Source organism: Littorina saxatilis, linkage group LG12, assembly GCF_037325665.1.
Source record: "Littorina saxatilis isolate snail1 linkage group LG12, US_GU_Lsax_2.0, whole genome shotgun sequence".
NCBI lineage: Eukaryota > Metazoa > Mollusca > Gastropoda > Littorinimorpha > Littorinidae > Littorina > Littorina saxatilis.
The window spans coordinates 38033509-38177687 of NC_090256.1; the positions used below are offsets into that span (position 1 = coordinate 38033509).

Consider the following 144179-nt stretch of genomic DNA (forward strand, 5'->3'; position numbering starts at 1 on the left):
CTGTGTGCCAAGAGTCAGATGAGAGAGAGAGAAAGCGAGAGCGAGACACACACACGCACACATAGACAGAGACAGACATAGAAAGACAGAAGCGGAGAGACTCAGAGGGAGAAACAGACAAAGACATACATACAGAGAGAGAGAGAGAGACTCAGACTCAGACTCAGAACTTTATTACAAAAGGATAAAGGTTTTAGGCAAAGCCTATTCTTCCAACCTGTCCTTTATACAACACATAAAGACAGACGAACATAACAAATAAAAATTCAATCATATAAGATATAGAAATACATTGTATGTATTGCAATACTATGTGCAGTTAAGGAATTATATAAGGAGAACTCAAAAATTACAAAATTACATTGACATAGTTAAGCCTTTCATTTTGAGAATTAAGTTGCTCAGATTAGCTACACATCCGTTAACACTAGTACAAAATGTTCAACAAAATAACAATCGAACAAGACATTTCATTCACGAATGATGTGTGAACGGGACTGTCTCTTAAACAATTTCACTGAAGTTGCATTTCTTATCTGTTGAGGGAAGGAGTTCCAGAGAAAAGCTCCCGAGAAGGCTAGGCTCGATTTGTAGAGGTCTATGCGAGGTATAGGAGGGATGATTTTTTGGGACCCATATCTTTTTGTGGCATGTTTGAAATGTGATTGCAAATATTTAGGACAGTCGTTATTTAGAATTTTATACATGAACACAGCCTTGTTTAACGTCAACTGATCTTTCAAGGGGAGGAAATTTAGGAGCTTTAGTTTATCATCCGTGGACCTATTCAAATCATGCAGAATAAGTTTTGCAGCTCGGCGATGCAGGGAATTGAGTCTTTTTAAATGAACATCACTGCAGTTATCCCAAAGTGTCGAAGCGAAGTTTATATGAGGCATTATGTGGGCGTAATAGAACATTTTGAGTGCTTCAGAATCGGCGTAATGCCTTAATTTTGATAACAGGTACAAATTCTTTGATACTACTTTGCAAATATTACTCAAATGAGTTTGCCATTTCAACTCTTGATCAATGGTAACACCTAATAGTCTATGTTCCCTAACTTGCTGCACTTGAGTTGAACCAATTGACAGTTGTAATAGTAAAGGACTTAACTGGTGTTTTTGTCTCGTGGTTATCACCATACTCTTTGTTTTAATCGGATGAATGATCATTGCATTATAAACGCACCACTCAGTGATTTCATCCACACTTGTTTGAAAAGAAGAGTTGATGGATTCCGAAGATTTTTGACTGGTGTGAACAGAAGAGTCATCCGCAAAGAACTCACATCTAACTTTTTCATCGGACACATGAAGGGGTAAGTCATTTATATAAATACAGAACAAGATAGGTCCTAATACAGACCCTTGAGGGACACCACTCCTGACAAACTCGTTTGACGAAGTTTTACAGTTAATGGATACATACTGTTTCCGTTTTGAAAGATACGATTCAAAAAAGGCACAGGCGGAGTCGTCTTTTAAATAGCACTTTAGTTTTGTCAGTAGAAGTGAGTGATCTACTAGGTCAAAGGCTTTCTTAAAGTCCAGAAACAACGCTCCCGTTATTTCTGCTTTGTTTATTGCTGACAGCCAAGTCTCGCATAAAGAGCTTAAGGCGGTGTGGCAGGAATGCTTCGAGCGGAATCCAGACTGAAAAGAATGAAACAGATTCATTTGTTCCATATATGCCAGTAGGTGTTTTTGTATGTGTTTTTGTAGGGAGAGGGAGAGAGAGGGAGAGAGAGAAAGAGAGAGAGAGAGAGAGAGAGAGAGAGAGAGAGAGAGAGAGAGAGAGAGAGAGAGAGAGAGAGAAAACAAATGTAACTGATCTCGTGAGAACGGTTGAGGCCTTGCAAGGTTTTGACGGCAACAATAATTATTGTAGTTCTCTAAGACTTTATTTCTGTTTGATTTGTAATATGTTGGGAAGACATATTTATCAATTGATCAACAAAATAAAACATAACACAAAACGACACAACATTGTTAAAATCATTATTGGCCAACGTTGAACGTTTACGAAGGCCTCAATCTTCCCGCGCCGTAGACCAGATTAATAGGTGCTTGATTTTGGTATTTTGATTTTACATAACATTAAACCTTTCTTGGGGTTCATGGTCATGGCAACTGCCATAATAATATTATATCATGTATAATATCACATAAGAGACACGAGGCCACGCCTAGCAGGCAGTATGGGTTCGAGCTCCGTCTTAGATTGTTGATTGACTGTGTTGGAGTGCCTGTTCGTCTGTCTTTGTCCTGTCTACTCATCAATCATGGATTGGTCGTTGTTTTGGTCTATCTTCTGTGCCACGCTTCCACTGGACTTTCGCATCGTTTGGACTCTTTTCCTGTCACACCTGGCAAGTAGCCTTGTTCACCAGCCGCCATTCGGCCATCAACTCGCTTCTCTGCACGTGCAGCCCGCCGTGACCGCCTCAGGTCACGCTCCATTCACTCACTGGCACAGGCACCCGCCTGACGATCTTTTGTTGTTGCCACCTTCACGCCTAACCTACACACGCGACCAGCTTCTGTCTCTGCCACCCGCTACGCTTGACCCGTCTGTTGCTGATGACATCAGAGGTGCTGGTATTGGTTACCACCTCCCCCACATTCGCACTCATCGAGCAGGCCGTCGTAAGCAAAGAGGGATCTCCGTGGTGTGTGGGTCTGTCAGAGGTTTGTCAGACTGTGGAGAAAGGTCAGGTGTCAACTTTGATAACCTCATTCGTGTGCCTATCGTCGCTTGTTTCGACACTGTGCCATCAGCTGGGTGGCCGAGTGGTAACGCACTTGCGCTCGGAAGCGAGAGGTTGCGTGTTCAGGCCTGGGTCAGGCCGCAATTTTCTCCCCCCTTTCCTGACCTAGGCGGTGGGTTCAAGTGCTAGTCTTTCGGATGAGACGAAAAACCGAGGTCCCTTCGTGTACACTACATTGGGGTTTGCACGTTAAAGATCCCACGATTGACAAAAGGGTCTTTCCTGGCAAAATTGTATAGGCATAGATAAAAATGTCCATCAAATACCCGTGGGACTTGGAATAAAGTAAAAATAATTTCATCTCATACGGCATTAAGTCTCAGGAAACATGACGCATGCAGGAAAAAAAGAAAGAAAAAAAAAATATGGGTAGCGCCGTATGTATGGCAGCTCGCTTTCCCCGGGGAGAAAGCAGCCCGAATTTCCATGAGGGTAACCTCACTGGACTGTAAATCTTATCCAATCCAATCCAATGCGTAACGTCATTCAACGCCCAGTCTGTAGGCCGCAAAGAAAAGCGGTCTGCTATCAATGAATACATTCTCAGTAACGATGTTGACATTATGTGTGTTACGGAAACGTGGCTCCGCGAAGCTGGAGACGAGGCCAAGTGTCGTGACCTCGCTCCCCCTGGCTACACCACCTCCTCCTTCCCTCGGTCGACTGCTACACGCGGGGGCGGTATTGCCTTCGTAGTTTCGGACAAACTGAGACCTCACATTAAACTCACATCTGACTTTCCGTTTAGTCACTCAACCTTTGAACTTGCACAACTGACTCTCTCCTTCCAGCAAAGAGTCGTTAACATTCTCACTGTGTACAGACCCCCGCCAAGCAAGAAGAACAAGTTTACGGATGCTAAGTTTCTGGAACAGTTACCGGACTTTCTTGAATATGCAAATAACCTACCAGGCTCGCTGCTTATTGTTGGTGACTTTAATTATCACTTTGACACTCCATCACACTTTTACACATCCAAAGTGCTTGACGTTCTCAATATGTTTGATCTGTGTCAGTCTGTTTCAGAGCCCACCCATGTACGTGGTCACATTGTTGATTGGGTTGTTTTCAGGGAAGAAGATGGTCTGGTTAAGTCGACGTCTGTTGAACCGTCCCTTTCGTCCGATCACTATTGTGTCACGTGCACTCTTGACTTCGCAAAACCCCCCTCCCCTAGAGTGTACAGGGAAGTTCGTAGACTGGCGTCTATGGACGTCGAGGCCTTTAAGGCCGACTTTCTTGCCGACTTGCCCTCACTGCCGTCCGCCGAACAGCTCTTTCGTGTTTTGCGTGCCATTCTGGACACACACGCCCCTTCTACCCGTCGTTTGGTCTCTAATCGTCCCCCCTCCCCGTGGTATAGCGGTGTGGGACCTGAACTACAAGACGCCAAGCGGGAGAGGAGGGGGGCGGAGCGTCAGTGGCGCGCCACAGGTCTAACCGTGCACCGGCAAGTATTTCAGGCGGCCAGAAACCGGGTCATCGCCATCGTCGACCATGCCAAGTCTGCATTCTTCTCATCCAAAATACTCGCATGCACCTCAGTCAAACAGCTGTTTAGTGTCACCAATGACATCTTAGGCAAGGTGACTTGTCCCCCTCTTCCCACTATGTTCTCTGTACATGAGCTTCCCCAGAAGTTCGCTGACTTTTTCACTGCGAAGATCGCGCTTATTCGCGAGAAGCTTGATTCTGCTGTTGTCCCGCCTTCACCGGTTGCCGATAGGATGTATTGTGGTCCAGCTCTGCAGCGTTTTGAGCCTGTCACCAGCGAGTTTGTAAAAAAGGTGTGTTTAGGCGCTAGTCCGAAAACGTGCGAGCTTGACCCCATTCCGTCCTCTCTGCTGTGTGATTGTATTGATGACCTTCTTCCATATCTCACTCACGTCATCAACGACTCTCTGACTTCCGGCTCATTCCCAGATGAATTCAAACCTGCAATAGTTAGGCCCCTCATCAAAAAACCTTCACTTGACAAGAATTCCTTGAAAAACTTTAGGCCCGTTTCGAACTTGTCATTCCTTTCAAAAATCACTGAAAAAATTGTCCTTTCACAACTTCTCACTCATCTAGAGCAAAACCACCTTCTCAACACCCATCAGTCTGCATACAGGAAAAACCATAGTACTGAGACAGCACTTCTGAAGATTGTAAACGACATCCTTCTTGGCTTTGACGAAAATCAGGTCTCCATTCTAACACTACTGGACTTGTCTAGCGCATTTGATACGATAGACCACGAAATTCTGCTCCACAGGCTTCAGCACTCCTTTGGTGTTCATGATCTGGCCCTTTCCTGGGTTCGTTCGTACCTTACTAACCGGACGCAGACCGTTTGTGTCAACGGCATCAAATCTCAACCTTCAGCTCTCCAGTACGGTGTCCCGCAAGGGTCCGTGCTTGGCCCCATACTTTTCGTTCTATATGCCTCCCCTGTGTCCGATGTTATCAGTCGCCATGCGTTGTCGCACGAGAGTTTCGCTGATGATACACAGCTTCATCAGTCTGCCCCTCTTGCTGAAGTTGACGTTCTGGTATCTCGGACACAGGATTGCATTGCGGACCTCAGTGATTGGATGTCTTTAAACAAACTCCAGTTAAATAGTGACAAAACCGAAGTTATGCTGGCCTGTCCCAAGAAATTTCTCAATCACCCTTCTCTTCCTGCCTCTCTCACTGTCAACGAACTACCTATCTCTTTCTCTCCGTCTGTCCGCAGCCTTGGCGTCACTCTCGATCCAACTCTCTCTTTCCAAAAACACATTTCTAACATCTGCAAGTCCGCCTATCTAGAGCTGCGCAAGATTAGTTCAGTCCGTCACTACCTCACCACTGATGCAACCAAAACGTTAGTGTGTTCTTTAGTCCTCTCAAAGATAGATTATTGCAATTCTCTTCTGGCCGGTCTCCCTAAGTACCTTTTAGATAGACTTCAAAGGATCCAAAATAACGCTGCCCGCCTGGTCTTCAAATCTTCCAAGTATGAACACGCCACACCCCTTCTTCACTCTCTACACTGGCTGCCTATCACTAAAAGGATCGAATACAAACTCTCCTCTCTTTCTTTTGCCGTCGTTTCTGGTTCTGCCCCAGAATACTTCTCAGAACTCCTCAATCTCTACACCCCCTCTCGTCAGCTTCGCTCCGCCGCCGACACTCGACTCTTCCGACTCCCCACAGTGCAAACAAAGACATGTGGCGAGAGGTCCTTCGCCTATCAAGCCCCTGTGACCTGGAATAGATTACCTCTGCCTCTCAGACACACAGATTCTCTCACTACATTCAAGACAAATCTCAAAACACACCTCTTTCAGCGCAAGTGATTTTCCCTCCAGCATCTCCCCACCCACCCCATCCCGCCCCACCTCACCCCTTACCTAGTGCCTAAAATAACGTGTATATATATTTTCTGCGCTTTGTGTCAGCACTGTTTGTGTGTGTGTAAATAGTATTGTTGACACGTTTTTATACAGTAGCCTTATGTGGTTCTTGTGCCTAGGCTGTGTATTGGATTGTCATTGTATGCCTGCATCATTAGTTGTCAGTAATTATTACATGTGCTGATTGTTCTCTTTGCCTGCGCGCGTATAGTATGTTGGTTATGATTGGTCATAGTATGTTTGTTTATGTTTGGTCGTTATCTTTGCCTGTGCGTGTATTGTATGTTTGGTCGTTTTCTTTGCCTGTGCATGTATAGTTTGTTGGTTATGTTTGGTCGGTTTCTTTGCCTGTGCGTGTATAGTATGCTTGGTCGATGTATGTATTGTAAAGCGCTAAGAGTAGACATTTTTCTAGAATAGCGCTATAAAAGTTTGCATTATTATTATTATTATTATTTCAGCATATGTGAATTACATGTAATTATACCAAACTGTCATACATTTTTTTTTATTCCCACATCATTCTGATTGATCACAACCAAACCTATTATCAGTGGACACATCCAAATGCAAGCGCCTGTTCTTGACAACTTGCCACTGATCTAAAAATATAGATCAGTGCAACTTGCTGGGTCCTTTGCCGCCACAGACACTGTAGGTAAAATGTACAATGTATTTTCTGATTTGTGCACAAAAGCTTTTTTTTTTGTTAACATAACAATGTTTAATGTCACTGTATGTTTGAAAGACCATGGTCACATTTGTAAAACAAATGTTAGATTAGAAAATAAATAACATTTTGGTTCATGATTTTTCCTACACCTGTGCTGAAAATAAGAAATGAAAATGTCGGTATATAAGTCACTCAATTGCATTATAGAAGGAATGGTTTGAGTTTGTTGCGGTTGACCCTGCGCAGTACGACCTATGAGGTTTTTGGTGAACAATATTTCACAACTTCCTGTGTTACACAAACTCAGTGATAACCAATTTTGCCTTCACCCCTCCCATAGGGTGACGGATTTCACAACTTTCTACTGATGAACAACTGTTGCCTTCACCCCTCCCATAGGGTGACGGATGTCACAACTTCCTGTGTACACAAACTGATGACGTATTTCACAACAAAATGGCGCTGCCCATGGTCAACCTCGAAACTATCCGTATGAATAAGAGGCCCCCATAATAACAACTTGTCTGTGGAGGTCTTGCAAAACTTCTAAAGGTCCTCCTGGTCTTGAGACCCTCTGGAGTTCTGCTAAAGAGGTCCGCGCCTTTGGTTTCCTGTCGCGTGCATGCATGCTTGCATGTTTTAGTTTTCACTTAAAACTTTTAGCCACACTCCACAGCACACAAAAAACACCGATGTAAATAAATGAAAATATTTAATAGTCCCAAGTAGGGTGTAAGATGGGGGTGACGATGAATGGGATGATGGAAAGGTTAATACGAATACATGAAGATGAACATGATGAGCATGAGAAATTAAACAACAGCCAAATAATGTCAACAGATAACATACACAAGACAATCAGGGTAGTCAATATAAAGAACGTACGTTTACTGACAATAAGGAATCAACTTAAAGGTCCTCCTCATACCTTAAATGATCTCTATCATTGAGAAAGTACTTAGCTCCTATTTTGATGAAGTCAGGGGGGGTGGGTGCGCCCTCAGGTCGACACCTGCGTCTCTTTCGCGGGGGTGAGAGATTCAGACAGGTTGAGTGTCGTCACGCTGCACACATGCTGCAGCGACGGTGACGATCCGAAGTTGCTGCTCAACAGCAGCGTGGTTGTGCCACTGCGACGATACGAAGTAGCTGCTCAACAACAGCGTAGTGGTGCCACGGCGATGATCCAAAGTTGCTGCTCAAACAGCAGCGTGGTGGTGCTACTGCGATGATCCAAAGTTGCTGCTCAACAGCAGCGTGGCGGTGCTACTGCGATGATCCAAAGTTGCTGCTCAACAGCAGCGTGGTGGTGCCTCCTCAATGCCGAGAAGCTAAGGTTCGCACATCCCGGTCCGTTCTGTCCTTGACAGTAATCACTGAAAGCCTAGAAGGCCAACGTCAATAATCACGCTAAAAATATAAGACACGTGTCTTCCTCCTCCAATAGACATCATATTAGGGATGAGGAGGAAGCACAATGACTCTAAACTTTGGTTTCCTTCTACAATACAATTTACCATGCTAATGATTACACTTTAAACAAGATGATGAACACTACAACACAAAGACAGACAAAACAGTACAACTGGTAACTAATGTAGGTTCCCTGTCCCCTGCCACCGGCCCAATTCACCTTCAGCAAAACTGACAAAAGTCTATCCAACTAGACCAAGAAATATAGCTTACCTCACACAGGCCAATGAATATCATCGCGTACACTTTACGCAACCGACTTTAACAAAGTCAACCAGTAGAAGTACTGAAAAAAGAAACCTCGAACCCAAACGACAATTCACAACGCGAACTTCGAAGCCGTTCGAAAACATCTTGTCTCGGCCGAGACAGAATAAAGAATGCTTATGAATTTTACGGTCAGCTACAAGGTAACCAGTGAACTCTACAAATAGCGCGCAGCCTAGCTACCGTGAACGTCCCGTGCAATGCGTGCAAAGCGTGCAAGGCGTGGAATTACTGAGCTAAGCCCAGCTACAGGTCTTCCCAACTTGACACAGGTACCTGTCACCAACGCCCGACCAAGGAACCTTATATATACATACAACTGTCCGCGACATTTCCTAAACATTACAATTGGGGGTGCCGGGACCGTCTAAGAAGATATTCTTTGGATAGCCCTGCTTTACCCATACTTTTCTCTTTTTTTTGTTTTTTGTGGTTAATCACTGTTCCAAAACATATCGCGCTAATCTGTGTGACTTACCACGGACATTGACATTATGATGTGCACTACCTCTGGCTTTTATTCCTTTATTTTCTTCTTTGAACATCGTCGATGTAATTCAAAACAAGTCATATTTTTCTCCATTGTTATTGACAGGGCTGAATATGTTCTCCGTAGTGCTCGTAGGCAACAAAGCTGACCTACTTCAAGAAGAACGCGTCTCGTGTCAAGTGCGCGCGCTCAGCGCTCAGTATGGCTGCCTCAACATCGAGACCAGCGCCAAGCACTGCCTCAACATCGACTCCATCTTCCGATGCCTCCTGATGAAAGAGGTACCGCCTCAGCTGCCTTAGTACCTCAGGGACAACCCTCGAGAACCTGACATGGTCAAACCGACCCTCTTCTGCGCTCTCAAGTTTGTCTGCTAAGCGAATGTAAAATGCACATTCACATACACGCACGCGAACAGACAGACAGACATACAGACAGACACACAGACACACACAGACACACGCACGCACACACACACCTCCAACACACACACACACACACACACACACATACACTCGCGCGCGCGCGCGCGCAAACACGATCGCCCGTATGGATAAGTGCCTTGCAAGTATTCTTCGTTGCCCTTGTTCTTTTGTTCACGAGAACAAAAAAGGTGATAAAATCCAAAAACAAAGAGACTGCCAACGTTCCAAAAATCAGAATAAAAAAACCCAAGAAAGGTAGGTTGTTGGAACGTTTGTTATTGACAAAACAATACATTCACAAATATATCGACCCAACGGTCTTTTAAGTGCACAGACAAACAATAACGAACACTTTTCTGGCTGATTTTTCCTTCCGCCTGCCACGAAGCCGCAGCGAATAAATGAATGAAAGGGCGCAAATAATATACAATGACACAGGGTGTTTGGACTCTGGGCTTCAAGCAATGTTAGGAGGCGGTTACGGTATCGTATAACATCAACTAGTCCCTAATAGGCAAAGTACCTGTGGGAAATGACGTGTTTGATTGTTTTAGGAGGCGGTCCTTTGTTTGAGCCCGGAGTCTACGCGAAGACTACGCGAAGTCTTTTTACCGAAAACTCAGTGCTAAAGCTCCGTGCGGCCAGCTTCGTGAAGTCAGTCCTTCAATACCCTTGTCAATAAAAACAATCTTATCTTTTAAATAAATGAAAATGTTATCCTATCGGCGTCCCTAGCCATACAACACCAACACCAAATCAGCAAAAAGCCGTTCTGGAATTTGTGCAGTCTCGACCAGACAAGTCTGGCATTTGTGCAGTAACGTCATCACAATCACGTAGATGGTGACGCATGCATAAGTTTGGCGTCACGACCGGGGGGCAGGGCGTGGAATGTATGGCAGTGGACGTCGATTTGACAGAAATGCCAGAGAGATCATCACATGATTATGGAGCTGTGTCATGTTGAATCCACAAACGAGGACAAGTGAGTGATACACAATAACTGTGCGTCATGTATTTGTCTTGTACTTCGGGATGAGATTTTTGTTTTATTGTCGGACTGAAAAATCTCTACCAAGAGAAGTCAGAACAGGAACAAGAGACTGCAGGTGAGAAGAACAAGGACAAGATAACAATAAAAATGTACTCACCAGTACCAGAAACACGTGACGAACAATAAAAACACAGACCGGTTTCGACGATTTCTTCTTTCTCTTTATGTCGTCTCTCCTTGTTTTATTAAAGCCCCAGTATGTCTCAAATGGTTTACAAAACGATTTAAATCTTCTAATGAAAAAAGCAGTTCTAACCTTATGGAACACAGTACACACTTGCAATAGCATTTAATAGCATTAAATGAACAGCTCGTTTGCATTGCTATTTAGCTCGCGTAAACCACACACCAGATTTCGTGATTTATCTAACCCCTGAGCCATCGTGAACCCGTGTGATCCACATTCCTTTTTTTCACTATTTAGTCGTCAGTTTGTGATTCCAATGCGACTGGCTGTATCCGCAATAGCACGTTATTTTGTACTTCTGATTCTAACCAAAAAAAACGCGGGTTAGGGGGAAGAATTTACCCGATGCTCCCCAGCATGTCGTAAGAGGCGACTAACGGATTCTGTTTCTCTTTTTACCCTTGTTAAGTGTTTCTTGTATAGAATATAGTCAATTTTTGTAAAGATTTTAGTCAAGCAGTATGTAAAAAATGTTAAGTCCTTTGTACTGGAAACTTGGATTCTCCCAGTAAGGTAATACATTGTAGGCCTACTACGTTGCAAGCCCCTGGAGCAAATTTTTGATTAGTGCTTTTGTGAACAAGAAACAATTGACAAGTGGCTCTATCCCATCTCCCCCCTTTCCCCGTCGCGATATAACCTTCGTGGTTGAAAACGACGTTAAACACCAAATAAAGAACAAATAAAGATGATTCTAAAACGCAACAAACGGCTGCAAGTCACACGAACTTGTCGGCAGCGGCGGCGGCTGGCTTCAAAGAAAGCGAGCCCTTTGCAGAAAAATTGTCTGCTTTGAGACACGACCTTTCGTGACCCTGCTTCCGGCCTATCTTTTTTTTAAACTTTCAAAACTTCGAATTGTCTTGATGAAGAATGAAATCTTTTCAAATGATTTAAGAATGTTTGTGTTACAAGCTGTCAATGTATTATTTAGATTTAAAAAGTTAGTTCTAGCGCCAAATCGAGGCGCCTGATTGTAGAACAGACGGTCCACGAAAATAAATTCTTTGAAAATGTCTCACTCTCGACGGAAAGCAGCCAGGATGTTCCCGTTCGGTGAGCGTTCAAATGGAAGGGTGTTAGTACTGTGTGTACAAGCCTGACAGTATCTGTGATGGTTTGTGGGAGGCTTACTGTGCCTTTAAGTTAGTTTAAGTGAACCTGACGAAGACAATCGTCGAAACCGTTCTGTGTTATTATTGTTCGTCAAGAGAACTCAATTTTCTATTTCAGAATTTCAAAGCAAAGAAAGGTATTGTTGAACTTTAGCGTTCTAACGCTCTGAATCCACTGCAATTTAAGCTTCAAATTCTGCAGAACCTGCTCTTGTAAGCATAACAAGTCATTTAAGATACCTTTGCAGTTACGGAATAAACTGTACAGATGCCTCTCGTTTACATGGGAAAACAGTTCGCCTCACCGTCTCAGATCTGGTCATACTTTTACAGGGGATAAGACCATCCCTCCACTTGGGCACATACCACAAATGATAAGCCCTGGATGATATCTGTACCCAGTGGGGTTTTTTTTCTTTAAGAGTTAATCTCGTAAAGGCACTGGTACCTTTTGGGGAAATTTATTCATCAACAAATTCCAACCCACTGGTCACAGCAAGCAACCAGGAATTTGATTCTTGGTATTTGGAGTAGAGGGATGGTCTTACTCTTATCCCATGAAAAAAGGCTGGCCAGATCTGAGACGGCGGGGCGAACGGTTTTCATGGGAAGGAGTGTGCCTTTAAAGGGGACAAGAAGGAATTTACACAACAGACAACTGATCACGAAAAGGTGAACACGTAGCTTAGGATGCTGTACCTTCAATTATGTCGGGAAGTAAAATGACGGAGAAAGAAAGGGACTTTTCTTTACACACACACATACACTCATCTACATCTATTTTCACAGAAATGAGCCAGGCTGTAAAATTTTGGTATGTGTCCAAACAGAAGGATTCTCTTAAGTCTGCATGGACAGATCTGTCTGTGTGTGTGTGTGTGGGGGGGGGTAACGTAATCTGGTTATGCTCGCAACACTGGCGACTTCAGTAATGGCGGTAAATCAGACAAAACAATGTTGGTTCGATAACTGAAGGCACAGTCTTTCTTGTGAAAAAAGGTCGGCTCAACATCTCCGATCTAGCAAAGGCTTTAACATGGAATAAGAACATTCCTCCATTTGGGCACACACAGGAAATCAACTGCCTTCAGCGCTCCCTGTGTAGTGGACATCATTTCAATACAGACACTAGCGGCTTTTTTGTTCAATTACTTCATCACAAAATGTTCACTCTACACAGAAAGTAGTCCCGAGGTTGATTTTTGGTATGTGTCCCAGTGGAGGTATACATGCATCCTCAGGTCAAAATGAGTTCGGCGCATTCTATCCCTGACAGGATGCCTTGGTTTTCCTTGTCTGGCGAGGAAATCGATTTTTTACATATTTAGATCTTTTCGTAATGTGTTATGGATATAAGCAGATTCGCGATCGTCGATAATGATTTTTCATGGTGTTGTGTAATTTTTAAATTACAAAGGAATTGATGTATGTAAGACAGTTTCAAGCGAGCTAGTTTTCGCGGCTGTATTTACTGTGCAAACAACTCTAAATATGGCAAAAGTGTCACGTGATAATCAACCGTTTGGTTTCGGCGCTCGCTGGAGCAGACGATTTTTTTCTGACAGTGATGCAACCATATATTACGGTCTCCTTCCGGCAGCAATCCCAAAATTTCGACTTGTTTTGACCTTAGAACGATGTCTTTATCATAACTGTGAAGAACAGAACGGAGATCACTGTCGAAGTCGGCCAATCTGCAATCATTTTCGTCTCGCGAACACTGCTCGTGAACAACATATGGGAGATAACTCTGTATTCTTGTTTTGATAGATTCGCGAAGGACTTTAGCGTCCGGTCAGAGAGATAACTGGCGATAGCCGTGGAGCGATGATGATCAGAATGGGTATACATGTTCTTATCCTTTATGTAACATCCTGGCAAGATTCATGGTAAGGTACAGAAATGGTATCCAACATGACAATCGACAGCTAGATCAATTACTTCTAGCATCCCTCTGCGCTTTGCACCAACACTGGCGACACCAGTGGTGGATGTTGAAACAAAAAAGACAATGTTGGCTCGATAATTAAAGGCCCAGTCTGTCTCGTGAAAAAAGGTCGGTTCAACATCTCAGATCGAGATAAGGCTGTTACATGGGATGAGACCATCCCCCCATTTGGGCACATACCGGAAATCAACAGCCTTGGGTGCTCTCTGCGCATGGCGGGGATTTTTTCATGAATTAATTTCTTAACAGACACTAGCGGCTTTTTCTGTATGAAATTAATTCATTTCGAAATTCTCACTCCCTACAGGAAGCAGTCCGGATGTTGATTTTTGGTATGTGTCCAAGTGAAGGTATACATGTATATATTCTTATCCTGTATGTAACATAATGGCAAAAATTCATGGTGAGGCGCAAAGATGGTATGCAACCTGATAACCAACAATTACTTTTAGCATCCCTCTCCGCTTTGTACCAACACTGGCGACACCAGTAATACAGGTAAAACAGACAAGACAATATCGGTTCGATAATTAAAACAGGGTAGACGTGACAGTAATCGAACGTTCGTAACCTAGTCTCGCGTGGGGTGGTAATGTGGTACAGACACTCTCGTTCACACACAATAGGCCGTAGATACCGTGAGCTGTGTTGGTGATGAGATAATCGTTTCACCTTTAAGGCCAAGGATGCTTCTCTGGCACAGGTATACGTTTTATGATCAAGGATGGGTGAACAACCGCTGAAACAAGTTATTTCTTCCATTTTTGGCTCACCTGAGTAATCAGTGAGTCATAAAAATGAGCAATGTTCGTCTATATGGACAAGCGGCCGGCCGGCCGTCAATAAAAGAAAAACATTGAGGTTTTATTGATGTTATTGAAGCTAGAACTTTGAAACTCTGCACACTTCTAGGACTTGATGGCCTCCCAACATGACCCAAGTATGGTTGACCCTTGTCAAATTTCATGGTCACGGCGAGGTCATAATTTGGAGATTTATCAATTTCTTGAATTATCTTTTTAACTCGATCTTTGAAACTTTACACACTTCTATGGTTTGATAACCTCGAGACAATTTACAAATTTGGTTGACCTACGTCGAACTTCAAGGTCACAGGGGAGTCATGTTAGAGTCAACACATGAAAAAATATCAATTTCTTGTACGTTTTTGAAACCAGAGCTTTGAAACGGTACACAGTTTTAGAATGTGATGACCTCCAGACAAAAGCAAAGTGTTCTGGACCATATAGCTAGTCAAATTCTAAAAGTTTTCACACACAGGATAATTGTCATTTTCTTCAAATTGTTTGAAGCAAGAACTGTGAAACTTCACATACTCCCATGGTTTAATATGACTAAACATAACCAAATTTAGTCTGCTTAATCTACCTTTCGTCCCAAGGTCACAGTGGGCTCAAGTTTAAGTTAAAAAAATCAAAAATCATAATGTTCAACCGTTTTAAAGCTGTATGTTTGAAACTTTCCACGATTCCAGGATTTCATGACTTCTGGACATGACTCAAGTCATGATTGATCCTGGTCATATTGCAAGGTAACAGTAGGGTCGAGTTCCGGTCAAAAAGTAGAAAATTGACATTTTTGTCAATGTATAATATGGAGCTAGAGCAGCAGATAATTTGTTTCTGATTTAAATTACTTTTGACGGGTGAGTGGTAATGGTATGATTATTTGCTTTTTATATTTAAAAATTACTTATTTTAGGGTTGTGGTTGTTGTTGTTGTTGTGGTTGTTAGTGTTGTTGTTGTTGTGGTTGTTAGTGTTGTTGTTGTTGTTGTTGTTATTGTTCTTCTTCTTCTTCTTCTTCTATTGGCGTTACAAAGATGTGGGTGGGTCAAAATGAACAACAGGAATTTTCGACAGTATACAATTACAAAATGAGCCAGACATCACAGATAAGCCCGCCATGTTATCGAAAATGCGCACGTGCTTCAATCTTGCGGCGTCGTATCGCTCTCGTTTCTCAGACATGGAAGGGCAAGAGAGAGAGAGAGAGAGACAGAGAGAGAGAGAGAGAGAGACAGAGACAGAGAGAGAGAGACAGAGAGAGAGAGACAGACAGAGAAAGAAAGAGAGAGAGAGAGAGAGAGAACTTTGAACTTGAAACATTGAAACATTGAACTTTATTACAGGAAAGATAGCATTAGGTCCGTAGGACCTTTCTTACAGCTAGTCCTGATCTAAGCAAAATGGTTATAATCGAAATGGGAATACATAGGAACAAACTTTTTATGATGAAACGCAGACACACGCAATAATAGTAATATAAGAATAAGATCATTTTTTTATCGACATGTGATATGCAGATATACAACCATACATTATCAGAACACACACACACACATATATATATATACACGCACACGCACACGCACACACACACAGAAGATCAACTAACTTATAAGGCAAGCCAACATAACACGACACACTAACCAAATAAAGGATCAGGTAGCAAAGTTAAAAAAAAAATAAAATAAAATAAAAATAAAAAAACCCGTTCATGACCTAATATATACCATCTTAGATTATGAAGGAATCACCATGCCAATATAAAATGCAGTAATACTATCTTAGATACTAGAAGGAGTAATACACGAGAATGTATTCTTATCACACCAAGTTGACGCAAGACACATACATGCACATTTTCAGAAGGATAAAAGGCACACATACGTTTGAGCAACCAGGCACATTACATTAAAGTGATGTTTGAATGTATTTTTGCAGATGTGTTTTGAATGTTTTAAGGTTACTGAGAGAGAGAGCGAGAGACAGAGAGAGAGAGAGACAGAGAGAGAGACAGAGAGAGAGAGACAGAGAGTGTGTGCGAAAGGGTGGGGGTGAGGGAGGGAGAGAGAGACAGAGAGAGGTTGAGAAGGAAGAGAAAATGTAAACTCATTCATTCAAACCCATGTTTGTATCACAGTATCTTCAAAAGATGTAAACAAAGACTACTTATACAGAATGAATACACACACACACACACACACACACATACACACACACACACAGAAAAGAGAGAGAGAGAGAGACACAGAAAGACGGACAGACAGACAGAGACGGAGAGAGAGGGAGAGAGAGCGAAAACCCACCCCAGCCTTGTACGGGTTAGCTACAGATAAAAGGCTACCTGTCATGCATAATGCACACGGCCAAGGAGCTCGCCGAGGACGGTGGTACACGTGTGGTTGATAGTGACAGAGAGGTGTTGTGTTGTGTGGTCCCTGTTGCTGGGATGAGACAGTATACGATCAATCGTTCTGCCCTCACCATCATGAACAGGGTAAGGTGAGCAGAATGATCAAGACATATTTGTGACATTCTGTGTACACTTTACGCTGGCATTTGGCCTTCTGTGTTCTTCTCCTTCTTCTTCTGCGTTCGTGGGCTGAAACTCCCACGTACACTCGTGCTTTTTGCACGAGTGTAATTTTACGTGTATGACCGTTTTTACCCCGCCATTAAGGCAGCCATACGCCGCTTTCGGAGGAAGCATGCTGGATATTTTCGTGTTTCTATAACCCACCGAACTCTGACATGGATTACAGGATCTTTTCCGTGCGCACTTGGTCTTGTGCTTGCGTGTACACACGAAGGGGGATAATCCACTAGCAGGTCTGCACATAAGTTGACCTGGGAGATCGGAAAAATCTCCACACTTAACCCACCAGGCGGCCGCGACCGGGATTCGAACCCTCGACCTTTCCGATTAAGAGGCCGACGTCTTACCACCCCTCCACAGCGCCCGTCTGGTTCTGTGTTCGATTTTTGGAATTTGTCTTCGTGATTTGGGACGTCAACCTTTTTTTTTTTTTTTTTTGGAAGAAGAGCAATGCCTTCCCCATCATGGAGAGGGTAAGGTGAGTACATTCTGTGTACACGTTACGCTGACATTTGGCCTTCTGTGTTCGTTTCACGCTAATATCTGGCTACGGTTCACGCGGACTATTGGCATTTGGGGAATTTATGTTGGTGATATTGGGCGTTCCTATATGTCAACTTTTTGAGTCACTTGAGAAAAAGTGACTCTATGTAATCGGTCAGTGTTAGTCTGTCCGGCCGGCCGTCCGGCCGGCCGTCCGTAGACACCACCTTAACGTTGGACTTTTCTCGGAAACTATCAAAGCGATCGGGCTCATATTTTGTTTAGTCGTGACCTCCAATGACCTCTACACTTTAACGATGGTTTCGTTGACCTTTGACCTTTTTCAAGGTCACAGGTCAGCGTCAAAGGAAAAATTAGACATTTTATATCTTTGACAAAGTTCATCGGATGTGATTGAAACTTTGTAGGATTATTCTTTACATCAAAGTATTTACATCTGTAGCCTTTTACGAACGTTATCAGAAAAACAAGGGAGATAACTAGCCTTTTCTGTTCGGCAACACACAACTTAACGTTGGGCTTTTCTCGGAAACTATAAAAGTGACCAGGCTCAAATTTTATGTGAACGTGACTCATTGTGTTGTGAATAGCAATTTCTTCCTGTCCATCTGATGCCTCATATAATATTCAGAACTGCGAAATGACTCGATCGAGCGTTTGCTCTTCTTGTTGTTGTAAGAAGGGGAATGCCCTCCCCATCATGGACAGGGTAAGGTGAGCAGATGATGAAGAAATGTTTTTTTGACATTCTGTGAACAGTTTACGCTAGGATTTGGCCTTCTGTGTTCGGTTTACCCTGGTAATTGGAGTTTGGGAAGTCTTGTGTAAATCATTTTCGGTGGCAGCAAATTGCTGTTAGAAGAGCAATGCTTTCGACATCATGGGCTGGGTAAGGTGAGCAGAGGATGAATACATATTTTTACATTCTGTGTACTCTTTACGCTGACATTTGGCCATGTGTACATTTTACGCTGGTTATTTGGGTTTGGGGAGTCCTGTTTTTTCGGCTGTGTGTGTTCTTCTGTGTTGGTAGTTTGCTGTAATGAGAGCAATGCCCCAACATCATGAAGAGAGTAAGGTGAGCAGATGATGAAGACATATCATGTGGGACATTCTGTATATAGTTTACGCGAGTTAAGGGATTCGGGGAGTTTTGTGTTGCTGTTTTTAGGTGTTCTTCTGTGTGTTTTATATTGTAAGAAGAGTAAGAGCAATACACCATGGAGCAGTTGTTTAAAACCTTTTCTGTTTACATTCTGCTGCTTTCAGTTTACGCGGGGTACTGGAATATGTGTGTGTGTGTGTGTGTGTGTGTGTGTGTGTGTGTGTGTGTGTGTGTGTGTGTGTGCGTGCGTGCGTGCGTGCGTGCGTGTGTGTGTGTGTGTGTGTTCCTACTCATAGGCGGTTTCTTGATCTTTGGACGGGTAACAAGTCGTAGCATCATCTAATGGTTATAAATATGTAGCCTTCCGTTATAATCCCATTTTATCTATATACGAATACGAATACGAATACGAATACTTTATTATCTCATACAGAGAAATTTCAGTGTGGTGCACATTAAAAGACAAAACAAATAATAAGACAACAGATAAAAATACCATACGAAGCATACTACACTCGCGCACGCATATGTACACTAACAGTGTATCACCTATCCCCACTATGAAAACCACATAGGTAAGCGTTTTTTTCTGCTATCTTTTTTTTCTTCTGATGATAACTAATTTTACCTTCGCTCTGTCACGTTTACGTCAAAAATGAGCGGAAAAGTGTGGGATCGACCAATTCGTTTATCTTCTGGCCCAAAAATGATAACACATTAAATGATTTTGCAACACATAGTGCAATGACTCATAGTCTTTCTCGTGGTAACGTGTACCTTCACTTCGTGTACGTCAACGCTTTCTACATAATATTATAGCTTGGGTTCGGCAGTTAATTTATCTTCTTGTCAATAATAGATAACAAGTGCCTTCAAAGGATTTTGCAACGCACAGTGTAATGACTTTACCAAGCGAAATGAAAGGCCAGCAAGCACTATCGGGATATCAGGGACATGATTAATGGGAAATAACAAGTATTTTTGTTTTCGATATTAAAATTATTAGAGTAAGAGTCATGCTTTATCTCGGTGTGGGTAGGGATAGGTGTACCCGCTGGCTACAGCTCCTTGAAGAAGAACATACACTATAGTGTATGTACATGCTAGTTTATTATATGTCGTGTAACGTGGAGCAAAATAGTCCATAGTACCAACGAATTCCTGCACTGTAGAAATCTAACCTGCCCTGGTGGACACCTCTTGATAACGACCACCTGCCCAGTACAACCACCCAAAAGAATCCCCGACAAGCTAGGTTCTTTCCTCTATAATTTACCTTTCTAAAACGATCACCTGTATATAAAGACCATTTTAATGTGTTCCCTTTGCTAACAAGAACATGATTAATGTGGAATGAAATGCATATTAACATTATCAGTCATAGTTGGAGTCGAGTCGTGCTGTGTTGTCGGTGATAGGTCTACTGCTGACAACAGGCGCTTGATGAAGAGCATACACTTATGGGAATGTCGCTAAACCTGGAACAGTTAAGGAGAAACAGCCGTACCAGACAAAAAAATTATTATTGCAAAGCGTTTTTTATACTGTCACATACTAGACTCTATCAGTAAACAAACGAACAACATAAGATAAAATAAAAGTCACACAACTCATCAAACTGACCATTATAAAAATTTCTGCATTTGTTCCAGGTTGGACGCATGGGTGTGTAAAGTGGAACACTGTGTTGTCAAACTCGGAACACATGCAAAAACACACTGACTCTCTTTCTAGCTCTGTCTGTGTCTCACACACACATATATACACCCACACACTCTCAATCACACGCACACAATTACACATTGCCACACACACAAGATAAATTCATACGTCATAACATTTTGATTTAGCCATCTTATTTAAATGTCTGTTTTTCCACATAACATTGGATTTTTACCAAAGAAATAGTAAATTTGATAACAATTAATGCCTCAAATGTGAAAAAAATATAAATAAGGGCTAGGTCTAAACAAATCGGATAAAAAAACTGTTTTTGTAAAACATAAAAAAGAAGCTAAGAAACGATTTTTCACTCAATGTCCTTTTGTTTTCTACTTTCAGTGCAGTCCTCGTGTGATCAATGCCGTGTGTATACTGCTGGCACTGTATAATGTTCAAAGGGGTGTTGGTGCCACACAAGAAGCAGTACCAAGATATTTCGCAGCATAAAAGTCGTGACAGGAACACCAAATGTTCTTGATGCGCAACGCAAACCCATTTCCCCGTTTCTGACAGCCGACAACGCGCAGCCCATTTCTTCGGGTAGCCACCGTCCGGGTCCCAAAATACTGTAAAACAAATCAATCAACCATTCAATAAAAGGTATAGAAGGAAAAAATACAATAAAACTGAAAAGAGAATTGAGTACGTGACTAAAACGGTTCTATGCTAAATGCCCCCCGGACAACTGCCCCCCTCCCCCCCCCCCCCCCCGGACAACAGTACTGCCCCCCGGACAACAGTACTGCCCCCTCCCCCCCCCGGACAACAGTACTGCCCCCCGGACAACAGTACTGCCCCCCGGACAACAGTACTGCCCCCCGGACAACAGTACTGCCCCCTGGACATTTTCCCGCCTAGGACAATGAATTGCCCCCCATTCTTGTCTGTATGTTTAGCGAGTTATCAAGTGTTGTATTGTTGTCTAGAGGGTATTCATAGGTAATGGAAGTCTATAATTTGTTTTCTCAACGATATCTATATAATGCTTCCTGGTTTGAATACACACACACACACACACACATACACACACGCACACGCACACGCGCGCGCGCGCAAACACAAACACACACACACACACACACACACACACACACACATATACACACACACTCACACACATATAGACACATACACATAAATACTGTAAACACCCAGACAAAGACAAACTGACAGACATACACACAGACAAACCGACACAGACACTTGCACGCTCACACTTACGCCCGCATTTACACCAGCAAACACACTCACACACACACACACACACACACACACACACACACACACACACACACAAACACACACACACACACACACACACACACACACACACACACACACGTACACACACACACACTCTTATTGAAGTGAACGGCTTTTGCAAAAACTTGCACGAAGAGTGGTGAGAAAAAAATTGGGGGGCAGGTGTCCGGGGGGCAGTTGTCCTCCCTCGGTGGGGGGGGGGGGGGCAGGTGTCCGGGGGGCAATTGTCCTAGTAGGGCAATTGTCCGGAGGGGGGGGGGGGCAGTTGTCGGGGAACAATTATCCGGGGGCAATTAGCCTGCCACGGACTAAAAACACCAGTGTTCACTTTATAGTTTGATGAGGGTAAGATGGAACAGAATGCGTCAAAGCTGGAACACTGTTCCATGTTTGCCTCTATATGTGTTCCAGCATAGCCGCATGGCACCTGCATGGATTTCGACTTTAGCTGTAGGATACATGTGACGTTTCCAATCTTTTTTCCCCGTTCATAGTGTAACACATTGATGTAGGTTTGTGATAGCAATCAACATTTTATGTGAACGTATATAGATAAAGAGTAATAAAACGAATTCTAGACAATAGAAATAAGAAGAAGAAGGGAGAAAAGTTAAAAAAACGTACCTCTTCTTTGGTTTTGCCGCAGTTGCCATTTTTCTTTTTGCAATAACATCGGGAGGGGTCACTAGACATTTCTGCTAAAAAAAATTTCATGAATTGTTTCCCGTTGACCGCATATTGAGGTGTTCCAAGTTAGCCGACTGTTCCGGGATTGGCGACTTTCCCTTACTTGTCCGTGTACTTGCACTTTTACTTGTACTTGTACTAGCTAGTTTAATCAAAATGGTATAACGAGGAGCGAATGAGTCATGTAATAAAGAATTCGTGTGTTACGAAGCTTGCTAACAGGAACATGAGACCTCAAGAGCAGTAAACAAAATAATTTTAAAAAATGAAGATCCGTGTTCCACTCTGTTACTACATTTCTATAACCTGCCTATTTAATGCACCAATTTAACCTGCTCTTGGACAATAAAGAAGTGAACAATCACTTTTGATAAGTTTGCTGACGAACTCCATGACAAAATCACTGTGTGTTGTAGAATTCAAATGATGAATATTCACAGACAGAATCAACTCGCTCAAAACGACATTTTTGATCTCACCTCAGATGCAAAAATATAATAGAATTAAAATAAAAGGTTAAGGTAATAGTTGCAGCTGTTTGTCGTAGGGAAGTGAGATGTCAGATATGGCAACAATTCTTGGGCTAGCTTTATAAAGGCGATGCCCATCTCCTCTTCCTCGCTGCCTTCACTTACCCCGGCCTTGTATTGGGTCAGATACCCAGCAGTGCTCAGCCGGGTGGATTGGAAACGTTCGGAATAACCGGGTAAACGCCATGTGGGGGGTCAAACCCGCCTGCCGTTTCGCAGCGAAAACGTCCGTGAACGTTTCACCGCCGTGCCTGCAAAACAAGGGGTTTAACGTGGACGCTCTCCGGCGTTCCGTGGACACTCTACAAGCTAGTGCGCAGGAAAACAAAAATGGCGGCCGTAATGTTTGGGTTTCATTTCGACGACGAAACTTTCTTTACTACGACAGTCCTACTTCTAGCTCATCAATTCCACCAGTGAAGGGGTGATGAAAAAGTATTCTAACTCTAGATCTTTTGAAGTAAACTTTGACTGAAAATGTTTCTTTAACGATCGTATTCTACGACGTTGTCATCACACATTTTTTCGCTAGTAGCCATTGGCTGTTTTGTCTGTCAAACTCGATCGCATCGCTCATTGGCTGACATTTCGTTCGCCATCCGGAAAGCGCTTGCACAGAGCCAATCGTTTCCCAAGTAAAGAAAGGGTCTTCAGAAAACGAAGGGCCGGCCTAACATGCGCTAGCGTGAGAGGCACGCACTGTAACCACTATGCCACTCCGGCTCTCAACTAAACGAGGAAATAGGAAAGAAAACAACAAGACTGCGTTCTAAAACGCTGGAAGATGCCGTAGGGTGTTTGTGAAGGAGAAAGCCATTAAAAATCGACTGTTTTACAAAGATACATAGCAACAGGACAAGTTAGAGCCAAGGTGGTAACAAAGCTTGCTTTTATTCAGAGGCTCAATCGATGTATAACCGTTTGCTTTAACTCTCTTGCAAATAATAAAAGTGTTTGGCCATTGAGGGACTCTGTGAAACTATTTCTGTTCGCACCATGAATAAATCAAATCTAACATCATCTTACAAAAACAAAACTGCAATTTATCTTACATACGTGAGAGAGACACCCGTGAGATAATAATCGTTCAAATCACACGTGTGTATATTATGTAAATGAGGTCATGTCAAGCAAGTCTGGCAGGGACCTGTTTTTCCACTGCTTATGATGCCAAAGTTACCGAGACAAACGTCATTATAGAAAAAAAAATTGCGCTCGCTAATTACCCTCGATGAACTTTTAGAACTAACACGTCACGCCACACTTTCAGAGTGACGTTTCTTTGCTTTGACGTAATAGATTGCACGAGGCTTTAGAAGAGATCGAGGTTCTAAAACAAGCGTCTTAAATTTAGCTGCCTCGACTGCAGGACATTTCAGTAAAATACACGTAAGTACAGTATATAGGATGATGCTTTAAAAGACATGCGCTTTTTTTCAACCTTCATTTTACTTGATAGACTTGAATGTAACGCGTTTAAAACACGGTGACCACCGTGTGAAAGGAGAAAGGAAACTAACGTGCATCGGTCTCGCATATATATATATAGGCAAATAGGTTGAAGACACGTTAATTAACAACAACCATCCAACCAAATCGAGCCGTCTTGCTCGCTGGTTCAGCTTGGTAAGCCATGCGTGGTACGGACCTTTGCCATTCCCATGCAAGCCATCGATAGCTATCGACGCAAACAAAGTGTAATTACTTCCGTCACGTGCCCCAGCATGCCTAGAAACTACTTCCTGTGCAGGGTCCAAAGACTGCTAGTGTCGGCCAACACAGACTAAACAGCCGTTCACATGGCAGACTTTCAACCAACTCTTCCCCGACTAATTTGGTTTGAAGTCGCTCCCAAGTCACTCAGGCCAAGTCGGCATCAACGTTTTAGATTCGACTGAGGTCAGATTTAGCCACGACTCGAAAATTTGGTTGAGCACTGCTCGACTCGACCACAACTTGGCACAGACTTTTCTTATTGCGCTTAGGCTACTGATTCATTAGCTCTAGGCAAGCTGCTCATCCCGCCTTAGGAGGTAGCTCCGATAGTTGAACTGTCCTTCAAGACTACCGAGAATCGCCGCTTAAAACTAGTTTGAGCGTTTGTGCTGTTCACATGGGCAGCGATTTTGATTTGACTTGGCGCCGACAAAAATAGCTTGCAAGTTGTGCAAAACTTGGTAGAAAGTCTGCCGTGTGAACAACATTTAACATTTAACTGTGAGGAATACGTCAGGCACGAGGGGCATTACGTTCTCTACGGAGTGGCACCTATTGTCTTGAATTAGACTGGCTGATGGGGGGGGGGGGGAGAGAGGGGGGAGGGGGGAGGGGGGACGAGATTGTAAATGATACAAACAGTGACTTTGCCATTCTCTCTATACATTATCCAATTTCAAACCTTGTGGGATGATTAATGAGAAGTTCATTTTTAGCTATCTGAAGTCAAATATTATTGCTGATTGACGTTACTGCTGTTAAGCTACAAGTTATCCAGGAATCCGTCATAATGGGTTAATGTGGTTCTCACTGAGTGGTGTCGGTGGCCTATAAAATGTCGGTACCGCACAAGGACTTCTCAAACAGCTTTAAAATACTCAACTGCTAGCGTGGGAGGAGCCGGACAGCCAAAGTCTGGATGAGGGGTGGGGGGGGGGGGGGGGGGGAGGGGGGGTCCGGGACGGGAACCATGGTTGAAAGAAGTCAACTTTGCCGTTTATGTCATAGACTGAGAATCCCCCGTTGCTCACAGAGAGCGTGTTCAAACCTGGTGCCGCTTGATGTATCGACCTAAATTGTCCAGAAACGTCTTTGCCCTGGAAGGCACAACTGACAAATCTCCATGCCTTGTCTGACTGATAATGCACCCCTCTGTTTGAACGCATTGTCATGGAACAGCAGTGTCCGCGACACCACAGTGATATTGCTTTGATTAAATACGATACCGATACATGCACGGCCCTGTAGTGACTCTACGACTATTTTTACATTTGGTCAAATTTTGACTGAATGTTTTATTATAGACGGGGAATCGAGACGAGGGTCGTGGTGTATGTGTGTGTGTGTGTGTGTGTATGTGTGTGTGTGTGTGTGTGTGTGTGTGTGTGTGTGTGTGTGTGTGTGTGTGTGTGTGTGTGTGTGTGTGTGTGTGTGTGTGTGTGTACACATCGATTCAGAGAAAACTACTGGACCGATCAACATGATATTTCACATGAGAGTTTTTTTCATGTTTTAGGATCAAGTAGAAATGGCTTGGTTTATTCAGTCGGTGTCGTTTGTCATTAAGGCGATTTGTAACTGGAAAAACACTAATAGGCTGCCGTTGCTTTTCCGTAGTCTTTTTAATTTAAAAAAAAACACCAATTCATAAGCCAAGGTTATAATGAGGTCACAGTGAGCGCTTTTAGGTACATCGCCGTAATATAATGTGAATCGTAACTCGAGAATTTACCCATGAGGGTGGGTTGGTGGGGGAACCTATTGTTCAAAATGTTGGGAACTAAGTGCGAAGAGGCCTGAAAGTCCCTCAGTCACTGCAAAGCGTTTCCCAATTCAAAAATATGTTAATGAAGTAACAGTGGCTTCCTGTACATTCTCATGGAGAAAAATGATTGTTGCTCGAGGATACAAAGCAAAGATTATTGTTTCAAAAACCTTCGAAAAACCGGTGTAGGATCCGGTCCGGTCCCCCCTCTGAAGTAGTCCCCCGGGGGACCAATTCGTGGCAAAAACTGCTCTATAATGGTCCCCCCTTAGACATCCAGCCTCGTTTTTCTTAGGCATTCAAGCCATTTTCAATCTATATCTTCGTCCGGTATTATGTAGTGCACAGACAGAAATCTCTTTGTTTGACTATATTTTGCAGAAAATAAAATAGATCTGATTTATAATGCCGTTCAAAAGAAAAATCACATGAAATAAAATGAATAATAAATAAATACTGATAAGAAGAAATGAAACCAGTCTCTGATTCTTTCCTTTCTTTTCTCTGAAATTGCTGGTAACATTACTAACATTGTAACAAGAAAAACGAGGCTGGATGTCTAAGGGGGGACCATTATAGAGCAGTTTTTGCCACGAATTGGTCCCCCGGCGGACTACTTCAGAGGGGGGACCGGACCGGATCCTACACCGGCACGGTTGGCCTAGTGGTAAGGCGTCCGCCCCGTGATCGGGAGGTCGTGGGTTCGAACCCCGGCCGGGTCATACCTAAGACTTTAAAATTGGCAATCTAGTGGCTGCTCCGCCGGCCTGGCGTCTGGCATTATGGGGTTAGTGCTAGGACTGGTTGGTCCGGTGTCAGAATAATGTGACTGGGTGAGACATGAAGCCTGTGCTGCGACTTCTGTCTTGTGTGTGGCGCACGTTAAATGTCAAAGCAGCACCGCCCTGATATGGCCCTTCGTGGTCGGCTGGGCGTTAAGCAAACAAACAAATCAAACAAAACTTCAAAAATGAACGAATCCCAAACAGATAGACCGCTAACATTCCAAAATCAAGAACCGAAAGACGAGAAAGGTTATTAGTTAATGGAACATTTGATTACAGAAAGACGAGAAAGGTTATTAGTTAATGGAACATTTGATTACAGAAAGACGAGAAAGGTTATTAGTTAATGGAACATTTGATTACAGAAAGACGAGAAAGGTTATTAGTCAATGGAACATTTGATTACAGAAAGACGAGAAAGGTTATTAGTCAATGGAACATTTGATTACAGAAAGACGAGAAAGGTTATTAGTTAATGGAACATTTGATTACAGAAAGACGAGAAAGGTTATTAGTTAATGGAACATTTGATTACAGAAAGACGAGAAAGGTTATTAGTTAATGGAACATTTGATTACAGAAAGACGAGAAAGGTTATTAGTTAATGGAACATTTGATTACAGAAAGACGAGAAAGGTTATTAGTTAATGGAACATTTGATTACAGAAAGACGAGAAAGGTTATTAGTTAATGGAACACTTGATTACAGAAAGACGAGAAAGGTTATTAGTTAATGGAACATTTGATTACAGAAAGACGAGAAAGGTTATAGAAAACTAGTCGCGTAAGGCGAAAATACAACATTTAGTCAAACTGTCGAACTCACACAATGACACTGAACGCACTGCATTTTTTCACCAAGACCGTATACTCGTCAGTCCACCGCTCGTGGAAAAGTAAGTGAAATTGACAAGCCAGAATAGCGCGGTAGTGGTTGTGCTAAGCAGGATAGCACTCTTTTCTGTATCTCTATAAAGTCTATTCTTTTTAACTTTCTGAGCTTGTTTTTAATTCAAACATATCATATCTATATGATTTTAGAATCTGGAACCCACATGGAATAAGATGAACATGTTTTTAAATCGATTTCGAAATTTGATTTTAAACATAATTTTGATACTGTTAATTTTCAGAGCTTGTTTTTAATCCGAATATAACATATGTATATGTTTTTGTAATAAGAAAATGATAAAGAATAAGATGAAATTGTTTTTGGATCGTTTTATAACAAAAATATTTTAATTACAATTTTCAGATATTTAATGACCAAACTCATCAATTAATTTTTAAGCCTACATGCTCAAATGTAATACCAAAGTCTGGGCTTTGTCGAAGATTACTTGACCAAAATGTCAACCAAATTGGTTGAAAAATGAGAGCGTGACAGTGAGGCCTCAACTGTCACAAAAATGACATCATCAAATACATTTATCAAAAATATGAAAAAAACCGTCTGGAGATATCATACTCATGAACTCTCATGTTAAGTTTCATGATGATCGGTGCAGTAGTTTCTCGAAATCGCGTTACACACACACACACACACACACACACACACACACACACACACACACACACACACACACACACACACACACAGACACACATATATATATACATACACCACACCATCGTCTCGATTCCCCGTCTATGTTAAAACATTTAGTCAAAACTTTACTAAATGTAAAAACGATACATACATTTTAGGACTGTGGTTTATTGTTCTTTAAAGTGGGCGAACAAGATGCGCAACAGACAAACAATTATGAAAGGGCGAACACTTCGCTACGGATGTTGGCTTTGCTCCTCCAAGGATGACAGGAAGCCATATGACAAATGGAATGACGCAAAAACAAAGTACGGTACGTGGGAATTCTCATAAAATGGGAGAGAGACAGAGACAGACAGACAAGCTGAGAGACAGACAGACAGAGCTCGTGTGCATGCACGAGCGCATTATGATTTGTCTGTTGTGTATCTTATCCGTCTAGCTTATACTTTAAAAAATCTACAGATCGAGGGTCTTGAGAACGTTTCGTGTTTTTTTTTTAAATTAAACATTCCATAAACTTTTCTTTTTTTAATTCTTTGAACATAAGCACGAAATCGTCCCAATCTTTGAAAGCGGTTTATCTAATGGCCCTGTCACACGACCGTTTTAACGCCTGCGTATGCCGACGTATGGGACATTTGAATAAATATTTGAATAAGTACGCTGGCGTACGTCGAATACGTTATGGGTACGTTTTGTATACGTTAAGAGGACGCTGAAGCACGCTGGCATACGTCGTAGTACGCTGAGCACGCAGCAAAGTCATGCACAAAACTGCGTGCTCAGCGTACTACGACGTATGCCAGCGTGCTTCAGCGTCCTCTTAACGTATACAAAACGTACCCATAACGTATTCGACGTACGCCAGCGTACTTATTCAAATACTTATTCAAATGTCCCATACGTCGGCATACGCAGGCGTTAAAACGGTCGTGTGACAGGGCCATAAATCTAGAATATCAAAGGGAAACAAGTCGCGTAAGGCGAAATTACAACATTTAGTCAAGCTGTCGAATTAACAGAATGAAACTGAACTCACTGCATTTTTACAGCAAGAGCGTATACTCGTAGCATCGTCAGTCCACCGCTCGATGCACAGGCAGTGAAATTGACAAGAAGAGCGGGGTAGTAGTTGCGCTGAGAAGGATAGCACGCTTTTCTTTATCTCTATTCTTTTTAACTTTCTGAGCGTGTTTTTAATCCAAACATATCACATCTATATGTTTTTGGAATCAGGAACCCACAAGGAATAAGATGAAATTGTTTTTAAATCGATTTCGGAAATTTTATTTTAATAATAATTTTTATATTTTTAATTTTCAGAGCTTGTTTTTAATCCGAATAAAACATATTTATATGTTGTTTGAATCAGAACATGATGAAGAATAAGATAAACGTAAATTTGGATCGTTTTATAAAAAAAAATTTTTTTTACAATTTTCAGATTTTTAATGACCAAAGTCATTAATTAATTTTTAAGCCATCAAACTGAAATGCAATACCGAAGTCCGGCCTTCGTCGAAGATTGCTTTGCCAAAATTTCAATCAATTTGATTGAAAAATGAGGGTGTGACAGTGCCGCCTCAACTTTTACAAAAAGCCGGATATGACGTCATCAAAGACATTTATCGAAAAAAAGAAAACCGGGGATATCATTCCCAGGAACTCTCATGTCAAATTTCATTAAGATCGGTTCAGCAGTTTAGTCTGAATCGCTCTACACACACACACACGCACACTCACACACACACATACACCACGACCCTCGTCTCGATTCCCCCTCTATGTTAAAACGTTTAGTCAAAACTTGACTAAATGTAAAAACGGGTGCTTCCGAAACATCTTTGTGACTCATAGCGATTCGTTAGTGGCCATAGAGCCTGAATACAAACACATCACTGTTGTTTCTTCGAAACTATGTGCACACGATTCCTTCAACTGTAGCAAATAAAGCGATATATTATAACAGTTACTTCGAGAGTCTTCGTGATACAAAGCGATTTGTAACCTCGAGAATACAAACAAGTCAGTGTTGCCTCTTCGACGAAGATATGCAGAAAAAGATCCTAAGAAAGTCGCTATATGTAGCTGACGATATTAGTCCTTGATCAAGCTGATACTCGTATTCAATGAGCCGATCGACGGACTCCAAGTGAAGTCAATCATGCATCAAGTATGGAGCTGTATATGGTGATTGATCTTTCCACTCATTGCTCGACTCCGCTGCATACCGTTTCGGGTCGATAGGAGTAAATGGGAAGGGGGGTGTGGGTGTTGGAGGCGGAGGAGTTGTTTTGGGAGAGGGGAGGGGGGGGTGAGAAGGGGCACAAATGGGGCGCAGGCATATATTCTCCTACTCCACTGGTGTACACATCATTAGCACTCGAGCGTGATTGCTTTGTTACCACCTAAAATCTGCTAATATATTCAATGAAACGATCGACAGACACCCATCAAGCCATGGGAAGGGGGGGTGTTTGTGTGGGGGTGGTGGTGGTGGTGGCGGGGGGGGAGTGAGAACTCAGAAGGGGCACAATTGGGGCGCAGGCCTGTATATTCTCTTGCCCCAGTGGTGTACAAATCATTAGCACTCGAGCGTGATTGTTTTGTTAAGGCTTATGATATTGACAACCGCTCGGGCTGTCACAGTGGCATATCGGTCTCAGTTTTCTTGCTGGTGTCTTTTTACATTTAGTCAAGTTTTGACTAAATGTTTTAACATAGAGGGGGAATCGAGACGAGGGTCGTGGTGTATGTGTGTGTGTGTGTGTGTGTGTGTCTGTCTGTCTGTGCGTGTGTGTGTGTGTGGAGCGATTCAGACCAAACTACTGGACCGATCTTTATGAAATTTGACATGAGAGTTCCTGGGAATGATATCCCCGGACGGGTTTTTTTTCCATTTTTTTTTCGATAAATACTTTTGATGACGTCATATCCGGCTTTTTGTAAAAGTTGAGGCGGCACTGTCACACCCTCATTTTTCAATCAAATTGATTGAAATTTTGGCCAAGCAATCTTCGACGAAGGCCGGACTTCGGTATTGCATTTCAGCTTGGTGGCTTAAAAATTAATTGACTTTGGTCATTAAAAATCTGAAAATTGTAATTAAAATTATTTTTTTATAAAACGACCCAAAATTACTTTTATTTTATTCTTCATCATGTTCTGATTCCAAAAACATATAAATATGTTATATTCGGATTAAAAACAAGCTCTGAAAATTAAAAATATAAAAATTATGATTAAAATTAAATTTCCGAAATCGTTTTAAAAACTATTTCATCTTATTTCTTGTCGGTTCCTGATTCCAAAAACATATAGATATGATATGTTTTGATTAAAAACACGCTCAGAAAGTTAAAACGAAGAGAGGTATGAGTAAAGCGTACTATGAAGCACAGCGCAACCGCTACCGCGCCAAACTCATAACTCATAACTCATAACTCATAACATTTTATTGATCCAACAAAGGAAATTAAATTGGTCATCAGCACATATAGGTCATTAATTAATAATTATAAAAGAATAAGAGAAGAAAATTCATAAAACCCATGATAACAAAAAAAATATCTAAAGTAATATATGTACAACTACAATACCCTTTTTACTTGCACACTTGACACACCGACACACCAACACACATGCATACATACCTACATACATACATACCTACATATATACATACATACATACATACATACATACATACATTCCATGTTAAAGTGCAGCCAAGAATATCACAATAACCATATCACTGTTTGGACTAACAGACAAGTCCCCATGCAAATGATGATAACAACAATCCATAATTAACGCTATTGCACTACCAAAAGAAGAGACCAACCAACAGGCTCGTCACTTTCACTGCCTTTTGCACTAGCGGCGGACTACGTTCAGTTTCATTCTGTGAGTTCCACAGCTTGACTAAATGTAGTAATTTCGCCTTACGCGACTTGTTATAATTTGCTACGGTGTTGTTGTTCTTCGCCGAGGCGTCACGATTGTTTGGAATGCGGTTTTTATAAATCTGTCACATTTCTCGGCGTGAGAGTATAGGATGATCGGGTGTGACACAAAATATTAGCTCTATTTTTCAATGCCGTGAAAGATTACGAGTGGGTTTATGTTCTGAGCCGAAGTGAATGCCTTCACGTACCTTTGTGTTCTTGTATGGATTAAGGCGTGGTTTATAAAAGGTATCGCCGGGTCAGTATATGAGCTTTGGGATTTAACAGCCGTGCCTAAAATCGAAGCTCGCTGACCCAACAGTGTAATAGGTGAAACCTGCCTCGAAAAGCTTGTTTTATTACTTTCGGTTATTTTTTCGCCGAAGATTTAACGACACGTTCAATTTTTGCCAATGCAATTGCCACTGCTATACTGTACTTCAGACATTCCGGGCAAAAAAATCGCTCCCATAAAACTTTCACAACGAAAACTGCTCAGAACTTAATTCAAATGTCGTCGCAAGAATTGAGCGACCAGGTCACAATACAAATTGCTCGCAAGAAATTCGAATCTCAGTTTATAACTGGGCGACTGGTCAAGTGGGGTCGGTATACTTGTCTTGTTTATTCTTGAGCTCTAGCGGAATTTTAACAGCAACTGCCAGCGAAACGAGAAGAGAATGATTTCTGTACTTTGTGATCTTGTGTTCAGGCGTAGTTTAAATGTACGGAGATATTGTTTACATAACTTGTGATGTGGAGTTTTCGGAGACATTGATTAACATACTTAATTAAGGGTGTGAAATAAAATTAAAAAAAGACCACAGATCGCGTTCCTTACTCACTTACTTACGAAGACGACGATACGGATTGTGTGGTGAATTTTTATGTGTGAACAATAATTCAGAATTCGACTTCCTGCGATGAAAAGAACAGTGAAATGATTATGATATATTCTTCAGTTTACCGCGGATTATGGCGTGCTGCTATTCTGAATTAATTGTGATACTGTACCACAAATGTTGCGGTTTTGTGTAGGGTACAGTACACACGGACGATGCGGTTTAGTGACCAAAAAAAAGTGTACTGTGGAGTCTGCGTTAGTCTTCTACGCTTAAAACAATGACATTTTAGTATTGTTATTTTATGTGAGATATGTTGACTATCTATATTGGGCGTTTTCTGAAACAATATGCAAATAACTGTCCAGATAAGATTGTGTACTTTACTTGGCATAGTCAGACTGAACCAAACTTACACCAGAAACGGAATATTGCGCTCATTTGTTTTGTAATTCATTCTGCTATGGAGTAAAAACAAGTGTCTCAAATAGTCGTCGCACACAGTCTGTACTATGACCATTTGCTGTGACTTTTCGACCTGTGATCGCATTTCTGATTGCCAGTGGACCTGGAGTCTGGTAAAGGAAATATTTGTGACGATCTACAGTGTAAGTAAACACAAAACCCCTTGTTCAGCCAGTGTTTGACCAAGCAGAGCAAATGAAAGATATATATATATATATATATATATATACTTTACAATGCAAGCTTTAGATTGTAATCTATACACTCCATCGAGTGTGTGTTCACAGTAACGTACAAAGTCGGTACAGGTCATTCAATTCAAACGCTGCTAGTGATTTTTGTGTACTGTGTAAACTTAGGTGTGTGAGTTTGCATGTCTGGTTCTCTGTCTTTCTTGCGGGCTGGTTGGCTGGCTGGCCGGCTAGCCGGCTGGCTTGCTACCCGTCCGTTCGTCCGTCCTTGTGACTGTCTGTCTGTCTGGCTGCATGCCTGTGTATCTGTCTATGTGTATATCTGTCTATGTGTATATCTGTCCGCCTGCCTGCCCGGCTTCCTGCCCGTCTCCCTGTCTGTCTGTCTGTCTGTCTGTCTGTCTGTCTGTCTACCTGCTTACCTGTCTTCTGCTTTACTTGTTTATCATTTATTAGACATTTGTATTAGAAGTAAGGACCGGTTGTAAGAAAAGGCGTCGCCTTAAACCTCTATCCTTGAAAAATAAAGTTCCATCATCATCATCATCTGTCTGTCTGAACTTTTCTGTGTGTGGGGAGGGGGGGCGTGAGTGTGCGTGCGTGCGTGTGTGCGTACGTGTGTGTGTGTGTGTGTGTGTGTGTGTGTGTGTGTGTGTGATTTTGATTGGCTTTACACACGTAAACAGTCGCACATCAATTATTGCCTGAAGGTATTTTTTTCTCCTTTTTCTTTTTTTCTTTTTTTCTTTATCTTTTTGCGTTAGGAGATCTTCAGTATCAGTTTTCTGAGAAGGCATACAATCCGCACCTGTGACCAATCTGTGTAAACAGCTTGTGTTAATATTAAGATGCTGAGTTGACGTTCAGATCGCGTGTATCGCTTTGGTTGAGCGTATGACTTCTTCATCAAGTTCATGATCAGTTCGTAGTGTACGTGTTGCTGTGCGTAACATTTTAAGGGGGATTGTAAGTATTGTTCTGTGTGCGTGCGTGCGTGCGTGCGTGCGCGCGTGCGTGCGTGCGCGCGTGTGCGCGTGTGTGTGTGTGTGTGTGTGTGTGTGTGTGTGTGAGTGTGTGTGTGTGTGTGTGTCTGTCTGTCTGTCTGTCTGTCTGTCTGTCAGACTGTCAGACTGTTTGTCTGCTTGCTTCTGTCTGTTTGTGTCTGAATCCGTCCGTCTGTCTTTCACTCTGTCTATTTGTTTGCGGGATGGGTTTTTTCGGGGTCTTTTTATCTCCCACCATAACTGACTATAACCGAAAATAGAGTTATTGTTGTTGTTTTGTAATATTTTGTGATAATATTATTTTTTTTTTATATCAATACGTTTTATTTTTAAGACGGCTTTTGCCTCAAGGAATAAAATGCAATGTGTGTTTTATATTAACTTGCGACAGGCTCGTCACAGGTCAGCTGGTACAACACAGTGCTAACTGTATCAAAACAACGTTTTGCAATATTATGAATAAATTATAATTGTTAACAGGACGGCTGCACCTGAGCGCTTTTCTACATGTATCAAACTATATATCATTGGAATAGTATACTAGCACAATGGAAAGCATCTTTTAAAAACCTCCAAAAATCTTTGAAAAACAGGTCTTATAAAGGAGGAAGTCTTTGGCATGGAAGTAAACTTACAGAGGCTGTGAACATACAAATCTGGAGAAAAAAAATAAGGTCTTGAAAAAGAGGCAGTCTGATATTGGGGGGAGTGGGATCTTAAAAGGGAGGGAGTCTTCTATCTAGGGGGGCGGGGGGGGGGGGTCTTAAAAGGGAGGGAGTCTTCTATTGAGGGGCAGGGGGGGGTCTTAAAAGGGAGGGAGTCTTCTATTGAGGGGCAGGGGGGGGGGGGGTCTTAAAAGAGGGGTGCCACTGTCAAAGGATATGACGAAGGGGAGTCGTATAAGCATTTGTTTTTCTAGTTTAATTGTATGTTTATATCATGTTTGATGTTTACAGGACGGCTGCAGAAAGCTCTGCTAGCCAGACTGTCTCTGAACAACTTGCCCCACAGCAATGAACAGAACCAGCTCATGCTCTTTGGGTAATACATCGCTATGTTGCCTTGTGTGTGCTATTTGTTTGTATTGTGTGTCAGATTCTGACGTTGCGCAGGTGTTTTTCTTTTTCTTGTTGTTGTTTTGGTGGTGGTGGTGTTGTCCTTGTCGTCTTCTGCTTCTTCTTCTTCTTCCACGACACTATCTTCAGTGTAAAGCCTTAACCGACAGACGGACAGGCAGACAAGCAGACGGACATACACATATAGAGAGGCACACATTCAGGCACACAGATAGATAGAGGGAGAGAGACACACAAGTGTGCATACACACACACACACACACACACACACACACACACACACACACACACACACACACACAGACCGACACTTTCACGTAAACACACTAAAATAGACTCACACACACACACACACACACACGCGCGCGCGCGCGCAGTCTCTCTCTCTCTCTCTCTCTCTCTCTCTCTCTCTCTCTCTCTCTCTCTCTCTCTCTCTCTCTCTCTCTTGTTCCCTTACTCAGTCCTCACTCACACGCCTAGAGAGGGAGAGAGAGAGAGAGACATACAGACAGACAGCGACACTGACAGACAGACAGACAGACGGTCAGGCAGACAGAATAACAAATATTTACCGGGCCTGTCAGCACAACTGAAGAAAATAATCAAGAGTACCTTCTTTGTATAAGAATGCTCTTGTTGTCAGCTGTTGTGATATGAATTACACTTCAACTCAATTACAGCGTTAGGTTGCTTTGCTGATATATGTGGACAATCAGTTTCGCTGAATCACAATAGTCTGGAGATAGCAAGAAGTCAGTGACTTCTTTGGTTCAAAGTATACATGCGGGTCATTTTTTGACCTGTCTATTATCATTTCCTTACGCCCTTAGTAAGCCAAAAAATCAATTGTATCTGTCTATACACTGAACCCTTTCTTTCTTTGCCGGAGAAAAGTAGGTAGGTCTATTTCTGCGTTTGATTAGATCTTTGCGTCTGTCTGTAGGGCGTGGGGGTAGGTAGGGGTTGTGTGTGCGTGTGTGTGTGTGTGTGTGTGGGGGGGGGTGGGGTTGTGTGTGTGTGTGTGTGTGTGTGCGTGCGTGCGTGCGTGTGTGTGTGCGTGTGTGTGTGTGTGTGTGAGCGTGTGTGCGTGTGTGTGTGTGTTACAGACAAACATACAGAAATAAAGCTGTTTCCGGACCCAAACGTCATATTGAAGCTAGTTGTGTGTTTAAGATTTTATTCAGTTTAAACATGAAGCTAGTTTCCTATCCAAAAGGCATAGTGGATCAATTTCTCTGCCCAAACCTTGCAATTTAACTTCTTCCTTTCTCAAAACTCACAACAATGCTACGTCACCTGCACAACACTCATCATGGAGCTACTTCTCTACCCAAAACTCACAACAAAGCTACGTCACCTGCACAACACTCATCATGGAGCTACTTCTCTACCCAAAACTCACAACAATGCTACGTCACCTGCACAACACTCATCATGGAGCTACTTCTCTACCCAAAACTCACAACAAAGCTACGTCACCTGCACAACACTCATCATCGTGGAGCTACTTCTCTACCCAAAACTCACAACAAAAATAGTAATTTCCTACTCAAAGCTCATAATGAAGTTAGGGAGTTTCCCTGTATTTATCATTACACCTTAATTCGTACGTGTTGCGTTTTTTTCTTCTCCCCAGCCCCCCAGTGGCAAGGAGAGTTCGTCTGGTGCAAAGAACGCAAAGCTTCAACATGCAGCAGGAGCAAGAGCAGAAACATGCCAAGAGGCAGCAGCCGCAGCAACCCGGGTTTCACACTGCTCACCGCGCGACGCACGTGGCTCACAAATCAGGTCACCATCACAAGGGCTGCGTCCACGCCGCCCTCGACGACTCCTCTATGATCCCTCCCCACGAGGGCACGGTGAGTGTGTGTGTATGTGTGTGTGTGTGTGTAACAAGGGGTGCGTCCACGCCGCCCTCAACGACTCCACTATGATCCCTCTCCACGAGGGCATGGTGAGTGTGTTCACCTGGGGTGGTGTGCCTAACTAGATGGGACCGAAGCACTGGTTTAAATTGGTTTATGGTTTATATTTCAAACAAATCTTAAAGGCACAGTAAGCCTCCCGTAAACCATCACAGAGCTCCCCGAGCGTCCACATACAGTACACGCATACTTCCATTTAAACGCTCACCGAACGGGAACATCCTGGCTGCTTTCTGTCGAGCGTGAGAAATTTTCAAAGAATTTATTTTCGTGGACTTGGCCCTGAAGAACAATGGCGCCTCGTTTTGGTGCTGGACGGCTGTTATGAATATCCCGGAAATCACGCCCGGACAGTAAGCCTCCCATAAACCATCACAGATACTGTCAGGCTTTTACATACAGTACAAACACCCTTCCATTTGAACGCTCACCAAACGGGAACATCCTAGGTGCCCTACGTAAAGAGCGAGCAATTTTTAAAGAATTAATTTTGCAGATTGTCTCGAACACTTTTTGGACCCATCCTGAACTCAGGTAAAAAATGAGTCACTTCCCTTAAACTGGCGACAGCCGTGGATCGATGATTATCAGAATGTTTTTGGACCGTGGTGCGTTTTTGCGCTAGACCTAACTTTTAAAATCTAGCTCGTTACACAAACATTCTTTAATCATAAAAGAATTCTTTTTTCACCAAGACAAGATCAGTTGAATTCGAAGTTGTGAAAGTTTGAAAAAAGAAAATCCCGGAAGCAGGGTCACGCAATGGTCTTAGCAGACGACGGTTTATCAGTCAGTGCATATCGCCGTTCCTCTCAACAGTCAAAAGCCATCGCTAGAGTTCTTGTGAACCACAGCCGTTTGTTTCGTGCATAAAAACGTGCTATTGTAAATAAGCTCACATCGAGTCGCATTCAAATAAGGCTAACTGACGACTACATTGTGAAAAAGGGAAACTGGATCACACGGGTTCACGATGGCTCAGGGGTAAGATAAACCACGCAAAAATAAATTCTTTGAAAATTGTTCGCTCTTTACGGAGGGCACCTAGGATGTTCTCAATCGGTGAGTGTTTAAATAAAAGGGTGTTTGTACTGTGTGTAAAAGCCTGACCGTATCTGTGATGGTTTACGGGAGGCTTACTGTGCCTTTAACTTCAAGCAAGGTGACCAAGCGTATGTTCTAGTGCATGGAGATGTTTCTTTTAATATTTCTGTTTTTGTTGCAGCGTTAGTTTTACAGCTACCGGCACGGTTGGCCTAGTGGTAAGGCGTCCGCCCCGTGATCGGGAGGTCGTGGGTTCGAACCCCGGCCGGGTCATACCTAAGACTTTAAAATTGGCAATCTAGTGACTGCTCCGCCTGGCGTCTGGCATTATGGGGTTAGTGCTAGGACTGGTTGGTCCGGTGTCAGAATAATGTGACTGGGTGAGACATGAAGCCTGTGCTGCGACTTCTGTCTTGTGTGTGGCGCACGTTAAATGTCAAAGCAGCACCGCCCTGATATGGCCCTTCGTGGTCGGCTGGGCGTTAAGCAAACAAACAAACAAACAAACAAAAAGTTTTACAGCTTTGCCAGTTCAAGAACAGACTTCCAGATCGTAGGATTTTGGCCTGATTGTTATAAACTCGCAGGCTAAAGTTTGCGGCACTTTTGTGACCACGGACACTCACATTTTCCCCAATTCTGTTTATGTAACAATAGCAAACTTTATTACCAATTCAGTGCCCCATATGGCTTTTTGACCAATCAGGACGGATTCTAGGTGACCCTCTAAATGTTATAACGTTCAGGCAGGGACCCTTTTTGTTTATCACGCTAAAAATTAACAAGACAAAGTAAAAATGTAATTCAACAATATCAGCGTGATTTATTCTAAAGAATGACACTTCAAATGCTGTCAGGTAATACTCTCTTTATCTAAAAAAAAATACCGAAAAGCGAGTTTTGTCGGTGGGTGCGTAATGGAACAGCAAGGCACCGCCCATCGTCTGAGTGTGAAATGCCGGCGACCGCTCACTTGAAATCTAAATGATCAAAGTTCGGAAAAATCAAGTGAAAATGCGCCACTCGCTTTACATCAAATGTATCTTTACGTCATTTCCCATCCGTCTGGAGTCGGTTCTAAATCTGTCGCTCTCTGTTCAACAAGATAAAGCGAAGCAACCGAAACGCATGTTCAACATGGTTTATCTTGTGAGATTGTTGTGTGTCAAAGGCATTTGACCTGTGAATATTCATCACGTCAGGTGTGTTACTCTGATTTGCCTGACTCGGGTCACGAGAATTCTTTGACCGACAGGCATAATCTGGTAGAAGCGCTCAAGTTCCCATTGCGGCTGTTCTGTCTAATTCGCGGGGTTGCTTCGAAATTTCTTTTGGTCGAATTAAACGGTAATAAAACCGTTATTGCTAATATGCTGACTGTTAGCAAATGATAACAGACATGTCTCACAAACGATATCAGCATTCGCCTAAAAGGCTCATGCTTGATATCTTTTTTCTCGACATGTCTTGTTATCATTTGCTAACAGTCAGCATATTAGAAATAACTTATAATATCAAGATTGTGGGCAATAGGTAAACCTTGGGACACCACAAACTTGCAGCTCTTATATATACCCTTAACCCTGTCGTATAATCTTCACAACCCTCTTTCGTGATATTCCAGCAAGGAAAGGCATGGCAAAATGTGTGTTTTTTTCAACCCTAGGGTTACTTGGAAAAGGTAAATAATAACAACAAACAAAACAAAAATAAGTTGAAAAACAAAAGAAATCGATACTCACCAACACAAAGACAGCACAGACAAAGTCAAAGGAGGCTTCTTCAGGACAACGAATACACAAGAAAACAAGAAGCAGAAGCAGAAGCAAAAGCAGCACAAAAACAAATTCGCGTAAGGCAAAATTAATACATTTAGTCAAGCTGTCTAACTCACGGAACGAAACTGAACACACTGCATTTTTTCACCAAGACAAGTCAGGTTCATCAATCCCTGCGAGAAGGAAATGTGCTCACTTTTCACGTGCAAAACGAAGTGAAATTAACAAGCCAGAGTAGCTCGGTAGCGTATTGCGCTAAGGAGGAAAACGCGCTTTTCTGTATTCTTTTTAATTTTCTGAGCTTGTTTTAAATACAACATATCATATTTTTATGTTTTTAGAATCAGGAAATGATAGAGGATAAGATTAAATCATTTTTGGATCGATTTCTTCAATTCTAATCGTAGTACTAATTAACCTATTTTCGTTAATTGTGATCACATCTTAAGAGTAAACAGACCTATGTATATATTTTCTGATTTAGAATTTAATGAAGAATACGATGCAATGAATTTTGAAACTGTTTGCGAAAATGTGATTTTAATGACAACTTTAATGAGCAAACTCATTAGTTAATTTCTAATCATCCAAGCTGAAATGCAATACCAAAGTCCGGGCTTCGTCGAAGATTACTTGACCAAAATGTCAACCAATTTGGTTGAAAAATGAGGGCGTGACAATGCCGCCTCAAGTTCCACTAAATGCCGGATATGACGTCATCAAAGACATTTATCCGAGAAAAGAAAACATGGTCAGGGGATATCATACCCAGGAACTCTCATGTGAAGTTTCATGACGATCTATCCAGTAGTTTTCTCGGAACCGATCTACACACACGCACACACACACACACACACACACACACACACACACACACACATACACCACGACCCTCGTCTCAATTCCCCGTCTCTATGTTAAAACATTTAGTCATAACTTGACTAAATGTAAAAAGTGGTTACAATTATTAGCGGAGGGAAATATAAAGGGAAAGAACTCTAGTCACACAAAAGAAATTACAGGGGAGAGAAATAGTTAGAAAATACGGGAAACACACGAATAACTCAAATTAAGCAGATGGATAATTGACTATTTCAGCAGGGTGGTGCAGCGGTGACTGGGAAAGCCAGCGGCCACAACAGTGTGAACATCGAGCAGCTGTTTGAGGACACTTACTCGCTACCCCCCAACCGTTCCCCCCACTACCACTACCACGGTGACCAATCAGGGGGCAGCTCCGTGTCTCTGGCTGGTGTACAGGACGTTGGGGTCAAGGGGTCAAAGGCTATGCCCGCCTCCCGCCTGGTGGCCGCCCACAGGCGTCTCTCCAAGGTACAGTGGTACCTCCCATTAACGACCCCTCTATTTTACGATTCCCCCTATATAACGACTCTTCTGTCTCTGACGGATTATTTTTCCTTCTTTTTCTTACTATATTTTTACATCTATAGTATGCCCCCTCTCTGTTACGACATACGACCGTGTATTGATGTTTGTTTTTCATTGTCTTGATTTCTTTGTTTTAAGCTGTGTGTTTTGACTGAAAGTTGTAACGAGGGTGGACGGGACATGTGGTTCCTTGTGGGGCGCGTGTCCGTGTGTGTGTGTGTTTCTGTCTGCCCGTCCGTTCGTCGGTCGGTCTGTCTGTCTGTCTGTCTTTCTGTGTCTCTGCGCGTGTATGTGTATGCGTATGTGTCAGTGTGTAGGTCTTTATATCTTTCTCTCTAGCTTTTATTGTTCATTTAGTCAATATTTGACTGATTTTATTTCGGTAGATTGGGAAGATATCCCCAGGTATTCTTTTCATGCTGTTGATAATAACGTTTGATGACGCCATGTCCGCCTTTAAAAAAGTTGAGGCAGCACTGTGATCACCGCTTTTTTCAATTGATCTGATGAAAATGTTAGTCAAACATAGTCCGGACTATAGGATTGCATTTCAGCTTGGAAACTTGAAAATTATTTTCACTAATTTTTCAATAAAACTATACTTGAAATTGAAATCGCAATTACACATTCAAAATTGATTGCATTCTATTCTTAATTATTTCCTCTCAATTGTTTCCTGAATCCGAAGATATTTCCATAGTATGTTATGTTTGGAAATGTGCTCTCGCACATTAACGTACGTGCCATGAGCAGTGTGTACCTGCTACTCTTCTCCCTCTTCTTCGTCCTCCTCCTCCTCCTCCTTTTTGTCTTCTCGTTATGATCACCATCCTCACCACCACCGCCACCACCAGCAACAAGTTGCTGTTATAACAATATTTACTCTCTTCTCGCATATTGAAATAGACGTCCGGAGCAGTGCCCGCTTCTTCCGCCTCCAAATCCTCCGTGATCTCCTCCTCCTCCTCTGTCGATCCTCCCGTACGGAGGAAGGCCTCCTGCATCCCTTCTCTTCGGGCCTCCGTGATGTCACAGAGCAGCGCGTCACTCAAGCATGGTGACGTGGACGGGACCCTGTCGCGTCAGCTGATGTCACGCGCCAAAAGCCGAGGCAGCAGCGGCAGCTTAGTGGACGCGGGATTGGTGTTCATCCCAAAGCCTGGACAAGAAGCACTGAGGGAAAACATTGCCAAGCTGACCGACCGAGAGAGGGCGGAGATAAAGATCTTCAGGTGAGTGGTGGGAGTGGGATGGGAACGGCGGGGGTGTGGGGGAAGGGTGGGGGGCAGACGAGGGACTGATGGGATAGGGAGGTCATGGTAGGGGAATCTGCGCTGATCGACCGAGAGAAAGCGGAGATGAAGGTCTTCAGGTGAGTGGGTTGGGAACAGCGGGGTTGGGTGTGCGGGTGGTGGTGGGGGGGGGGGGGGGGGGGGGGGGGGGCAGGGGGGCGATGTCAGAAAGGGATGGGGGAGGGAGGTCGTAGGAGTGGAATCTGCGCTGACCGACCGAGAGAGAGCGGAGATGAAGGTCTTCAGGTGAGTTGGATGGGAACACTGGGGGTGGGTGTGCGGGGGTGATTGTGCGGGGATGGTTGGGGGGGGGGGTGAGGGCAGAGGGGGAATGGTGGAGGGAGGTCATGGGAGGAGAAACTGCATATTGTGATGTTGTTGGGTGGGAGTGGGGGTGGGGGGGGGGTAGTCTATCTGCCTGCCTGTGTTAGTTAAACTTTGTCTGATGGGTTAGTCTGTTTCTCTGTCTGATGGGTTAGTCACTGTTTAGGCCGGTCTGGCCGGTCTGAGCACGCGCGTCTGTATGTGTGTTCATCTGCCTGCTTGTCCGTTTATTGTAGTCAGAGTGTGATAGGCATTTTTTACATGTCGTCTATCCAGCGATTTAATAGTGCCCATTCGCATACGAAAACTTGAAAATCCCTTCATACTGAAAGTTTGTGCACACTCACGCAGGATGGTATACTACCTTGGTCAATTGTCAGCCAAGAAGATGGCTCTGGACGAAGGTTGTAAGAACGACGGGTTCGACGACAAAGATGGATTCTACGTCTGCAAGTCTAAGGACCACCTGCTGTTCCGATACGAGATCATGGAGCTCCTCGGCAAGGGAACCTTCGGTCAGGTAAAACGAAAAAAATAAAACAGTCGCAAACATCGCTTATTGCCTACTCTTATCCCAAGATAGGAAAATTTGTCCAAAAGAGGACATAAAACTCGAATAGTCTAGCCAAGGCCCCAGTTGCAGGTTACCTCATGAGTATTGATAAAAATATCTTTGCGTCGATTATAGAAGCGGAAATTTGCGCATGTCCGCTTGTTGTCTCAGACGATGAAGTTGTAGGGCATGACTCACCTGAGTAATCAGTGAGTCTCCGTTATGAGCAGTGTCCGTCTGAATGGGAGGTCGTCCGTCAATGAACAAAACATTTTACGTTGAGGTTATCTCAGATTTTGTGGAAGCTAAAGCTTTGAAAGTTTGCACACATCTAGGGTATGATGATCTTCCGACATAACCGAAGTGTTGTTGACCCTCGTTATATTTCAAGGTCACAGCAGAGTAATGTTCGGGTCATAAAGACATGTAACGTTGAGGTTTTCTCGGATGTTTTTAAAGCTAAAGCTTTGACACTTTGCACACATCAAGGGTTTGATGACCTCCCAGCACGACCCAAGTCTGGTTGATTCTCCTCTAATTTCAGAAGGACGGGGGGGGGGGGGGGGGGGTGTTCGGGTCGTAAGATGAAAAATTGTCGTTTTCTTGAACGTTTTTGAAACTAGAGCTTTTTAACTCTATGTTGATCCCCTGGTTTACTTTTTTCGTTCAGGTGGTGAAGGCGTGGGACCATAAGACACACTCTCTGGTGGCCATGAAGATCGTGAAGAACGAGCGGCCCTTCCTCAAGCAGGCCCGCGAGGAGGTCCGCATCCTGGAGGTGCTTCGCAAGCAGGACAAGCACGACTCCTTCAACGTCGTCCACATCCTCGACAGCTTCAAGTTCCGCGGGCACGTCTGCATCTCATTCGAGCTCATGAGCATCAGTCTTCACCAGGTGAGGGACTGGGGAGGGGGGGGGGGCTTGGGGCGGAGGGGAAGGATGGGAGGGGGGGGATGCATTCTGAATGTCATGGACACATTATCCGTACTTATTTATTAATGTATTTATCTATTATTATATCTATTTTACATATGAGACTTATTTATTTGTTTGTCTGTTTATCGGTGGATCTATTCTTTCTTTTTACATTTAATCAAGTTTTGACTAAATGTTTTAACATAGAGGGGGAATCGAGACGAGGGTCATGGTGTATGTGTGTATGTGTGTGTGTGTGTGTGTGTGTGTGTGTGCGTGTGTGTGTGTGTGTGTGTGTGTGTGTGTGTGTGTGTGTGTGTGTGTGTGTGTAGAGCGATTCAGAGTAAACTACAGGACCGATCTTTATGAAATTTGACATGAGAGTTCCTGGGTATGATATCCCTGGACCTTTTTTTCTTTTTTTCGATAAATGTCTTTGATGACGTCATATCCGGCTTTTTGTAAAAGTTGAGGCGGCACTGTCACACCCTCATTTTTCAATAAAATTGATTGAAATTTTGGCAAAGCAATCTTCGACGAAGGCCGGACTTCGGTATTGCATTTCAGCTTGGTGGCTTAAAAATTAATTGATGACTTTGGTCATTAAAAATCTGAAAATTGTAAAAAAAAAATAAAAAAATTATAAAATGATCCAAATTTACGTTCATCTTATTCTTCATCATTTTCTGATTCCAAAAACATATAAATATGTTATATTTGGATTAAAAACAAGCTCTAAAAATTAAAAAAATTAAAATTATGATCAAAATTAAATTTTCGAAATCAATTTAAAAACACTTTCATCTTATTCCTTGTCGGTTCCTGATTCCAAAAACATATAGATATGATGTGTTTGGATTAAAAACACGCTCAGAAAGTTAAAACGAAGAGAGGGACAGTAAAGCGTGCTATGAAGCACAGCGCAACCGCTACCGCGCCAAACAGGCTCGTCACTTTCACTGCCTTTTGCACTAGCGGCGGACTACGTTCAATTTCATTCTTTGAGTTCCACAGCTTGACTAAATGTAGTAATTTCGCCTTACGCGACTTGTTTTTCTCTTTCTTTCTCAGTTTCTTTCTTTCTTTCTTTCTTTCTGTCTTTCTGTCTTTGTCTTTCTTTCTTTCTGTCCTTTGCTTCCTTCCTTTCTTTCTTTCTTGCTCTATTTATTTCTTCGTTCATTTATTCCTCATCCACCAGCTGCTGAAGAAGACGCGCGGGCAGGGGTTCAGCCTGTGCAAGATCCAGAAGATCACTCGAGGCATCCTGCGCTGCCTGGACCTGCTGGGCAAGAACCACATCATCCACTGCGACATCAAGCCCGAGAACATCCTCCTCAAGCGCACCGCACCGGGACACTCTGCCACCACCGGATCCAACTTCAGTGACCACAGCATCAAGGTGAATAGGGTTGGGGCGGGTTGGATGTTTGGTTATTGTTTTTTGACTCACCTGAGTAATGGGTGAGTCTTAGTATTCATCCGTGTCCGTCTGGGAGTGTGCAAAGGGTTGGGGTGAAGAGTGGGGAGATGTTTGGTTCATGTGTGTATGTGTCTGTCCATCTGAGAATGTGTTTGTCTGTTTGAAGAGGAAGAGAAGCTGTATGCTACGAGAGGCATTTCGGTGCGTGTAAATTCAAGAACTACACTAGTGTAGAAACGGTTTGGTGTAGGATGGTTTGGAAGCGATGATGGAGTGACCTAAATGAACTTGTACACCAGATTAAACATTAATTCGTCATTGGTGTTTGGGGCCTCAGTCAGACTAGGGCTTTCATACATAATTATTTCATCTTGAACGATCATCGCATAGTTCTTGAAGTCGTGTATATGCACACAAAAAAACGTAGTTTGCGCCGCGCTGGCAACTTGGTTTTCCTGTGGAGAAAGCAACCCATATTTCCGTGAGGGTAACCTCACAGGACTAATTGATAGGACATTTCCTTCCATGACTTTACCTGATACACTTGCATCATCCAAATATACCCCTAACTGTAGAGGCCTCAATCATCAATCGTAAGATCAGCACCATTCGCCACACACTCTCCTCTCAAACAACTAACACTCTTGTCTGTGCCTTTGTTCTTTCTAAACTTGACTACTGCAACTCTCTTCTCTCTGGCTGTCCTCTGTACCTCCTGCATAAACTACAAAAAGTCCAAAACTCGGCAGCACGCCTCATTCTCAAAGCACGAAAACGAGATCACGCAACACCACTTCTTCACACACTGCACTGGTTACCTATTCAAGCCCGCATTGACTACAAACTGTCTACCCTCTGCTTTAACTTCTTTTCTGGTTCGTCTCCTGCTTACTTCTCTGAACTCCTCACCGTCTATTCTCCAGCAAGACAACTCCGTGCCTCTTCTGACTGTCGCATCCTTACCATTCCACACACCAAAACCAAAACATACGGACAACGCACTTTTACTTTCTGCGCACCCGCACAATGGAATTCTCTCCCCTTTCACATCCGCCACTCTCAGTCACCCCAAGCATTCAAACGAGCACTTAAAACGCACCTCTTCAGGAAATACAACCCCTGATTTTGTTTTCTCAGTCCATCAGTAGGCTACATGTAGTGTTATTTGTTGTTTTAGTGATTTTTCACCATCTATTTTATTCATGTTTTTATTACTTACTTTGTGGAAGAATCTTTTGTAATGTATGTTTGAAGGTGTATGCTTTTAATTAAGCGTTGTTGACTATGAATGTAGATGTAAATGCTTGTATAACTGTGTTTTAATTTTAGTGTTATTTGTTGGTTTAGTGATTTTTCACTACCTATTTTTGAGTCACTTGAGAAAAAGTGACTCTATGTAATCGGTCAGTGTTAGTCTGTCCGGCCGGCCGTCCGGCCGGCCGTCCGTAGACACCACCTTAACGTTGGACTTTTCTCGGAAACTATCAAAGCGATCGGGCTCATATTTTGTTTAGTCGTGACCTCCAATGACCTCTACACTTTAACGATGGTTTCGTTGACCTTTGACCTTTTTCAAGGTCACAGGTCAGCGTCAAAGGAAAAATTAGACATTTTATATCTTTGACAAAGTTCATCGGATGTGATTGAAACTTTGTAGGATTATTCTTTACATCAAAGTATTTACATCTGTAGCCTTTTACGAACGTTATCAGAAAAACAAGGGAGATAACTAGCCTTTTCTGTTCGGCAACACACAACTTAACGTTGGGCTTTTCTCGGAAACTATAAAAGTGACCGGGCTCAAATTTTATGTGAACGTGACTCATTGTGTTGTGAATAGCAATTTCTTCCTGTCCATCTGATGCCTCATATAATATTCAGAACTGCGAAAGTGACTCGATCGAGCGTTTGCTCTTCTTGTTATTATTTAGTTAGTGGAAGAATCTTTTGTAATGTATCTTTGATGGTGTATGCTTTTAATTAAGCGTTGTTGACTATGAATGTAGATGTAAATGCTTGTATAACTGTGTTTTAATTTTAAATGTGTCAAGCGCAAAGAGCATAATTGTAAAGTTATGATGTTGCGCTATATAAATGCTCATTTATTCTTATTATTATTATTATTATTGTCCCCCATGGCCAAGACCCTCATTCCTCCAAATCCGTCCACGGCTTAGCCTCTACACCAATGCCCTTCAAAAACAAAAGACAACATATTTCATTTCATTTATTGTATTATCCCTTGCTGAGAAATTCTTATCCCTTGCTGGGAAATTCTGATCGCTTCCTCACAATGGAAAGCTAGCAGCAACAAGAGTCGCGCTACCCAGGTGTGTGCGTGTTTAGGCTTAATCAGCCACCAGCACTTATGGCAGAACGTCCGAGGTCGTGAACGTGCCATTGTGGTGACACGGGGGTGGAACATGGATACCGGCTCTGAGTCTGCAGATAAAGTTGACCCGTGTCCGTCCCGGCCTGGATTCGAACCCGCCACCACAGGATCACAAGTCCAGTGCTCTACCACCTTTGCTAACTGCCCCCCCCCCCCCCCCCCCCCCCCCTAATATAATATTGGTATATTTTTTTCATGTGATCGACTTTGGGTCTACAGTTACCTCCAGTCTCGCTAAGCACTACCGAAATTGGTATATTTTTTTCAGGTTATCGACTTTGGATCGTCTTGCTCCGAGCAGCAGCAGATCTACACGTTCATAAATCATAGTTTTAATCGCGCTACTACCGATATTGGTATAACTATCTGTTTTTCAGGTTATCGACTTTGGGTCGTCTTGCTCCGAGCAGCAGCAGATCTACACGTTCATTTAATCGCGCTACTACCGATATTCGTATAATTATCTGTTTATCAGGTTATCGACTTTGGGTCGTCATGCTACGAGCAGCAGCAGATCTACTCGTACATCCAGTCTCGCTACTACCGGGCGCCTGAGGTGATCATGGGCACTCGCTACACCTGTGCCATCGACATCTGGAGTCTGGCCTGCGTCATTGGGGAACTCTACACAGCGCGCCCCCTCTTCTCTGGGGACGATGAGCACGACCAGCTGGCTGCCATGATTGAGGTGGGTGGCTTTGGGGAGGGGTGTGAGAGGGAGTGGGGCGGGGAGGGGGAGAGAGTGTGAGAGAGGGAGAGTGTGTGTGAGAGAGAAAGAGAGATAGGGAGCTCTACACAGCGCGCCCCCTCTTCTCTTGGGACGACGAGCACGACCAGCTGACTGCCATGATTGAGATGGGTGGGGAATAGGTGTGGGGTGTGTGGGGGTAGTAGAGGTGGGTGGGGAGGGGGAGAGAGAGAGTGTGTGTGTTTATGACAGAGAGTGTGTGTGTAAGAGAGAGAGAGAGAGAGAGAGAGAGAGAGAGAGAGAGAGAGAGAGAGAGAGGGGAGGGGGAACTCTTCACGGCACGCCCCATCTTCGCTGGGGCATGATTGAGGTGGGTGGGGAATAGATGTGAGGCGTGTGGGGGTAGTAAAGGTGGGTGGGGGGAGAGAGAGAGAGAGAGAGAGAGAGAGAGAGAGAGAGAGAGAGAGAGAGAGAGAGAGAGAGAGAACAAGATCAAGAACAAGAACAAATCTTTAATTGTCTAAGGCCACAGCCCCTTACAATAGTTGTTCAAATAACAGCAATAGTATCTGCACAGTTATAAATTATAGTCGAGCATAAAATTCAACAAATACATTAAGACCCTGATGACATGTCACTGAACCCGATTTATAAGGGTTCGTCTCTTCTGTAACATGAAAAACACAAATCTGCTGAAGCTGTTCATCACATTATCCTCATTACTGCCACAGAAATACACAAGTTGTTGTTGCAGCGTCTTAGAGTTCGAGATTTTCAAATACTTTGCTCGAAGGTCTTGATAAAATTAAAAGGACATAAAAATACAACATGGTGTTCATCTTCTTTATCAGCTGTACAGAGAGGACAGTTTCTTGTCGTTTGGTTTGGTGCGTACCGAAACTTGTGAGCGTTGATTTCGGATACTCCTGCACGGAAACGAGTAAGAGCAACTCTGTACTTAATATCTTCGATTAATTCAATGTATTTATCTTTTTTCAAGCATGTTTTGTAACAATTATAAATGTCGAAACGTTCACTGCATTCTAAAAAGGAGAACCATTCTTGACAAAAACAATCTTGTAAACGTCTTTTAAACTCTTTTAAGAAACACTTCTCATTCCCAACCATTCCGTACATCCACACAGCAGCAAAACCATTACAACATAAAAGACTCTGCACATGTGAGACCCAATTTGTGTGGCCCTTCGATGCCAAATTACATAAAGCTTTATATGCAATCTTGGAATATCTTGAATCAGGTTGCTTCAGCAGTGTAAACCAGTATTTCACACATCTGACTGCAGAGTTAATATACAGCGGATGTCTTCCCAATTCACCATACACAATGTTGTTTGGAGTTCGAATTGTCACTTTCAGAAACTTTTTACACGCAAACAGGTGGACCCTTTCCACAGAGTCATACTTTCCATATCCCCATAGCTCTGAACCATACAAGAGCATAGGGGCGATCCGTGCGTCAAACAGTTTGAAAAACACCTTTGCCGAATGGCAGCCAAGTCTGTTCAGTAATCTAACGATTTCGATCACTCCCTTTTTCGCCATGGTTGTCTTTGTTTCTACTGCAATGTTCCAGCTCAGTTGGGTGGAAAGGGTTACACCGAGATATTTAAACGAGTTCACAATCTCAAGACGATCCATTCCGTAGAACCACTGAGAGAGAGAGAGAGAGAGAGAGAGAGAGAGAGAGAGAGATATATATATATATATATATATATATATATATATATATATATATATATATATATATATATATATATATATATATATACTAGCGGAAAAAAGTTAAGGACGGTTCACACACGCAATCACAGCAAAAGAACGAATGAACATATCGTACGGAAATTTGGAACACGTTTACTTCAGTCAATGTGCAACGCAACTGCAAAATTTGGGTTTATTTCATCGAGCCGATTCGGTTATTCATGTCCACAAACAGCAGAGGGGTCACACATAAACATAACAAGTCTTTCATGAGGTCAATAATGGGTGTGTCCGCCACGTTTGCGCTCAAGTTCACCACACCTTGACCGCATAGAGTTCATAAGCTTCGTGAAAAAGGCCTGTGGAATGGCCTGCCACTCCTGTTGGAGCATCTGCAGCAGCTGCTGCAGGTTTCTGGGAGGCTGGTGGTTGGCCCTCACCTGCCTGTCCAGTTCGTCCCATACATGCTCTATGGGGTTCATGTCTGGCGAACAGGCAGGGAAATCCATCCTGACGACCCCGGTTTGCTGGATGTAGTCGTTGACAAGCCTGGCCCTGTGAGGAGTAGCATTGTCATCCTGAAACACGGCGTTTGGGCCAATCTGCTGCAGGGTCGGCAAGACAATAGGGGCGAGAATTTCGTCCCTGTAGCGTTGACCAGTGAGATTCCCGACCACATGGTACAGGGGGGTGCGTTGATGAAGGCTGAAGCCCCCCCAAACCATGACAGAGCCCCCGCCGAAGGCCACCCTCTCATGCACTGTGTCGTCTTCATAACGCTCGCCCTCACGCCTCCAGACCTTGCGCCGGCCGTCAGAATGGTACAGGTTGAACCTGGACTCGTCACTGAATAGGACCTGAGCCCAGTCCCGGCGCGTCCATCTCAAGTGGCGGCGACTCCAGGCCAGACGAGCCCGGCGATGAGCCTGTGTCAGCAGGGGACGCACAGCAGGACGACGACTCCGCAGCCGGGCGTCATGCAGGCGGTTGCCGATGGTCCTCTCACTAACGTTGATGTTAGTGGCCTCCCGTAACTGCCCTCTGATGACCTTGCAGGTGGTGGCCCGGTGCTGCAGCGCCTGCCGTTGGATGAAACGATCTTCCCTAGGAGTAGTCTTTTTGGGGCGACCCGACCTGGGCCTCTCCTCGACATTGTTTGTCGTCTGGAACCGTTGATTCAGCCTTACAATGACTGAATGCGATACCCCAAGTTGCCTGGCCACTTCGCACTTGGATACGCCGTCGTGGAGCCAGGCAATTGCTCTTCCTCGGTTGAATGTTGTCAGCTTCCGTCTGGCAGGCATGGTGAGGAGATGGCAGCTCGCAGAAAATCGGCGGCTTATAAAGCCGAGTTCGTGATCACAATTCACACTCGAAGGATTGTCCTTGCATGTGCACAACAATTTTGCCATGTTACCTGCCTTATTCTACCCATACGCACGCCAAACAACAGCCTACTTTTTGGCGATTTTGCTATTTTAGTCACGTGCTGCAGCTCTGCGCCCGGGAGTCCCGTGCAGTTTTCCTGCTAACACAGTATAACCTACCCATTGGTGTGTAGCATGCGACAGCCATTTGATTTTGCTGACGAAAGAACAGGGTGTTTTAAACAAATGAAAGTCAGCGGGGAAATCAGTGGCCCGTCCCTAACTTTTTTCCGCTAGTATATATGTATAGGTTACAACACGAGTGGTTTTTTATATGGCTTGTATTTCAGTCAAGACCCAGCGGATGAATATCATCGGGAGACACGAGCCTCTGGCGAGTGGCTCTCGATTGATATTCCCGCTGGGTCTTGACTGAAATACAAGCCATATAAAAAACCACGAGTGTTGTAATCTGTATATCCCATTCTACCATCAAACACAAAGTGTAGACTACTAGCGGCACTGTTGCGATCTGTGCAGGGTAAAACTGTTGCCAGCGAGACTTAGCCCTTTTGCAACCTTAAACTAAGTGACCGTCGCTGAAAAAATAAAACGAATGAGTGCATCGATAAGTACGCGGTAACACTACTTTCAGACCATTTAAAAGCTTTAAGTAAAGGTTCATAAGTTGCAAGAAAGTAATGAAGTCGAATAGAAATTAATTTAGTTGAAGCGCACAATTCTTTTGTTTTGCGTTTCAGGTCGGCAGAACGGGCGAAACGGGTTTGGGACCCATTTGGCTTACTCGATTCAGAATCGATTCCACGTTGTTTTTCTCGAACGTGTGTAATTAGGCTTATTGACAGAGAAGCAAATTTTAGGGAACAAATATGTAGGTTTAGATTTAACCATTTGCTCCCTATTTGAAATGTATCTACGTGATAAACTGTTTTGCGAGTGTGTTTGCATGGATGAACTTAAACTGGTATGGTGTGAGGAAAACGCGACCGACACGTCTGTCACCGCCGATTGATTGCATTTTGAAGGAATATGACTGGATTACGGAAAAATATGTGGACTTACTGCAGAGCCAGGCAAAAGAGTAGACTTGCTCGCAAAACACGTGAAACAGCCGATGTTTGATAGCTGAAAAAAGTCGTCTGCTAACGATGCAAGGGGAGGGTACTCGTGTTTTTGTTTTGGTTCGCTAGCATCTGGTTATCTTGTAAGTTGAATGTTCGTTTTTTTCGACCTGCATTGCTTTCATAATGAAAGAAACTTTTGCTTATTGCATCTCATACATCAGATCAGTTCTGAGATTCATTTTTGCGTGCAACTGATATGGTTTTCTGAGCCGTGCAATACGATTTTAGAACTTCATACAAATGTGTCACATTGTTCGGCGCGAGGTCAAAGGTCGGGAGGAAAGTAGTCCTTTGCCCAAATCGGAATCTGCACTATCATATATTTTTTGGAGTCCATGATGTATTTATTGAGCTATAAAAATACAACATATCAATAAATACATCATGGACTCCAAAAAATATATGATAGTGCAGATTCCGATTTGGGCAAAGGACTACTTTCCTCCCGACCTTTGACCTCGCGCCGAACAATGTGACACATTTGTATGAAGTTCTAAAATCGTATTGCACGGCTCAGAAAACCATATCAGTTGCACGCAAAAATGAATCTCAGAACTGATCTGATGTATGAGATGCAATAAGCAAAAGTTTCTTTCATTATGAAAGCAATGCAGGTCGAAAAAAACGAACATTCAACTTACAAGATAACCAGATGCTAGCGAACCAAAACAAAAACACGAGTACCCTCCCCTTGCATCGTTAGCAGACGACTTTTGAGAGTGTCGGTAGTGTGTTTTGGTGTGCGCCTTCAGCTATCAAACATCGGCTGTTTCACGTGTTTTGCGAGCAAGTCTACTCTTTTGCCTGGCTCTGCAGTAAGTCCACATATTTTTCCGTAATCCAGTCATATTCCTTCAAAATGCAATCAATCGGCGGTGACAGACGTGTCGGTCGCGTTTTCCTCACACCATACCAGTTTAAGTTCATCCATGCAAACACACTCGCAAAACAGTTTATCACGTAGATACATTTCAAATAGGGAGCAAATGGTTAAATCTAAACCTACATATTTGTTCCCTAAAATTTGCTTCTCTGTCAATAAGCCTAATTACACACGTTCGAGAAAAACAACGTGGAATCGATTCTGAATCGAGTAAGCCAAATGGGTCCCAAACCCGTTTCGCCCGTTCTGCCGACCTGAAACGCAAAACAAAAGAATTGTGCGCTTCAACTAAATTAATTTCTATTCGACTTCATTACTTTCTTGCAACTTATGAACCTTTACTTAAAGCTTTTAAATGGTCTGAAAGTAGTGTTACCGCGTACTTATCGATGCACTCATTCGTTTTATTTTTTCAGCGACGGTCACTTAGTTTAAGGTTGCAAAAGGGCTAAGTCTCGCTGGCAACAGTTTTACCCTGCACAGATCGCAACAGTGCCGCTAGTAGTCTACACTTTGTGTTTGATGGTAGAATGGGATATACAGATTACAACACTCGTGGTTTTTTATATGGCTTGTATTTCAGTCAAGACCCAGCGGGAATATCAATCGAGAGCCACTCGCCAGAGGCTCGTGTCTCCCGATGATATTCATCCGCTGGGTCTTGACTGAAATACAAGCCATATAAAAAACCACTCGTGTTGTAACCTATACATATATATATATATATATATAGAGAGAGAGAGAGAGAAAGAGAGAGAGAGAGAGAGAGGCCGGAGAGGGAGAGAGAGAGAGAGAGAGAGAGAGAGAGAGAGAGAGAGAGAGAGAGAGAGAGAGAGAGATGATGATGATGATAATTAGTTTTAACGTCCTCTTAGAACCATTTGGCCTATCTTGGGACAGGTAGAGTTAATATGCTTTATGTGGGGACAAGACACTGGACAAACATGCAAACAGAGAACACATATGATCGTGTTATATATCTGGAGGTCCTGTTGCGATATTTCGAAATGGGGATGGAAGTAATGATTGTGTACGCGGAATGTGGTTGGACTGGAGCGGTTTTGTAGGCTTATTTGCTTTTTATGTATGTAAGAGAGAGAGAGAGAGAGAGAGAGAGAGAGAGAGAGAGAGAGAGAGAGAGAGAGAGAGAGAGAGAGAGAGAGAGAGAGAGAGAGAGAGAGAGAGAGGCCGGAGGTTGGGGACGACGATCACGACCAGCTGGCTGCCATGATTGAGGTGGGAAGGGGGAGGGGGGTTGGGCGGGGAGGGGGTGAAAGAGAGAAAGCGCTGGCTATTCGCTGGGGACGATGAACACGACCAGCTGCCTGCCGTGGTTGATTGAGATGGGTCGGTTGGGGGAGGGGTGTTATGGAGGCGGGGGGGGGGGGGGGTTGTTCGGGGGGAGAGAGAAAGAGAAAGAGAGAGAGAGAGAAAGAGAGAGAGAGAGAAAGAGAAAGAGAGATGGGGAGCTCTTCGCAGCAAGCCCACTCTACGCTGGGGACGATGAGCACGATCAGCTTGCTGCCATGATTTAGGTGTGTGCATGGGGGGGGGCGGGGAGGTAGAGAGAGAGAGAGAGAGAGAGAGAGAGAGAGAGAGAGAGAGAGAGAGAGAGAGAGAGAGAGAGAGAGAGAGAGAGAGAGACAAAGAGATGTTCGTCTGTCCACTCTTGGTGGCATGCTAGTTACTCTGTATGTACCTATAACTCATATCCTACCAACGATTATTCTCCCTTTTTATCACCGTTCAGGTGCTGGGCGTGCCACCCGAATCCATGATCAACAGATGCAAGCGGTCCGAGAAGTTCTTCTCAGGCACCACCCCCCGCTACCTCAGCCACCCCAGTAGGAAGATGCAGCGTGGCCTTCCTTCCAGCATTACGCTGGCCTCCCTCTTCAGAGACACTGAGGTAGGTACAGTATAACAGCCTCTTTTATCCCCTAGACTGCCACAATACGTGAATAAAAATTAAGAATATAAAAAAAAAGTAAGATATGTTACAGGAACGTTTAATTGAGACATAGAGAATACTACATGGTTTGCAGTGTCGTACCAGATTTACACGAGTTGTTTTTATAAATATTGAACTGCGAGCGAAAGCGAGCTGTTCACTATTTGAAAAAGCAACGAGTGTAAATCTGGTACGAAACAGCAAGCCATGTAGTATTCTGTTTATCCTACATACTGTACTTACGTGTATTTTACTGAAAATGTCCTGCATTCGAGGCAGCTAAATTGAAGACGCTTGTTTTGGAACCTCGATCTCTTCTAAAGCCTCGTGCAATCTATTACGTCACAGGGCCGGACCAAATGAGTTGTAAGGGGGGGGGGGGTTCCTCCTTTTTTGGGGGGGCAAATCAGCGAAGTGGCGAAGCCACAAGTGCGCGCCTGCAAAGCAGGCGCGCGAACTAGGGGGGTCCGGGGGCATGCTCCCCCGGAAAATTTATGAAAAACGGTAAAAATCTGTGCAATCTGGTGCATTCTGGGCCTTGTTTTGAGGGTAAAGAGCAGCATTGTGGGGGGGGGGGGGGTACCTTTTTCTCATCGGATTCAAGTTCACATTGAATAAAATTTGTTTGAGACACACACAAAATTTATTTAAAAAAAACAACAACAAAAAACCAATCAAAGCAAGGTACATGCTTTTTCCAGGGGGGGGGGGGGTCCGGAACCCCTGGAACCCCCCCCCCTGGGTCCGGCCCTGCCGTCAAAGCAAAGAAACGTCACCCTGAAAGTGTGGCGTGACGTGTTAGTTCTAAAGAATCATCGAGGGTAATTAGCGAGCGCAATTTGTGTTTCTATAATGACGTTTGTCTCGGTGACTTTGGCAGCATAAGCAGTGGAAAAACAGGTCCCTGCCAGACTTGCTTGACATGACCTCATTTACATGATATACACACGTGTGATTTGAACGATTATTATCTGTCTCTCTCACGTATGTAGGATAAATAACAAAACGTGACGGTCACTGGTAACTGATCAGTGACCGCCCCGTTTTATTTTGTCACAATTAAAAATAACATACCTTTCTTGGTTTTTTTTATGCTACAATACGGTGGGCTTGCGTACTTTTCTATGAATAAAAACATTAATACTCTGAAAAGGGAAACAATTGCTGTAAATTGCCGTTTGAATTTGCAGCAAGACGATTGCCTCACCTGGAGATCATTTTTCTCAGTTTTGATGTCGTTGTCATACTTCGTAGGTAAGGTGGGTTTTTTATTGATTGATTTTTTAACGAACTGTCGACAGTCAAGGGGTTGATGCCACCCCAAAACATTGGAGAAAATGAGTTTTGATAAGAGAGTCCTATAATTCAGTTCTGTTGCTCAGTGATTGCATGCGTGTGCGAGAAGAGAGGATTGCAACTGATGTGCTACTCAGTGCTCTCACATATAATCACAAACGTACCTCATTTTCATTTCTTTATTATCCTGTTGCTAGAAAATTCGGTTCACTTCATCCCAGTGGAAAGTCGGCAGCAACACTGAAGAGTCGCATTTCCTAGATGTAATCAACCTTCTGCACTTCTGTCAGAATGACCGGGGTCTTTTACGTGCCACCGTGGTGATTCAAGAGCGGGATGGGACATGGGTACCGTCCCGGAGTCTGCACATAAAGTTGACCCGTGTCTGTCCAGGCCTGGATTCGAAACTTGACCCCAGAATCCCAAATCCAGTGCTCTATCAACTGAGCTATCGGGCGGGGATGTAGCTCAGTCGGTTGCGCGCTGGATTTGTATCCAGTTGGCCGCTGTCAGCGTGAGTTCGTCCCCACGTTCGGCGAGAGATTTATTTCTCAGAGTCAACTTTGTGTGCAGACTCTCCTCGGTGTTCGAACACCCCCGTGTGTACACGCAAGCACAAAACCAAGTACGCACGAAAAAGATCCTGTAATCCATGTCAGAGTTCGGTGGGTTATAGAAACACGAAAATACCCAGCATGCTTCCTCCGAAAACGGCGTATGGCTGCCTAAATGGCGGGGTAAAAAACGGTCATACACGTAAAATTTCACTCGTGCAAAAAACACGAGTGTACGTGGGAGTTTCAGCCCACGAACGAAGAAGAAGAAGAACTGAGCTATCAGCCCCCCGGCGACCTCGTCGGCAGTCGTCGGTCCCGTGGGGCCACGGATCAGCACCCGAGATGATTTTTGAGTCACTTGAGAAAAAGTGATTCTATGTAATCGGTCAGTGTTAGTCTGTCCGGCCGGCCGGCCGTCCGGCCGGCCGTCCGTAGACACCACCTTAACGTTGGACTTTTCTCGGAAACTATCAAAGCGATCGGGCTCATATTTTGTTTAGTCGTGACCTCCAATGACCTCTACACTTTAACGATGGTTTCGTTGACCTTTGACCTTTTTCAAGGTCACAGGTCAGCGTCAAAGGAAAAATTAGACATTTTATATCTTTGACAAAGTTCATCGGATGTGATTGAAACTTTGTAGGATTATTCTTTACATCAAAGTATTTACATCTGTAGCCTTTTACGAACGTTATCAGAAAAACAAGGGAGATAACTAGCCTTTTCTGTTCGGCAACACACAACTTAACGTTGGGCTTTTCTCGGAAACTATAAAAGTGACCGGGCTCAAATTTTATGTGAACGTGACTCATTGTGTTGTGAATAGCAATTTCTTCCTGTCCATCTTATGCCTCATATAATATTCAGAACTGCGAAAGTGACTCGATCGAGCGTTTGCTCTTCTTGTTTCAGGTGGTGCTGGATCAGCGCCTACCGTGACTATGTAAGCCGATGCGTAAGTGGCCAGTCCCTGCCGCAGCAACTACACTTGTGAACTGAGTCTGAAGGTGTTGATTCAGTGCCTCTGTTGACAGCCAGATACTCACGCAAGTCGGCCTTACACAATACGTTTTTTTTTTTTTATAACCATTGATGATTTCGTGTCATGTGTGTTTTCAGGACACCGTGTTCCTAGACTTTATGCAGAGGGCGTTGATCTTTGACCCCGCACTGCGCATGACGGCGTCAGAAGCCCTGCAACATCCCTGGATGCTACGAGGACACGGCACCAAGAGTGCAAGTACATGTACTAGGGACCCAAGGACCACACCATCTCTCACAGGAGTTGGGGACCCTCACAAACCTAAGGTCTACTCAGTCTCTTGAGTCTTGGGGTGTAATACAGTTGTGCCTTTGATAAAGAAATGTGTCGTTTGGAGAGAGAGAGAGAGAGAGAGAGAGAGAGAGAGAGAGAGAGAGAGAGAGAGACAGACAGACAGAGGGAGATAGAGACATACAGACAGTCAGATAGACAGACAGGGAGAGAGACAGACAGACATAGAGACAAACAGACAGACAGTTAGACAGAGAGACAGACAGACAGGCAGAGAATTTGAGAGAGAGTATGTCCGTGCGTGTGTGTCGATCTGTGTCTTCTGTGTGTGCATCTGTGTGTCAGAGTGACGCCATGCATGTAAAAAGAGAGTGAAGGACGAGGTGAAAGAGGGGTAAAGCAGAGTACCTGTGTGTGTCTGTAGCTTCTTGTGTGTATCTTCCTGTCTCTGAGTTGGTTGGTTGGCTGCTTATTATTCTGTATCGTCTCTTCAGCTGATATTGCTATTCGAGACCGATGCAAGTTTGTTTTCTTTTATCAGTTCACATGGCAAGCTCCATGCTTAAAAACTATTTACAATCAGGTCTATCACTGTAAAATGAAGGTTCTAAAACTTCATTACTTTCACATTTGTTTCTTCAAATATTGTTCAAAATCTTGATCTCCTATAAAAGTTACAAAATCTTGTCCGGGGGGCTGTCTGTGAGTGACTGCCAGCTTGAATAGGACACCTCCTGCGCTCCAGAAAACGCCTTATCTTCCATAGCAAGAACACGTCAACCATCCACACCATTGAGTCCAAAACCAGCCTTAACCTCCACGTGTTTTATGATGTGCAGCCTGTTGTGGAGAAGTCCGGAGACCCAGAGTTGCAGGTTAAAGGCACACAGACACTACCGCCTCAAAGCAAGACCACCAAGTCATCCAAGACAGGCAGCAGAGCCTCCTCCGTCAAGACCAGCACCAGCAGGGGAGTCCAGTGCGGCAGTGACAACAACTCCATCACGGCCAAGCTGCCGTCCAGCCTTCTCCGTGCACGGAGCGAGTCCGCCAGTCAGCTCATCTCCAGAGCGCGTACTGGTCCCATCGTTAGACTGCCTACCTGGACTGGAAGATAGCGGCCCGTCAAGGGTCTCTGTTTGGTGGGACTGGGACAGAGGTCATCTGCTGAAACTTGATCTGGTAGCGTCATGGTGTCGCCACCATGGGATCGCATGTGTGCATCTCGACTGATTTCATCGCTCTCAACAAAAGTGCTCCACTTTTGAACACATTTCTGTAAAAAGTGTTAACCACTTCGTGACGGGATAGTACATGTTTAGTTCTACTGGATAAATTGCCATGCTTAGTGTTTAAAGGCATACTAACGCACTCCCGTGTTTACAAAGTGTAGTTTGCCCACAATCGATGTCAAACGCACCATAAGACCATATAATGACGATACGTCACCATGCGCGGACCATAATACATGCATTACAGCTTGTTCTAGCCTCTGAAAAAGTGAGGATGTCAACAAAGCCGCGGTGTTCTCTCCCTTGCATCAACGTTACATGTGTTGCCAAATCTATAAATAGGACGATCCAGATCAAAATGAAAATTCAAATATCTCAACATTTAAGGGGTCCTAGACCACAATATTTTGCAGGGAACTTAATTTAGTCTGTCTCCAGCTGTTGGTAAAGCAATTAGCGTGTATAGTCATCGAGTACATATGGCTTTAAATGAACACTGTGTGTTTATCATTTGTGCCTCTTTTGCGAGTAGAAGTGTGTACTGTGTCACAAAGTGTTCAAAACTTGTCACAGACTCGGAAATGTGTTCTAAAGTGGAACACTTCTGTTCAAAGTCATAGTGATGCTGCTTTGAAGGGTGTAGTAAGCAGCAGAATCTTAATAAGAGGAGATGGGATGGATGTTGTCTGCAGTGGGAGAGCTGGTAAAAACTATGATGTTGCCTTCCTGTGACATTTCAGATACCGTTGCGCATGTCTGGGGATGGGAAGTTAGGTATCCTGACTGCTGAGGTAGTGATGTTGCTTTCAAGGATCAGCAGGCGGCAATGTCTCAGTTTGCGGGCTGGGATGGGGATGTGTGCTCAGACACCTGAATTAAGGTCACTGTAGTGACCCTCCCAGAATGGTGTGAAAACATAAGAGAATGGCAGGCTGATCGTCTCAACTGCTACAGTGTGCGCCGGCTGATGCTGTTTTAATGGGACACCGGAAGCGCAGCCTTAGCTAGCGATACAAGATGGTAGTCATCTGCTGAGAAAAGTGCTGAGATAGCACGTACCATGGTGTGGCCTTCTTGGGATATAGCAGACATCGATATGAGTTCCAGAGGGTAAGAAGGCCCCCAGACCCATCCTAGCAGTCATCTTGACAACTCAAGCGTACACAGCGTTCACAGTGATGCTACTTTCGTCAGGCAGCGATGTGTCGATGAATCGACTCGAGTCTGGTGGAACAGCCTATCAGACTCTGAGAGATGATCTCAGTCATCACGAAAAAAAATGCTGTGATGGCCTAACTTGAGATGACACCAGGCGGCTCACTCTGTGAGCGTATGGTGAACGTTCTGCTGGGCAATTCAAACTGCAGTGAATGTACTTGACATAATCACAAGACCCCATGTAACGCTATAATGGTAGATAGCAAAGCTACCAGAGGGAAAACTTTGAAACTTAGTGTCTAATCGTCCATCTTGATAAACACGTTGAGAGGCAAAATCAACTACTGCATTCAAGCTCCGGTGAATATACTGGAAATCATCACAAGGCCCCCAATAACATCATACTGGTAGCACAGCTAGCTGTTTGTAGAGAGGGGGAGATTTCTCATGGCATATAGCATCTGTGCGTGCCTTGCAGTGGAGTAGTGCGTGCCATTGAAGAAAGGATCATCTTGGGACCCCCAGTAGACCCTATGCTTTCAGCACAGCTGTGTGTGGAGGGGAAAAGACTTCTCGTGGCATAGCAGGATATTTGCTGCATCTCTGCTTGCTTTGCAGTGGGGTAGCAGTGCGTGCTAGTGAAGCCGAAAGGATCATCATGCGACCCCTAGTAAACACTATGCCTTTAGCACAGCTGTATGCATTTAATGTTTATGAAGGAAAGAGACTTCTCATCACATAGCAGGTTAATTTGCTGCATCTCTGCTTGCTTTGCAGTGGGTAGCAGTGCGTGTAACAGAAGAAAGACTTACGCGTACAGTGTTTGCATCATAATTGTGCTGAAGACACATCAGGTACTGCGCACACCTACTGTGATTTGGCCTCAAGGAAAAATGTTAAAGGCACAATCCTTCCCCTGTTTTAACAGATCGGCTAACCATCTCAGATCTGGCCAGGCTTTTACATAGGATAAGAACATCCCTCCACTTGGTCACATACAAACATCAGCAGCCTGTGCAGTCAGAAATGTGTTCATGAAATAGTTTTGTTATAAAAAAAATTTAACCAAAAAAACAATATGAGTTATTTCTAATATGCTGACTGTTAGCAAATGATAACAAGACATGTCGAGAAAAAAGATATCAAGCATGAGCCTTTTAGGCGAATGCTGATATAATTTGCTAACAGTCAGCATATTAGAAACTAGATGAATACCCGCTTCGCCGGGTACGGCTTCGCCGGGAAGAAGTAGGGCCGAATACCCGGCTTCGCTGGGGACCTGGCTGTACGCCGGCTTTGCCGGCGCACCGCACGAAGGAAGGGAGATAAACGCGCAAAACACTGGAGAAGATAAGGAAGAGTAATACCCGGCTTCGCCGGGATGAAAGCGTTGTGGACAGTGACCTTCTAAAAATAGTAACGGGAATATGGATTGAGCGTTGTGGACAGTGACCTTCTAAAAATAGTAACGGGAATATGGATTGACGCCACACGAAGGAAGGGAGATAAACGCAAAACACTGGAGAAGATAAGGAAGAGTTACTGGGAATGGATCTGGGAAGATAACAGAAAAACCAAAATCGGTTCAGCGCTGCGCGCTGAGAGCACGTGTTGAAAATTCTCATCGACCAGGTTGTGTCCGGGGTCTACCTGAATATGCCCACCAAATTTGAAGCAGATCCATCGAGAACTTTGGCCGTGCATCGCGAACACACACACACACACACACACACACACACACACACACACACACACACACAGACAGACACAAGTCGTATATATATATATATATATAGATAACGGTTTTATTACAGTTTAATTCGACCAAAAGAAATTTCGAAGCAACCCCGCGAATTAGACAGAACAGCCGCAATGGGAACTTGAGCGCTTCTACCTGATTATGCCTGTCAGTCAAAGAATTCTCGTGACCCGAGTCAGCCAATCAGAGTAACACACCTGACGTGATGAATATTCACAGGTCAAAATTAATGCCTTTGACACACAACAATCTCACAAAATAAACCATGTTGAACATGCGTTTCGGTTGCTTCGCTTTTTCTCGTTGAACAGAGAGCGACAGATTTAGAACCGACTCCAGATGGATGGGAAATGACGTAAAGATACATTTGATGTAAAGCGAGTGGCGCAATTTCACCTGATTTTTCCGAACTTTGATCATTTAGATTTCAAGTGAGCGGTCGGCATTGCACACTCAGACGATGGGCGGTGCCATGCTGTTCCGTTACGCACCCACCGACAAAACTCGCTTTTCGGTATTTTTTAGATAAAGAGAGTATTACCTGACAGCATTTGAAGTGTCATTCTTTAGAATAAATCACGCTGATATTGTTGAATTACATTATTACTTTGTCTTGTTAATTTTTAGCGTGATAAACAAAAAGGGTCCCTGCCTGAACGTAATAACATTTAGAGGGTCACCTAGAATCCGTCCTGATTGGTCAAAAAGCCATATGGGACACTGAATTGGTAATAATGTCTTTTATTAACTTATATTCATAAAAAAAATTCCCACTCTGCGCAAAACAAAGGTGAGGATATTGCTTTTGGTATGTGGTGGAGTGGTCTTATCCCATGTAAAAACTTGGTCAGATTTGAGATAGTGAGATGTTTTCACAGGAAGGATTGTGCCTTTAAAAATGTGTACTTAAAGTGCAAATCAACTTTTGTGATAATACTCCTAACAACGGTGATATATTAGCTCTTATGGCCCAAATACTCCAAACAACGATGACATATCAGCCCTTATGACCCAGTTGTGATACGTCAAACCAAGAGAGTTGTTATGATATAAAATAACGCTTCTTCTCATGTGTTATGAGTATGTAGAGGAGATAAAGTTTCTTCTCGATTTCTTTTCATGGAGATAACAAAACCACATTGGTTTAGTTTATCAACTCAGCATAATATTGAAAACAATGTTTTAAAAAACACTTTTACACTTAACGAGCACTGTAATTACTGCAGAGTAAAAAAAAAAGTAAAAAAATCATTATATGTACAATAAATTCTACAAATGAAATTTAAAAAATCGTCATTTAAACAATGACAGAAAAACCCTCAATTATAATTTAGCTTCAGCATTGTGGAGCAGCTCGGTCCAACCCTTAACAAAATGGGAAAATCTGTGGATTTTAATTGAAATCCTTACCTCATTAATGCTAATGTTGCCAGGACAAATCCATCCTGAAATACTCATCGCTTATTGTCAAAATTGGACCACTCCTGGTAAAGGAGATAAACTAAACGCTCATACTAGGTAAAAATGTTAACATCCAATGAAATGAGCAAGGGCAATCTTGAATCTCACAAGAATTCAGAAGTGATAATTATCAATGTGCAATACCAATAATGTGATTCACACAGGCTTTTGCCATTCTAAAAATAAAATGTGATTGGAGCGACCGATTACAAATGTTGCATGTTTCATTTGAGAGTGGTGAAAGTATGTGTGCTCTTCACTTATGAAATGGAGATACACCCAATTTCTAAACTGATAGTGGAGGTCTGTGTGTGTGTGTGTGTGTGTGTGTGTGTGTCCATCTGCCTGATTGTATGTGTGCACTCCTCTGCATGTGATTATGAACGCCAATCTGTGTTAAGGTGAAATATTTACTAAGTAGGTGTTCAAACTCTTTTACCAGGCTGATGAAATGAAATTGTGTTCTGTGTGTAAAATACTTGCATCCAAAATGTAATGATGAATCTATCCGAATCTTTCTCTGAACAGTATCATTTTAAATTCAAACAAAATGCCATATATACGTACGTATGTCTCAGATTTCAGTATGTTGCACCATACATCGTGCTTCAACGAACTGCTTGATTATAAACAACTCTGTGAATGTGCTTGAAATGTGAGAATTGTCCATTACTACAGCTCAAACCTCAGACATCCATTTAATTCAAAAATATCTGTTTATGTGAAGGACTGTCTATATAAAAGGGTTGTGAAGGTACCAATGAAGTTAAACTACAAAAAGACTTTTTTTGCTTTGAATGAAGAAATATGTCTACAAAACATTCAGAATTTGTTTCAAATCAGTAGGATACTAATTTTCTTTAATTTGCAATCTCAACTTCAGAACAATTCAATCATATATATTTCACATGGTGCACCGAGGTTGTGATACATCTGCACAATAAAAAAAAAGTATTAAACAATGTCTGCTGTTGTTTGGCTTATTTATGACTATTTTCTCCTAAATCACTGAATCTCTCTCTCTCTCTCTCTCTCTCTCTCTCTCTCTCTCTCTCTCTCATCCCTCCCCCCCCCCCCCCCCCCAAGTCTGTCTTACCCCATTTCAATTCTAAATTTTAATTTTGTAAGACACCCAGAATAGATTGGAAGAAGATGCTTCACTTCTAAATACACTCACAACTGGAAAAGAGTATGACCACAAACATTCTAAATCTTTGGTTTTTTTTTTTTATGTTTGTATGACTTGAACAATACGGTTCAAAACAAAAATTTACATCATTGGAGTCGACTGTCAAATATCAAGTAATTTCACACAATGTTACATATGGGCTGGTCATAAAGACAACGGACATGCTTCAAAGCATACATGCCTCATTTTGCATCTATCGTACTCTCAGAATTACTCCATTTAATCGAGACCTTCTTCTAGAAGACTCCCTTCCTCCCCCTTCCCTTTATTTTAAGACCTGATGTTGCTGCCGCAATGCTTGTTGTTTTTTGTCGGTCGGGCGCCTGTGCCGCCTTGCACGCTTTTCCAGGGTAAATGTGTTTTGCGTAGTCATGCGCCAGTTCGCGCGAGATTCGGATATGCTCCAGAACGTCACTTGACATTTCGACTCGCAGTGGAGACAGACCGGTCGGGTAGTCTTGTGGCATTGTCTCGGACTTGAGAGGAACCTGTGTGGGCAATCCCCGTGCCTTGTTGTTATGCGCTGTCATCACTAGGAGAAGACGAGTCTTTTACGGCCCTGTATGACTCGAAAATAAAAGTTTTACAATCTTGACATACATCCGTCTTGCGTCTTGTGTGGAGGCAGCGACACCTGATATCCCAAGATTTTCCCTTCATAAAATCTGTAAATGTACTTATATTTTAAGACCTGCCTTCTGACACACACCACCACCCCCCCCCCCTTCCCTCCCCATTATAACACCTAATTTTTCCTCAAATTCGTCCGAAGAAAGACTGAGCTGTTCATTTACATTGTGTTCCACTTTCATAATGCACAGTGTTGAAACTTCATAAGTTTACGCAGAGTTCAACCATCACATTCACTATGTTCAACCTTCACGTATACAGTGTTCAACCTGACCCTAGCCTTTTTCGTATTAAGCTTCAACCACGTTGGTGTAGACTTTGAGCACATCAGGGTGTTCCTCCAGCCTTTCCATGGCCTTAGCAATGGCCTCCAGACTGCTGGAGTCCAGTGGAACGGTGCTTGTCGACAGAAAGACAACGTCTGCAGACCTGACAGGCAGCTGTCGCGCCTCCAGTTCCTTCTTCACAGCGTACACATCATTTGGTTCACACGCAAACTGAAACAAAATGATAAAAATCGTTTGTTTATCTGGTTTTGGCTTTGTTTTCATCTGAGTGACTACGACTATACCCAAACCAAATTCCTTGAATTTTGCATCATCAAAAAAGGTCTGCATTGGCAATGCACTTATGTTGGGGTAAGGTAAAAGCCTCTTAAAATCCAACTGACCCCATGCTCCCCCCGCCACACCTCCCAAGGCACAAAAAACAAACACTCCTAACACATGGCTATGAAGAAATATAAATGAAATTGTTTCCAAACTCATCTCCCTCATCCCCATTTTAAACACACTAGAAATGTCCCACCAAACAAACCAAACCAAAAATACACACACACACACACATTCACATGCAAACACGCTCATACATACACACACACGCACCACACACACACATAGACATGTACACACACACACGTGTAAAAAAAAAGTTTAAAATAAATCAACACCTGTTTATCAGTTTTTTTACCTGTAACACCTTTCCCCCTTCCTCATCCTCCTCCACCGTCACATCTTCAGCGCCCGCTTCAATGGCCACATCCACATAGGCGTCAGCATCTGGCTTCCCTTCTGCGTCACAGTCAACCAACACCATGCCTTTCTCCTCAAACACCAGGCGCGCCATGGAACCTCCGTCAAATAGAGAGAACCTGACACAAAAAAACTAAAATATCAAAAGTCACGTATTAATGACTTGCAGGACCCTGTGAACCAGCATAATTAACAGACCCAAGGCGAAGGTTTGTTGGGGGGACAACCAGCTTCCGGTTCAAAACACGTGGACAAAACAAATAAATACTTCACTTCAACATGGATTGCTTCATAGGACTGATCAGCACACAGAAGCCCTGTTTGCCATAGCCTAGCTGCAGCTACTCACTATGCAAAAGTAAATTCTTGATAAAACATTCTCTCACAAAATTCTCACATGCTACACACATGGGAAACATATTTTACCCTTTACGATTTTTCTTTCCGCAGAGACAACGAGAAATTTACAATCACTTTCAGCTGAGACAAAAAGATGTAATGATAAATTTGACTCGACTGTTATGACACTTTTTTTAATCCTTAATAATCGAGTCATTAGTACGGTGAGTTGGACAGCTGGAACACACACACGCACATGAGGGTAGACTATCTAGGCCGGTCAAAGATGGACTTGGAGTTGTATGGCGTGCCCTTCTTCCCCTAAATCCTTGTTGATTTTATTATTTGGAGTACATTGTACATGTATTGATATTGGTATTCAAAGTTACTCTTCAGCTTTAAACACAGCATAGGTTGCGTGTCCTGTGCAGAAACTTACCCACACTTTTTGACCACACTCTGCAGTTCGGAGCGTGTGTGAGAGATCTTGTTGGAGATGGCTTCTATAAGCATGACACTCCCTGCAGGTCCTTTGGCTTCAAGCAGAATGGGAGAAGCATTCTTCAGGTTACTCTGTCAACAGATGTCAACTCGAATTTGCAATTATGTTCTTTCACTGTCCTGCATGTGCACAACTGAGATGACAGTCTGTCATTTTTAGTAGTAAACTGCATTGATGTATATCTTTTTTTTTTTTCTTTCATTGATGTATATCTGATAGCTATCAGAATTTTTCAGTGATAAGATTTTGAGTCAAAATCAAATGCAAAGAAAAAAAGCCCATAAACAGGTTAATCAAGCACACACACACACGCGCGCGCGAACACACACACACTCACACACACACATTCTCTCTTTTACAAATATAAAATGTCACTGTTACAAAATATCTTCTCTACCTGAGTTGTTCTCCGGTATTGGTCACTAAAAGGGGAAACTTTTGTTTATAAAATAAAACACATTTTCCCATTAGTCATATTTCTTATCTACGAGCCTTTTTGCATCAAGAACTTTTATTTAATAGTCATTTTCCTCCACATTGGAGAACAACTAATATATGTTCTAGTTCATGTATTCAAGTTTTTATGAGTAAATACAAAATCTTACCATCTGAGCCAGTACTCTTTCAATGGTGGCACTTGGTATGTTTTTACTTTTGCCTTCTGCTATGAGCTTGGCCAGTTGGCTGCTTGTTTTGGGGTCTATTTGTCCAGTTTCTGTCAACAGAACTTATTTTATACATTTGCTTTGCAAAGGCTTCACATCTTCAACAATAACATGCACTTTCAAGATAAAATTCCAAGCCTTGATGAGTGGTACTAAGAACCCCCCCCCCCCCCCCACACACACACACACAATTAAAGACTCCCTCCCTTTTAAGACCTTGTTTTCTCAGACTTTCTGTTGATAACCTCTGTAAAATTACCCCCATTTGTCTCCTTTTTAAGACCTAATTTTCTCAGATTTTTTGAGGTCTTAAAAAGGGGTTCCACTGCATTACAAAATGGCATACATGTACTACATCAGTACATGTACTACATCAGTACATGATCACAGCTCAATTAAAATTTGAAATCAGGAACTTCTATATATATATACGACTTGTGTCTGTGTGTCTGTGTGTGTGTCTGTGTGTGAGTTCGCGATGCACGGCCAAAGTTCTCGATGGATCTGCTTCAAATTTGGTGGGCATATTCAGGTAGACCCGGGACAGGACACAACCTGGTCGATATTTCAACACGTGCTCTCAGCGCGCAGCGCTGAACCGATTTTGGTTCCACCTCAGCTATTTTGGTTCCACCTCAGCTATCCGGGCCCCCATACCGACACACCAAAGCCAAAGTTCTCGGTGGATCTTTTTCAAATTTGGACACCGTATTCAGCTACACCCCGGACACAATATCATCGATGAGATATTTCAACACATGCTCTCAGCGCGCAGCGCTGAACCGATTTTGGTTTTTGTGTTCATTTCACCATTATAAGTAACTCTTCCTTATCTTCTCCAGGTTTTCAGCGTTTACCTCCCTTCCTTCGTATGGTGCACTATAGTATGAGTGGGGCATCTTCGGATATTCCCGGCGTTCTGTTACTATTTTTAGAAGGTCACCGCAGTGCCCAGAACATAAATTGGACCCGTAAATTATCCTCACTGTAAAAGTGCAAAGGTCGAATCAATTTATAACCACGCGAAAAATACACTGTCATCTATCTAGCTCTCTATAGATACGGCTTCTCTGTGTTTGTGTGTGTGTGTGTGTGTGTGTGTGTGTGTGTGTCTCTCTGTGAGCAACACCTGGGGATTGTTCAGTTCTGTTTGTGATGTGGTCTGGCGGCTTTTGTGTATTTGTATGTACTGGCCTTCCTTTGAAAAGCCATAACAGTTCAAAAGGGCTTACAGATAAGCTCTAAATTGCTCAATCCTGTTTGAGTGGAGTTCGCCTCCAAAGGTGATTAACACGGTTACATTCGTCGACAAGGATGGGACTCGATATGGTCAGGAATGGCATTATGGCTACTGAATCATTTTCGTGCTGTTCCCATTCCACGAATCTGGGAGGGACCTAAGCTTGGCGGGTCCATTGTTCGGACCCGGCAAAGCCGGCGTACGGCTCTAAGTATTTCATCCCGGCGAAGCCGGCTACCCGGCGAAGCGGGTATTCCTCTAGTAAATACATATATTGCTGAAGAGATTAAACAACAATTTTCAGCCATCATCTCATAGTACTTAATTTCTAATTTTTAGACTCGTTTCAGTATCAGTTGTAAACTAAATAAAAGGGTCAAACTATAACAGAAGCCCATTTTCTAAGGAAAGAACTATGCTGATGAAAATCAAATATACACTATACTTTCTTGATTCCTGAATGAAAATGGGAAACAATCATGCTTCAATTTGATTGCAAAAGATTACAGTCGAGTCACTTAAAGGTGGTCGTCTACATTTTTGCTTTTTTTCAATAATCTTATGGTTAGATTTCGCTAAAAGGTTATGTCAGATGATGAATGAACCATGGGGAAAAAAGTTATAGAAAAAAAATATATGTAAAAAAAGATTTTATTTTTGGGTAGCGTGACTCACGCTTCCAATAGTTTGTAAAAATACTGACCAATCAAATTCATGTCACTATGCTTATAGCCATGCCCAAACAAGTGCAGCAACAGTTTGACACTGGAGCGCTGTCCACGCTTTTTTTTAAACGCACGAAATGCACAGGATTTGAGATGAGTTTTGCGCTTGGCATTTTCCAAATAAGGATATCCTACTACGTATGAGTACTACGCTGGAATACTACAATGAATTTTCAAACGGCTACACTGGCTTCGTCTTTCCTGATCGAAAGGGGGTGTATTAATGATATTTGTAGATAATAGACTCTGCATTTTAATGGTCAAATGACGATTTCGGTATAAAAATGTAGACAAGGACCTTTAATCAATTAATGTCCAGTCACTTGACTGTTGGAAGAATTTAGTTGGAAAAAAAACACAATAAAAAAATATAACATACAAAATATAACAATTAGACCAAAGCTTAGAAAATGGTCTCCATTTTGCCACAATTCAAAGGAAAATTTCCAGCAGTCGTTTCCCTTGTCAGAGTATTGATTTTTGACGATAGCAAAGTACAAATTTGATATGTATTATGGCAGTCAAGGATTTAGTCTTATTAAAAACTGTCACTTAATCTTCACATTTGGACGACAGAGTCACATTCTCTGTACCAAGTGGGCCTGCTAGTGTAAAGTGAAGGTAGCTCAACAACAATAACAACTTAAAGCTAAATTGCTCCTGAATCCAAAAACAAAAGGTATATTTTAGTAACGTTTTATTATAGATTAAACAAAACATTCACCAGAATCTCAATCTATCAATCTTTAAAGGGGACAGACAAGATACACAACAGAACAAATAATAATGAAGGGTGATCACTTCGCTTAATTCTTAACTAATTACTAAGCGCATATGTTTTTAATTTCTACTGGTTTTACCTCTTACAAAAGCTTTCATCCGCCTAGAAGATGAGATGCACATTCTGAGATGATTCTTGATTTTGCAGAACAAATAATAATGAAGGGTGATCATTAATTGGCTTACATTTTAACTCAACCAACTTTTTCTTTTATTTCTTCTGGCCTTACCTCTGACAAAAGCTCTCATCCTTCGAGAAAACTCTGAGGTGATTCTCGATCTTTCTCCATCTTTTGCTGCCTTGATGTGCCGTATGTTTGCCCATTTACTGTGACCCGCCATACTGCGGACAGATCCTATTGAAAATCCAGTACTTTGGAGTGTGACAGATGATCCACACAAAGACACCTGTTCAAATGTTCTGTTTTGGAAAATACTTGTTGAACCATGGTGCAGAACTCTGAGTCCTTTAGCTTGGTGTAGTACATGTACTGGCTTGGTTCTAAGATGGTGAAACTGATGTATATTTCTTGATGGAAGGGTTCTGGCTGGATTAAACACATGTCCCGCAACTGAAGGATGAAATGGGTGTAGTTTATGACCACATATAACATGCAGAATGCTCCTTGCTGATCTGATCTCCATACTCTTTTCTACTCTTGTCCCACACAAAAAACTGTTTGCTTATTCTCCCCTAGCGGCTGACACCCACAGTGCCGGTTTACTCAAAGTGCTCCTACTCCTGGGCTGCAGAAATTCTGAAGATGCCGCCACTGCCACCCTGTGAAGAAGAAAAAAGTATGTTAACAGTGTTGTTCCCAGTCTCAGAGTACAAAAGGTCACTTGGACCTGGATTGAAAATATGTATAGGTCCAAATGTGCCGGTTTTGTTTGCTAGGTAGGAAAATTGACTGTCAGAAGACCTACATGTCAAAACTTTATCGGACGGTTGACCGACCAGGGGTCTGACCAATGCGTCAGATAAAAAAAAAATGCATCAATGACCTAAGACTGAGGCCTGGGAACACTGTATTAATCATTTAATATAGATGACTGCACATCAACACACTAACAACGTGAGTGTCTGTTTGTGTGTCCTTGAATGTGTGTATACATGTGTGTGTGTACGCACGTGTGTGTGTACGCGCACGCGCTTGTGTGTGAGAGTATGTGAAAGTATGCATGCGTATGCACTTGGGATATGAACATACCTGCATGCTTAAAAGTTTACCGGGCGTATGTATGTGTGTGAGCGAGCAAGAGAGAGAGAGAGAGAGAGAGAGAGAGAGAGAGAGAGAGAGAGAGAGAGAGAGAGTGTGGGTATGTTAGTCTGTGTTTGCGTAAGTGTATGTGTGTGTGTGAGTCTGTGTGTGTGTGTGTTTGTGTGTAAACTTCTATACGATGCACACTATATTCAGAATCACCATTATCAATATCATGATGTCACCGGCTGATCGAGTGTTAGTCAGACCACAGGCGGAAGGTATCGTTCACTGGACCACTACTTTCATTTGTGGTCAGACCACAGGCGGAAGGTATCGTTCACTGGACCACTACTATCACAGAAAGACTACTCTTTCTGTGATAGTAGTAGTCCAGTGGACGATACCTTCCGCCTGTGGTCAGACCACAGGCGGAAGGTATCGTTCACTGGACCACTACTTTCATCTTTCTATGGAAGTAGTGGTCCAGTGAACGATACCCCTCCGCCTGTGGTCAGACCATGCTACAGCCTGAAGTCCGACAAAAATAAAGTCAAGCCAACACACACTTCTAGCATGCAGGAATCAGAAATAAGATGAAATGAACCTCAGGATATCAAGTGCAGATCAGCAGTTGTAACACCAAAAACTACGAGACCGAAACCTTCTTTACCTTGTCACCTGTTTCACCTCGGCCACATTCAGACCTTTGCCTTTGGAGTAACGTACCTTAGATAACCTTGGCTTACCTCCCTTGGATGCAAAACATGTTCGAAAAATGAATATGATCGTCTGCTTAGAGTTTAGTCCCAACGAGGAACTTCATCTCGTTATGTGTGCGTGTGTGCGTGCGTGCATGCGTGCGTGTGTGTGTGTGTGTGAAATAAACCACGTACTAAAACGCATACACATTGCCAGTTTGGGTCAACACACATACACACGCTTCCACTTGTATTATACAGGCATGCTAGTGGATAGCAGATTAAACTTCATCCTTTTAATTCCACATTTAATCCAAACTTTCTGTAATGAGTTTGTTGCAGTTGTGTGGCTTTCACAAAGGTGTAAAGGAGTCTGATAGTTGTACAGAAATAATGCGTGCGGACACACACACACACACACACGCATCACACACACCACACAAGCACACACACACACCACACAAGCACACACACACACACACACACACAGAGCAACGATCATATTCATTTTTATTTCAAGAAGGAGATCATAGTTTGCTATTGTCATTCACTAAACCAGAGTTTTGATCATATCTTCAAAGAAGAAGAAGCAACACTTAACATTCCATTGCTTACAATAAATGTCAAATGACACCCTACCCAGTTACCTTAAAACATGAACAAACAGCTGCACAAATGCTTTCTGGAAAAAATGAATATATATATATATATATTTCACAATTTCTGATGTTTTATATATCTATATCTATATATATATACGACTAGTGTCTGTGTGTCTGTGTGTCTGTGTGTCTGTGCGCGATGCACGGCCAAAGTTCTCGATGGATCTGCTTCAAATTTGGTGGGCTCATTCAGAGAGACCCCGGACACAACCTCATCGATGAGATATTTCAACACGTGCTCTCAGCACGCAGCGCTGAACCGATTTTGGTTCCACCTGAGCTACCCGGGCCCCCATACCGACACACCAAAGCCGCTAGACCACATCACAACGCCAAAGTTCTCAGTGGATCTTTTTCAAATTTGGACACCGTATTCAGCTACACCCCGGACACAACCTCATCGACTGAGATATTTCAACACGTGCTCTCAGCGCGCAGCGCTGAACCGATTTTGGTTTTTCTGTTCATTTCACCATTCCCAGTAACTCTTCCTTATCTTCTCCAGTGTTTTGCGTTTATCTCCCTTCCTTCGTGTGGCTTCAATCCATATTCCCGTTACTACGTTACTATTTTTAGAATGTCACTGCGCTGTCCAGAACGCTTCCCTTGCACCCGTAAGTTGTTCTTACTGTCAAAGTGAAAAGGTCGAATCAATTTATAGCCACGCGAAAAATACACTGTCACCTATCTCTATATATTTATAGATATATACATATATATATACGACTTCTCTGTGTGTGTGTGTGTGTGTTTGTGTGTGTGTGGGCAACACCTGTGGATTGTAGAGTTCTGTTTGTGATGTGGTCTGGCGGCATTGGTGTGTGTCTATATATGTTCAGGCCTTCCTTTGAGAAGCCATAACAGTTATTCTCAATCCCGTTTGAGTGGACTTCGGCTTCACATATGATTGTGGTGTTTCGGCACTCGGTTACATTTGGCTTCGTCGACAGCGATGGGACTCGACATGAGATATTTCAACACGTGCTCTCAGCGTGCAGCGCTGAACCGATTTTGGTTTTTCTCTTTATCTTCTCCAGTGTTTTCAGCGTTTATCTCCCTTCCTTCGTGTGGCGTCACTCCATATTCCCGTTACTACGTTACTATTTTTAGAATGTCACTGCGCTGTCCAGAACGCTTCCCTTGCACCCGGAAGTTGTTCTTACTGTCAAAGTGAAAAGGTCGAATCAATTTATAGCCACGCGAAAAATACACTGTCACCTATCTCTATATATTTATAGATATAGATATACATATATATATACGGCTTCTCTGTGTGTGTGTGTGTTTGTGTGTGTGTGTGGGCAACACATGTGGATTGTAGAATTCTGTTTGTGATGTGGTCTGGCGGCATTGGTGTGTAACTGAATAATCAGGCCTTCCTTCCAGAAGCCATAACAGTTATTCTCAATCCCGTTTGAGTGGACTTCGGCTTCAAATATGATTGTGGTGTTTCGGCACTCGGTTACATTTGGCCACGCTGTCTGTCTCTGTCTCGCGATTCACCCCGGCGAAGCCGGGTATTCCTCTAGTATATATATATATATGAATATTTTTTCAAGTCCTTTACATATTTGATATCAAAGGTTCAGTCCTCCTTGTGCAAGTCATCAAGTACAACACTACAGATTTTTACATATGATGAGAGCATCCTTCCACTTAGACATACACCAAAAATCAACAGCCCGGCTTTCCTGTGCAGTGTGACATATTTTTTGTTGAATTAATTTTACAAGTGACACCTTCATCAATCAGCAAAATTAATTCAACAAAAAATTGCTACTTAGCACAGGAATCAGCCAGAAGGTTGATTTTTTTTGTATTTTGTTCAAGTGAATGGTTGCTAGCATCACTTGTAAACTCCTGAGCAGATCTGAGGTGGTTTCCATAATTGCTTGCACGAGAAAGAATGTATCTTTAACAGATATGTTTTTGCCAATAAATTAAAGGCACAGTAAGCCTCCCGTAAACCATCACAGAGCTCCCCGAGCGTCTAAATACAGTACAAGCATACTTCCATTTGAACGCTCACCGAACGGGAACATCCTGGCTGCTTTCTGTCGAGCGTGAGACATTTTCAAAGAATTTATTTTCGTAGACTTGTTCCGTTAACAACAACGGCGCCTCGTTTTTGCGCTAGACCTAACTTTTAAAATCTAAATAATAAATTGACAGCTTGTTACACAAACATTCTTTAATCATAAAAGAATTCGTTTTTCATCAAGACAAGATCAGAACAATTCGAAGTTGTGAAAGTTTAAAAAAAGAAAAGCCCGGAAGCAGGGTCACGCAAGGGTCGTAGCAGACGACGGCCGGTTTATCAGTGCAAATCGCCGTTCCTCTCAACAGTCAAAAGCCATCGCTAGAGTTCTTGTGAACCACAGCCGTTGTTTCGTGCATAAAAAAAACGTGCTATTGTAGATAAGCTCACGTCGAGTCGCATTCAAATGACTAACTATGACGACTGCATTGTGAAAAGGGAAAACTGGATCACACGGGTTCACGATGGCTCAGGGGTAAGATAAACCACGCAAAAATAAATTCTTTGAAAATTGTTCGCTCTTTACGGAGGGCACCTAGGATGTTCTCAATTGGTGAGTGTTTAAATGAAATGGTGTTTGTACTGTGTGTAAAAGCCTGACCGTATCTGTGATGGTTTACGGGAGGCTTACTCTGCCTTTAACCGCGAAAAAGCAAAGTAACAAAAATATGGCACTAGAACAGAGATGACTATCTTGGTGCAACAACTTGATATAAACAACAAAAATGTCCAAAAGCAGATAACATTAAACATTATGTGAATCTTTCGATAACTGTTGGGTATTACCTTCCCACACACAAAGTTGCACTCACACCCAGATGAATACATTGTACAACATTTCAAAGCAGTGTTCAGCATTTTCATCTCAAAATCTGTACCCTTAACACAAAAAGGCAAGAATAAAGCAGTTATCCGTCAAAACCTGAAAAATGTATGTCTTAAAAATGATATACTCTTAAAACAGCGGCAAATTTACTCGTACTGTAAAATGAAAAGAAAGTCTGAGAAAACGGGGCCTTAATTACTGTGGAGGGAGTCTTAAAATGGAGGGTCCTAAACGTTTTTGGACAGTCTGTCGGAAGGGAAAGCCCTTTTGAAATTCAGATTAAACCATTTTTAAAGTGAACACAGATGTGTAATATGAAATAAAATGTTAACTTTTGTATAAAATCATGAAGGTTTCACACCCCTCCCACCCACCCCCCAAAAGACAAAACTATCACACAGCTGTTAAGCTTTAAGAAGACATTTTTAAAAAAGCAACACCCAAGTGCTGTGCTTCCGATTCGACCTCAGGTCTTTTTAACAGCCGTTTAGGTTCAGATCTCCTGAGATGCTATACCGGCGACAAAGACAAATGCTTTCAAGGACCAGGGAAGTGGTTAGGATTTCTTTTCTTCAGCAAATTTGCCGAAATGACCATAACTGTTTTTCAGAAGTATTCGATGGTCCTTGGCACCACCTTTCCACAACAGTAGATAAGTTGACAATTCTGCCAAAAAGACGGCAAAGTTTTCAACGATTTGAGATGAGATTTTGGCGTTTCGCTGACTGCCGAAGACAACCGACATCCTTGCAGAACAGAAGTATGTTGGTCTCCAAACTAGGACTACTATGTGGCAAGAAAAGAACACCAAAGAATGAAGATTATCCAACATGACTTTACCACATGACTTACTTACTTACTGCCTTTCACGCCTGTTTGAGACTGTTTAAAAAAATAATTCAGCAGTAAATATTCATAATATCAATTAAGAAGTTTTTGGCTGCAGCTTACACATGGGATTTTTTTGGCAGAGAGACTAGACGAGAGTGAAAAGTCCATCGGAAATCCTTCAGGGCAGAAATTGTAACTTCTAAATCATTTCAACTGGTCATAAACCACCACCTTTGCGGAAGCTCTAGCAACAAATCAACAAAACAAGTACATGTAGCACAACCAAGGAATACATTGTATTCCTATATTCATACCGCGAACCACATCATAACGTCTATGATTTCATGGTCGGTTCCTAGGAGGTAAATGTAGTCTATTTCACTTAAGAATTCTACCGATTCAGACTAGAGATTGGAAGCATACACGCATCTTTATTCTCTCTCTCTCTCTCTTATAAACACTCATTGACACACATCCACAGACACGCAGGCACACACACAGACACAGACACAGACACCTAAACACACACACACACACACACACACACACACTCACACACAGGGTCAAGTGGTTTGCCTTGAGTCTATACATGACAGCTCGCAGACACAAACAAAAACAACAAAATATTCACCCCTCCCTCAACCCTACCCTATTTCCAGAACGTTTTGTTAGTCACTCCTGTTTGAAATGCTAACCATTCTCCTGCAAGTTCAGCATCCTGCTTCGTCAAGGGGGGAATGCATTCCTTGAACTTTCTATGCTTGAAGGACAGGTCACACTTGCGTTAAGCATTATGAATCACTTATGCAGTGCCTTGCACGTGAGATTACGTTATAATCATGAATCACACCTGTTCTATTTCATACATTCGACTCATAAGCCAGTCCCCATCTAACCAATCAGAGGAGGCGAGACAGTGACATCCATCACTATTGCCAGTGATTTGTTAGAATTCAAACATCTATTTGGTTTTCTTCTTCGCAATTGCAATTTCGCTAACTTTTGCTAACTTATTGACCATGAAGCACTCTGGAACACATCATTTGAGTGTTGAGCATTGCTTTGTCAATGGCGGAATGCATTCCTTGAACGAACTCTCGATGCTTAACTGTTCTCCTGTTGTCAATGATGGAATGCATTCCTTGAACGAACTCTCGATGCTTAACTGTTCTCCTGTTGTCAATGGCAGAATGCATTCCTTGAACAAACTCTCGATGCTTAACTGTTCTCCTGTTGTCAATGGCAGAATGCATTCCTTGAACAAACTCTCGATGCTTAACTGTTCTCCTGTTGTCAATGGCAGAATGCATTCCTTGAACAAACTCTCGATGCTTAACTGTTCTCCTGCAAGTTGAGGACCTGCTTCATCAATGGCGGAATGTATTCCTTGAACTCTCTCATGATGCCGAGGCTCTTCTCGGCTACTTCACGGATGTCAACCGTCTTGTCCAGGACAGCTCGCAGGTAGCGCTCCGTGTACAAAAAGGAGTATTCGGACTCCAGGTAGTGCTTCAGCAGGATGATGTACTTATCCCGGAACGTTCCGATCAGCTGGCGGTCCACCAGGTTGATCTCCCTGGGGTCGAAGAGGATGAGGCAGTGCATGAGAACGAAGAGCGTGACATCGTTCTTCAGGATCATCTTGGTGGACCTGCAGAAGGCAGCCATCTCCTGCATGACGTCCTCGTGGCCGAAGATGATGGACGCAGTGCGCACGTCGCACTCACCGAACCGTGTCAGCCAGGTGTTGCGCTCCACCACGTAGAGAGCTGTCCAGCGTAGGATGACGCTCCGCATGCCTGATGCCTGCAATGAAGAGCTTTTGTTAGCGGTTAGCACTTCAGTTAATTAGTGATACATAAAAAGAATACATTGCATTTATTGACATATTGTGTCTTCTGTGTTTTTGATTATGTTGATGGTGTTCTGTCAATGCCACATTTTCTGGTTTCCATGCCATGTAAGATGTGCAAATTCAGAGTCTAACTATGCAACTGTTTGAGGATGAAAGTTGCTTGTTCATTTCAATGCTTGTTATTCTCTCAAGTGGTTCGCCAAACTTCTCACTTTCTCTATGGCACGTGTTGCATACATTTAGAGCGCTTACTTCCCTTTGTTTGTCAGATCTAGCAACTGTTCTTAACCCCTTCACTGCCACAGTATAACAGCATTTTGGTATTGCTGTTGTTTGTAAAGATTTTAGTCAAGCAGTATGTAAGAAATGTTAAGTCCTTTGTACTGGAAACTTGCATTCTCCCAGTAAGGTAATATATTGTACTACGTTGCAAGCCCCTGGAGCAATTTTTTGATTAGTGCTTTTGTGAAGAAGAAACAATTAACAAGTGGCTCTATCCCATCTTCCCCCCCCCCCCCCCCCCCCCCCCCCTTTCCCTGTCGCGATATAACCTTCGTGGTTGAAAACGACGTTAAACACCAAATAAAGAAAGAAAGAAAGAAAGGTATTGCTGTGCGCCAGGGCAAATTTCGCTTTCTTCGGTAGGTTCACTAATCTGTTCACTGCTCAATCATTTATTGAGATATCTCTTAGATCTTTGGCATGTGGTTTGCTTACACCCTTGGCTATTATGTGATAACATGATCATTGGACTTTGTTTGTGATTGTTATAGTAAAAATCGATATAATGACCATTTTTGTCAAAAATTACACACACACACTGCAGCACGTAAGACCGCAGAAAACACAGCTAAAACTGGTGTCAAACATCAGGTACTCACATTACAGCCCATAACAGTATTCTTCTGTGTGGTAATCCATAAATCACTTCTTGTAGAGCTTCCAGAACACTGTATCATTTGAAAACAGGTCTACGAGTTGATGTCCGACTTTCGGCCGCCATTTTGAATCTTATAGATCGGAAAAAAACTTCTAAAAATGTTTTTACCACGTGGTACTAACTCATCTGAACGGTCAAAGGGAAAGAACTGTGTTTAAACCCCTACAAGAAGTTGGACAGTGGTTACCTCCCATTTAGTTTTCACAAATGTCCTGAAAAGTGCTGATGTAAATGCCACGTACCTAGTACGTGTATGGGCGTATGACAAACCAAACATGACAACTACCTAGTACGTGCTGGGCAGTGAAGGGGTTAATAAGTTAATTCTTCGCTGCAGGCCAGGAAAACATAAAACTAAGTTAAAAAAAATTAATATTGATCATGTATGTGGAATCCACAGCATCAGTAAATGACCTTTATCTCAAAAAATAAAAAATATTTATCAAATTTTAATCTCAAAATGTCAGCCTGCAGACTGACCTGCAGCACAGCAATCTTGTCGTCCTCCCTCAGCAGATGGAAGTCGCCGAGGCGCTGGACAAAGTTGATGAGCTGCTTGGTGTTCTTCTCCGAGGACTCAAAGATGCTCTCCAAGGACTTGATGGAACGGTGTTCGCCGGTCTGTTCCAGCAGCAGGCCTCCCTCACACGGCACTCGTTCCGGAAGGGTCATTATGGTGTCCTGGTATGCACTGGACAGCTGGGTCAACAGGGTCTTCTCCTCCTCGGAGAGGCGCCAGTACATGTGGGGGTCGGAGGGAAGGATGTCGCGAGGGACGTGCTGAAAGTCAGCCTCGGTCTTCTTGTTGACGGAGGTGGCCTTTCTAGGAGTGCTGGTGGGAGTTGGGTGTTGGTGTGGTTGTGGTTTCGGTTGTTGATGTGGTGGCGGTGGTGTTGACTGTGGCTTCTGGATGTGAACGCGGTTAAAGAACTGTGAAGGAGAGGAGATCCTCGGTTTGTGCCCTGCAAGAAGCAAGACAATGCGAAAGTGAAATACTAGTTTGTGGAACCAACATGAACAACTACAGTCTTACCTGTCCCGGCTACCACCTTCCGATAACAACCACCTGCCCATAACGACCATCCATAAGGATCCCGACGACTAGCGGCCACCTGTCTTTGAAGACAACTTCCGGTCGGTCCCTTGGGTGATCGTTATAAATAGGTTGGACTGTTTTAGTATTTAAAGCTTTTAAAACAGTGTTTATAGCAGAATTTAAAACTGTGGGTCGATTTTAAACCCTGTCCCAAAATAGAGGGTCATTTGTGGAAATCCGAAAGTTAAAAATGTGCTTAAATCTGGAGCAAGTAAAAACTGCATCACACTGACCCTTAGATTTGAATTCTTTGTACAGTAACAACATTAAAATGTACGCTTACTAAATCCGTTTTGTGCATGGGTAAGGAACGCTGGGAAAATTCATTTCAGACGATTAGAAAATTAAGTTCAATTGCGGGGCATGAAAAAACCCACCAGAGATACAACAACAGACCACACACACACACACTAGGCACACCAGTACACACACAAACAAACACACACTCACACGCACACACGCACGCACGCACGCACGCACACACGCATGCACGCACACACACACACACAGAAAGCATCTTCCTCACCTGCGCTAGGCACATTAAGCACAGGCTGAGATGCAGTCACGGAGACGGCAGCAGGCGACGTCAATACGTAATGGAGTGTTGTCATTCCACTTCTGCTAGACCCCGCCGCCCCTGGTTGCTGGGGATGTTGTTGTCGATGCAGCGGCTGTTGCCGGTGATCGTGATCGTCAGCCTCCATCTCACTTAACACTCGACCGAAGTTTGTGGAGCTGGGGGGAGAAGAGACAGCAGGGCTAGTGTTCCTGCTTGAGAAATGCTCAGTTGCCAGGCCAACCGCTGTAAACGCCTCACCCGATGAGCCTACCTGTGTCAAGCAGATCTTTTCTTTCAATCTTAATGTTAAAGTTGCTTCGGGTGTTAGCCATTATACTGAGTAGTTTTCTAAAAAAAAATGTATTTATCATCGGCACAGTAGGATCCAATACAACTGCTTGAGGGTGCTTTAAGTTGAGACAATGAATATTCAACCTTATAATAATCTCCCCAAACCAAAGACAGACAGAGTAGTTCTCAACCATTTTGAATTTATTATTGGCACAGAAGGCCCTTAAGCCTGTCCCTAATTGGACGAAGTAGACTACAAGTAGCTCACTTCGCGAAGCTACCGGAACTAGAGCTTCGACGAAGTCCAAGGTAAGGCACTATGGCGGAGAAGAGTTATCTTTTCCTGTCTTGGCGTCTCAAATCTTATTAGCCAGAAAGCGCATGCGCGCAGTCTCGACCAGCGCGTGGTGTGCCTCTTTCTGAGTACTTTACGTCACAAATTGTACTTTACGTACTTGATGATGACGTAAGTTAATTGAAACACACAGTTATGTGTTCTATTTTGTTTACTGAGCACGGCCGGGACCAGTCGGCGTGAGCGCTGGGATTTCGAGTTTCATTCAACAGGTCAATGCATCGCAGTATGAAATAATACAGGTAGGAGGTTAGTTCTTGTACTTCGGGTCAACCAAAGTCGATAAATTCATTCTTCACTACAGTATTGAGTCTGATTTCGTCGTCCATCTTGAATCAATAAGCACTCTTCTTACAAAAAAAACAACTTCATTGCGAGCTACGGCGAAGCTTCGCATGTCAAAACTTGCGAAGCGATGTAGTGGACGAAGTACTTCGCCGTAGCTGCGAGTTTATGGTATAAAGACTTCGCGAAGCTTCGTGTAGTCGACTACGGGCTCAATTAAGGACGGGCTTTACACAGATGCTTGTGTGTGCTTTCAGTAGAGGAAAAGAGGCTCAGCAGTTACTAATATTCAACCTTCTAACAATCTATGCAGACCAAAGACAGTCAGAGAAGTTTTCAAACACAGGTGCTTGTGGGTGTCAAGTTGTTTAATTTATCATTTTCCTTATTATTGTATGTGTGTTTGTGTATGCGTGCATGTGTGTTTGTGTGTGTGTGTGCGCATAAATGCGTGCGTGTGTGTGTGTGTGTGTGTAAACAATTATTGCACCTCTGCATATGATCTATGGCAGAAGCAGCATCAAATACCTGGGAGTCGTCACAGCTTTCTGGGTCTTTGCCCTTACGCTTGGCTCGGTTCTCTGAAACCTTGTCCATCCTCGCTTTTCGCTCACCATCATCTGTTGCAGAAAAACCTACATACATGTTATCATTACTTGTAGTTCTCTCTCTGTCAATGGCAGTCTTCAAAACTCACAACAACAACTTTTGTGTTTGAGTTGTGAGAACTAACTAAAGAAAGCAATTCTGTGACTCAGCCTTTTATGCATTTTTCTTTGTTTTAATTTTCATTTTATCCTATTTGTACTCACATTTTCTGATTAATATTTCACCACTGAACATTTTTTAATTCAATAGTAATGCTTGCCTAATATTTCTGTTAAGTTTGGTAAAAATCCTTCATCAAACCAAGGAGAAATAAAAAATTAAAAAAATTAAAAATGGGGCCAACTGTTAAAACAAGAAGGGCAAAGCCCATACGACTCACATGCTTGACCGTGACCTTTACATGACCTTGACCTTCAGCTAAACCTAGCAATGACATCATACACTAAGAACTGCTTTATACATTTTTCCTACCAAAATACATGTGACCTTGACCCAAGGTCAAGGTCATACAAGGTCATGCAACACAAAGCTGTTAATTCAAGACATAGGAAGTACAATGGTGCTTATTGGCTCTTTCTACCATGAGATATGGTCACTTTTAGTGGTTCACTACCTTATTTTGGTCACATTTCATAAGGGTCAAAGTGACCTTGACCTTGATCATATGTGACCAAATGTGTCTCATGATGAAAGCATAACATGTGCCCCACATAATTTTTAAGTTTGAAACAGTTATCTTCCATAGTTCAGGGTCAAGGTCACTTCAAAATATGTATACAATCCAACTTTGAAGAGCTCCTGTGACCTTGACCTTGAAGCAAGGTAAACCAAACTGGTATCAAAAGATGGGGCTTACTTTGCCCTATATACCATATATAGGTGAGGTATTAAATCTCAAAAACTTCAGAGAAAATGGGAAAAATGGGAAAAATAGCTGTTTTTTAGACAACATTTATGGCCCCTGCGACCTTGACCTTGAAGCAAGGTCAAGATGCTATGTATGTTTCTTGAGGCATTGTCATCATACACCATCTTGCCAAATTTGGTACTGATAGACTGAATAGTGTCCAAGAAATATCCAACGTTAAAGTTTTCCGGACGGACGGACGCCGGGCCGGCCGGCCGGACGGACGGACGAACGAACGACTCTGGTGAGTACATAGACTCACTTTTGCTTCGCATGTGAGTCAAAAAGCAGAAGTACTGACCATTGATTTGTTTTCTCTAAACATCCTGCATATCAAAATCCAACATGTATAAACTAATAACAATATACACTCACACACACACACACACACATGCAACGACTTCAAAGCTAAAGATAAATATCATTTCTATCTCAGATGTAACAAAGACTATTACATTGTAGCACACTAAACAGTTTATTACCTAGGATGAGGTCAGCTTTCATTCCAACAGTGAAGCACTTTTGCAGGCGGCAAGCTGGACAGAAGCGGCGTGTTTGCACATTAACCGGGCACTCTCCTTTGAACAGGCACATTATCCTCTGAGTCTGAAGCAGACAAATATTAACTGCTCATGTCACGCTTACTGCTGTAAAAAATTAAAATAGTGTGAAACATACACCAATGATCAGCATGCACACCTTTGGGTGTACATGCATGCATTCTTTTACATTTCATTGGTACATCCTGCACTGGAGTGAATCCGTTACCATACATTTCACAAAAGTACTGACACACAAGAGCAACCATATTAATTCAAATGTGATGTAAATTGTAAATGCCTGCAATTTGTTTTACATGTAATTATCACATGCATTCACACACACTCTCTCCCTCTCTCATACACACCTCTCTCTCGATCACACACACACACACACACACACACACACACACACACACACACACAATGATGACTCACGTCAGTTCTGAGAGCGTTCCTTCTGAAGAAAGCCTTGCAGGATTCACAAGTGATAGCATCAAAGTTGTGCGCTAAGGCTTTATCGCCACAGACGCGGCAAACTTTCTCGTCGTCTCGAGGCCTCTTCCTCTGTTTCTTCCGAGGCGGTCGTTCTTCGGATGTTTCCTCGCTTTCAATTCGTGGTAAGGGTAGAGCGCCAGTTGCCTTGGTCAAATCTGTAACCATGGCGAGAGCAACGGCTTCCCTGTCAGCAGACCTTTCAGGGTCGAAGTCTGGGTCGGTCTTTGTGATGGAAATGGTCGCTGTTGGTCGGTCGGCTGATGATTCAGCCATGGTTGGAGAGAGGTCAAGTGGTGTGGAGTCTGGTGACACAGGTGCTGGAGAAGAAAAAAAAGAGGAGAGAAATCAATGACAATTTAAAAGATAAGTGCAGATACAGTGCCACAGTGGTACCTCCCAAGAGAGGACACCTTCCATGAAAAGAAATCATCGGCTGCCCCTCTGTTTAAAATTTTGACCAAAAGTTACCTATCACAAAAGACCACTTGCAATGTCACTACACGGGTATTCTTGGTCCCAGGACTATCCTTTCATCGAAGGTGCCAAGTGAAGCCCTTCTGACGAAAGAACGCCTAGCACTAAGCAGTCAAATTCATCTTTCGTTGTCTACTGTACTGTTAACTCAACTAAATTTTAATGTTAAGCCCCTTCTGATAAGAGAACACCCCACTGTAAAGGACATTAATTTCACTTTGTCCATTGATCTGTTCACTCACAAAAAAATTTTTTAATGTGAATTCCCTTCAGATGAGAGGACATCTTGCAGTAAGGGACATCTTATTGTCCATTGGTGTGTTACCTCAACTTAAATGTACCCCCTTGCATGAAAGAACACCTACAATGTAGGGACATGTTTGACTGGTCACAAGGGTACCACTCATCAATGGTATGAACAATCCTTGCACATGACCGTTTCTTTCTTTCTTTCTGTATTTGGTGTTTAACGTCGTTTTCAACCACGAAGGTTATATCGCGACGGGGAAAGGGAGGAGATGGGATAGAGCCACTTGTCAATTGTTTCTTGTTCACAAAAGCACTAATCAAAAATTTGCTCCAGGGGCTTGCAACGTAGTACAATGTATGACCTTACTGGGAGAATGCAAGTTTCCAGTACAAAGGACTTAACATTTCTTACATACTGCTTGACTAAAATCTTTACAAAAATTGACTATATTCTATACAAGAAACACTTAACAAGGGTAAAAAGAGAAACAGAATCCGTTAGTCGCCTCTTACGACATGCTGGGGAGCATCGGGTAAATTCTTCCCCCTAACCCGCGGGGGGGTACACATGACCGAAGGGATGGGAATTTTGTTATCATCTACTGACTGGCCCTCTGTGTTCTGTTGTAATGAAGGTTCTACATGTAGAGAGAAGAACAAGTTCTTTCCGTTTTCAAAATAGAAGAAACAACATATTAAGACCTCCAATTTATGACTCCCTCCTGTTTAAGACCTTGTTTTCTCAGACGTTGTGTTCAAAACTTCTGTAAATGTACCCCCATTTTGAAGGTTTTCTCTTTGTAAGACCTGGTTTTCTCAGAACTTGTTTAGGTCTTGAAGGGGGTGGGGGAGGGGGGGTGTCTACTGTGGTTTGTTTTTCAATAGTGTCCAAGACTGGTTTGAACACAATTTGTTTTTGAAACCACTAATGATGTTGTGTGGTACAGGTACTTCCTTAACTACTAAAATCCTGAAGTCAACAATCCATCTAAAATTCCCAACATTTTCTCCCCCACTATACTTGTACTGCACTTCCTCATAGTTGTAATCCTTAGTTTACTGACATGTACATTACAGGGGCAGCCCAAAGTTGGCATCTACCTTCCTCTCCTCAGAATCTTTGTACATGCAGCCATGAATATCACAACTATGGTACAGTCAATGCAAGTGTAAGTAATTAAGAGTAAATTAAAACTGAAAAGCATATAAGAGAAATAATTCAAAAAACATCTATACCTCCAAATATAAAGAACAGTTCTTAAAAAAAAAAAAATTTAAAAGTGTACACATAGAAATGCACATGCCAATTTTAGTGTTTGCTTCACATATCAATGAAGATGACATCACCATCTTTATTTACGTAGTATACAGTACGTAAGTATAAACAACAATCACCTTTGTTCATTTCTTCGTCTTCAAATGCCACAGTGAACAACAACATACTTTTCAGTCCAACACTTAAGTCTTCCTGGAAAATTCCCTCCTATTTTTCAGCCGGTGGAACATTCAACACGAACTGAGTCGAGTCATAGAATAACACTAACAGGCTTCAGGTTGTGTACACGGTGTACTTCCTGGCTGTCTTTCCAGTGGATGTTAAAGTACAGCTGTTCCCAGTTCTCTCGGGCCTGTGCTCTATGTAACAGAACTGTGTACAATATTGACCTTACACTTGAATGTAGATGTGTGGGTGTCAAGGACAAAGCTTAGAATCTTATGCCTGACTGCCCACCCACTTTCCGCTTAAATGCACATGTTGCAAGGCTCATGTTTGGCGCAGGACAGAGTGTGCTGTCGGTTCACATTTATTTTACAAATGACAGAGTTGGTTACACGTGACTTTCTAAATATAAAGTCAGAACTCTCCTTGTCTTCTCTTTTTACTGAGTTCTGACTAGCTCTTTATACATATCTGTCAACAAGAAACACTACAAAGTATAAGTGGTTCTTGACAAATCTCCAGAACTTAAAATGCTTGTTCTTTTCCAGTACCAAGTTCTCTTATAGACCAAGTCAACTTTCTTTTTTTCACTCCTCTGCATGCTGTGGTGATTTTCTCTGTTGCTGCTATTTTGGTTCTTCTACTGCGTTTTGTGTGTGTAACTTTTTTCCTTTCACTCTTCTTTTCTATCACTTTTTTTTTCTTTGTTTCCGTTCTTTCTTCTGTCTCCTTCCTCTTTCCTTATCTTCTCAGGCGCAACCGATCACTTTTACCACGTATCCATATGAACCGTTCCACAAACGAATCACCAGAACAAAAAAATTCACAACAGAACGTGGAACCCACTCCAGTGTGTTATGAAAGCACCAACACAAATGCCCACGATTTGTCGAACCAGGCAAGCCGTAGGGTGCGTGTTCGATTGGAGTCAAGCGAAATGCGAGTATGTGTTCTAAATTAGTACATCTGGACCTCATTATGGGTGCACGCGTTCTCAGTTGGTGAACGGTCGGGGTACACCCGTTCAGTGATAAAGTGGTTTCAGTGAGACCGTAGTGTCGATTGAAGCGACGGCCGCGGCTTGGTCATGTATACGCTCTAAACTTAGTTTACATCAGCCTATGTTGCTCTAAATAAGGAAATGGTTGTCTGTACTTTTGTTATCGGCGTACAACATAGAGGTTGCATTCTCTTACGAGCTGTTGCCCACTGTCACTATAAGGTTTCTCACAGTGAGATGTACTTGATTATAAAACTCGTCTGAGATAGCGTGGAGTGCATGGGTGGCGGTGGAGTCTCTTTTCAAGCATATCGATTGGTTCACACAGACACACAGACACACACGCACGCAGATATAACCGCGGAACAGCCAATCACATTCAGATGTGAGAGGTGCCAGAATGTCTGCGCACTTCACGCGGCCGATCGATAAAATTCAGCGGACATAAAGATGCAATTTTAAGGTGCAAGCGTACGCAAAGCACTATCTCCATCCAGTCAAAAGCAAAATGTTTCGAGAGCCTGCACAGACGTCAAAATACCAAGAATGGTTGATTAGACGATGCGCACGATTTACGTGCGTGTTTGCACCGAGTGTGTAATAAGGTCAGGAGTCCCTGAACGAAAGGGAGTCCAAAGACCAACTTGTACAAAAGTACACAGGCAGTCGATAACAGGGCGGGGACGTAGCCCAGTTGGTAGCGCGCTGGCTGGCAAGTTGTAGCCAGTTGGTCGCTATCAGCGTGGGTTCGATCCCCACGTCAGTTCGGCGAGAGATTTATTTCTCGGAGTCAACTTGACTTTGTGCAGACTCTCTTCGGTGTCCGAACACCTCCGTGTGCACACATGCGCACGAAAAAGATCCCACGTTCACAGCGAAAGTCTCAGGGCTTGGAAAACACGAAGACACGCATGCATCATCTCTCGTCTCTGATTATCATGATCGTATTTTTGATACTTAGACGAGACAAACCCAATACTGGTGTGTCGAAGAAGACAGCCACAGCGGGCTTGTTCGAATCAAAGTATCACACCATACTCTTCAGCGTATTACCAATACCTGTCCCAATATAGACCAGTTGGTCTAAGAGGACGTTAAACCCTAATAGTCAGTCAGTCCATAACAGCAACTTTTTGTTTTGCCCCTGAAGACAAGCGCTTGGAGTTCTATGTATCATGTTTAATCATGATTATGAGGTCAATTTTTTTAAATTTATTATTTATTCGTGCCTTTGTGTAACGAAGCAAGATCACAACCTAGGGTAAATGAAGAAGTAAATCATCTAAAGCTGCATTGTTACCGACAAGCAGTGAAAGCGCCTGTTGCTTCACAAAAGAGACATACTTGTAAACAAAAACACTTCCCTCGTGCTAGGAATTAAGGCGAAGTCAGGCTGAGTAAACTCTTACAACATCCAAAAACAAAAGAACAACATGGGACGGGAAGCACGGTATATTTGGTTGGCGCATGGAGAATACATTGTGTATACCCCCTGCACCAAATGTCAGTATTAACTCTTCACTTTGAACAGACACTCAACAGTTGCTACACTGCAAAGTTTTCCCAAAACCAGCAATCTTCATATGGAATAAATATGAGCAACATCCACTTTCCAGATACGTTTCAGTGGTCTTACAAACTGAAAGTTTTAGCAATAACCGTTTTTGCATCAAGATACATGTAAATGCTCTAACAACGCTGCCTAAATGGCGGGGTAAAAAACGGTCATACACGTAAAATTCCACTCGTGCAAAAAACACGAGTGTACGTGGGAGTTTCAGCCCACGAACGAAGAAGAAGAAGAAGAAGCTCTAACAACCTGACATTTTCAGTAATACTCTACCAAGATACACAGTACAGTGTCATGTAACTGTATACCAACCTGAAAGTATCAGCAATAAACATCACAAGCAAAAGGTTGTCATTGAGAGATGCTCTAGCTCTTTCAGCCAATACTCTGCTGAATCTGAATGTGAATACAGCTGTAGTACATTCATGAAGTCTTTTTTTTTTGGCGGGGTTTGTTTTAGGAGGGGTCTTTATGGTAGGTTCCACTGTAATACATTTTTTTTAGTCTAAAAAGACTTCATGAACAACAGGGAGTGTAAACGGACTACTGTCTTTTTTTTTTTTTACATACACAGGCCACTGGTGTTTAGGCGCAATTCTTCAATATGGAGTTTGCTGAATATGGATGTGCATCAAGCGCCTATAGGTCTGTATTAGGGACAAGAGAAAAGTTATCTGTAGTTTCAGAGGTCCAAGGTCAAACATTTTGATGCTGAGAAGTTTAAAAACCTAGTCTGATTATATCTCCACTGCCCTCATTTTTTTGTATAACCACGCAGTGTAACACTAACCTAAAAATCCTTGCTTCTCACTTTTGGGAGAATACATAGAACATCCATACAGAATATTTATGGGGGGGGAGATAATGTATAGGAGAATTTTTTTTTTTTTTTTAATATTCAAACTCGTATTGTTACATAGGCCTACTTTTCAAATCAGACAGAACGAAAGAAGGATTCTGAAAAGGAGGACTCTGCGGAAATGTCATGCTTACTGGGTCAACATCCCGAAGGTGAAAAGCTACACACACTCCATCACATACTGAGGGAGAAAATTATATGCTTCTCAGTGCAGGGATCTACCCTGAGCTACACTCAGTGTATATTACCCGTACTGTATCAGTGCAATGCATTTATTCGTATTGTAATTGTGCATGTTATATTCAGTGCAAGCTGCACTTGCATGGATCACATGATCTTTATTTGTAACAGTTCTTGTGCAACAAAAACCGTCATTTTGCACAGCAGTAGAATTATATCCTTGGTGCAACACACTTAGCTATCTATGACCAATTTTCTGTCCTGCAAGTGTAAATAGATTTCAAAACTAGCGAACAGCCTATTATTGATGGCCGCAGGAGCGGTCATCTGTTGGAATGCATTCGGAGAGGTGACATGTCTCGTTTTGTTACCGTTCTCACGAGATCAGTTACAGGTGTGTTCCCTCTCTCTCTCTCTCTCTCTCTCTCTCTCTCTCTCTCTCTCTCTCTCTCTCTCTCTCTCTCTCTCTTTCTCTCAGTATGTATGTCTTTGTCTCCCTCTGAGTCTCTCCGCTTCTGTCTTTCTATGTCTGTCTGTGTGTGTGTGTCTCTCTCTCTCTCTCTCTCTCTCTCTCTCTCTCTCTCTCTCTCTCTCTCTCTCTCCGAGTCTCTCTCTCTCTCATCCGACTCCTGGCACACAGGTCAAAGCAGAGGTTAACTTGAGTGCACGTGTACCTAGCAGGAGGGGGGTGATTCGGGTCAGAAGTGGGGTAAAGCACTTTGGTCTTCAGTCTTTGGGTTATAGCTTTCAGTGGAGAAGATGCCAACATGAAATTGCACTATGCTCTACTATTTATTGTCCTTGTCTATCGGACACGAAGAAGGGAAGCAACAGTGGAGACAGCTGGAAGATCTCTGGATATAATTGAAGAGGAGTAGTCTTCCTTTTAGAAAATGTGTACTCTGCCTTGCAGATTACAAATTTGTGCTGTCGGGGCTGGGTAAAGGGAGTGGAGGGTAAGGGGGTGGGGGGAGGGTAAGCGAGGGGTAAGAGAGACGAAAGAGAAAACTGAACAGGGAAAAGTCACTGCCTGAAGCATTCAATAAAGTCACACACACAAAAAAGAAATTACCACATAATTATGCAGGTTTTCAATTCATATTTTTGCAAAGTATCTGCACAAGCATGTGTGTCTCTGTGAGTATGTTCGTGGCTGCTTTTATGGGGTGCCTGTATCCTCAGGAATTTGAGGATTTCTTTTATCTCTCTTTTTCTGACACCATAGATTTAACGTCATTTTTACAGGAGAGTTTTTTTTCCTTTCAGTTATAAGTTGTAGTAGTTTGACCTTATTGTTTTAGGACAAGTAGAGCTCGTTCACCAGTAGCAAAGACTCACTCAGTCCGTCAGTGTGCCTGAGTGTGTTTGATGGGGGGGCTCTCCCGTGACCGGCCACCTGCAATGTACGGACAGGTTTGCACTGGCCCAAGGGTGTCCGTTCATGAGAGGGACTGCTGTAACAGCAAAACTAGTGTGAAACATAAGTAATCAATTTATCCACTTGACTATATTCACAACAGGGACCTATTACTCTTCTTTGCATGTTTATATGCCTACAGATTTTCAAATACTCTGCAACACATGTAACCCAGGGGCGGGGATGTAGCTCAGTCGGTAGTGCGCTGGATTTGTATCCAGTTGGCCGCTGTCAGCGTGAGTTCGTCCCCACGTTCGGCGAGAGATTTATTTCTCAGAGTCAACTCTCCTCGGTGTCCGAACACCCCCGTGTGTACACGCAAGCACAAGACCAAGTGCGCACGGAAAAGATCCTGTAATCCATGTCAGAGTTCGGTGGGTTATAGAAACACGAAAATACCCAGCATGCTTCCTCCGAAAGCGGCGTATGGCTGCCTAAATGGCGGGGTAAAAACGGTCATACACGTAAAAGCCGTGGGAGTTTCAGCCCATGAACGAACAAACAAACAAACAAACATGTAACCCGTACAATACCGCTTCTTTTATGAAAACATTGCTTCGGCCATGTTGATTTTAATCAACCAATTTTCTTGTTGACTAGCTTTGTCCAGTTGCTATGTGAAAACAGCTGCACCTGTTGAGATCACATGTAATCTTGTACTTGTTACACATTAGCTATCTGTGACCTGTTTCCAATAACCCTAGGCTGCACCAGAACAAATCTGTACTTACAGCTTGTTGTTTGGTACAATTTTATTTTAAATTTATTTATTTTTGATTTAATTTATCTATCAGTTTTTGTGTAAATCAAACATACTCTCTGCAGGATTTTCTGACAGGCCAGTAACTCAGCAAAATGAAACCACCGGGACAAAAAGCTACCCGCCCTGCCACAAAAGACCAACCTTTTTTTTCTCTTTTTTTTTTGCCCGGGTGTCTGTTTTTACATTTAGTCAAGTTTTGACTAAATGTTTTAACATAGAGGGGGAATCGAGACGAGGGTCATGGTGTATGTGTGTGTGTGTGTGTGTGTGTGTGTGTGTGTGTGTCTGTCTGTCTGTCTGTGCGTGTGTGTGTAGAGCGATTCAGAGTAAACTACTGGACCGATCTTTATGAAATTTGACATGAGAGTTCCTGGGTATGATATCCCCAGATGGTTTTTTTCATTTTTGGAATAAATGTCTTTGATGACGTCATATCCGGCTTTTTCTAAAAGTTGAGGCGGCACTGTCACACCCTCATTTTTCAATCAAATTGATTGACATTTTGGCCAAGCAATCTTTGACGAAGGCCGGACTTTGGTATTGCATTTCAGCGTGGAGGCTTAAAAATTAATCAATGACTTTGGTAATTAAAAAAAATCTAAAAATTGTAATTAAAATTGGTTTTTTTATAAAATGATCCAAAATTACGTTCATCTTATTCTTCATCATTTTCTGATTCCAAAAACATAAATATGTTATATTCGGATTAAAAACAAGCTCTGAAAATTAGAAATATAAAAATTATGATTAAAATAAAATTTCCGAAATCGATTTAAAAACAATTTCATCTTATTCTTTGTCGGTTCCTGATTCCAAAAACATATAGATATGATATGTTTTGATTAAAACCACGCTCAGAAAGTTAAAACGAAGAGAAGTACAGAAAAGCGTGCTATGCAGCACAGCGCAGCCACTACCGCGCTAAACAGGCTCGTTAATTTCACTGCCTTTTGCCTGAGCGGCGGACTACGGTCATTGTGAAAAAATGCAGTGTGTTCAGTTTTATTCTGTGAGTTCCACAGCTTGACTAAATGTAGTAATTTCGCCTTACGTGACTTGTTTGTTTATTTTTTCTCTTTATATTATCTGAGGCAATATGGTTGTTGCTTTAAATCAAACACAATCATGCAAATTGCATGTGGATATATACTCTGTACATAGGTGGAGAGAGGTGGAGAGAGAGAGAGAGAGAGAGAGGAGAGAGAGAGAGAGCAAGAGAGGTGGGGGGAGTTAAATCTAAAGGTACATGTCTAGAGACATCCTGCTTGCTGCCACACGAGCTGAGAAAAATATTCCCTCTTTATCTTCACTGCGCTGGCTGCAAAACCCCTCCGCGCGGAGGTGTTTCCATGTCATACTGCCCAATATAATCATCAGACCATGAGTGGGGTAAGGTCGTTAGACAAATCTAGGTTCTCCTTCAGGGCCGGACCCAGGGGGGGGTTCCAGGGGTTCCGGAACCCCACCCCTGGAAAAAGCATATGTACCTTGCTTTGAGTGGGTTTTTTTTTTTTTTACTAGTTTTAGCACCAAAACAATGCTGCTCTTAACCCTCAAAACAAGGCCCAGAATGCACCAGATTGCACAGATTTTAACCGTTTTTTCAAAAATTTTCCGGGGGTGCATGCCCCCGGACCCCCCTAGTTCAAAGCAGGCGCGCGCTTGTGGCTTCGCCACTTCGCTGATTTGCCCCCCCCCCCCCCAAAAAAAGAGGAACCCCCCCCCTTACAACTCATTTGGTCCGGCCCTGTCCTTTGTACCCTCTGTTGTCAATGGGGCTAGGTACTTAATCCCTTGCAATATGGGTGTCTTAATACTATAATTTGTATAAATATAATATGATCCTTTTTATTCGGTCAATATTGAGGCAAATGAATTTTTAAGGACCTGGGGTGAGGGGGTGACTGGGTCTCCTTGTGTAGGTGCGGCTGAACATGAGATGTGTGCAAAACATGTAACAATAATGCTGCACAGAATTTTATGAAAAGTAATGTATACATTCTTGCAGTTTGTGTGTGATTGTGTGTGTGTGTGTGTGTGTGTTCATTCAAACAAACACTACTAGAACTGTGTATGTATGTTTGTGTTTTGTTTGTTTGTGTGTGTTTGTAACTAAAACTGTGTACGAGTGCGTACATTCAAACAAACAGTGAAACACTTCACATTTCTGCTAAGGTTATGTTAGCAAAAAAAACCAAGTTTTCAACAATGTTGTGATTTTCATAAGGAACTGTCCTGGTTCATTTGTGTTAAAGACTTGGAACAAAGACATGCAATAGTCATTTTTATGTAAACCTGCAACAACATCAGATTTTATCCACACACAAAAATGATATCTCTCAATGACCTCAAAAGAATAGAAAACAAGCAAATGTTTGAAAAATACGCACATGAAACTTAACTTGTGTGAGCTTCGTTTTTCTTCCTTCAAGTTCAGGGTAACACTAACATTAAACATACTGTGTTTTCTCCCATCTGCTCCAATATGGTTTGAATATGTGTGACTGTGTGTGTGTATGTGCGTGTGTTTGGTGTGTTTTGCAATAGGTTAGTGTGTGACGGGTCCGCCTAAACTACGCGCCAGCACGCGCTAGCACGCGCTAGCACGCGCCAGCACGCGCCAGCTTGAACCATAGCACTTATATACTTTATTTTTATATTTCTAGTTAGTTCATCGTCCATTCTCACATAATACAAAATTTCAAACTTCAATGATAAAAAATACGGAAGTTATGACGAGTTTAAGGAGAGCTAATGCACTACTCTCAAATCCGACGATTGTCGGACATGGAGCCACGGCCTTTGGATAGCTCTCCTATAACGCGTCTTAGCTATCGTAAATTTTATCACTGAAGTTTGAAATTTTGTATAATGTAAGAACTGACGATGAACTAACTAGAAATATAAAAATCAAGTATATAAGTGCTAAGACGCGTTATAGGAGAGCTATCCTAAGGCCGTGGCTCCATGTCCGACAATGTCGGATACGGAGTCATTCGTTCCAACAGTCAGTCGGATGCGGAGCCAGTCATTCCTCTGTGTGCCACGGTGTGTGTGTGTGTGTGAACGCTACCCGTTTGGCTGCTTATTCTGATTCGCAGCTGACCCCCCTGGGGCCGTTCCCCTATCCACCACCTGGGGACCCGCTCGGTTGGGGATGGAAGCCCCGACTACACCCATGGACACGAGGTGCAAATGAGCATATCGCCATGTTCCGAGTTAAGCATATCAAAGTTAAAATTAAATGACATTCTGCACTTTGCAGCACAGAACAATGGACATGTTCATTACTTCACAGGGCAAAGAAACAACATACTTTTCAGCATGTATTTATTTGGACAAACTTGAAGTCTTGCGTCCTCACAGGATGAACAAGCCTTTTTAAGCCGAATGTTGTTGATATGCTACCGTTCTAGTAAAATTAATTTAAAAAAATGATTAAAAAATAAATTAAAATAAGTTGTAAAGCATGACAAAACAATCAAAAAGTGCAGGAACAGTTGTTTGTTTGTTAGCTAGCTTTACCTCCCTTTATCTTGGTGTAGATGTAAAGAAGAGTGACTTGGATACGATTTCGATGAGTTGCAGGTTAGAAATCCTCTTTGTGAGGACGGCACTTACATACAGTGCATCGTTCGATGAAGGGTTAAGAACGAGACGTACAAAGAAACCCACGAAGATAACACCGAAGACATACACACAGTCGGCACAGTAACTAGACCAGAAGAGAGAGAGGAGATGTGTGTGTGTTTGTGTGTGTGTGTGTGTGTGTGTGTGGGGGTGGGTGTGGGGTGTGGTTGGTGTTATTTGTGAGAGATGGTGAAAGATAAAAAGGACACAGGTACAGAGACAAGAGGGAGAAAACAAAGATTTTTTTTTTGGGGGGGGGGAGGAGGAGGGGGGGGGGGGGTGAGCGCACTTAATGTGCATTAGTAATGAGAATAATAGTGATAATGATAATAATATTAATAATAATAATAATAATAATAATAATAACAATAATAATAATGATAAAATAATAATAATAATTATGCTCAAAAACTTCAAACCCTTTCCGACGAAAAAAAACCCAACAACGCCCTTCTTTGACATAATGGCAAATACATGACTGACGTATCTTTCCATTGTTGCTGCTCAAATACTTCACTGAAAATAGTTGCCGACAGATCGCCACCGGCTTCGTGTTGTATAACTAATGCTGGTCCTAAGTTCTTTGAAGTTGAGACTATCCTAGCAGTTCTGCTATCATCCAACACAACCATCACCATTTTGATTTATGGAGCTGAAATTGTGTATAATTAAAGAATAAAGTAACATAAATGATACAGGTCAAGGCAGTGCCTGCTTCAAAGTGGTTGTGCAGTTGGTATGCATTAATGTCTGTATTCAGTCAATGTCGAAGTTTTGTCATAACTTCCGTAATTTTCATCATTGAAAATTGACATTTTGTATTATGTGAGAATGGACGATGATCTAACAAAAAATATAAAAAATAAAGTATGTAAGTGCTATGGATCACACACACACACAGAGGAATGAGTGGCTCTGCATCCGACTGACTGTGTTCAAACGAATGACTCCGTATCCGACATTGTTTTTAATCACTGAAGTGTGAAATTTTGTATAATGTAAGAATTGACGATGGAATGACTAGAAACATACAGATAAATCATATAACAGCTATGAATCTCAGTAGCGTCCACTTAAAATTGGTAGTGCGCAGTTTTAGTCACTGCCGGATTTTGTCGGATTTGAGAGTAGCGCATTAGCTCGACTAAAACACGTCATAACTACTGAAATGTTCAACACTCAAGCTTGAAATTTTGTATTATGTAAGCATGGACAATGAACTATATAGACTATAAAAATAAATTATGTAAGTGTTATGGATCACTGGGTAGCGACGGTCTACTTCAAACTAGGCGCCAGCACGCGCCAGCTTGAACCATAGCACTTATATACTTTATTTTTATATTTCTAGTTAGTTCATCGTCCATTCTCACATAATACAAAATTTCAAACTTCAATGATGAAAAATACGGAAGTTATGACGAGTTTAAGGAGAGCTAATGCACTACTCTCAAATCCGACGATTTCCGCCATTGACTAAACAGCATGCAAGCTACCACTTTGAAGTAGACGCTACCCGGTGATCCATAACACTTACATAATTTATTTTTATAGTCTATATAGTTAATTGTCCATTCTTACATAATACAAAATTTCAAGCTTGAGTGTTGAACATTTCAGTAGTTATGACGGGTTTTAGGCGAGCTAATGCGCTACTCTCAAATCCGACAAAATCCGGACTAAAACTGCGCGCTACCAAATTTAAGTGGACGCTACTGAGATTCATAGCTGTTATATAATTTATCTATATGTTTCTAGTCATTCCATCGTCAGTTCTTACATTATACAAAATTTCAAACTTCAGTGATAAAATTTACGATAGCTAAGACGCGTTATTGGAGAGCTATCCTAGCTAAGGCCGTGGCTCCATGTCCGACAATCGTCGGATTTGAGAGTAGTGCATTAGCTCTCCTTAAACTCGTCATAACTTCCGTATTTTTTATCATTGAAGTTTGAAATTTTGTATTATGTGAGAATGGACGATGAACTAACTAGAAATATAAAAATAAAGTATATAAGTGCTATGGTTCAAGCTGGCGCGTGCTGGCGCGTGCTAGCGCGTGCTAGCGCGTGCTGGCGCGTAGTTTAGTCGGACCGTGTGTGACTGCCTTGTAAGAGTTTTCTGTATTGTTCCATGTTGAAGCACACGATTTCGTACACGTATACTTCGCAGCTGATATATATATATACAGGTCGAACATCCGCGCTTATTTTCTTTCAGGTGCACTCGTACCTAAACGTACCTTCGCGCATGTATACATAACCGAACAGATGACCTAGTTTAGAATTTAATGCACCTGACAACGTGATCAATCCCATGATTCCGCGCGTTATTGCGCAGCCATTTTGGAGAACGAACCCGCTCAAACGAAACGACAAACGACAGCGCATCACTAATATGTTACTATACTATCTTTGAAAATAAACACTCAGCTCGTTCAGATGGAATCTTAGTGATCAAAGAAAAGATTTCTTAAGAGCTGATCGTTTGAAAGTTGGCCGAAAACACAAGGTAAACGACACGTGGCGAGCGTTATCGGTCAAGTCGACAACTGCACTGAAGCGCGGTCGGTGCGAACGCGCTGACCTACAGAGTATCTTTCACGTGTCTACTTAAAAATGACCACATTTTTTAGAGATACAACCTCTTAACTACAACAGTAACGATTACTACAACAAATTGTACACATACTTACGATGCTAGAAGGAGATCGGTGATCAGAACAGCCTACCGACTGCCTTTGCCGTCTACTTCAGTACACGAGTACGCAGAAACGTTAAAAATAGAACAAACCCTTCCAGTCACACGATTGTGCGGAACGGGCTGCTTGTTCTGAAAATGAAGGCACTAATTTTGTCACTAATATCGCTTAATACTCTTTATCGAAAAGGAAAGTAATTAAAATAACCTGTCTTCTTTATTCTATTATTGGAATTAATCAAACACAAACGTTTTTTCCACGATAAATATGTTCCACTCATTGACCTTGACCTTGGCGTCCTTCAAGTTGATTCTGGAAAATACCCGAATATCGAAAGTAGCCATAGATCGAATGATTGATAATACTTTTTTAACAGTCTAGTTGTGTTTTTGTATGTGTTTCTGTTTAGATGGAGACTATAGCCTCGTGGTTAAGACGTCGACCTTCCGTGTGGAATTCACGGCCCCGCGTCAGGTCACGTGCCAGGGTGTCGGAAACTCAATGTCAATCTTTTCTTTTTTTTCCTCTTTTTATTTGCGGGTTGTTTGACTTTGCTTTCTTGTTATTTTGTCTTTTCAAGTTTGTTTTCTTTGCTCGTTTGTTTCTTTGTTTCTTTCTTGTGCCGACCGTACAAGATGTGTTTTTAACCACAGGAGCTTGTATCCAATCGCCGGTCGATCATTATTTACTCCTTATTCCAAACAGTCTACTACTCAGGGGCGGACCTAGGGGGGGGTTCCTGGGTGCCCGGAACCCCCCCCCTCCCACCCCCCATCCGTTTTTTTTTTACCTTGTTATCTTCCACGAGAGGCCTCCGATTGACCTAAAAAAATAAAATTCCTTCAGCATCTGGGGGGCTTTGCCCCCCAGACCCCCCACCAGGGCTTTGCCCATGGACCCCACCGGGGCCTGAGCGGCCCCTGGACCCCTGCTCCAATTTGGAACCCCCCCCTTATCCACAGCTAGGTCCGCCCCTGACTACTACTATTTACTTCTAATTAGTAGTAGTACTCGTAAGGGTAATCATGCAGCAGTAAATGATAAGCATGCAGGAGTAAATAATTATCGACCGGTGGTTGGATACAAGCTCCTGTGGTTTTAACGTGACGGCGGTGGAAATGCGGCAGGAACAGACTGGACTGTTTTCTGCGCAGAACTTGAGTATGACGAACATTTATGATGAATTAATTACCCAAAGTCCACTATTATGTCCATTAAGACATTAATTGGTAAAAATTAAAAAAAATAAACTCCTTTGCACAGAGAGCGCCCAGGCTGTTGGTCACGTACACTGAGTCGAGTCCAAGTCAGTGCATGGCTGAGGGGTGTCTATATCACTGAATTTCGAATAACTGACTGAAAGGACAGAGTCTGATATGCTGAGCGGATTGTTTGCACAGGAAGGACTGTTCCTTTAACTACTTGCCTAGCTAGCACGTACTGACTGACTCGACTGAGCCGCCTCTCGGTTGCATTTCAGTGTTTAAAGAGCGGCGGCTGAGGCAGCAGTGTTTTCTCGCCTCGTCATAGCTGAGAAATAAACAGCGAGTCATTCTCACTCAGAATGCTTACATCATGGGAAGTTGCTGGTACGTCAGTGGGCAACGAAAACTTGAACAAAAATGTGCACCAATCTGCACGGCCTATATTTCCTGGCCGTTGAAAAGACATTTCAGTTGTGACATTGACTGACCACTTTAAAAATACATTCTATTACGACCACACAAGGGGACGACCAAGGATCGTTCAAGTTAGACAGGCGATCGCTATGGGGAGGTTAATTTTACATACACGCACACACACTCACACACACACACCACCGCCACCCACCACCACCACCCGACCACACTACTCAGTCTCGATTCCTAGTCTATGTTTTATATAAAAAATAAAACTAAAAAAAATTTAAAAAAAACTTGAGTAGATATTTAAAACAGAGGCAGAAGAAGAAGGGCAACAGCAACAACTGACAAAAACAACAACAACAACAACAACATCGTGTGTGATAACTTCAGCTGCACAACTTCGACTGGCGGCACAGCGACGTGAACAACAGAGTTGTTTCCCTTCTTCCGCTGAAAAAAAATCCGTTGTGAAAGAGACAGGCACACAGACTCAGGGGCGGATCTGGGTTTTGCAAAGTTCTTTTTTTTTTGCTTGTTTGTATCTTATCAGCGAAGGCGCAAAGCGCCGAACCGATGGCGCGAAGCGCCGAGCATGCTAGGGGGGTCCGGGGGTATGCCCCCCCGGAATTTTTTTTTAAAAAGGAAGCAAAATTGTGCAATCTGAGCGTGTAAAGTGCTATTTTCAGGTGATACATTTTTCTTCTTTTTTTTTTTTTTTTTTTTTTTTGTCCCGCTGGGGGGGGGGGGGTGCAATTGCACCCATTGCACCCCCCCCCCCCAGATCCGCCCCTGCAGACTGTCAGTGATGGACAGACAGACAGACAGACAGACGAACAGACAGAGAGGTAGAGACTGATAGACAAGATAAGACTGAAAAATGAAATTCGATCAATTCATTCAGTCACGGTTTTGCTGGAATGGCGCCGGAGGGAGGAAGTACGCGGAGGACGATAAGGATTACAGAACAAAACAAGACGGTGCATGTTAATCATGACTGACAAACAAAAACCGAAACAAATATGAGGGTACGGTGGGACCCCAACCCCACCCCATCCCACTTCCCTTTTTAAACCTCCCGCCTTTTCAGATCCTGCTTTTACACAATGGAACCCCCCATTTTAAGACCTCGAAAAATCTGAGATAATCAGGCCTGAAAAAGGAGGTTGTTGATTTTTACTGCAGTATATTTCGGACAGACGCTAGTAATCGGTTGTCGGTACTTTAAAACTTGAAATAAACAGCCGTGGTTGGTTCAATGACCCGTTCTTTCTTTTTACATTTAGTCAAGTTTTGACTAAACTTTGTGTTTTAACATAGAGGGGGAATCGAGACGAGGGTCGTGGTGTGTGTGTGTGTGTGTGCGTGTGTGTGTGTGTGTAGAGCAATTCAGACAAAACTACTGGACCGATCTTCATGAAACTTGACATGAGAATTCCTGGGTATGATATCCCCTGACCTTTTTCTAATTTTTTCGATAAATGTCTTTGATGACGTCATATCCGGCTTTTCGTGAAAGTTGAGGCGGCACTGTCACGCCCTCATTTTTCAACCAAATTGGTTGAAATTTTGGTCAAGTAATCTCCGACGAAGCCCGGACTTCGGTATTGCATTTCAGCTTGGTGGCTTAAAAATTAATTAATGACTTTGGTCATTAAAAATCTGAAAATTGTAAAAAAAAATATTTTTTTTATAAAACGATCCAAATTTACGTTCATCTTATTCTTCATCATTTTCTGATTCCAAAAACATATAAATATGTTATATTTGGATGAAAAACAAGCTCTGAAAATTAAATATATAAAAATTATGATCAAAATTTCTTTTTCGAAATCAATTTAAAAACACTTTTATCTTATTCCTTGTCGGTTCCTGATTCCAAAAACATATAGATATGATATGTTTGGATTAAAAACACGCTCAGAAAGTTAAAACGAAGAGAGGTACAGAAAAGCGTGCTATCCTTCTCAGCGCAACGAATACCCCGCTCTTCTTGTCAATTTCACTGCCTTTGCCACGGGCGGTGGAGTGACGATGCTACGAGTATACGGTCTTGCTGCGTTGCGTTGCCTTCAGTTTCATTCTGTGAGTTCGACAGCTACTTGACTAAATGTTGTATTTTCGCCTTACGCGACTTGTTACATTTAGTCAAGTTTTGACTAAATGTTTTAACATAGAGGGGGAATCGAGACGAGGGTCGTGGTGTATGTGTGTGTGTGTGTGTGTGTGTGTGTGTGTGTGTGTGTGTGTGTAGAGCGATTCAGAGTAAACTACTGGACCGATCATTTATGAAATTTGACATGAGAGTTCCTGGATATGATATCCCCGGACGTTTTTTTCATTTTTTGGATAAATGTCTTTGATGACGTCATATCCGGCTTTTTGTAAAAGTTGAGGCGGCACTGTCACACCCTCATTTTTCAATCAAATTGATTGAAATTTTGGCCAAGCAATCTTCGACAAAGGCCGGACTTCGGTATTGCATTTCAGCTTGGTGGCTTAAAAATTAATTAATGACTTTGGTCATTAAAGGCAGAGTAAGCCTCCCGTAAACCATCACAGATACGGTCAGGCTTTTACACACAGTACAAACACCATTTCATTTAAACACTCACCAATTGAGAACATCCTAGGTGCCCTCCGTAAAGAGCGAACAATTTTCAAAGAATTTATTTTTGCGTGGTTTATCTTACCCCTGAGCCATCGTGAACCCGTGTGATCCAGTTTTCCCTTTTCACAAAGCAGTCGTCATAGTTAGTCGTTTGAATGCGACTCGACGTGAGCTTATCTACAATAGCACGGTTTTTTTATGCACGAAACAACGGCTGTGGTTCACAAGAACTCTAGCGATGGCTTTTGACTGTTGAGAGGAACGGCGATTTGCACTGATAAACCGGCCGTCGTCTGCTACGACCCCTGCGTGACCCTGCTTCCGGGCTTTTCTTTTTTTAAACTTTCACAACTTCGAATTGTTCTGATCTTGTCTTGATGAAAAACGAATTCTTTTATGATTAAAGAATGTTTGTGTAACAAGCTGTCAATTTATTATTTAGATTTTAAAAGTTAGGTCTAGCGCAAAAACGAGGCGCCGTTGTTGTTAACGGAACAAGTCTACGAAAATAAATTCTTTGAAAATGTCTCACGCTCGACAGAAAGCAGCCAGGATGTTCCCGTTCGGTGAGCGTTCAAATGGAAGTATGCTTGTACTGTATTTAGACGCTCGGGGAGCTCTGTGATGGTTTACTGTGCCTTTAAAAATCTGAAAATTGAAGAAAAAAAATTATAAAACGATCCAAATTTACGTTCATCTTATTCTTCATCATTTTCTGATTCCAAAAACATATAAATATGTTATATTTGGATTAAAAACAAGCTCTGAAAATTAAAAAAATTAAAAATTATGATCAAAATTAAATTTTCGAAATCAATTTAAAAACACTTTCATCTTATTCCTTGTCGGTTCCTGATTCCAAAAACATATAGATATGATATGTTTGGATTAAAAACACGCTCAGAAAGTTAAAACGAAGAGAGGTACAGTAAAGCGTGCTATGAAGCACAGCGCAACCGCTACCGCGCCAAACAGGCTCGTCACTTTCACTGCCTTTTGCACTAGCGACGGACTACGTTCAATTTCATTCTGTGAGTTCCACAGCTTGACTAAATGTAGTAATTTCGCCTTACGCGACTTGTTATGCTGAATCCAACCAATCTCAGTTTATTGCACAAGCAATCGGCGACAATGCATATTCACACACGCGCGCGCGCACACACACACACACACGCTCAAGCACACAGACACACACATGACACGCAAGCACACGCACACACACACAAACCGTTACGGGACCATGAGAGACAGAGTGGTTGAATAACGCTCTTCAAAGTTTTATTAGTATTTCTTCACTTTTTATTGCGTTTATGATAAAAGAAAAGAACAGTTTAACGACTTTCACAATGTCACATCAGAGAATTTCACACCGGGAAAACCAAATACAAATAAATCATTTCAGTTTTAAATAATCTGTTTCCATGAAGAGGTGTGTGTGTGTGTGGACGGTATGCGTGTGTGTATTCGTGCTATTGTCTACGTTTGTGTATGTGTGTCTCCGTGTATGTGTCTATGCGTGAGTACGGCTATGGGCTTCACGCATGAAGTGGCAAAGTTGTCTCCAGTAGCAGTGGTCATGCACAATCACTATTTTCAAAACCGACGTTTCTGTACCACGCATGCTAACCGGTCAGAACACCATGCCGGTAAGTTACAAACGAAACGTATACGCAGTAATCACACACACACACACACACACACACACACACACACACACACACACAACCAAACTATGCTCACATACAGTGATACCCACAGACATACTGACACACAGACATACACACCTCATACCGGTCGAGTCAGTATATCATGGTAAGTTATTGAGGAAAAATACGAATTAATCACACACACACACACACACACACACACACACACACACACACACACACACACACACACACACACACACACACACGTAAATATTTATATACATATAAACCGGGACTAAACCAAGTATGTCTTTCTAAAGACTGTCTAAGAACAAGATGTCAGACAAATTGTGCCTTTAACTTTTCATTCTTACAAATAAGACGTCAGTCTTAAGAACGAATTAAGGCACTCTTCTCATGCCAACTAATCTAGCTCAAGTCAAAAACAAAGTGATTAAAGTACATCTGCCACGTGGCATACTGAGCGCCCCAAGTATGGCCGTTTGCTGCTTCCGTCCCTGTATTTTCAGAGTCCATGTACACCAATATTCCAGGGGGAAAAACGGCGAAACGCGATTCCTGTATTGTCGTACCAAATGGTTCTAAATATGTCGGCAAATTTCTCCGGTAAGAGCTGACAAAAATATGCCTGCGAGTAACAATCTCTTCGCCGAACTATATCTAGTAATCATACTGGCCCGGTTTTGAACCTAGCCTACTTCTCCATGTAAAAGGCAGGAGAGAACTTGCCTCTGCAGTCGCCTTCACTTTTCTTATAGTGTAAATATACTATGAAATTAGTTCTCAATGTGTCGAGCAGTATTCCTCATTGAAAAAAGAAAACAAAATTAGTGAAAAATTCAAAACATAAACGAGTACTCACCTGAGTCGAAGTTTGTGTAGAATTCCACGATGTAGTTTACAGGAACGGAGGGATATGTGAGATGCGCACACCGCCGGAAACACGCCATTTTTCACAGCTCAGGTCATCTGATATAACCATATCAGATGATCTGACTTATCTTTAAGCAACCAAAAATGTTTTAGTTGCATTTACATTTGATAAATTATCTTATTTCCTTTAATGGGGAGGGTGAAACTGAAGGGCGGGCACATATCCCTCCGTTCCTGTAAACTACATCGTGGAATTCTACACAAACTTCGACTCAGGTGAGTACTCGTTTATGTTTTGAATTCCACTTCTCGTAGTTTACCGAAACTACGTGATTTGTGAGATTTTAAAGTTGGTTGATTAAAGATTATAATTCAAACAAAGGAATAATCGAAGTCACACTAAAGTTAAATATCAAACATTTATTCTCAAAGGACAACATGAGAATAGTGAACACCTGTCTTGGCTTTTACACCAAACATACATTGTTTGAAAACAACCATGTATTACAAAAATAAGTGATGCATTTATTTTCCATTCATAATGGGAATTGCAATTTCTTCATAACCAAAGAAACAATAAACACTGCAACACATTTGAAAACAATGGATCAATTGTCCACAAAACCATTTGCATTTTCTTTTACATGGAGACAGGGAGATAATTGTCTCTAGATCTCCATTTGTTAGCTCCCTTGTCTTGAATTTTAACCTTTCCCAATGCAAATTATCAGAATGTAATCAAACTTAGATTACTGAGCTGGAAGTTTTTTATTTTCCAACTTTCGCATAATAGTTTAAGATAGTGTTTGATTTATCTTTACTTTCCAGTGGTTTGTTATAGAACTTTTTGAAAGTGGATACATTTGACCAGCCTGCCACTTTCAAAATATCTTCAACAGCAACACCCGACTTGAACATTGCTGAAGATGATGCGCCCCGAAAGCTGTGGGGTGCAAAATTTGTAATTCCTGCGCGTATGAGGACAGTTTTTAGCCACCTAGCTATGGTGTCTTTCGCCGCTGGCCCATGTGGCTGTTGGTAACACAAAAGTAACTGGTCAGTCTCATCACTCTCACATCTGAATTCTACAGTACTATTAATGTACTGTCGAAGACAAGTCACCACACACAAAGTTTTGTCTTCTGTATAAAACGGTAACTGCAAAGGTTTGGGATGAAAGCCAGGTCTAGACTGCTTCAACTTTTCAGTTATGTAAATTGTACATCCATCATCATGAAAACAAATATTTCTCAACCTGATCAAATGAATTGTCTGCACTCTGTGGGCAGTAATTAACAACAACAAGGAACACAATTTTAAAGTCAAATCCTTCAATAAAAGTTCAGAATTTTCTCCCATGTTTCTGAAAAACTGCAAAACTTTGTCTACATCCCAAGTTTCATTGTATCTTGGTTGTGGTGTACGCAGTTCAAAGATTCCCTTTAGAAATCGAATTACTAAAGGGTGACATCCTACTGTTTTATTGTCTGGTAGAATAACCACTGCAGATAGTGCACTCCTTGCAGTGTTTATAGCACTGTATCCTAAGCCATCTTCATACAGCTTAGTCAAGAACTGTAACACCTCATCTATAGTCGGACGAAGGGGATCACACTGGCACTGCACACAAAACTTGCTCCATCTGCTGAGGTAGGAGGCATACTGCTGTCTGGTTGAAGGTCGCCACGATGCCCAGATAACTTGGAAAGTCTCACCTTGAACTCCTCTTGCTTCAAGGGATTTCCTGATAAGCAACAAGCCAGACGTTGCAGAGTCCTGTGGAGCGGATGCACATCTTGCGTATGTGGTAGATGAATGGTAAGCTTTCCCTTTGGAAGAAGAACAGGCTCTTGTGTCAGCATTTTCAACATCTGGGGGTACCATACTGCCGTAGGCCACTTTGGAACGATCAAGATTCCTTCCGCTCTGTCGCGCTGCCATTTGTTGAGCACTTTCTGCAGCAAGCTGAAAGGCGGAAAGGCATATATTAACCATTTTGACCAATCTTGGGTAAAGGCATCAATGGCCAAGGCTTCTGGGTCTGGTATCCAGGACACGAATGGTTTCATCTGAAAATTTAATCGTGATGCAAATAGATCGATGTCTGGCTTCAGCAGACGATCTTTTAATTTGCAGAAAATATCATGATTCAATTTCCACTCAGTACGATCATTGAATTGTCTTGACAAAACGTCAGCTTCTGTATTCAGTATTCCTGGGATATGTGAAATTGATATCCAAATACCATTTTCCTTGCACCACATCCAAATTTGTTTTGCAACGTTATTGCAATCTGGAGAACGCGATCCTCCCATATTGGATATATAGGAGACTGCACATGTGTTGTCTGTCAAGACTTTTACATGTTTTCCTGTGATCATTTCTTTGAAACTTTTCAAAGCGTCCAAAATTGCCATCATTTCTAGAACATTGATGTGCAAATTCATTTCTGTTTCGGACCATCGCCCTCCAGTCTTAATTTGACCACAAACAGCTCCCCAACCACCTGAACTTGCAGCATCCGTCTGGATTTCAACTTCAGGATTAGTTTTTTCAATGGGGAAAAAAGAGGAATCTAAATTTTCAATCCACCAGTCTAGTTCTTCTGTTGTCTTATCTGTCAAGCTTGTCAGCGATTCAAAATTTCCTGCAGAAAATTTTAACGATGTGGATTTCAGTCTGTCTAAACTCCTATAAAACAGTGGGCCCCACTGAACAGCTGGAAAAGTTGCTACCAACTGGCCTATAACTTGTGCCAGTTCTCTTATGGTCACCCTCTTCTTTCTTTTGAGTTCTGAACATGCGAGCACAACTTTTTGCTTTCTTTCCAGGGGTAAAGTAACTGTCATATCTTCAGAGTTTAAAAGAAACCCCAAGTACCTCAGTTTCTTGCAGGGTTTGAGGACTGATTTCTCTGTGTGGATAATAAATCCCAGTGAATCGAGTAATTTCACTGTCTTTGACACATTCTCTGCACACTCTTCAAAAGAATTACCTTGCAGATAACTATCATCAATAAAGGAAGTGGATAAATATCCCTGTGATCTGAGTGTGGCATAGACTGGTTTCATTAACTTTGTGAAATAACGAGGGCAGTTACTTAGTCCATTTGGGAAGCAGGTATACTGATAAAGTTTGTTTCTCCACATGAATTTGAGGTATTTCCTGCATTCTGCTTTTATTGGTACAGAGTAGTATGCATGTCTGAGATCCACTGAAGCCATGTAGCAGCCTCTTATCATCATTTGAGTTGCTGACGTAAGATTGTCCATCTTAAAGTGCTCATATTGTACTGAATCATTAAACTTTTTTAGATTCAAAATGAGACGGTAGGAGCCATCAGGTTTTGGGACCATGAAAACAGGGGAGATAATTTCATCTTCCTGATGCACCGATTTTTCAATAACTCCCAAGGATAACAGTTTTTCAATTTCCGAATCCATTTTTGTCCATAGATTTCCTTGTACTTGATTTTTCAAGTAAGAAAGATTTTCAGAATTTAAGTCAGAAAACTCATCTATTGGAATATCAGCACCGCACACCATGTCAAGAATAAATGGGTCTGATGTTATTTCTTCCCATTTTTGAACAAACTTTTTTAGTCTACCTGCTTCAAAAGGGCGGTTAGGTATTGTATCTTTACTTACAGATTTTGGCAGAGAAGGTAGTGGAGCTACTGCTGGCCTTGTTACCACTCGGTTCGTCCGCTGCCGCGGTAGTTCATTCTGCCCCGTGCACGGTAAGGTCCTCTCCCTCTCATTCTGCCTCTTGGTGTCCAGGTTCTTCCTGCACCTCTTGGCCTCCAATTCCAATCGTTTTTTGCAAAGGGATTGTTTTGTGGAAAAAACTTTTGACCTTTTACTCCACTTGACTGACTGAGACCCAGGCCCATTCTAGCTGTTGTATCAATGTTTGCACATGCAGCTTTCAGGTCATTGCCAAACAACATATCTGTGATTGGAACTTCAGCTGAACCAAGTTTTTTGTACTTTTTGTTCAGTTGAGCATTTGAAATTTTCCCCCTTCTGTCAATTGACAGATCATGGTTTGTTTTCTGTACAAGTGCAATAGAATCTGCTACACCTTTCATGAGTCCCCGAATTTCGGGTGATTCACTTTTCAGTATGGTTTTCCATATGTTTGTGAGTGCATAGGTCGCTGTACACAGCGCTTTCTGATACTGCTGTAGTTTCAAATCTGCACCTCTTGTTGCACGGTCAAGTATTGACCATATCTCCGGATTGACCTTTGGAACAACAACCTTCAAGTTTTTAGGTCTGGCATACTTGTTCATTTTTTCTTTCATTTTTTCTTCTGAAATTTGACCTTTTGCCATGGTCTCATCAACCAGCTTCGCGATACCTTCCGGTATTTCTGGTGCAAGCTTTTCAGCATTGTCGAACTCTTGTTCTATTTCTGCCATTTCAGTGTCAGAATTACTAGTGCCACAAGTTTGACCACAAGTTTCACCTTCGTTCACTCTGATCATCGATTCTATTTGATCATCATAATCTTCGAACGAATCAGATTCGTCTCCAGATTCTTGTGACTCTGCTTTTCGCTTTTGTCTTTGTGTCAACTTCGAACCATGATCATCAGGCGATTCGCCTTCGGTCTGGCCTTGGCCCTGACCTAGCAGCGCTAGGATACGTTCGTTTTGTTTTTTCATGTTATTCCAATCGCTGATTGGAATGGTCACTGCCTCTAACCGAGGTTTTTTCTTATTCTTTTTCTTCCCTTCTTTTTCGTTTGACACATGTTTGTCCTTTTGACTTGAACAAGGCAAGTCTAACAATTTATCCACTTCATCCGCGTGGATTTGGATTTCAGGCACTGATTCAGTGCTGTCCATTGTTCGAACAAATTCTAAGCATTTGCGACAACAAATAAGGAAAATACACTTACCGCAGGTCAAAACAAATGGTTAACCGAAGGAATAAATCAGTCAAGTTAGGAAAAAGGATCCTAAAAGGAAGGATTAACCTGATAAAGTAAGACCGGATTTTGGAGAAGCTGCTATGGCGGCCGGAAGTCGTACGGGAATGGCGTGTTTCCGGCGGTGTGCGCATCTCACAAATCACGTAGTTTCGGTAAACTACGAGAAGTGGAATTAGCATGCTAAAGAAATCTAGATCTACCTTTCCAAGTGACAAACTCTACGCAAGCGATTCACCATTCATCATTCTTAAAGAGCTAGGGGTTAGTCAGTCACGAATTTACCCATTGGAAGAAAACAATAGTCAAAGGTACGCAACTGAGATCGCAGGTATCGCACAAGTTGTAGTGTTGGGGGCCAAAACAAAAACAACACACACAACTCTCTCCATTTTGTAGGAACAACACGGTCGCCTGTCGGTCGCTACGAGAGAGACAGAATCAGTAACAACACGGTCGCCTGTCGGTCGCTACGAGAGAGACAGAATCAGTAACAACACGGTCGCTTGTCGGTCGCTACGAGAGAGACAGAATCAGTAACAACACGGTCGCTACGAGAGAGACAGAATCAGTAACAACACGGTCGCCTGTCGGTCGCTACGAGAGAGACAGAATCAGTAACAACACGGTCGCCTGTCGGTCGCTACGAGAGAGTCAGAATCAGTAACAACACGGTCGCCTGTCGGTCGCTACGAGAGAGACAGAATCAGTAACAACACGGTCGCCTGTCGGTCGCTACGAGAGAGACAGAATCAGTAACAACACGGTCGCCTGTCGGTCGCTACGAGAGAGACAGAATCAGTAACAACATGGTCGCCTGTCGGTCGCTACGAGAGAGACAGAACCAGTAACAACACGGTCGCTACGAGAGAGACAGAATCAGTAACAACACGGTCGCCTGTCGGTCGCTACGAGAGAGACAGAATCAGTAACAACACGGTCGCCTGTCGGTCGCTACGAGAGAGACAGAATCAGTAACAACACGGTCGCCTGTCGGTCGCTACGAGAGAGACAGAATCAGTAACAACACGGTCGCCTGTCGGTCGCTACGAGAGAGTCAGAATCAGTAAGCGGTCGCCTGTCGGTCGCTACGAGAGAGACAGAATCAGTAACAACACGGTCGCCTGTCGGTCGCTACGAGAGAGTCAGAATCAGTAACAACATGGTCGCCTGTCGGTCGCTACGAGAGAGACAGAATCAGTAACAACACGGTCGCCTGTCGGTCGCTACGAAAGAGACAGAATCAGTGAACCTTAATCACCAGTCCCAGCTCTCAATATTCACAAGTTTGAAATAGCCATGAGCGACCGTGGTTTCAATGCAACTGCTGCAAGGTTGTTCGTTCCTTTACCAGTACAGTCTGCATGGAATAATTTCACAATGAACTGTACAATTATTTTCTTACACACGCAAAGTCCCAAACAACTAATACACCACGATAGATAGTATGACTCCAGTGCCAGATCAGGTGAACGCAAGCGAATCACGTATTTCATTTAAGACCTACGCCTGGCTAAATCATTTCCGTTTCCCCCAAAGCCCTTTAAACAACGTTCAGAATCAAGCACAAAGTCCACTGAAATTCACGCGGAACATCACCAAACTTAAACCAGAATACACGGACATTCGGACCAAACTGAGTACCTCTACGCTCGTATATCATTAGATCTGTATGAAAACCAATCCATTCACACAAACAACTTTCAAACATCAACACAACTGCACAATCATGCAATTAATGATTCTTGCTAAACTGAGTATCTCTATCTTGAGAGAAAGGTTATCAGCCGCTCATTCCTTGGAAGGAAAAAAACCCCTAATATCACCACAGACCGCAGACAGCCAACATAAATTGAGCGTCTCTACCTTGCACGGGACTACCTTACTCCTTCAAATAAACTGCCACATCACCATATAGCACTTATAACGAGCATTTATTTAACAAACAAACAAACAAAATGAATGTGGTCAAACAATTGTTTCAACCTTTCAAACATCACTATACAGCATTAACTGACATCAATCAGGCAAATCAAGGCACCTCAACCATAAGTAATGGTCTGCATGAGACCAGTTCATGCCTTCAGACATCAGTACACTGTACCAACTTTCAGGCTAAATGAGTACTTTTACCATAAGGCCTCCAAAGAACCCATCAATTCGTTCAAAAAACATGTTCAACATCTCCACACTGTACCAACATTCAGGCTTAAATGAGCACTTCTTTCACAAGATATGCATGAGACCAATCCATTCCTTCAAAAAACACACCGGCACGGTTGGCCTAGTGGTAAGGCGTCCGCCCCGTGATCGGGAGGTCGTGGGTTCGAACCCCGGCCGGGTCATACCTAAGACTTTAAAATTGGCAATCTAGTGGCTGCTCCGCCTGGCGTCTGGCATTATGGGGTTAGTGCTAGGACTGGTTGGTCCGGTGTCAGAATAATGTGACTGGGTGAGACATGAAGCCTGTGCTGCGACTTCTGTCTTGTGTGTGGCGCACGTTATATGTCAAAGCAGCACCGCCCTGATATGGCCCTTCGTGGTCGGCTGGGCGTTAAGCAAACAAACAAACAAACAAACTTCAAAAAACATGTTCAACATCTCCACACTGTACCAACATTCAGGCTTAAATGAGCACTTCTTTCACAAGATATGCATGAGACCAATCCATTCTTTCAAAAACATTTGCAAGATCACCACACTGTACCAACATTCAGGCTATAATGATCGCTTCTCTCACAAGATATGCATTAGACCAATCCATTCTTTCAAAAACAATTGCAAGATCACCACACTGTACCAACATTTGGGCTTTAATGATCGCTTCTCTCATTTGGCCTCCAAGCATACACTCTTTGCTCCAAGGGACAAAGCCATTCCTTTAAAAAACCTTTTAAACATCTCTACACTTTACCAGCATTCAGGCTAACACGAGCACTTCTATCTATATCATAAGGACTCCAAGGGACCAATCCATTCCTTCACTATATTTTCAAACATTACCACATTGCGCTCACCGACATCAGTTCAGGCTAAACTGAGCACCTGTCTCATAAGGTCTGCACGAGACCATTATATTGCAACAAAAACCTTTCAAACATCACCACATTGAATCGACATTCAGGCTAAACAGAGCCCCTCTATCATCTTCTTGACGCTTTCCATTCGTTCAAACCCCCTTTTAAATGACACCGCACTGGGCTGACCGACACCAGTTCAGGCTTAACTGAGCACCTCTATCATGATAGGCTGTAAATGTGACCAGCCCATTTCTTCAAACGCTGCCACAGCACCACAGAGCATTTCTAGCGAGCATTTATTAACAATACAAAGGCCGAATGCCGTCAGCGCATTCTTCCAAAAAACATTCCAAACGTCGCCACATCGAGTTATACTGAACTAAATGACAAAGACTAAATGCGGTCAGCCCATCCTTCAAAAAAACCAAAACCATTCCGAAGGTTACCAACACACTGCGCTGACTGACATCATATCAGTTCAAGCTAAACGAAGCCCATCTATTATCTTGGCACCAATTAATTTTTTTTCAAAAACGTGTTCAACGTCATCACACTTCGCTGACCGACCTCCGTTCAGGCTAAACTGAGCACCTATACCACGAGAGGCTGTGAATGTGACGCTGCCACATCACCACAGAGCACTTCTAGCGAGTATTTATTAAGAATACAAACGGCCGAATGCGGTCAGCCCATCCTTTCCACACAAAAACACCAACAAAAACACATTCCAAACGTCGCCACATCATACTGAACTGAATGACAAAGGCCGAATGCGGTCAGCCTTTTCTTCCAAAAAACCCATTCCAAACGACAATCACAGCCCACTTCGCTGACTGACACCAGTTCAGGCTAAACTGAGCACCTCTATCATGAGAGGCTGGATGAGACCGGTCCACTCTTTGAACATGTTGGTCATCTTCTGACCCAGGACGGTCAGCTCGGCCAGCTTGTCCTTCAGGTGCTCCATGTAGTCCTCCGCGTGCTCGTACGACACCTGCGACTCCAGGTAGTGCTTGAGCAGCTGCAGGTACTTGTCGCGCAAGGTGTTCACCAGTTGGCGGTCGGCGATGTTGGGCTGGCGGGGGTCGAAGAGCACCACGCACTGCAGGAGGGCGTACATTGTGACGTCGTTCTTCAGGAGGGTCTTGAGCGACTTGCAGAACGCCGCGTGCTGCAGGATGAGCTTCTCGTGGCCCGTCACCCGCACGAAGAGCGACACGGGCAGCTCTCCATAGGCCTTGATCCAGGCGTCCCGCTCCACCACGAAGCACGCCGCGCCCTTCAAGATCAGGGTCCGCATGGCGCACGCCTTCAGGGCGGCCAGCTGGTCCTCCACCTGCGGAAGAACAAGGTCACTCTGCTGACTGACTGATTTTTGGGAATTCACGTCCTCTTAGATATCTAGGATCTAAACGGGACATTATTGTTTATATGCTACAACCAAAAGGGGAGGAGGGAGTAAGGGGCAAGGAGATGACGGGGAATGACCAATACAAGATTAAGAGTTATACGATAACATTTTAATAAGTACTGTCTCGTACCACTTTCGCTCACACTGCAGGGCTGGACGAAGTGTGTGAGAAGGAGAAGGGGCTTCCAAAATGAGGCAGGGGTACAGGGGCTGGCCAAGCGGGGGCTTTAGTGTGCCTTGCCCACTTAGCGTTTGAAAGGGTATTTTGGATCTCTCCTCGGGAAAAAAAGGTTCATTTGTCGGGTAAGGGGGGTGGGGTGGGGGAGTGGGGGGGGGGTGGAGGGATGGATTCTGGTACCAAGGACACCTCCCCTCCCCCTCCCCCTAACCCTTTCCCTATATACAGCCCGCCACTGTAAGTTACATGACTGTGTTGACGCGTTACGTGGGGTGTTTGCATAGATCTGCAGCTGGGTTCGAAAACCCGGCGTTGCTGAATGTATCGGTACACAGCATTTATACAAACTCTCAGTTGCCGAGTACGTTCTTTAGAACACACACACACACACACACACACACACACACACACACACACACACACACACACACACACACACACACACACACAGAGGTAAACACCTCAGGGGCTCTAAGGGGCAGTCTGGAAAGCGACATCTAATATTCTTTCATGTGGATTGTTCACAACAGCCAGAAAAAGAATCAAAATGTACCTGGAGTGTCCGGTAGTCGGAGAGCCCTTTCATGAGCTTCACCACGTTGTTGGCACACACGTCACAGCGTCCGAGGAGGTCCTCCAGTGTGATGCTGTTCACTGCACGCTCAGTGCGCTCTGATGCTCCGCCCTTGTGTACGAAAACGTGGTGAAAAATCACTCATAAAAGATTAATTCAGGAGATAACTCTGTTGGGTTTTTAAGGGTTGTGGAAGGGCTGCTTTCCCTTGGTTTTGTTTTTGGGTTTTTTTTTAGCTTTTCCATAGAAACAATGAGGCAAACTACACGTGACATTATGGACTTGTCTCAGTGTTTTTATGGAAACAAGGGAACGCAATTCTTCAACAACCTATACAACCTGGACATAATTATTTCCGAACATGGTCTATCATGTCAGGTTTGCTATCTAAAGATGTTTGCTTTCTCTGAACATGTTAATAGGCTATAAAGTAACTTAACAATTTATTCAGAGCAAAATACCTCTTTATGTTCAGCGCGGTGTTTCAAAAAGTATGGCAGTTTTAGACAATAGGCTTAAAGTATGGCAGTTTCAGACAATAGGCTTAAAATATGACAGTTTCAGACAATAGGCTTAAAGTATGACAGTTTCAGACAATAGGCTTAAAGTATGACAGTTTCAGACAATAGGTTTAAAGTATGACAGTTTCAGACAATAGGTTTAAAGTATGGCAGTTTGAGACAATAGGTTTAAAGTATGACAGTTTCAGACAATAGGTTTAAAGTATGGCAGTTTGAGACAATAGGTTTAAAGTATGACAGTTTCAGACAATAGGCTTAAAGTATGACAGTTTCAGACAATAGGCTTAAAGTATGACAGTTTCAGACACTAGGCTTAAAGTATGACAGTTTCAGACAATAGGCTTAAAGTATGACAGTTTCAGACAATAGGCTTAAAGTATGACAGTTTCAGACAATAGGCTTAAAGTATGACAGTTTCAGACAATAGGCTTAAAGTATGACAGTTTCAGACACTAGGCTTAAAGTATGACAGTTTCAGACAATAGGCTTAAAGTATGACAGTTTCAGACAATAGGTTTAAAGTATGACAGTTTGAGACAATAGGTTTAAAGTATGACAGTTTCAGACAATAGGTTTAAAGTATGACAGTTTCAGACAATTTATTTAAAGTATGACAGTTTCAGACAATAGGTTTAAAGTATGGCAGTTTCAGACAATTTATTTAAAGTATGACAGTTTCAGACAATAGGCTTAAAGTATGACAGTTTCAGACAATAGGCTTAAAGTATGACAGTTTCAGACACTAGGCTTAAAGTATGACAGTTTCAGACAATAGGTTTAAAGTATGACAGTTTCAGACAATAGGCTTAAAGTATGACAGTTTCAGACAATAGGCTTAAAGTATGACAGTTTCAGACAATAGGTTTAAAGTATGACAGTTTGAGACAATAGGTTTAAAGTATGACAGTTTCAGACAATAGGTTTAAAGTATGACAGTTTCAGACAATAGGTTTAAAGTATGACAGTTTCAGACAATAGGTTTAAAGTATGACAGTTTCAGACAATAGGTTTAAAGTATGACAGTTTGAGACAATAGGTTTAAGGTATGGCAGTTTCAGACAATTTATTTAAAGTATGACAGTTTCAGACAATAGGTTTAAAGTATGACAGTTTGAGACAATAGGTTTAAAGTATGACAGTTTCAGACAATAGGTTTAAAGTATGACAGTTTCAGACAATAGGTTTAAAGTATGACAGTTTCAGACAGAAATCTGTAAACGCTGGCGTATCCCCCCCCCACACACACACACACACACACACACGCACACACACACACACACACACACACACACACAGTGTTCATAATTATAGTCTTTGTATCTGTCAAAAAAATCCTTGAATTGGGTGATCTTCAGCAGAGAACTATGTCATTTTTGAAAGACAAACAAACATAACGAATCAGAAAAAGAGAGAGAGAGAACCAAGAAAAAGAGCAACCTGATGCGCCTAGTTTAACTTTGTAACCAACCTGTTGCGGTAAACGCAGAATAGTATTCTGATAGGTGGCCGTAATCTGAGTTAGAAGGGCCCGCTCGTCTTCGGTCAGACGCCAGTACATGTGAGGGTCCGACGGCAGCTGGCCAGCCGGTACGGGTTCGAATCCTTTCGCTCTGGGCAAATAGTAGCGCTTGGGACAAGCCTTCAGCGGTTCGGTGTTTTCGCTGGGCGACTTGGGGCTGTGGTCGCTGTCCCCGTTCTGGTGGGTATGCGGACCGTAGCCGTTGCTGATGGACCCTTCGTCGGAGCTGGGGGGACTTTCGCCGTTGCTGTCGCAGGATGCGGGTCTGGGTCGTTGCTGGGCGCGTTTGATGGTCATCTTCTCCATGCGGGCCCGTCGCTTCTTTTCGTCTGGTGGTTGAAGGGACAGAAAATAAAGTTTTTTCCTGGTCTTCTTAAATACCCCGAAAGCGGCGTATGGCGGGGTAAAAACGGGCATACACGTAAAACCCCACTCGTGCAAAAACACGTGGGAGTTTCAGCCCATGAACGCAACTGAACGCAGAAGAAGAAGCAGAAGAAGAAGAAGAAGAAGCTATGTATACTCGAGAGGGAGAGAGAAAGAGGGAGGTTACGTAAGACTTTAAAAGATACAATCCTGTTGCAACAAGCCGAGTTTGAACCGTTTCGTTCAAAATGGAACTCTCTATCGGTGCCGGCTTATTGTCATCGTGTATAATAAGTCCTCCTTTCCATCTTTAAAAATACAAATCTCTCCCTGACCGCGCGAGTTCCGTTATTGATCAGTTGTAAAAAAAAAATTAAAAAATTAAAAAAAGTGTTGTCTTGAAAGTAGCCGTCTGCCTACCGATGTTGGTTCCGTACTGCGAGGGGATCAGTATCTTTTTCTCTTGTTCTGTTGCCCCCCTTTAACTTTGTTTGAAAAATGCATGGACAGAATCACATGGAAGACATGTATTTTTCGTGAGGAGCGTAAACGCGCAAAACGAACCCATCAACAACTACTGGCATCATGCAGTTAAATTGCACTGTGAACTATACTATACAAGCACATCCGTATAAAAATGAGTACAAAAAGCACATTTGTATACATATGAGTACACGTACAACTACTTACAGTGAGTGTTAGTAATACCTACTAGCGCTTCCTAGGGTAAAAACAGGATGGTGAAGAAGGCGAGTTTTACCCAGAATCATGTCAGCCCTCATGCCGATGGCGAAACACTTCTTGAGACGACAGGCGGAGCAGAAGCGACGGGTTCTGATGTTAATAGGACAAGACCTCTGGAAGGCGCAATCGCGCAGCTGCAATTGGACAATGGAAACAATAAATGTTTTTTGTATTGTTGACCAAAATATGACATTTTCCACCGATGGAGACAGCCATTTTTCGAACAAAAATAGTAACAATAACAATGACAACACCTTATTGTCCATTTAAATAAATACATTAAATTCCACAGGTCGAGACAGCCCTTTTTTTTAACAACAATAATAACGATAACAATAACAACAACGTATTGTCTATTTAAATGAATATATATCAAAATGGAAAATTCTCTTCGAAACATCTAACCTGCCTGTCAACGATTATAAAACATTCATGTATGAGACCGCGCCAGCAGGTCGAGGTGAACAACAACTGTCGAGATCTGTGTTAAATGTCATATTTTAGTGAGAAATACATGTAACATTTATGTAGGCCTATCGATTCATTTAAGTTAGAATTCCTTTTTTTTTTTTTTTGGCTGAATGCACACAAACGTGAACTCTTGAGTAGTCTCGCCCTCTGACATCACATGGCTCAAAAAAGGAAAATCCAATGTTCAAAAGCTACATTGTGTGTGTCACAGTGTGTGTGTGTGTGTGTGTGTGTGTGTGTGTGTGTGTGTGAGTGTGTGCGCGTGCGTGCGTGCGTGCGTGCGTGCGTGTGTGTGTGTGTGTGTGTACATGCGTGCCGCGTGAGCACTTATTATAAGTGTTCAACTTGTCGTGATTCCTAATGTGTGCATTGTTGTGTTGTCGTGTGTGTGAATATGAATAACATTTTGTTCAAACGAAAAGGCCAGACTTGCGACAGTGCAGGTACAACCATTGTTCCCCCCAAAAAAGTCTTTACTGCGTCGTAGTTTTTTTCTCCCACTCTTTCTTCCTGTAGTTGCGACCGCTCTTTTCAAGTCATGCTGTTATCATAACCAGTGTGTAGTCATTTTGGCGGCAGACTAGAATATCGAAATCGCGATAACCTGGTCCTCTATCTCACATGTTGTGAATTATACCTAAACAATCTCCAGCATATGACAAGAAGAATGTACTTGTCGTTAGATCAGTCTGTTTCATTGTCGAAAACATCTTCTTCAGAAGACCTAAAGATAACTGGCTTTTAAAAAAAATTCCTTGTCCATATCTTGACACATGATCAATTTCTGAGTACTCAGTTATATATATATATATGTAACTCAGTCTTTCTGAACCCTGTTTGATTGAAATTGATGTCTGATGAGTCATCAGCTGTTTTCGGGGCGGGGATGTAGCTCAGTCGGTAGCGCGCTGGATTTAAGTGTATCCAGTTGGCCGCTGTCAGCGTGAGTTCGTCCCCACGTTCGGCGAGAGATTTATTTCTCAGAGTCAACTTTGTGTGCAGACTCTCCTCGGTGTCCGAACACCCCCGTGTGTACACGCAAGCACAAGACCAAGTGCGCACGAAAAAGATCCTGTAATCCATGTCAGAGTTCGGTGGGTTATAGAAACACGAAAATATCCAGCATGCTTCCTCCGAAAGCGGCGTATGGCTGCCTAAATGGCGGGGTAAAAACGGTCATACACGTAAAAGCCGTGGAAGTTTCAGCCCATGAACGAACAAACAATCAGCTGTTTTCTAACCCCTACTTTAAAGGCACAGTCCTTCCAGTGTAAACGATTCAGCTCACTATCTCAGATCTGCCCAGGCCCAGCCACTAGTGGCTTTTTCAGAAATGAATTCATACAAAATCCCAATCCAGACAAAGATGTATGTGTCCAAGTGGAGTAGTGGCCCCATGCAAAAACCTGGCGAGCTATTAGTAAGTAGAATGATGGGAAGTCGTCGTTTACACGAGAAGGACTGTGCCTTTAAGAAGCGTTCGCATGATTGTTCTTCCGCCACATTTCGAACGTCCCCTGAACGAGATTTGCTCGCAACAAACATCGATGAAAAATGTCGATTCTTCTAAGCGACTGCCCACGTCTTTGAACAGGACGCACTGTCCATATTGTTCATTTTGGGGTGTAGTCATCTTCTTAGTATACAAATAGTATTCGTTCCTTAAATGACATATGAAAGGCACTTACGTTTCAACCCCAACCCCCCCCCCCCCCCTCATGCCCACCCACTCAACCGCCCCAACCCCCACGGGCCAAGGAAAAAATCCCACACACTTTCTTCTTCAAACACCATGCATTTGAAAGTCTTCGGCCTTGGAAAACACCTATATACGCCCAAAAAAATACATGCAGAAAAAAGAAACAAAATTGAGTAGCGCCGTACAGTATTGACAGCACGCTTTCCCCAGTGCGAAAGCAGCCCGAATGTCCACGAGGATAACCCCACAGGACGATAATGATACCAATACCAATTTCATTTTTTTTCCCCCACTCACCTCCTCTCTCTTGACAGCGTTCCTCCTGAAGAAAGCCTTGCACGATTCGCAGGTTATGACATCGAAGTTGTGAGCGAGGGCCTTGTCCCCGCAGATGCGACAGATCTTGTCCTCCAGCGACCGTTTCTTGCGCAGGGGTCCTGGGCCCGTGCCTGTGTCCTCCTTGCCTGGTGGGGTCGTCGGGGGGCTGTCCCCTGGGGCAATGGCAAGCCGTTCTGGTCAAAAATCGGTCTGTTGATAAACCTATACTTCACTCTAAAAAGAAGTGTTCCACTTTTGAACACATTTATGTTACAAGTTTTTAACACATTGTGACATAGTATATAGTGATATGTACAAGCAAAAGCAGCACACATAAAAAACACCAGTGTACAAATGGTAAACAGACATGTGTTAAAAAGTAGAATACTTCTGTTTGGAGTGTTCGTCGGGTCTCGAAGCCCAAAGCAGTAAGTCGTATTTTGGTAGCAAATGTCAAGATTAATCGAAAAACAAATCCTTCTCGAACGTGAATATTACCTAAATCCGACCGACAATAAGATAAGCTAACTACAATAGCTGATCGGATGATTTGCATATGCCTATAAAGGTTTCCATTGGCTGATTTTTAAATGTAACTGCTTTGATGATTGGCTGATTTGAACCAAAGGCGACGCTATGAAGATTTGGCTGAGTTTGGTTGAATAGCACAGCTACAAATCGTATCTGCTTTGGTGATTGGCGGATTTGAAAAACGAGCATGGGTATGAAGGTAATTATTGTCCAGCTTCTGATTGACCAGAAGGGCTTGTACGTGGTGCTTGGTTAAGCTAAATGCTTGCTATACTTACGACCTTCTGCTTCTAGCTTGGTGTGCATGGGGTCGTCCATAGTCGCTTGGTCTTTGCCACTGCCTTGGTCTTCTGTTCCACCTAGGTCGCCCACAACGCGGGTCTCCGGTGGTGGTGGGGGTGGTGGTGCTGGTGGTGATGGTGCTGGTGGTGATGACGGTGGCTGCGGCTTCTCGCCCTTGACCGTTAAGGCCTCAACGACCTCCTTGACCGCGGGCTTTTTGCAGCTGGCCTTGCACTGTTCACCTGCAAAACAGTAGGGTCACGCTCAGTAAATTCATGTCCCAGCTCGTTTCTTGTACTGGGGACAGAAATAGCAAATTAGCACAGCATAGCATCAATAAAATGACTAGGGACTAGGAATCGAGAGGGAGCCGAGTGTGTGTGTGTGTGTGTGTGTGTGTTTGTCTGTGTGTGTGTCTGTGTTTGTGTGTGTGTGTGTTTGTGCGCGCGCGCGCGCGCGTGTGTGTGTGTGTGTGTGTGTGTGTGTGTGTGTGTGTCAGTGTGTGTAACGAGTTTTTCTAGTGCAGATACAAAGAGAATTTTTGAATAAGGTCCTTGCTGGGGTTTTTTATTTTATTTTTTTTAATTTTTATATCAAGATGCAAATTGCAAATCTTGATTCTGGAGTTGAGTCCGCAAAGAAACTTAGAAAAGCTTCGATATGTACAATATAATTTATTATTTCATTCTTTCATTATTTCCTTCATTATGTACTTTATTCATTCATACAAGTATGTAAAGTAAATAAGATATCATTATTCCTTCACTTATTTATAAATTAATAACGCAGAGAAATAATCAAGGAAAAGGGGTATATCATCATATATCATCCAAGCAAACATTAAAGCCCTGAGTGTACACACTTTTTGCACGTTCGACCCACTTACCTGGTTTACAGTGAGGACATTTTGGGGGTGACATTTTTCTCTGACCCTGACAGTGCACGAAGTTCACAAAGCGGTTAATAGAATTCTTCCAAGTTTTCAAGAAAGAAAGAATGTATGCTTTTGTGTGTTTCAAAGTCTTTCTCTCGGCTTTTCACTGTGCTCAAACTCTCACTGTCAAATTATCTGCGTCCGTTGAATTATTACTCGTACTCTCAGCTTTACCTTGACCCGAATGACGATGTAAACTTCCAAATGCGACCGACCTAGAGAAAATCTTGATAACAAATGTTTAACCTACTTTTTTAAATGCTTTTTTTAAACGAATTTTTAATTTTTAAATTTTTTTTTTAATTTTCAGACAAAATCTACCAGCCAGTTTCAACAACTGCACGTCGACGTTGAAATTCTTCTCAGTGAAGATTTTGCGTTTGGTAACACAAAACGTTTGTGATGAAAACGACACAATCAGTTTCAGCCTGCTAAACAGAAGAGAAACAACCCAAAGATTGCACACTGAAGAAATCACTGATCACTTGCTGCACGTTATCTGACAGTCACCGCTTTTGCCCTGATGCTTTTATCGCGAGGACTGTGAATTCGTTTACACTGAAGTAAAAGATATTAAAAATTCGGTTTTGCTATCTGGTATAGTGTGTGATATCGCAACGACTGTTTGCCGAGAGGTGTGGGATCGTCTCGAGTTCTGTCTGCGCCTGCCGCGGCATATGAAATGTGTATCCACACACTCACGTACACTTTTTATATTTTGTTGGCCTTCAAGGCTTTTGTGTATTCATGACTTTTTTTCCTCTTTTCTTTTCAATGCTTATCGTCGAGCGGCTTAAAGGCACATTAAGCCTCCCGTAAACCATCACAGATACTGTCAGGCTTTTACACAGTACAAACACCCTTTCATTTAAACACTCACCGCTTGAGAACATCCTAGGTGCCCTCCATAAAGAGCGAGCAATTTTCAAAGAATTTATTTTTGCGTGGCAGTTTATCTTACCCCTGAGCCATCGTGAACCCGTGTGATCAAGTTTCCCTTTTTTACAATGTAGTCGTCAGTTAGTAATTTGAATGCGACTCGTTGTGAGCTTATCTGCAATAGCACGTTATTAAGTACCTCTGACTATGCACGAAACAAACGGCTGTGGTTCACAAGAACTCTAGCGATGGCTTTTGACTGTTCAGAGGAACTGGCGATATGTATAAACCGTCGTCTGCTACGAGAACCACGACCTTGCGTGACCCTGCTTCCGGGCTTTTCTTTTTTCAAACATTCAAAACTTCGAATTGTACTGATCTTATCTTGATGAAAAAAGAATTCTTTTATGATTTAAGAATGTTTGTGTAACAAGCTGTCAATTTATTATTTAGATTGTAAAAGTTAGGTCAAGCGCCAAAACGCACCACGGTCCGATTGTCTCTGACACAATCCGCAAAATTAATTCTTTGAAAATTGCTCGCTCTTTACGTAGGGCACCTAGGATGTTCCCGTTTGGTGAGCGTTCAAATGGAAGGGTGTTTGTACTGTGTGTAAAAGCCTGACAGTATCTGTGATGGTTTACGGGAGGCTTACTGTGCCTTTAACCTGTTTACGGATGGTTACAAACGTAGCCAACAAACATAGCTGCTCTTATCAGTATTTGATTGTTTGTGGATTTTGTCTCCGAACAGTCACACCATAAATAAAAGGTCTTCATCGAGGCTTCTTGGATAACAAACTTAATGTCAATAAGGAGAGCACGCACGCATCAAATGAAATACTTGGGGCTATTTGTTTTTTTAGGGGGGAGGGGGTGGGCACGCGTACCGTGCTTGATTAAAGATACCCGCTGCTTTTCCGCGTGATCTTGTGATGTAAGTTATCACAGATTCACCAATCTTTAAGCAGCATCCTCCACGTGAACATTGACAAGTAACTGCTAAGAGTAATTAGAGCGCAACGTGAAGAACAAGTCGTCCTACTCAGACTCCGCACTGGACATAACAGACTAAACCATCATATGGCCACAAAGCTGAAGCTAGTTCCCTCCCCCCTATGTCCGTGTGGCAAGAATCAGACAGCAGAGCACATCTTGCAGGCTTCTCCATACCACAGTGCTCTGAGGGACACCACCTGGCCAGAGGAGACAGCGCTACAAACGAAGCTATACGGCCCCAAAAAGGACTTGGAGAGGACAGCACGTTTCGCCCTGCAGTCCGGACTGACGATCACCCCTCGCGGGTTTGGGGGAAGAATTTACCCGATGCTCCCCAGCATGTCGTAAGAGGCGACTAACGGATTCTGTTTCTCCTTTTACCCTTGTTAAGTGTTTCTTGTATAGAATATAGTCAATGTTTGTAAAGATTTTAGTCAAGCGGTATGTAAGAAATGTTAAGTCCTTTGTACTGGAAACTTGCATTCTCCCAGTAAGGTCATATATTGTACTACGTTGCAAGCCCCTGGAGCAATTTTTTTTATTAGTGCTTTTGTGAACAAGAAACAAATAACAAGTGGCTCTATCCCATCTCCCCCCTTTCCCCGTCCCGATATAACCTTGAACGGTTGAAAACGACGTTAAACACCAAATAAAGAAAACGACTGACGATCTAACAGCGAACGACAAGAAGAAGAAGAGCGCAAATTTCAGCCTCTCAGGCAGAGATCAAATCGGTAACACATGTGGCGGGAAGGGCGAGGGGACAGGGGGGGGTGGGGGGGGGGGGGGGCAGGGTCTGATTGCTCGATTATTAGAGCATTGGACTAGTGATCCTCGGATCACGGGCTGGAATTTAGTCCAGCACGGGCGCAGGTCAACTATATAGACTATATATATATGTGATGACTCAGAGGCAATATCCATGTCCCATCCCCGTGTCACCACCATGGCACTTAAAAGACCTCGGTCATTCTGCCAGAAGTGGTGGAGGCTGATTACACCTAAACATACACACACCTTGGTAGCGCGACTCTTCTTTCTGCTAGCTTTCCACAGGGAGGAATGGAATACGGTGGAACCTCCCTTTTTAATTATTAAGACCTCCAAAAATCTAAGAAAATCAGGTCTTAAAACTGAAGGAGGATCGAGTCTTAAAATGGAGGTAAATTTACAGCGGTTATGAACCAAAAATCTGAAAAAGTAAGGCCCACAAAGGGGGGAAGTATTAGATAGGGGGGGGGGGGGGGGGGGGGTCGGGCTTAAAAATACGGTTTTACTGTAATACAAGAATGCAAATGCGAAGAAAAAAGTAGCGAAGTAAAAGTATGGCAATGCGGAGTATGTATGGGTGAATGGACGATTCCTCCTCAGCCTTGGCTGGTTTTCACTGTGCCGAGTGTGATTCTTTAAGCCTATACATGTTTACCGGTAATCGCGATATTCCATCAGCGTCGAAAACTGTCCACAAACCTATTCTAGCAGCAGAACTGTCGGCCACTTGAAACATCGTGGTAATCTTACGGTTGGGATTTTTCAGCAGATGCAGCCTGTCCAAAATGTACTGACAATTGTTGCCCCTACCTTGAAACTGTTTTAGCAGTGTATACCGAGCAAGCTCACGGCAAATCATGTTTCATATCAGACCCAGTAAAACGTAATCAAGTGCTCTAACAGAAATATATAATAAGATGTTTTAATAATCTCCTCTTGGTTATGCCAGCGTCGATTATCGCCCTTGTTTACAAGCAAGTATACTGAAACAAATAATTATTGTCAAAATCAGTCTGACAGTTTTCAATGGAAAAATTATGACAACAAAGACGCAGACATCTTTCTTCTGAGGCAAACCTAGATTTCGAACATTTTGTTAGTGTTTTGTATGCGCAGTTGACATGAAACAGTATAGGGAGGAAACCCAGATATGCAATGATAAATTACCAAAGGTGACTTTTTTTGGAGGCTGCAGCAGGAGAAAACCAAGAGTATGAGACGTTTAATTGGGCGAAGTCGACTACGCGAAGTATACTTCGCGAATCTGGCCGCACGGAGCTTTAGCACTGAGTTGTCGGTAAAAAGACTTCGAGAAGTCTTCGCGAAGTCGATTTCGAGCTCATGATTATGGACCGCCTTTACAATTGGATTGAGAATGTAAACTTACTTTTACGTAAGTTTATTACATACACAAAAAAACAGAAGAAGAAAAGATACTGTTGTATGTCTAAAACGACATTAAATGGTGCCCGAAAGTAACCAACGCTGCCCGTGAAACCAACTCGCGTCTCATCACATTTGTGATCGCATCAGGACCGTGCTGGGATGACCCTGAAAGGTCAATGGGGTGAAAACCATCAATCCGGCTAACACCGCCGATAAGCCATATTATCGAACCGTAGCCAAAATACAGAAGGTTTAATTTCGCATATGACGTAAGAAATTGTACTATTTATAACTTATATATTATAAGACCATGTGACCACACAACTGAAGTGAAAGTTAAGTCAGAGAAGCCATATTCATTGTCTCTAGTAAAGTAACGAATACACACGTTGATCAACTTGATCTGAAGAAAGGCGACAAATACAGGCATACACCAACTGATTTCACCACTGTATTTATCACACTTAGAAGTAAAAGTAAATTCAGAGATACTATTGTAAACAACCATAATTTCATGACATCTCTGGTTAGATGACACAGGGACATGCATGCAAGCTTTATAGTGATGCGTACGTATAGGCACACATGCACTGGCCGAATTTACCATTACATTTATCACATTTAAATTCAGCGGTACTCAAAATAATTTAACACGCGCACACTTGGTTTTAATGGAGGGCTTGCAACAAACTCATTCTCATGAATTAGTTTAGTCGACTCAATGCGTTCAATGAAAAAAAGACTATACAAAAAATGAAAATATAAAAAAGACTAGTAGTTAACCTTTATCATAATTCACAAATCTTCAAAAATTTGTCATTGATTTATTGGCACGGTGAAGCATGTCATAATTCTTGCAGTAAAAATTATGCAGCAATAAGTTAGACCCCGTGTCAATGATAGTAGTAGTTAGCGTCAGAATAGTCGACTTGACAGTCGGCAACGGAAATAACCGTCACCTGTTTCGTTTCTCACGTTGTTGACAGCACTCGGTTATCTGTCTTTGAGTTTTCTAAAACGGGACCAAACCCAGAGGGTGGGGGAGAGTGGGAAAGAAACCAGAAACGGCAGGCATACTTACAGTTTTTTTCCGAAGCTCCACCGTAGAATTTAGTAATGGCGGCTGCGAGATAGTGATAGTTTTGAGGCCTCGGGTCAAACTGGCCTACATACCATGATTGTGCAAGGCCCTGTATTTGACATGTAGGCTGCCTGTTCTCGTTGCTTGCTATACGCTGGTTTATCTCGGTTGCTGCTAGGCCACTCTCATTTACTAATGGTTATGGCGTAAGCGAACTTTACACTGTTAGGCAATACTGCCGTAGCACATTACATTTTAGTCTAAATGTGTTGTTTTCTGTCGACGTGGTGATGTTTGAACCTTCCATTGCAACCACTTCACGAAAGCAACCACATGTCAACAACTACCACCCTGAAGGACCCCAGACGAGTTTCTCTTCTATTTAATTCACTACCTGTCTATTACGGCCATTTTTGGTCGGTCCGTTGAGTGTTAGTTATGGACACTGGGGTTGGAAAATATTTCCTTGCATTTCTTAGAGCTTGCATCGTTCATAACATACTATAGAATCACCATCAAATATTATGTGTCTTCGCTTAAAAGAAACACACACACACACACACACACACACACACACACACACACACACACACACACACACACACAAACACTACTACAAGAAAGAAAGAAAGAAAGAAAAAAAGAAAGAAGATCAAGAAGGAACAAGTGTATTTTTTCACCGGGACTGTTAAGTCCTGGGCTGGCCGAAACCCTGCGGCTGAAACTGCGCGGACTAGTGGACCCAAAAACAACAACAATGAACCTAATTTGCTTAAAACGGATTTTCTTAACCTTTAAATTTGAACAAATGTTTAAATCCAACACAACACCAATGTAGATACTTTTGGATCCAGGAAACAATAAAGAATACAATGCAACCATGTCTTTCAATCTGTGATTGTAATGCCATTTTCAATTAGTTAGGTTTTTTTAAGCTTGTGAGATGAAATGCAATCCCATAGTCCGGACCGGGTCAAACATTGTGTTGATAAATATGTCACTGAATTGGATTGAAATATGCAATCGCCGGTGCGGCCTCAACTTTTTACATTTAGTCAAGTGCGTGCGTGCGTGCGTGCGTGCGTGCGTGCGTGTGTGTGTGTGTGTGTGTGTTGTGTGTGTGTGTGTGTGTGTGCGTACGTAGAGCGATTCAGAGAAAACTACTGGACTGATCTTCATAAAATTTCACATGAGACTTCCTGGGTATGATATCCCCGGGCGTCTTTTTTTCATTTATTCTATAAATGTCTTTGATGACGTCATATCCGGCTTTTTGTGAAAGTCAGTTGAGGCCGCACTGTCACGCCCTCATTTTTCATTGATTGAAATTTTGGTCAAACAATCTTCGACAAAGTCCGGACTTTGGTATTGCATTTCAGCTTGGAGACTTAAAAATTAATTAATGAGTTTGGTCATTAAAAATTTTTAAATTGTAATTAAAATTATTTTTTTATAAAACGATCTAAAAATAATTTCATCTTAATCCTAATCATGTCTTGATTCCAAAAACATATCAATCTGTCATAATGGGATTAAAAACAAACTCTGAAAATAAAAAATTAAAAAATTATGATTAAAATCAAATTTCCGAAATCCATTTGAAAATAATTTCATCTTATGCCCTGTGGGTTTCTGATTCCAGAAACATATAGATATGTTATGTTTGGATTAAAAACAAGCTCAGAAAGTAACAAGTCGCGTAAGGCGAAAATACAATATTTAGTCAAGCTGTCGTACTCACTGAATGAAACTGAACGCACTGCATTTTTTTCTCACCAAGACTGTATACTAGTAGCATCGTCAGTCCACCGCTCGTGGCAAAGGCAGTGAAATTGACCAGCCAGAATAACGCGGTAGTGGTTGCGCTGAGCAGGATAGCACGCTTTTCTGTATCTCTGTTCCTTTTAACTTTCTGAGCCTGTTTTTAATTCAAATATATCATATGTATATGTTTTTGGAATCAGGAACCGACAAGGAATAAGATGAAAGTGTTTTTAAATTGATTTCGAAAATTTAATTTTGATCATAATTTTTATATATTTAATAATTTTCAGAGCTGGTTTTGAATCCAAATATGACATATTTATATGTTTTTGGAATCAGAAAATGATGAAGAATAAGATGACATTATTTTTAATTACAATTTTCAGATTTTTAATGACCAAACTCATTAATTACAATACCAAAGTCCGGCCTTCGTCGAAGATTGCTTGGAACAATTTCAATCCATTTGATTGAAATATGAGGGCGTGACAGTGCGGCCTCAACTTTTACAAAAAGCCGGATATGACGTCATCAAAGACATTTATCCAAAAAAGAAAAATATGTCCGGGGATATCATAATCAGGAACTCTCATGTAAAGTTTCTTGAAGATCGGTCTAGTAGTTTTCTTTGAATCGCTCTACACATACACACACACAGACAGACACACATACACCACGTCCTTCTTTTCGATTCCCCATCTATGTTAAAACATTTAGTCAAAACTTGACTAAATGTAAAAAGAATAGAGGTACTCAAAAGCGTGCTATCCCGCTCAGCGCAACCACTACCGTGCTATACGGTCTGGGTGAAAATATGCAGTGCGTCAAGTTCAGTTTCATTCCGTGAGTTCGACAGCTTGACTAAATGTAGTAATTTCGCCTTACGCGACTTGTTTTTCTTACAGACGGATATGACGTAATCAAAGGCATTTACCGAGAAGAAAAAATGTAAACAAAGTAAAATGTGAACAGTAGAAAAAAAACACACACAAAAGAATAACAAAAACTATTAAAAAAAACAACACTTCAAACAACAACTGCTAACGTTCCTAAATCCAGCATTTAAAACAAGAATGGTTAGTTCATGCAGGGACCTATATTTATATAATAATAATAATAATAATAATAATAATAATAATAATAATAATAATAATAATAATAATAATAATAATAATTGTCAGTAAGTACTGGTGTCACATGACTGATGTGAACCAGTTGATTGGCTAATGGCGATGCGCTAAAACTGTTAGCGGCACTCTTGGAGTGCACTAACTTTTCCACAGAGCGTATTCTTCCGCCCTTTGCCTAAGCGACAGTGTACTCTCATCCTCAGAATTAATTAATGACATGTAGCTTATATTCTCCACAATACCAATGATTATGACCATAAATTTCCTGCTTCTCAATTAAAGCAGAAGTGGTTTTTTTCTGACAGATTGCATGTGCCTGTGCCACAGTTGCCACTGATCTAAAAATAGAACTCGCTGTGTCTAATTTTTCAGTTTTGACTTGCGAAGATTCCTCTCATAATTATGTCATGTTAGTGGCATGTAGCTTATTATCCACATTACCAAATGATGAGTTAGTATACAATTCCCAGCAGCTAACAGAAAACACAAGTGTTATTCAAATAACGTAGTGCTCAGCTAGATCAGCACGTACCAGACTACACTGAAATACGACTGCATCTGTTCAGTAAATGAATGTTTTCCGAATTATTATTTCAAGGCAAGAACAATCGGAATCGAAAACGTGTAGGGTTTAGAACGTTCTTACCATATATAAGACTTATTACCAGCCTGCCTCATGCGTGCAGACTCAGTGCAACGTGACGAGCAATTTTTGTTTTTGAAATGAGACTCAGTGCAGTGGTTCGATTGCCATACCCATAGCCTAGCAGACGACATAAATCCCGCTCAGCAAATTAACATGTTGGGCAAATGTGAACGATAAAACGATGGGGATATAATACGTGTAGGGTTCAGAGCATTCTTACCGTTCATATTTAGTACCAGACTCCCCGATGAGTGAAGATACCACACGAGAAACATGCCACATTTATTTTGAAAATGTGCTTTCCGTCGACCTTGGCAAGGGGCAAAACTCTGCACAGTCAATCTGTCGAAGCTCGATGAAGGTTTCGAATCGCAAATAACTAAGAGCACAGTCCTTTCTCCGAGTTTAAATGAGGTCTCTATGAAAGATCATCACTTTTTAGCTTAACGCTACACTGGAATTTACCAACAGAAATTAAAACAAGAGTTTGCGTGTGACGAAAGCACGACACACTTGAGACAGCCCACACAAAAGTAGATCTGACACAAACCTGACCACACAGTTACGCCTATCCAAATGCGCGTTGCAAAATGTGCGTTTTGAATCTTCTTTTTTATCTGGCGGTACTGACAATATCGTTATTGAAACGCTATGCGCTTCGTTCAATAATGAATTTTCTCGATTTGCTCTATAAATCCCTTAGTGCACTGGGATGTCTCAATAACTTAAATAATAATAATAATAATAATAATAATAATAATGATAATAAATGAGCATTTATATAGCGCAACATCATAACTTTACAATTATGCTCTTTGCGCTTGACACATTTAAAATTAAAACACAGTTATACAAGCATTTACATCTACATTCATAGTCAGCAACGCTTAATTAAAAGCATACACCATCAAACATACATTACAAAAGATTCTTCCACTAACTAAGTAATAAAAACATGAATAAAATAGGTAGTGAAAACAAGGAAATACCAGCTGAATACCCTTAATCAAACAGAACATGTTATCAACAATACTGAAAACAGCCCTAGATGTTTATATACATTATCACATTATCACTAAAACAACAAATACACTACATGTAGCCTACTAATGGACTGAGAAAACAAAATCAGGGGTTGTATTTCTTGAAGAGGTGCGTTTTAAGTGCTCATTTGAATGCTTGGGGTGACCATAGATGTGTACTGAGGGGGAATACACATCTATGGGGGTGACTGAGAGTGGCGGATGTGAAAAGGGAGAGAATTCCATTGTGTGGGTGCGCAGAAAGTAAACTTTGAAGTGCGTTGTCCGTATGTTTTTGGTTTTGGTGTGTGGAATGGTGAGGATGCGACAGTCAGAAGAGGCACTGAGTTGTCTTGCTGGAGAATAGACGGTGAGGAGTTCAGAGAAGTAAGCAGGAGACGAGCCAGAAAAAGAAGTTAAAGCAGAGGGTGGACAGTCAATGGCAATGCGGGCTTGAATAGGTAACAAGTGCAGTGTGTGAAGAAGTGGTGTTGCGTGATCTCGTTTTCGTGCTTTCAGAATGAGGCGTGCTGCCGAGTTTTGGACTTTTTGTAGTTTATGCAGGAGGTACAGAGGACAGCCAGAGAGAAGAGAGTTGCAGTAGTCAAGTTTAGAAAGAACAAAGGCACAGACAAGAGTGTTAGTTGTTTGAGAGGAGAGTGTGTGGCGAATGGTGCTGATCTTACGAAGCTCAAAATAAGCTGCTCTACAGTGAATCCAAGGTTTCTAGCTGATGGTGAGAAAAGAATGTCGGTGTTGCCTATTTGAACAGAAACAGGTTGGGGAGAGGGAAATGTAGTGTTCTTCTTTTTGCACAGTAAGACTTCAGTCTTATCATCATTAAGACTGATTTAAAACATCGGAATGGTTTTGAATCAGTGTGGAGAGGGGCTTAGTGTAGATCTACATGATGAAAAGGATGGGACCGAGTACTGAACTTTGAGGAACGCCGAAAGAAAGTGGGGCTTGAGCAGACATATGGCCATCGACAAGCACTGTGACAGCCTGAGTCCTGCCAATGAGATAGGACTCAAGCCATGCTAGCGGTGGACCGGAGATGCCGTACAGAGTCTGAAGTCTATGGAGAAGCGTGACATGGTCAATCGTGTCGAACGCTGCAGAAAGGTCACTTAGGGTAAGCACTGACACATCACCACCATCCACAGCAGACAGAATGTCACTGATTACTTTAAGTAGGGCTGTTTCAGTACAGTGAGAAGGGCGATAAGCGGACTGAGAGTGCGAGATCAAATCATATTGTGTTCAAATATGACAACAGCTGCTTTTTAGGTCTATGGTTCATGGAACGTTTAATTTTTGACAAAACAAGACACCACGGAATTCATAAACAAGTCGCGTAAGGCGAAATTACTACATTTAGTCAAGCTGTGGAACTCACAGAATGAAACTGAACGTAGTCCACGCTAGTGCAAAAGGCAGTGAAAGTGACGAGCCTGTTTGGTGCGGCAGCGGTTGCGCTGTGCACGCTTTACTGTACCTCTCTTCGTTTTAACTTTCTGAGCGTGTTTTTAATCGAAACATATCATATCTATATGTTTTTGGAATCAGGAACCGACAAGGAATAAGATGAAATAGTTTTTGAAACGATTTCGGAAATTTAATTTTGATCATAATTTTTATATTTTTAATTTTCAGAGCTTGTTTTTAATCCAAATATAACATATTTATATGTTTTTGGAATCAAAACATGATAAAGAATAAGATGAACGTAAATTTGGATCGTTTTATAAAAAAAAATTTTTTTTTACAATTTTCAGATTTTTAATGACCAAAGTCATTAATTAATTTTTAAGCCACCAAACTGAAATGCAATACCGAAGTCCGGCCTTCGTCGAAGATTGCTTGGCCAAAATTTCAATCAATTTGATTGAAAAATGAGGGTGTGACAGTGCCGCCTCAACTTTTACAAAAAGCCGGATATGACGTCATCAAAGACATTTATCGAAAAAAAGAAAAAAACGTCCGGGGATATCATTCCCAGGAACTCTCATGTCAAATTTCATAAAGATCGGTCCAGTAGTTTAGTCTGAAACGCTCTACACACACACACACACACACACGCACACACATACACCACACCCTCGTCTCGATTGCCCCCTTGACTAAATGTAAACAAGTTGCGTAAGGCGAAAATACAATATTTAGTCAAGTAGCTGCCATTTTTCAGCAAGACCGTATACTCGTAGCATCGTCAGTCCACCGCTCATGGCAAAGGCAGTGAAATTGACAAGAAGAGCGGGGTAGTAGTTGCGCTAAGAAGGATAGCACGCTTTTCTGTACCTCTCTTTGTTTTAACTTTCTGAGCGTGTTTTTAATCCAAACATATCATATCTATATGTTTTTGGAATCAGGAACGGACAAGGAATAAGATGAAAGTGTTTTTAAATTGATTTGGACAATTTAATTTTGATAATAATTTTTATATATTTAATTTTCAGAGCTTGTTTTTAATCCGAATATAACATATTTATATGTTTTTGGAATCAGCAAATGATGGAGAATAAGATAAACGTAAATTTGGATCGTTTTATAAATTTTTTTGTTTTGTTTACAATTTTCAGATTTTTAATGACCAAAGTCATTATTTAATTTTTAAGCCACCAAGCTGAAATGCAATACCGAACCCCGGGCTTCTTCGAAGATTACTTGACCAAAATTTGAACCAATTTGGTTGAAAAATGAGGGCGTGACAGTGCCGCCTCAACTTTCACGAAAAGCCGGATATGATGTCATCAAAGACATTTATCAAAAAAATGAAAAAAACGTATGGGGATTTCATAGCCAGGAACTCTCATGTCAAATTTCATAAAGATCGGTCCAGTAGTTTAGTCTGAATCGCTCTACACACACACACACACACAGAGACACACACACGCACACACACACGCACATACACCACGACCCTCGTTTCGATTCCCCCTCGATGTTAAAATATTTAGTCAAAACTTGACTAAATGTAAAAAAAATCGTTCTGCAGTCGTCCTAACCAGTATAATCAAGTTGTTTTAGGGCTATATGTGGCCAAATAGAGGGATGGTCTTATCCCAATTAAACGCCTGAAAAGATCTGAGATGTATGATGACCCGAATCGCGTATAGTAGTTACTGTTACCAATTACTGGTATAAGTTGAGGCTACTCCCGTACTACCGTAAGCCTTCCCAACTGATGACATTACTAACATTGAGTTTCGGTGTGTTTATCGAAACACACACACACACACACACACTTTTCTTGAATAACGGACTTCCGAGAATGCACCGGCCGAGTGCAAATGTACTGTGACAGGGCCATAATTGGTAACCCATATTTGCAGTGTGCTTGCACTATTTGAATCAACTATGATCGGCTGGGAAATGGTCATTGTTTTCACTGGTTTGTGGAAGTCAAGTTTATAACAAATCCAGGAGTATACGTGACAACAACGTGATGAGTGGTAAAGTTTCATCGGGTCGCCATGGTTACTTGTCACTCTTTGTTCGTCACAGTGGGGGAAAATCATTCTAAATATAGCCTACAAATCCCATCATGCTCTTCTGTCATAATGTCTGCTTGGACAAAAATGGTGGAAAAACTGAGAAGATAGAGCGGGTTTGTTGAAACCAGAATCACGCGATCGCAACTTTTCTGCGAATCGAGGCTAAGGTGACATCTTTATCCGACTAAAATCTGTAAGTATCCATAAAAACAGCCGCACAATTGGAGTAGCCGGTGAATAAGGGTGTGTGACAGTCTTTTTGCTCGACACGCCGCTTTTGTTGACAAAACGAACGCACTCGAGCACTTGTTTTGGGTACTTGTGCAGTTGTGGCCGTTTTCCTGTGTAAACAAATCAGCTGAAGAATAGATTTACTTCAGCTTATTTCCTGAGTTATTTTGTAACTATGCAGAGGAACTCCTTAAGGAGTAATCTTGAGGTACAGGGATAGATTTCGCCGCCGCAATAAATGGTCAACTGATTTGACAGGAAAAGGTTGTTTCCCTTGGTCTGCTCTGACTGAGTGTGACACTGACAGTGAGTGAGTGAGTGATTTGGAGATTAAACGAAGACAGACGGTTCTAGTTAGGGTGTATAAAGTACACGTGGTTGATGTTCAGTTTTATAAAGGCCAAGGATGTGTCAGTAATAGTAAATCAAGAGGGCAGCATCGTGATAATCATAATGTCTTCACTTCAGCATCGTGATAATGTCTTCAGGCAGGTGAAGACTGCAAAAGCCAAGGCCATTACAATTTACATGCACTTCCCTGCAGGATACTGTATCTGGTGAAATAGTTCATGGTTTGCTCACTGCCGTTTACTTTTGATAGTCCTGTCTGTTTCAAAAAACAAATCTGTCTGACTAAATAATTCAACACATTCTGTGGCAACTGCAGTGGCGTACACTGAAAATAAAATTTCAGTTTAAATTAAAAGCTTCTGTATTTTGCATCAAATGATCAATGCAAGTGTACCCTTTCTTAAAAAAAAAAGTAAAGTCCTTTAGTCTCAGCCATAGTATCCACACCTCCCAATTTTCTTTCTCAACCGCCTTGTGTTGAACTTGAACTTTGAAGTGTCCTTCCTATTTAATTTTTCAAAACAAACACACATGACAATTGACATACTGGGAACAATCCGATCAAGGATGATTGCAGATTGGTTTGACATTCACTGATTCAGCTAATTTGACACCACAGAGGTCTTGAAACTGAAAGCCAGAATTCTCAACTCACCAATCAAACAAGTAACTTAGCTTTCAGTTTCATACATTGGTATGCCAGAACTTTTGTTGTACTTCTCCATCAAAGTTGATTAAAAAACTGGAATCACTGTTTGCAGATATGCTGTGGGAAGGTTGGGCCAGTTGAGTCATCATCAGCCAGCCTGGACGGCCCACCGCATCTCCCCCCTCCTTTTTCCCCTAGAATGCACGTGCAGTCTATGCCCATGCCTGCCCCACTTGAACGAGATATGATGCCGTGAGTACATTTTGCACAAGTAAAATTAATTCAGTTGTACTTGTAGGATCCTGACATGTACACATGTGATACAGTGGAACCCCCCTGTTAGGACTTCCTCCCTTTTAAGACCTTGATTTTTCAGTTTTTTGTTTATAACATCTGTAACTTGACCCCCATTTTCTGACTCCCTCCTTTTCCAGACCTGATTTTCTCAGGTTTTTGGAGGTCTTAAAGGGGGGGGGGGGTTCCACTGTACTTGGATAGGTACGCAAGCATCTCTTTTCATTTTATTCACTCAAGATTCTGAACTGATACAGTTGTTCCTCCCATTTTTTGTTTAGACCTTAGATAAAAAAAAATCCCTTGTACAGTGGAACCCATCCCCCCTTTTAAGTCCTACACAAATCGGGTCTCAAAAAGCAGGGAGTCTTAAAATGGGTGTACATTTACAAATGACAGAGGCCCTGAACAAAACATGAAAAAGGGGTCTTGAAAAGGAGAAAATCTTAATTAGGGAGTCTTGATAGGGGGGGGGGGGGGGGGGTTCTACTGTAATTAGTTAATTTATACATTAAAGAGAAGGAATCTCACAAATAAACTGCAATTTTACGGAAGAGAACATTTGACTCTTGAGGAAACGTCTGAAACCAGATGTGGGTGGGGAATTTGGAAGATGTCTGTCAATTTAATTATCATATTTTTTTTTAGTATGAGGATATTGAAACTAGGAGAGAGAAAGAAAGTTGCATAATGGAGGGGGGGGGGGGGGTTGTGTGTTTATGGAGGAGGAGGGGGGGGGGGTTTATAACTGCATTTGACTGTTCATAATTATGATGGGCCTTGAGATTCATCCTACACCTTGTTTCCCCTCGGTGTTGAGTGTGTAACAGTAAGTAACCTGTACATGATGCAGCATATGTCCATGTTACACACATAAGTGAGAACAATGTCATCGACTGTGTTTGTAGATTGGAGATCATTGCTTTTGGTCTGACACTGACAGTGACATACTGTTAATTAAATGTTGTCAGTATATTAGAGTGCTAGTGCTAAACTAAAAGCTAAAATTCTCATCAATAATTTCTCTCAACAATCAAACAAACGATTTACTGAAAGCATTAGAACGTCAGAACTTGTACTTGTCTACGAACAAACTTTCACAAGCAACTAATGTGAAGTACTAAAAAACAAGAAATTCCTCCGAGGTAGGAAAAACACCCCCGTCCTTACCATTCTCACTGCCACCAACTGAGAAGGCACTGCTAACAAGTGTGGTTAAAATAAGTTGATTGAGTGGACAAAGAGACAGGCGGAGAAAAAGACAAATCAATATAACTCTTTCTGTAACACCTACTGCCCGCATACAGAAAACAAAAGATCCCGAGAAAAAAAAAATTCGGTTTGCGCTGCGCGCTGAGAGCAGGTATTGAAATATCTCATCGACCAGATTTTGTCCGGGGTGTATTTGCCGCTTCGCCGGGTAGCAAGAAGAGCCGAATACCCGGCTTGAGTGGCGCACTGTACGCCGGCTTCGAACCATGGACCCGTCAAGCTTCGGTCCCTTCCAGACTCGTGGTATGGGAACAGCACGAACATGATTCAGGGGCCATAATGCCATTCCTGATCATATCATGTCGAGTCCCATACTTGTCGTTAAAATTAATATTAAAAGTCCTACGGTTTTGAGCCATTAAGGACTTGAGTGTTTGTCCGCTTTCAAAAAGAGGAAAGAAAGAAACAAAAAATAAGGAGAGGAGGGCAGGGGGTGGGGTTGAGTTGATAATGCTCTGTGGAATTTGTTAAAATGAAAAGTAGTTAAGATGTTTCTTGGTAAGAATTATAAGTCTGTATTCTATATCTTGAATAACGGGTTTGTAAAATGATTTTTTTTTTTTAATTCAAATCGAGTTAAAAAGTGGAACCTTTCAGGATCACCAATAAAACCAAATAGATGAGCAAGTAAGAGGAACATGAACAATAAATCTCAAAACTTTTTACAAATAAAAGGATTAAGATGTAAGCCACGAAGGCCGTGGTAATAAAAACAATATGTACAGTTTGGCGACTAGTGGGCCTTGGGTGAGGATATGTTGTCTGGAGGCTAGTCGCTAGACTCAGGAGGGACGGCGGGAGCCACTCGACCTCAAACTGAAACACGCTGATGTGATAATCTGGGCTTAGTTATACCCACAGCCCCATGTCCGAGTCCCTGACCAGTCGGCACAGCAGCAAGCTGTGTGACCAGCCTAGAGAACTGCTACTGCGCAAATAATCCTGGGGACTCAGACCATGGAGCTGCATATGGTCATATAAGGTTTTAAAGGTAATTCTATTTGTAGCGCATGGAGCGAAAATGTGTTGAAATGAATAGGGTTCTCCACAATGGCAGGACTTGTTAAAGATATGGAAGCGGCAGCCGCCGGCACGGAGGCGTCTGAAGATAGGAGGTTTGTTGGGAGATCGGGGTGTAGATCGTTCATATCAATGGGTTGATAGGACAGAGATGTTACGTACTGACTTCGAATGAGTTTACGGATTTTACTGTAGAACTCGGTTACTGAGTAGCCGATGTTAGTGTTAGCTGGGCTAGATTCTGCCGCTTCTTTGGCAGCGACATCCGCCAGTTCATTTCCCCGGACCCCTACGTGAGAGGGGACCCAGAGAAATGATACGGATGTGCCGGATGAGATTAACTGGTGACATATAAAGAGGATTTCTCTTTGTAGCTCTGCCCGATTTGATGTGTTTCGATGCAGAGCTTGTAATGAAGAGCGCGAGTCAGAGCAGAAAACTACCGCACGCGGTGTGACTGGGAGGTCATTTATAAAAGTGCATGCCATGAGCAAGGCAAATAGCTCGGCTGAGAATATGGAGATGTCTTTATTAAGAGTATATTTCCTTGAGGTTTTGAGATCTGGGATCACAAAGGCGCAGCCAACGCTGCCGTCTGCAAATTTGGATCCATCAGTAAAGACTTTTAAATGCTCCGAGAATTTGTAGTTTAGGGTTTCTTTTGTAACAGTAGCTAGGTAGACGGGGTTATCTTTTTTGGTAGTATTATCTTCACTGTCGTATATGATAGTAGGGGTTTCCTCAAGCCAAGGCGGGTAGGAGGGCGGGGGGACCCTGGCCAGCTCACTGACCTTCACCCCGCTATCGGCTAGAATGCGGTTTACTGTGTCGGATAAGGGTAGCGTTTTGGCCAAGAGTTGAGTGCTATGTTTGGCGTTGGCCTCATAATTTTGGTGCTGAGGAAAAAAGTCAGTCAGGACCTCGCAGGCAGAGTTCTCTACCGCGTGGGCTCTGACAGCATACTGAGCTGAACGGAGTTTTATCTCATCCACAAGGGGCAGCCACCCACACTCGCTGTAGACTCGACTCTTACTCGCTTGTTGGGAGAGTCCCAGAGCTATTTTGAGCGCCCTGCACTCTATAATAGCCAGTTTTTTCATGAGCGCCGGGCGTGTCGCGAAATAAGCTTCGCACCCGTAAAGGAGGCGGGAGCAAATTAATGCCCGCACTACCTCTGTGACACACTTACATCCTCTGGCCCAGGATTGGGACGCCAGGTAGCGTATGATATAAAGATCCTTGTTGGCCTTATTGATCAGATGTTCGATATGACTGGTCCAGTTAAGTCGGGTATCGATGATAACGCCGAGGAACTTAACTTCTGAGCTCGGTTTGATAATATCACAACCTATCTTTATACTGCAGTTCCTGTACAGTTATCTATGGGAGACAACAAGAAAGACTGTTTTATTTGAGGCTAGTTGGAAGCCGTTGGTGTACATATATTGACAGAGGTTGTCGATTTTA

The 144179-nt window shown here is 42.4% G+C and overlaps 5 protein-coding genes and 1 long non-coding RNA gene across 15 annotated transcripts in view; 2 read left to right on the forward strand and 4 right to left on the reverse strand.

Moving 5' to 3' along the window:
• The first annotated feature begins 10351 nt into the window (after positions 1–10351).
• Positions 10352–66824, forward strand: LOC138981874 (dual specificity tyrosine-phosphorylation-regulated kinase 2-like). 3 transcript variants are annotated; one of them, XM_070355013.1, is made up of 12 exons: positions 10352–10463; positions 36218–36302; positions 37974–38196; positions 42183–42416; positions 43380–43705; positions 44441–44609; positions 45313–45537; positions 46757–46957; positions 49846–50058; positions 56926–57084; positions 60099–60287; positions 61092–66824. In XM_070355013.1, exons 1-12 carry the CDS (start codon positions 10439–10441, stop codon positions 61368–61370), a joined length of 2328 nt encoding a protein of 775 aa, XP_070211114.1. In that variant the 5' UTR covers positions 10352–10438; the 3' UTR covers positions 61371–66824. The 3 variants fall into 3 exon arrangements, with proteins under 3 accessions (XP_070211114.1, XP_070211115.1, XP_070211116.1); XM_070355014.1 differs by having other exon boundaries at positions 42186–42416; XM_070355015.1 differs by lacking the exon at positions 10352–10463 and adding an exon at positions 33969–34209.
• LOC138981877 (probable transcriptional regulatory protein Dgeo_2194) lies at positions 66706–74891 on the reverse strand. Its single transcript, XM_070355018.1, has 6 exons — positions 74839–74891; positions 73194–73744; positions 70159–70268; positions 69491–69624; positions 68651–68831; positions 66706–68178 (listed from the first exon to the last, which is right to left on the reverse strand). The coding sequence occupies exons 2-6, from the start codon at positions 73606–73608 to the stop codon at positions 67972–67974; spliced, it is 1047 nt and encodes a 348-aa protein (XP_070211119.1). The 5' UTR covers positions 73609–73744; positions 74839–74891; the 3' UTR covers positions 66706–67971.
• Positions 74892–78306: 3415 nt separating this feature from the next.
• Positions 78307–101571, reverse strand: LOC138981868 (nuclear hormone receptor family member nhr-8-like). 5 transcript variants are annotated; one of them, XM_070355001.1, is made up of 8 exons: positions 101437–101490; positions 94269–94384; positions 87098–87474; positions 86603–86726; positions 85133–85239; positions 83641–83944; positions 82499–82980; positions 78307–81029 (listed from the first exon to the last, which is right to left on the reverse strand). In XM_070355001.1, exons 3-8 carry the CDS (start codon positions 87428–87430, stop codon positions 80556–80558), a joined length of 1824 nt encoding a protein of 607 aa, XP_070211102.1. In that variant the 5' UTR covers positions 87431–87474; positions 94269–94384; positions 101437–101490; the 3' UTR covers positions 78307–80555. The 5 variants fall into 5 exon arrangements, with proteins under 5 accessions (XP_070211102.1, XP_070211101.1, XP_070211100.1 ...); XM_070355000.1 differs by lacking the exon at positions 94269–94384 and having other exon boundaries at positions 101433–101571; XM_070354999.1 differs by lacking the exon at positions 94269–94384 and having other exon boundaries at positions 101437–101547.
• A 7151-nt stretch (positions 101572–108722) lies between these two features.
• On the reverse strand, positions 108723–111908 carry LOC138981870 (uncharacterized). Its single transcript, XR_011460726.1, has 2 exons — positions 111866–111908; positions 108723–110183 (listed from the first exon to the last, which is right to left on the reverse strand). It is a non-coding gene; the product is annotated as an uncharacterized lncRNA (long non-coding RNA).
• Positions 111909–115068: 3160 nt separating this feature from the next.
• Positions 115069–131108, reverse strand: LOC138981869 (vitamin D3 receptor B-like). 4 transcript variants are annotated; one of them, XM_070355006.1, is made up of 7 exons: positions 130837–131108; positions 124784–125029; positions 123954–124168; positions 121455–121620; positions 120326–120705; positions 118316–118447; positions 115069–117509 (listed from the first exon to the last, which is right to left on the reverse strand). In XM_070355006.1, the coding sequence occupies exons 2-7, from the start codon at positions 124821–124823 to the stop codon at positions 117018–117020; spliced, it is 1425 nt and encodes a 474-aa protein (XP_070211107.1). In that variant the 5' UTR covers positions 124824–125029; positions 130837–131108; the 3' UTR covers positions 115069–117017. The 4 variants fall into 4 exon arrangements, with proteins under 4 accessions (XP_070211107.1, XP_070211104.1, XP_070211105.1 ...); XM_070355003.1 differs by lacking the exon at positions 130837–131108 and adding an exon at positions 125674–126368 and having other exon boundaries at positions 123954–124147; XM_070355004.1 differs by lacking the exon at positions 130837–131108 and adding an exon at positions 125674–126368 and having other exon boundaries at positions 121503–121620.
• Positions 131109–138916: 7808 nt separating this feature from the next.
• Positions 138917–144179, forward strand: part of LOC138981872 (LIM domain-binding protein 2-like) — a 55601-nt gene continuing 50338 nt past the window's right edge. Inside the window, exons 1-2 of the mRNA XM_070355012.1 lie at positions 138917–139088; positions 140239–140378. Coding sequence (XP_070211113.1) covers positions 140326–140378 — 53 coding nt within the window. The 5' untranslated portion in view covers positions 138917–139088; positions 140239–140325. The remainder of the gene's footprint in view (positions 139089–140238; positions 140379–144179) is intronic.

Bases quoted from the DNA above. Each gene is read 5' to 3' on its own strand.
- LOC138981874 (XM_070355013.1), top strand. From the start codon at position 10,439: ATGTTGAATCCACAAACGAGGACAA. The intron at 42,417-43,379 runs GTACAGTGGTAC...ATATTGAAATAG, and splicing joins CCCACAGGCGTCTCTCCAAG to ACGTCCGGAGCAGTGCCCGC. The intron at 50,059-56,925 runs GTGGGTGGCTTT...ATCACCGTTCAG, and splicing joins AGCTGGCTGCCATGATTGAG to GTGCTGGGCGTGCCACCCGA.
- LOC138981877 (XM_070355018.1), bottom strand. From the start codon at position 73,608: ATGGAGATCAGATCAGCAAGGAGCATTCTGCATGTTATATGTGGTCAT. The intron at 70,269-73,193 runs GTAAGGCCAGAA...TTCTGTTGACAG, and splicing joins GATGAGAGCTTTTGTCAGAG to AAACTGGACAAATAGACCCC. The intron at 68,179-68,650 runs GTAAAAAAACTG...ATTTTGTTTCAG, and splicing joins AAGGGGGAAAGGTGTTACAG to TTTGCGTGTGAACCAAATGA.
- LOC138981868 (XM_070354997.1), bottom strand. From the start codon at position 89,321: ATGTTGTTGTTCACTGTGGCATTTGAAGACGAAGAAATGAACAAAG. The intron at 85,240-86,602 runs GTAATAAACTGT...ACATGTATGTAG, and splicing joins GAAAGCTGACCTCATCCTAG to GTTTTTCTGCAACAGATGAT. The intron at 82,981-83,640 runs GTGAGGAAGATG...TGCTTCTTGCAG, and splicing joins GCTTAATGTGCCTAGCGCAG to GGCACAAACCGAGGATCTCC.
- LOC138981869 (XM_070355002.1), bottom strand. From the start codon at position 125,707: ATGTCACCCCCAAAATGTCCTCACTGTAAACCAG. The intron at 125,030-125,673 runs GTAAGTGGGTCG...ACTGTTTTGCAG, and splicing joins ATGTCCTCACTGTAAACCAG to GTGAACAGTGCAAGGCCAGC. The intron at 117,510-118,315 runs GTACATTTTGAT...GTTCTTCCGCAG, and splicing joins CCGACTACCGGACACTCCAG to GTGGAGGACCAGCTGGCCGC.